This window comes from Lithobates pipiens, unplaced genomic scaffold, assembly GCF_037356315.1.
Source record: "Lithobates pipiens isolate NorthernLeopardFrog02 unplaced genomic scaffold, aLitPip1_a1.2 Scaffold_10, whole genome shotgun sequence".
Taxonomy (NCBI): Eukaryota; Metazoa; Chordata; class Amphibia; order Anura; family Ranidae; genus Lithobates; species Lithobates pipiens.
The window spans coordinates 173,227,756-173,371,934 of record NW_027507686.1 but is presented as its reverse complement, the minus strand read 5'-3'; the positions used below and the strand labels follow the sequence as shown (position 1 = coordinate 173,371,934).

At 43.6% G+C, this 144,179-nt stretch overlaps 3 protein-coding genes across 3 annotated transcripts; 1 reads left to right on the top strand and 2 right to left on the bottom strand.

Annotated features, from left to right (window-relative positions):
* Positions 1–43,463: 43,463 nt before the first annotated feature.
* On the bottom strand, positions 43,464–96,988 carry PIDD1 (p53-induced death domain protein 1). The gene is made up of 16 exons (XM_077459923.1): positions 96,765–96,988; positions 93,924–94,252; positions 91,226–91,639; positions 88,846–89,052; positions 85,838–85,892; positions 81,317–81,518; positions 80,970–81,104; positions 78,481–78,657; positions 70,969–71,116; positions 65,543–65,678; positions 62,102–62,252; positions 58,920–59,043; positions 54,554–54,672; positions 54,205–54,312; positions 49,630–49,835; positions 43,464–46,836 (listed from the first exon to the last, which is right to left on the bottom strand). Exons 2-16 carry the CDS (start codon positions 94,180–94,182, stop codon positions 46,593–46,595), a joined length of 2,685 nt encoding a protein of 894 aa, XP_077316049.1. The 5' UTR covers positions 94,183–94,252; positions 96,765–96,988; the 3' UTR covers positions 43,464–46,592.
* On the bottom strand, positions 96,801–111,451 carry LOC143925873 (uncharacterized). Its single transcript, XM_077450214.1, has 3 exons — positions 111,000–111,451; positions 110,516–110,709; positions 96,801–96,878 (listed from the first exon to the last, which is right to left on the bottom strand). The coding sequence occupies exons 1-3, from the start codon at positions 111,352–111,354 to the stop codon at positions 96,801–96,803; spliced, it is 627 nt and encodes a 208-aa protein (XP_077306340.1). The 5' UTR covers positions 111,355–111,451.
* A 3,142-nt stretch (positions 111,452–114,593) lies between these two features.
* On the top strand, positions 114,594–140,184 carry RPLP2 (ribosomal protein lateral stalk subunit P2). Its single transcript, XM_077459912.1, has 5 exons — positions 114,594–114,752; positions 117,833–117,956; positions 121,395–121,443; positions 136,037–136,126; positions 140,071–140,184. Exons 2-5 carry the CDS (start codon positions 117,834–117,836, stop codon positions 140,148–140,150), a joined length of 342 nt encoding a protein of 113 aa, XP_077316038.1. The 5' UTR covers positions 114,594–114,752; position 117,833; the 3' UTR covers positions 140,151–140,184.
* The last annotated feature ends 3,995 nt before the right edge of the window (positions 140,185–144,179 follow it).

Genomic DNA, 144,179 nt, shown 5'->3' with positions numbered 1-144,179 from the left:
TATATACATACAGGATATGTGTAATGAAGGCTCCAGCACATTGTCGGGTGAAGGGCTGGAGCAGAGGTGGATTCCAGGGCAGAGGTGAAGCACAGCACGGCTCCCTCCACCCTCTGATCACAGACTGAAAATACATACAGTACAAGGTGCTGCTGTATATGTGCAGGGTGAACGGATAATTACAGGCCGTTAGTAACATTACCTGGGCTTCTCATCCACACAGAGCCAAAACGAAAGTAACACACCGCCCATCCATGGCACCGCCCAGACATAAGGAGATGCAGGAGAATGACCTAATGAGCATGTAGAAGCGCACTTCATAGCGCCACAGGGCATCAAAAACCACCGCAAATGAAGCGATTTGCCTGCAATCACGGGATTGCATTGGCATGATGCTTCCATAGTGAACTTTGACCGGTGCCCGCCCGAACACAGTGCACTTACAGGAAAGTTTTTTTTCTTAAAGGGACCTTTTTTTTTTGCGAGGAGCCAAGGTAGAGCTTGTCACAGGTACAGTATGCTGCCATGGATAGGCACCAGGAAAAGAAAATTATGGTAAGTATAAAACAATTTTCTGGGTTTTTTTCTTTTGTTTTTGTTTTTAGTTTTAGATTGAGCAAAGGAGGCTTATAACCCCTGTCAATTTTATTTTCGTCATCTGTTTCCCATTGGGGATAATTTCTCTTCACTTCCTGTCCCATAGCCAAAAAAGTGAGAGAAAATCCCTGCAAATTAAGGGAATTCCTTGGGGATCCCCAGGTCACCAGAACTAGTGTCGCCCCCTCTATTACTTTTCTGGGGACAACCCAAAATTTTTGAATTTTTTTTTAACATTAATTTCAATGATAATGGTAAACAGGACAAATAGAGCGGGAACGTCACCTTAATGGGGTCACAGACATCAATAAAAACTGAAAGGGGTTCTAATCTTTCTCCACTCTATCCAAAGCTAGAAGTAAAGTTTTGCCTTTTGTTATACTTTATTTTGGAGGGATTTCCTCTCACTTCCTATTTTGGCTATGGGACAGGTAGTGAAGACACATATCACAAAAATCTGACAGGATTATAACCCTTCCTTACTAGCCAAAAAGAAAAGAAATTTTGCCTATAGTTCGACTTTAACATAACTTCTGGAATCCTTTGGTTTGGTGTTATTGATAGAAGCACAGTGATTGTTTTGTTAATAAGCTAGCATAAGATCCATTGATAAATACAGCTGTATCGTTTTCCATGGTCAGTGGTGGGTGAGTTAAGTGTATCTAAGGATCAAACTTTTGTTTTGGATATAGAAGAATTTTTTTTCTGCCCCTGTTTCATTGGGGAGACATTCTTTCAATATCTGTCTCTGAAACAAAACAGTAAGTTAAAAGAAATCACTTAAATTGAGGGGAGATTTCCACCTAAGCAGTTGACACCAGCAGTGGTTTATTTTTTTATTTTTTTTGCTGCCCTAGGCAAGACTAAAATCATGCGCCCCCTCATCTAAATTTGTCCCACCCCTTCATGTTTAAGACCCACCCCTTCATCTGTATACTTCTTGTGTTTTTTTAAACTTTTTTTTACAGGTGAATGGGTAGGGGTACATTGTACCCCATACTCATTCACATAGGGTGGGGGGCCGGTATCCGGGGGCCCCCTTATTAAAGGGGGCTCCCGGATTCCGATAAGCCCCCCGCCCGCAGACCCTGACAACCAATGGCCAGGGTTGTCGGGAAGAGGCCCTTGTCCTCATCAACATGGGGACAAGGTGCTTTGGGGTGGGGGGGCCGTGGGGCCCCCCTTCCCCAAGGCACCCCCCATGTTGAGGGCACGCGGCCTGGCACGGCTCAGGAGGGGGGGGGGGCGCTCGCTCACCCCACCCCCTTTCCTGGCCTTCCGGGTAGCGTGCTCGGAAAAGGGTCTGATGTGAACCTAGGGGGGACCCCCACGCCGATTTTTCAGCGTAGGGGGTTCCCCTTTAAGTCCATACCAGGTGACGGGGCCAGCGACGCCTCCTTCCCTGTTCCCGGCTACCCGGCTACTCCTGGCGGGAAAAGTCCATTCATTTCAAAAGTACGGCGGACTGGCACACACACGGCTGGATTGTCCGCCGAAATGCGAGTCCGACGGAAAGATTGGAGTGCAAAACTACTTTCTAAGTCCGCCGGACTTTTGGGTAAAAAAAGTCCGCCGGAGCCTACACACGGGGGGGATTGTTGACTTTTCCACCGGATTGTTTGATCGTGTGTACGCGGCATAATAGTAACCTCCAGCATTGGTGTTAGTGGCCAAAGTAATAACCTCCTGTAATAGTGTCAGTGGCCAAAATAATAACCCCCAACAATGGGGTCAGTGGCCTCAATATTAACCCTTAGATTTGGTGGCAGTGACTAAATTACAACTTGTGATGCCTGTGTCAGAGTGTTCTATATATTCAGGTAAATTTGCACTGACAGAGGTCAGAAAACTGTAGATTATAGGCTAGATTTTGAGTTCTTTCTGCAAGCCAGGATAACAGGCACATTTGAAGCATCATAGAGGGGATATCGAAGCAATTTATGTTGTTTTATAAACAGCCAGGTTGGGGATTTAAATTTCAATTTCGAGGGTTCATTCGCTCCAGTGGGTGCGTGTTATGGTGCACATAACATATATATGCTGGTGGATGCTGTGCATGCCTGCAGTGATGAATTGTTTCTGTGCATTAGGGATGAGCTTGGTGTTCGACTCGAACGCATGTTCGACTCGAACATTGGCCATTTGTCTGTTCAGCGAATTCAGAACTTTGTAGACCGTTCGCACCAAATTCGGTGGCACGAATGGCCCACAATGCACTATGCCATCGCAGTGCATTGCTGGCTCATGATTGGCCAAGCATGCACTGTGACCCCACATGCTTGGCCAATCACAGCACCGGCAGTAAGGAGAGCCATAATTGGCCACAGGCAGGATGCCTGTGGCCAATTATAGTTCAGGGGGTTTAGTACACTTCCCACACTATATAAGGCCGCCAGCGCGGCGGCCTTGTGTAGTGTGTTCCAGGGTGAGGGAGAGAGCAAGATAGGCAGAGACAGTGTTCTTTTCTCAGGCATCTGCAGGAGTTAAAGTGGGTGTTGTGTGCCTCCAGCACAGTATACACCTGTATCTACCCTTTATTGCTGGTGTTCTCTAATACAGGCATCTGCAGGAGTTAAAGTGGGTGTTGTGTGCCTCCAGCACAGTATACACCTGAAGATACCCCTTATTGATGGTGTTGTCTGTTGCACATCTTGCATATTAGCCTTTAAAATGAGCACTTTTGATTTCAAACATTCGAGTCCCATAGACTTTTTAATAGGGTTCTAAAGTTCGTACGAATTTTTGTTCCGTTCGAAGGTTCTAGTGCGAACCGAACGGGGGGGGGGGGGGGTTTCGGCTCATCCCTACTGTGCATCATAGTGTTTACTTTTTTCTTTTTTAAATTCATTTAAAGTGACACAAAACAAGTTCCAGCACTTGGCTCCGCTAACTTGCCTAGCAGAGGGTCCCAGGCACCATGATGGTCCCCTCTGTGGCAGCCAGCATCTTTTTGATTTGGGGAAGGAAGAGGATATGTGCTAGTGGGCACTTTGGGAGACACCCCAAGCAGACACCCCAAGCTATCTGCTGAGAGGCATGTTGAGTATTTTGCAGATCTCACTTTTTGTCACAAAGTTTTGAAAATTGAAAAAAGAAAAAAAAAATGTTTTCTTTTCTTTCTTCATTTTCAAAAATAAATGAGATCTGCAAAATACTCTCCATGCCTCTTAGCAAATACCTTTGGGTGTCTACTTTCCAAAATGGGGTAATTTTGGGGGGGTTTGTGCTATCTGGACATTTCAGGGCCTCCTTAATTGTGATAGGTAGTGAGGGGTATCTTGGTGTGACGGACTGGGGTTTATATGGTCACAAAACAGACACCCCAAAGCAAAGTACATATTCATTTTTTTTTTATATTTCTAAACATCTCCCTTCTATTCTATTAATAACCAGTAGATGGCAGAGAAGGTACACAAACAGAGTCTATATAAGGCCACACACCATGTGACTGGAAATTAAACTACTTCCAGCCATAAAGTCAGTAGTCATATCTCATGCTGTTTGTGTGATTCTTTGCAGGTATGTACTCTAAATTGTTCCTAATCTGTATTAACCTGTGATAGAAAGATTCCTAAACATCTTGAGCAGATGCAGAAAAAGTCTCAGCAGATTTTATGCTATAGTTTTGCTGTAATTAGAAGTTTAGAACAGCATGTGTCAGAAACAAGTGAAAAGTGCATAAGAACATGAAAATACTGCATTAGTCAGAACAAATGTCTATGATAAACACTAAACCTTTCTAAATAGGTATATTTAAACCTGATTTATTGGAAATGGCATAGATTTATAGAAGCACATGTTTTCTGTTATTTAATATAGAAAAAAACCTATTGTATGTAAAGCTTATGTATTGCATCATACAGACATGCAATGTGCACCATCTAGTGGTTAAAAAAGAGTACCACCATGATAATATTTGTATTAAAGCAATACATTGCTAGTATGATTATTGCACACTTAAAGTGTACCAGAGAGATAAAGATAATTATCTATAACACTGAATAACAGGGATATATATATTATTAAAATATAGTAATGTTCATTGTTATAACTACGTTTTAAAATACTTTAGTTAAAATCTGTATTATATATATTGTTAATGGTTATAAACATGTGACTATAAAAATGTAAAAGATGTATTGTTATGTAAAAATTAAACTACTTCCAGCCATAAAGTCAGTGGTCATATCTCATGCTGTTTGTGTGATTCTTTGCAGTCCACGCTAAGCTGATCACCTTATCTCATCGCGTCTACAATCATCGGCTCTCTTAATTCACATTTTGAGGCCGGTAACATTGGCATTTTATGGCCTTAAAACTGTGATAGTCAGTGGAGAGTGAAATAAAAAATGTACACCCTTTGAAATCCTGAAGGTGGTGATTGGTTTTCGGGGTCCTGTATGCGGCTAGGCTCCCATAAAGTCTCACACATGTGGTATACCTGTACTCAGGAGAAGCAGCAGAATGCATTTTGGGGTGTAATTTTACATATAACCATGCCATGTTTGAACAATATATCATTTAGTGACAACTTTATGCAAAAAAAAGTGTAATTTTCCTGAAACTTGTGATAAAATATAAAATAGTCCATGGACTTAACATGCCTATAAACAAATAGCTTAGGGTGTCTACTTTCCAAAAAGGGGTCATTGGGGGGGGGGGGGAGGTTGTGCTATCTTGGCATTTTATGGCCTTCAAAACTGTAATAGGTAGTGAGGAGTAAAATCAAAAATTTACACCCTTCGAAATCCCGAAGGTGGTGATTGGTTTTCGGGGGGCTTGTACGTGGCTAGGCTCCCAAAAAGTCTCACATGTGGTATCCCCATACTCAGGAGAAGCAGCAGAATGCATTTTGGGGTGCAATTCCATATATAACCATGCCATGTTTGAACAATATATCATTAAGTGACAACTATATGCAACAAAGGCGGAATAGGACTGGGGGGAAGAGTTGGGGATAAAAAACTCTCCAAGAAGTGAGGCGACATTAGATAACAGTAGAAATTTCAATACTCTCATTGATGCCACCAGGGGAAAGTACATCTAGAGTATATATCCAGTATGTTTTTCGCGTGCACAGAGCTTTTTAAATCTCTCTGCTGCAGGAAGGTCACTGGAGATTTGTTCAATCACCCAAACTTGAAGGCCTGCAGTGGATTTTTGGTGAACTGTAGCAAAGTGTCAGGGAACGCTATGAGGGTCTGTGCCACCCTATATAAACCTTCTATGTTCACTGAATCTTGTTCTCAGTGCCCGGATCGTCCGGCCTATATAAAGCAGGCCGCAAGGGCAGGTAAGTGCATAAACGACATAGTCTGATGAACAATTAAAAAGTCCTTTAGTTGATAGGATTTCCCTTTTGGCCATGACAGACAAATTGGCATGTTTTGCATAATGTTTTTTTGCATTGATACATGCCTGTAATAGGTATTAGGACAGGTACATTTGGTGAGACAGTATTGGTCTTTAATTTGCTGGGTGCCATTTTGTTTTTTAAGTTATGAGCTCTCCAGTAGGTGATGGTAGGGTGGGCTGGTAAAATAGTTTTTAAATGGGGATCCTGCTGAAGGATATTCCAATGTTTCGATAGTATTCCTTCCATCTTTCTGTGTTTAGAGTGAAAGGTTGTAACAAATCTCACAGTACCAACCTTGGGATCATGGTCAGATTTTTGTGATTTTCCCCGAAGGTATGATTCATAAGCCACATCAATTGGGCCTTCGGGGTATTGTTTATCCAGAAATTAATTTTTGAGATGGGTACTCAATTCAATATAGTCAGACTCTTTGGTACAGTTTTGCCTAAGCCGGCAAAACTGACCTTTTGGGATATTTTTTATCCAGTTCAGATGGTGGCAACTTCTAAAGTGCAGATAGGAATTTCCCGCTGTAGGTTTGGTATAATTTTTGGCACAAATCTGTTGACCATCGTAACTTAAATCTAAGTCTAGAAAAGCCATGGTAGAAGGGTGGGTTACAAACATAAAGGACAATCCATAGGTATTGTTGTTACAATGTTGGACAAATTGAGGAATCAAGTCTGGAGAACCACCCCAGATGACAATGAGATCATCAATATACCGCCCAAAGAAAACTATATTGGCTGTAAAGGGTTATCTTTATAAATGTGATTATTTTCCCCAAAACCCATTGCAAGGTTTTGCATATGAAGGGGCAAAGTTGGCCCCTATCGCAGTACCTTGCAGTTGCTGATAGAAATCATCATGAAATGTAAAATAATTGTGCATCAGGAAGAATTCTGTAGCTTGTACAATGAAGTCCACCTGACGTGGATTGATTAATGGGCCTAGGAGCAAAAATTGTTCCAATTCCAATTGTTCCAATGCCATTAATTAAAAAGTATGTGGAATTGAAGTGTACAATGAGCACAGTTGGGTCCAGTGAGAGCCAGACATAAGTTGGTTCCCAACTGTAAGGCTGCAAAAGTTCAAGTAAATGTGTGCCATCACGAATGTACAATTGTAATTGGCGGACTAGAGGTTGCAAAAATTGGTCTATGTACAGTAGAGGCTGAATCCAGTGCTAACACTGTCCATAGCCGCCAAAATAGGCCATATATTTTTTTATTATTCATCTTCCATTTCCAATTCATTTATATCTTATTTCCCCTTTTTTTTCTTTTGCAATTAACATTTGTATTCCTCTGCACCTGCATTTTAAGTGCCTCCTCCCCCTCCTCCTGTGCATGGCCCATATATATTAGTCTTTGTAGTTGTCCCACTTGCTTGATGAAGGAGCGCGGTTGTCAAAAGATCTCTGTCTGTATGCTCACATAACCGCGCCCACCTCATGACGTCATCTCTCTCCGCTGGCACTCCAGACTTCATTCTGCTTTGAACTGCGCTGCACGGCCAGCGTTTGTGCCACTTCCTGGCCGTTAGTGGCTACAGCGCTTCAGCTAGACGGACTATGAGATGACCACATCCACACTTAAAATGACTGAATGCAAATCGCAGAAACAAAGGTTGCTCCGCTTTTTTATGTCCTCCGCTAGGCAACTGATACCTGCCTATTGGAAGACGACGACCACCCCCCCATTGTCACGGTGGGTATCGATTATGAATGACACCATGAGAATGGAGGAGATGTTGGCACTGGACAATGACACTTACGCCAAATTTGTTTCTCAGTGGTCGATCTGGCTCCGCTTCTCCTCTTCTGACACTTTAATGAACCAAATCTTAAACGCATAAGGCCGCTGTGGGCTCTCCCTTACCCTACCCCCCCTACCCAATTCCTTCCCCCTCCCCCCCTTCCTCCCTCTTTCCCTTCCTCTCCTCTTGCTCTTTAGCTTTCCCCTATGCTGCCTTGCTCTTCTTTACTTTGCTCTTTTCTCTTCTCTCTACCTTCTTATCTTTTCCTTTTTATGTTCTTTTCTAAAATCTGCGTCATGTAGTAACCCATGGGTGCTTCTCCCTACTGTGACCTTAGGGACCGGAGCACAGGCCGTCTTTTCTACCCTCCAAGCTTCCTGTCAGAGACCGGCTGTGGCCGAATGTCGTTAGCCGATCTCTTGTATTTGTACCTCTGTTACTGTTCCTGTCTGTATATGCCTCATGATGGTTACTGTTTATTGTTTTTACTTGACATGTCTTAATAAAAATATTTTCAACACTAAAATGACTGAATGCTCATAAATCACATCCAAAATGTGAGTTGCCTGTATTAAATACATTTTTATAATTAAAGTGTATGTTATCTCTACACCCAGAGGCGCCTCTTCCTTTGCTTTTTTTCACAGACTTTGGAACATAACTTCACTGATGGCAGCCCTGGATATGGAGCTCCTGGTTTCAAATGCTTTCTTTTGTTCTACTGGACGGCATCTTTTATATTTATAATCATACGGATCTTAACATAATATGGACTCTCATTCATATAATTGGATTCTTGGTTTCAATTGGTGAGAGACTGGTGGACATTTGGAAAAATCTTTAAACCCGTTTTTGCGCATTTACTTGTGTACTATCAGCAAATAGCTTGGGTTGTCTACTTTCCAAAAGAACTGTCCTGGCATTTTATGCACAACATTTGGAAGCTTATGTCACACATCACCTACCCTTCTAACCACTTGAAGACAAAGCCCTTTACATATGACACCAGACCGACGCTTGCGTTCGCCTTTGTGTGTGAGCACAGGGGGACAGGGGTGCTTTGTTTATTATATTTTTAAACTGTGCTTTCATGTGCTTTTTTTTTTTTTTAATAATTTTTATTGTTATTTCAGGGAATGTAAATATCCACTATGATAGCAATAGGTAGTGACAGGTACTCTTTTTTGAAAAAATTGGGGTCTATTAGATCCTAGATCCTAGATCTAGAGAACAAAAACGAAAGTAACACAGCACCAAAGGATTAGAGAGTGCTGTTCACCCCTGATTGCGAGAAAGAAGAAAGAGATATACCCTGTGGTGGGGTTTTTAAAGCAGCAATATGTCTATAATATAGTAAAAAACATGTATATGCTAGTAGGGATTAAGCTACTAAAAACGCGAAATATGGGGCGAATTTCTTGTTTCATAATATTTATTGAATAAAAAAGAGGATTAAATAGCTGACATGATAGTCAAGAATTTAACTCCACTTGACAATAAAAACATATTTATGGATGCACATAAATAGACAAATCGAATTATGTCACATAAACACTGTACACCTGTATATACAATGAAGGGATGACTCTGACGCGTTTTGACCCTCACAGGGGTCTTCTTCAGAGAATTTGTCTATTATGAAAGAAAAAGACAACTATAAATAGATATATATAAAGAAGGAAGCTGTTCATCATAGTATATTTAGAACAATTTGCTGTAAGCAGTATATACATCTACCATTGCAGTGTTGTATAATTACCAATTAATGTGCATCACACGCCATAAAACTATAGTCCACAGTGGGGATGCTCATTGGAGAACATACGCAGCCCAAGATACTCCTCTCCTGCCCTGCATAGATGCACCGGAGATCACGGAATTGGCCCTTGTCGCTCTAACCCAACCAAAAGGAGGGAAGAGAGGGAAACGGAATCCAAGTGTGTGGCTTACGAGAGATCACATGTATAAGTCCACCTCCAGTGTAACACACGGAGGGGGATACGGGCGTCGACAGCCAGAGGCTGGATGGGACGCACCTGCAGTGGGACAGGACGTAAAACAAACCAATTAGGCATTATCAGCTCCAAAAGTACTGGAAAGGGGCCCTTGCTAATAGTAGGTAGGGGAACATAAAGAGACATGCCAGGGGAGTATATGATGAGACTAAAGCTGATAGATAGTACATAAATAGGAAATAGACAGTGTGCTCAGTAATCTGTACATCCACCACTATTTTGGTGAATAATGTAAAGGAAAAGGTGAAAAGCCATAAGTGATGCCACTTGGTGAAAAAAGTGATAGAAAGAAGGGGAACATCCATATGTGGATGACATATATGTGACATATAGGAAAAGAGGAATATATTTACATGTTTACCTAGATGTGTGTCATCTGATGGAAAATTCTTTAAGAATAGCCGAAGATGACTAAAGTGAAAACCGGGGTGAGGCTATCTAAAGCTAACCTGAAAGGTCCAGAGTATACTCGCCCCACGTCCTTATATAACTCAATAAGGTACAAGGGACCTTAATCTGTGAGTGAAAATAGAATAAATGTAAAAACAATAGTGATTATGGTGCTCGATGAGACCAAAGTGCCTAATAGGGTCAAAGCGATAACTTACCCAAATATGCAATAAGGTATCAGCAAGTGATAGTCTCCTAGATGGGGAGGGATGAATTACCCTCCTACCGAGCCAAATATATGTAATGTATGGCAACCTACCCCAGCTGTGTCCTGTTTCAATCGTCACAGGTGGGCCCCACCCAGACCGCCGCCTGCCGTATTGGCCCGCATGGTCGCCACAAATGGCTGACCGCATGTGACTTCCTCGGCATTCCGGAAGTGCCATATCCGGAAATGACGGAAAGGCAACAGTTCCGTCTCACAGGCGTGACGTCAGCACGCCACGCGCACGCGCGAGACCCGCACCTGCACACTAGCATGCCGTGTCCGGAGCTGTTCCGGAATGCCGCCGCCTAAACCCAGGGAGCCTAGGGGAGGGGCCCGCGCTCGCTCGGACCCATCCCCTCGCCCGGCCGGGAAGCCACACCACAGGGATCCGCCTTATAAAAACAACAGCAACAAAGGTCGAGGCGCCATCTAGAGGCAAGGAGGGAGAAGACATATCGAACTACATATGAATTATATAAGGAAATTCACCCAATACTTGTCAATATTAATTAGTATAGACATATATATATATATATATATATATAAACCACAACAATTGTGCATATATTGGAAAAATTACAAGATGGTTATAACGAAGTGGATTTCCCAAAAGCGAATGATTGACAATAATTTAATTGACAATAAGTCTTTTATAGATCATATGTCAATGTCAAAGACAGGGAAAGCTTGATCAAGTTCGATCAAACTAAGTTGGAATTTTTTTTTTTTTAATTAGAGTTAGAATTGAGAGGGGTCACAATAAAAAAGTCTAAGTCAAAATAAATAAATTTCTACTGTGTCCTTCCTGAAATAAATCCCTTGAGAAATGGAGCAAAAGAAATAGCTTCATTTAGACCTGGATATATGGTAGCTTTTTTATTTGAAAATCCATCTTTGTTCATGTTGGAGAAGGATCTTATTCCAATCTCCTCCACGATTCGGGATATGTATACGTTCCAGTATGGCAAAAGATACCCTGGGCATCTTGTACTTATGTATGGTGACCACATGTCGTCCTAGGGGGAGATAGTAATTCCCGATCTCCATACTGTAAATGTGTTTTGCTATTCTTGTGTGGAATTCGAGTTTCGTCTTCCCCACATAGAACGCACCACATTCGCACTCCATAAAATATACAACCCCCCGCGTTTGACAATTGGCAAAATGTGCGGGCGAAATGTTTTACCATTAGGTAGCCGGAAGAGCTGATATACCTACAGGAGGAACAGTGTCCACAGGGGAAGGATCCAACAACTGAGCAATGTCTAGCTCGTTTTGTCTCATCCTGATATTCGCTTTGAACCAATTTGTCATACAGGGAAGTAGGTCGTCTATAGGTAATGGAAGGATGTGCTGAGATGAGATCTCCAATTTTTTGGTCATCCTTGAGGATTGACCAGTGCTTCTGGATAATATTGCGGATATTGGCATGTTGTTTGGAAAAACGAAGGATGATCCTGGTTGTTTTGGAACCAGAGCCAGCCTTCGCCTCCTTTGGAAGCAACAGATTATGGCGAGATTGTATTGCCGTCTTATTATATGCTTTCCGCAGGCAAGACCGACTATATCTGCGCGCTAGGAGTCTCTTTTGTAATTTGGCCGCCTCTTCACGAAAGAGGACATCATTGGAACAATTTCTGCGCAACCGCAGATATTGTCCATAGGGAATAGATCGTTTTAAGTTTGTTGGGTGGAAGCTGTCCGCATGTAGGACAGTATTGCCTGCAGTGTTTTTTCGATAAAGAGTAGTAGAGATTTGGTGGGCAGAAGAACGTGCAATTAGTACGTCCAAAAATGTAATTTGGTAGAAGTCATAAATCATAGTAAATTTAAGATTATATTCATTCACGTTGATGTGTGACAGAAATTTCAATAATTGATCCTCCGTACCCTCCCATACGACGAGGACGTCGTCGATGTAACGCCGCCATAAAGAAATATGGCGTGTAAATTTCAATGTCTGGCCATACTTGTTACTCTCCTGTACTATGCTTCCTATGGTTGCAATTCCCTTGGTATGTGGTATCGAACTGTAGAGGGCCTCTACGTCGATTGCAACCAACAAAGCATTGGCCGATAAGGTCATGTTGTCCAGGATCTGTAACAGATGTATTGTGTCCTTTATAAAGGACGGCATGCTCACTACAAGGGGTTGCAAAAGAGAATCAATTAATTTACTAAGATTCTCTGTTAGCCCGCCCCTTCCAGAGACGATGGGTTGGCCTAGTGGATGGAATTGACTTTTATGGATTTTTGGAAGGCAGTAAAAGGTAGCCTCTCTAGGGAATTTGGTGTTGATAAACACATATTGATCTCTAGTGATGCTGCCTATTTCCAAAGCTGTTTCAATAAACTTGTAAAATTGTTGGTGATAAGATAATATTAGCTTACTTGGTATGATCTTATACCACTCAATGTTATCTAATATATCTTGACACATATTGACATAGTTGACATTGTCCATTATGACTATGTTACCCCCTTTATCAGAGGGTTTAATGGTGATATTAGTGTTCTTACATAGTGATTGGACAGCTTTGTATTCTTTATTGTTTATTGTTCAGAATATGATTTCCTATAACGAAGTTTGGAGATATCCCTCAATACTTGTTTTACAAAAATCTCAATACAAGGGTTTAAGTTCAGACAGTTTGGATCCGATAGATTCATTGGTAACATCCAAAAGGGATTCAAGGTCCAATTGGTCTATCAGATCCACAGTGTTGTTTTCTTCAAATAGGATAGTTAGGTCCCGTAATGCTCTAAGTTCTCTCATGTTCAATTTTAACCCCTCAGGGTCATCTGGATTCTTGTTATCCCTTGCATGCAGGCTCTTTAAAAGGAGCCTGCTTGCAAAGAGTTGAATATCCTTTACATTATTCACCAAAATAGTGGTGGATGTACAGATTACTGAGCACACTGTCTATTTCCTATTTATGTACTATCTATCAGCTTTAGTCTCATCATATACTCCCCTGGCATGTCTCTTTATGTTCCCCTACCTACTATTAGCAAGGGACCCTCTCTAGTACTTTTGGAGCTGATAATGCCTAATTGGTTTGTTTTACATCCTGTCCCACTGCAGGTGCGTCCCATACAGCCTCTGGTTGTCGACGCCCATATCCCCCTCCGTGTGTTACACTGGAGGTGGACTTATACATGTGATCTCTCGTAAGCCACACCCTTGGATTCCGTTTCCCTCTCTTCCCTCCTTTTGGTTGGGTTACAGCGACAAGGGCCAATTCCGTGATCTCCGGTGCATCTATGCAGGGCGGGAGAGGAGTATCTTGGGCTGCGTATGTTCTCCAATGAGGATCCCCACTGTGGACTATAGTTTTATGGCGTGTGATGCACATTAATTGGTAATTATACAACACTGCAATGGTAGATGTATATACTGCTTACAGCAAATTGTTCTTAATATACTATGATGAACAGCTTCCTTCTTTATATATATCTATTTATAGTTGTCTTTTTCTTTCATAATAGACAAATTCTCTGAAGAAGACCCCTTAAGGGTCAAAACGTGTCAGGGTCATCCCTTCATTGTATATACAGGTGTACAGTGTTTATGTGACATAATTCGATTTGTCTATTTATGTGCATCCATAAATATGTTTTTATTGTCAAGTGGAGTTAAATTCTTGACTATCATGTCAGCTATTTAATCCTCTTTTTTATTCAATAAATATTATGAAACAAGAAATTCGCCCCATATTTTGCGTTTTTAGTAGCTTGATCCCTACTAGCATATACATGTTTTTTATTATATTATAAACATATTGCTGCTTTAAAAACCCCACCACAGGGGATATCCATTTCTTCTTTCTTAGATCCTAGATCTTTCCTTTGCCCTCAAAGCATCTGACCACACCAAGATTGGTGTGATAAAATGCTTTGCCAATTTCCCAATGGCACTTTATATCCGGCGAAACCTAAGTCATGAAATGCTTATAGCATCTGGTTTCTTAGGCCATAGAGATGATTGGAGCCATTCTGGTCTCTGATCAGCTCTAAGTTCAGCTGTCTGAACCACTGGCTGCATTCTCGGGTTTCCCTGTTGGGACAGGAGAGCCAGAGAAAACTATGGAAGACAGTGGGGGGATGTTCCCTCCCACTGCTTATAAAAGCAGGCTAGAGGCTAATTAGCCACTAGGATTGCTTTTATATGAAAGCCGACCGCTGGCTGAAAAGAATGATACCAAGATGATACCTAAACCTGCAGGCATCATTCTGGTATAACTACTCAAAGTCCAGCAACATACCAGTATGTTGCTGTTCCTTGTTGGGCACACATTGTAATGTTCTTTTTTTCATGCAGCCTGTGGGCTGGACGAAAAAAAGAGATTGATCGGTGGGTATGCCCACCATTAGAATACCGCCCTTCATTCACCCACTTCTAATGATGGGCATACATGCAACATTTTTTGTAGAGCCTCATCAAATCCAGGACGACAGAGTTCATTGTCGCTGAAGTGCATGAACTGCAAGATCTGCTTGTGTCATGTCCCGGTCATGGAGGTAGAGAACATGGGCGTATGGTGAATTGGATCAGTGGACCAACATGACGGCAACTCACTCTTCTTAGTTATGCCCATGAGGAGGGATAGGCCCAGAAAGGACTCAAATTCAGAAACCATAATTGGTCTCCAATCTCTGGCAAGGGTCAGCTGGAGATTAGCGGCGATGAATTGACTAGCATATAAATTGCTTTCTTTGGTCCACAATAGATCTATAGAGATCTTCGGTGGTACACAGCGGAAAAAAATCAAGTGACGTAAAATAAACTGTTTCCACCTGAAATACAGGTTGGCCAGTGAATGGGGGATCTACGGGGGCTGCAGAAGTGGTGGGTTCTCAATTAGGACTGGCGAATGCAGCAGGAAAGGCACTATAGGCTACACTATTCGTTCTTGCCACCTTGCCAGTAGGGATGAGCCGAACACCCCCCGGTTCGGTTCGCACCAGAACTTTCGAACGGACCCCAAATTCGTACGAACTTTAGAACCCTATTGAAGTCTATGGGACTCATCGTTCGAAATGAAAAGTGCTAATTTTAACGGCTAATATGCAAGATACTGTCCTAAAAAGGGTTTGGGGACCTGGCTCCTGCCCCAGGGGACATGGGTCAATGCCTAAAATGTTTTTAAAAATGGCCGTTTTGGCGGGAGCACTGATTTTAATGACGATTAAAGTGAAAAAAAAGTGAAATATTCCTTTAAATATGGTGCCTGGGGGGTGTCTGTAGTATGCCTGTGAAGTGCCACTTGTTTCCCGTGTTTAGAACAGTCCCTGCACAAAATGACATTAAACGGAAATAACACCATTTAAAACTGCTTGCGGTTTTAATGTTATATCTGGTTCCTGCAATATGGTTGAAAATCATTGAGAAAAATGGCATGGTTAGCCCTCCCTGCCCATTACCAGCCCCTTTGGGTCTTGTACGCATATTAAGGGGAACCCAGTACCCATATTAAAAAAAGGAAATGCGTGTGGCCCCCATGCCCTATATACTCAGAACAGCAGTATACAGGCGGTGCAAACAAGACAGGGACTGTGTAAGTTTGTTGTGTTAAGTTGAATCTGTTTGTAAATTTCAACTGGTACATTTTTAAAGTGTAGCTCCAGTCAAAAAAACTATTTTAAGCTTTTTGGAAAACATAGGGAAGGGTTATCACCCCTGTATAATTTGTGTTGTCGTCCATCTTTTTTCATCTCACTTGCTGTTGTCTCCTTCCGTTTGCAAGTAGGAGATGTTTGCAAGTTGGATGTTTGAAAGTAGGGGCCTGCCCTATATGCTCTGCAGAAATGGCAGAACAAGGTGTTGGTTTTGCCACAACATTGTAAGCCCTCAAAGTGACTCTTGATGGGCGCTGGAGCGCCCTGCTGTGAACGATTATATCAAGAATTGTAATTACATGCCATTGTTGAACAGTGGTAGAAAAATTGACCTTTAGTGGTTGTGGTGCTGGTGCCACAACACTATAAGTCCTCACCGTTACTCTGGGTGGGCACAGGAACGGGCCCTCCTGTAAAATATTATATCAAGAATTGTAATTACATGTCCCTGTTGAACAGGGGCAGAAAAATTGGGCCTTAGGCACTGGTGCTGGTGCCACCACACTGCAACCCCTCCCATATACTCTAGTTTTATTGCAGGAATTAGCCCTGCTGCAAAGCATTGCAACAAAAATTGTAATTAAACGCCCCTGTTAAACAGGGGCAGAAAAATTGGGCCTAAGGCACTGGTGCTGGTGCCACCACACTGCAACCTCTCCCATATACTCTAGTTTTATTGCAGGAATTAGCCCTGCTGCAAAGCATTGCATCAAAAATTGTAATTAAACGCCCCTGTTAAACAGGGGCAGAAAAATTGGGCTGATGGCATCACCCAGAGCCAGAAATGTTCTTCCAACATATCAGTGGAGGAGGAAGAGGATAGACAATCAACATAACAGGACAGTCACTCAGCATCAGCATAGGCAGTCTTGAAGGGATGTGATATTTCAAAAAAATTATTCGGTTACATCAGCTTCAGGTGCTTGGTAGCTGTGGGTGATCCAAGACTGATTCATCTTGATGAAGGTCAGTCGAACAACTGATTCGGTGGACAGGCGCACCCTGTGGTCGGTAACAAAGCCACCAGCAGCACTGAAGGTGCGTTCCGAAAGAACGCTGGATGCAGGACAGGCCAGTAGCTCAATTGCATACTGTGCAAGCTCTGGCCAGTGATCCATCCTCAAGACCCAGTAAGCCAGAGGATTTTCGGTGGGAAAGGTGTCCAAGTCTGACCTTGCCCCTAGGTATTCCTGCACCATGTAAATCAGACGCTGGCGATGGTTGCTGGAACCGATCATACCTTGGGGCTGCGGACTAAAAAATTGTCTGAAAGCATCAGTCAGACGGCCACCTTCTCCACCGCTCCTTCTGACCGATGCCTCAGCAACACGTTGTCCAGGACCAGGAGTTTGTAACCTCCCAGTCTCTGGGAACGCGTTGCACAGACCTTTCTGCAAGGCCTCCCGGAGATGTCTCATCCTCTGCTTCCTCTGCAATGGCAAGATAAGGTCAGCAACCTTACCCTTGTACCGTGGATCAAGGAGAGTGGCCAGCCAGTAATGGTCCCTCTCCTTGATCCGAAGAATACGAGGATCCTTCCGCAGGCTTTGCATGATCAGGGAGGCCATGCAGCGTAGGTTAGCTGAGGCATTCGGTCCGGAGTCCTCTGGGTCACTAAGGACAACATGATCCGCAGCTACGTCCTCCCAGCCACGTACAAGTCCACGTGTTTCTTTGGACTGTAAATCATCCCTACAAGACTGCTGCTGCTGCTGCTGATGCTGAGTGCCAGCCTCCACCTCCATGCTGACATAATCATCCTCCTCCTCCTCTTCCTCCTCCTCTTCCTGTGTGATGGGTGGCACAGGAACACTGTCTGGATAAAGGGGGCCTTGAGAGGCAAGGAAGTCCTCCTCTTCCTGCCTCTGTTCTGCCTCAAGTGCCCTGTCCATTATTCCACGCAGCGTATGCTCCAAGAGGTGGACAAGAGGTACAGTGTCACTGATGCATGCACTGTCACTGCTCACCATCCTTGTGGCCTCCTCAAACGGTGACAGGACAGTGCATGCATCCCTGATCATGCCCCACTGGCGTGGTGAGAAAAAACCAAGCTCCCCTGACCCTGTCCTGGTGCCGTAGTCACACAGGTACTGATTGATGGCCCTCTGCTGCGTGTGCAGCCGCTGCAGCATGGCCAACGTTGAGTTCCACCTGGTGGGCATGTCACATATAAGGCGGTTCTTGGGCAGGTTCAACTCCTTTTGGAGCTCAGCCAGCCGAGCACAGGCATTAAATGATCGGCGGAAATGCACACAGACTTTCCTGGCCTGCTTCAGGACATCCTGTAAGCCCGGGTACCTGCCCAAGAACCGCTGCACCACCAGGTTAAGGACTGTGAGCTACACAGGGCACATGGGTCAGTTGTCCCTGTCAGAGGGCAGAGAGGAGGTTGGTGCCATTGTCGCAAACCACCATTCCTGGCTTAAGCTGGCGTGGCGTCAACCACCTCTCGGCCTGCCCCTGCAGAGCTGACAAAACATCCGCCCCAGTGTGGCTCCTGTCCCCCAAACAAACCAGCGCAAGCACGGCATGGCATCGTTTTGCCTGAGCACTGGAAGAGGCCATGGAGGAAGAAGAAGAGGAGGGGGTGGAGGAGAGAGATGTGTCACAACCAATAGTAGCATTTTGGAGGCGTGGTGGTGGAACAACTTCCAACACTACTGCACCTTGTCCTGCATCCTTCCCAGCTGCCAGAAGAGTGACCCAATGGGCCGTGAAAGACAGGTAACGTCCCTGTCCATGCCTGCTGGACCATGAGTCAGCGGTAATATGCACCTTACCGCTGACTGCCCTGTCCAGCGAGGCAAGGACATTGCCTTCCACATGCCGGTAGAGAGCCAGAATCACCTTCCGTGAGAAAAAGTGGCGTTTGGGGACCTGCCACTGAGGAACCACACATTGCACAAACTCACGGAAGGGGGCCGAGTCTACCAACTGAAAAGGCAGCAGTTGAAGTGCTAGCAATTTAGCCAAGCTAGCATTCAACCGCTGGGCATGTGGATGGCTGGGAGTGAACTTCTTTCGCCGGTCCAGCAGCTGGGGCAGGGACATTTGCCTGCTATAATCGGACGTGGGTGTACTGCTAGCAGAGTGCCCGGAAGCACTTGGCTGTGACACACCTAATTCTACACCTTCATTCCTCTCAGAGCAGGTTTGTCACGTACCTTTAAGCAGAGCCCGGAGTGCAGGGAGTGGCCTCTCGTAGACCTCTGACTCGAGAGACCCTGGTAGTGGTGACAGGGGCTCAGGAGCACAGAGGGGCACAAGTGCCTGACTGGATAGCAGGTGGTAGAGGCAGAAGACCGTTGAAGGAGGAGGTGTATTGTAGTCCGGTGTCAGAATGCAGGCAACGGTGAGATAAGGTTCAGCAGACAGCAGAAGGGTTCCTGTAGTCCAGCAACGGCATACAAGTGATTGCAGGAAGTGACAAACAACGGAGGGGTATTGTAGTCCAACAACGGATGCAGGTGCAATGGATAAGCGGAAGTGGAAGAGTCCAGTAGTCTGCAGCCAGAGGTAGAAGGCTACAAACGCAGAAGGAGTACAGCCAAATATTGCGGAGGACTGGGAGGTGTCCTGTAGTACAACAGCAAGCAACTTACAGTTGACGGATGGTGTAACAGTCCAGGTCAGGCACAGGCGGGCAGATCAGGTACAGAAACGGAATCCAGAAGAGTAGTCGGGTACAAAGCCAAAGTCGGGGGGCAGGCAGCAAACAGCAGAGTCGGGAACAAGTCGGGTTCGATACGGATCAGGATACAGGTACAGGTACAGGTACAGGTACAGGTTCAGGTTCAGATACGGATCACCAGGAAGCACAGGAACGCTGTTGATCAGGCAGCAAAACACTGAAGCATGGCTCCAGTTTAAATAGCGCTATTGGCGCCAATTTGCGTCAAACGACCGCGCGCGCGCACGCGCACGCGCGCACCGCTGATCGCGGTAACGCTCCTGAAACTGGGTAAAAGATCTTCTGCGACTTTCGCCGCTCGGACGTCCGTGAGGAGGATCTTCCTGACAAGGTTTCAGAGAGGACTGAAGGTCTAGTGGGGTTGGAGATGCCAGCTGATGAGGAGCAAGGAGAGGTCCGCTTTGTTCTTTGGTGTGGGTCTTTGAGGTACGCTTGCCAATGAGCTGCATGGCAGGTCAACATATGTCTGGTCAAGCATGTGGTGCCCAAGCGGCTGATGTTTTGGCCACGCGAGATACGCTTGAGACATATGTTGCAAATAGCAGCGGTGCGATCTGATGCACTCGTCTCAAAAAAGGCCCACGCCAAAGAACTTTTAGAATAACGCGCAGAGGCAGCGCCCTGCACAGGCAGAGCTCTGCGGTGTGATTCAGTCGGTGTGCTGCCCCTAAGCTGGCCCCCGGAGGGCATCCTGCCTCGTTGGACATGTGCCTCCTCCTCCTCCTCCTCCTCCTCCTCCCCTCTCCTACCAGGCACCCACGTGGAGTCAGTGCCCTCATCATCCCCTCCCTCTTCATCGCTGTAGCAAACCTGGCAATATGCTGCAGCTTGTGGAACATGACTGCCAGATTGCTGTCCTTCTTGAGCATCCCCTCTCTCTGCATTCACGCTACTGCCTTCCTCTAGCTGAGTGTCATCATCAGAGGCTACAAAACACTGGGCATCCTCCTGGAGCATGTACCCAACAATGTGCTTAAAGAGTTCAGGAGACTCCTCAGGAGGACGTGGTGGGTCTAGGGAAGGAGTCACTGATGATGACATTGAGACGAGGGAAGACGATGCGTTGGCAGCTGCTTTGCTAGTACCCTGAGACTGGGTGAGAGAGGATGAGGAGGATGAAGAGGGCTTGGTCATCCACTCTACCAAGTCATTGGCATGTTGCAGTTCAACATGTCCAGCTGCCGAAAAGAAGGACAAGCGTGTCCCATGGCCACGTGCTGGTGACAATGCACCGTGTCCACGACCAGCACTGTTGTCTCTAGACACAGAGCCTGCTTGCCCTCTTTTATCGGCTCGTGCCTGTCTGCCTCTCCTTGCTGGCCTTCCAGACATGGTAATGGCCTGAAGGGAGTTGGGTAAAACAGCAGTTGGGTAGTGTCTATTGTGCTGGAGGCACACAACACCCACTAACTCCTGCAGATGCCTTTATTATAGAACACCAGAGATAAAGGGGTATACTGTAATGGAGTCACACAACACCCACTAAGCCCTGCAGATGGCTCTATTAGAGAACAGCAATAAAGGGTAGATACGGGTGTATATTGTGCTGGAGGCACAAAACACCCACTAACTCCTGCAGATGCCTTTATTATAGAACACCAGAGATAAAGGGGTATATACAGATGTATACTGTGCTGGAGGCACACACAACTTCCAATAACTCCTGCAGATGTCAAGTGGGCTCAAATAGAGAAGAGCTATGTAGGTGGATATAGCGGTGTGTACAGGGTACAGAGCATGCAGACAGCACGCACAAGCTCCTAACACTACTGACTGCAAGCTCTATTATAAAAGATAGATCACTAGCTATATAGGTGAGGTGAATATAGCGGTGTATACTGCGGTCAGAGCACACAGACAACAACCACTACAGAAGAGCAAGATCGAAAATCGGCCGATAACGATCGGTGTATACTGTGTTGAAGGTACACAGAACACCCACTAACTGCTTCAGACGCCAACACACTACACAAGGCCGCCGCGCTGGTGGCCTTATATAGTGTGGGGCGTGTACTACACAGCCTGAGCTATCATTGGCCACAGGCATCCTGCCTGTGGCCAATCATGGCTCTCCTCGCTGCTGGCGCTGTGATTGGCCAAGCATGCGGGGTCACAGTGCATGCTTGGCCAATCATGAGCCAGCAATGCACTGCGATGACGCAGTGCATTGTGGGCCATGAGCGCCACACGAATTTGGCCCATAACATTCGGAATTCGCCGAACGGGCGAACAGCCGATGTTTGAGTCGAACGTATGTTCGACTCGAACATGAAGCTCATCCCTACTCGCCAACTTGAACTGCACTTATGGGACTCGCCACATCACCAAGTGTTACTGCAGTGCTTGATGTATGACCAGGATGTACTAGGCCGCTGGTGCTTGCCAGTTCACCAGAAGGAATAGCGGCGCTAGTAATGGCTCTCTGCTCCATATGAGGGACCTGCGATTCTTGAATCTCAACGACAGGAGAGGAAGCCTCCTCCTCATGCCTGTGTACAGAAAAGCATCACAGCCGAGGAGGAAGCAGGTTCAGCCACTCTGCACTGTCAGTGTAAGAGGCAGCTGGCCAGGAAAGATGCCAGCTGCCATATAGAGATTTGCTTATACCAGACCCTAGACACCCTGCACAAGCTACAGACAGGTGTTACTAGTGCCCACGCTAGTGCACCCCTGCTGTGCAAGTCCCTGGAGCCAAATGCCAAAACTTTCTCTGGCACTGGGCTCCACACCGGGACTTAGCCTCGATTCCCCAGGACCCCAGGACTTACATCAAATTCAAGTCCCGGCGAATCCGTGATAGTTGGGAGGTATGGAGCAGGTAAATACTGTATTACATGTTTGACTTTTTTTTCAAATAGGAACATTTAGTATTACTAAAAAAGGCCTCTATTTTTAATAATCCCCCCACCCACAGACCTCCAAAACCAATGGGTCAGGGTTGCAGAGAAAAGGCCTTCAGGAGTGAGGAGCTGACCCCTCTGCATGCAAGATTAGAGTCTTTAAGAAACACTAAGGCCGCGTACACACGCGGGGACTGTTCGCCCAACTTTGTCCGTCAAACAGTTTCGGCAAACAGTCCGCTCAAAATTAGCATGGACGGACATGGCCACACACGACGAACGAACAGTTTGCTGAAACCGTGCGCGATGACGTGAACGGCACGTACGACGGGACGAAAAATACGACGTCCTATACACTGCATTATAACTTTCGGCGTGTTAAGCCTTTCTGAGCATGCGCGGAACTTAGTTTGTCGAACAAGCCTACACACGGGCGGACTGTTCACTCAAACAAGGTTTCAGCGGACAGTTTTACGGAATTTCCGAAAAACCTTGTTCGTCAAACTGTCCGCTGGAACTGTCCGCTGAAAGCCCACACACGAGCGGACTGTCCGCCCAAACACTGTTCAGCGGACAAAGTTGGGCGAACAGTCCGCCCGTGTGTACGCGGCCTAAGTGTAAACCCTATACATATTAACTTCAATTTTGCTGCAGGATTTGTTTTTATATTCATTCATATCAAATGTTAAATTAGGGTCTTACAGTATATGGATAGGGGAACCTAACACTTTTTAAATTTTTTTGTGGGGGACTCCTCCTTATATTAATATCAAAACCTGAACCCTACATTTTTTTGTTCATTTTTGCTGTGTGGCTCCCCTGTGTATGTCGAACACCAATCCTGGATGAGGATCGGGTATGGAGGAGAACCCCATACATTTTTTTGATTTTACTTTTTGGTGCAGCTTTTAATTTCATAGAGGAGAACCCCTTACAGTTTTTCTTAACCCACAAAAGGGAAGAGAAAGGGATGACATAGGATGTAGTGTAAAAACGCCCATAAAAACGGATGTCAATGTACATAAAAATCAATGCAAACTCCTGTCTCAAGAAGTCAATTCTGGATGTTTTCATTATCAGTTTCTATGCACTTATGGGATGTGAGCTAGGTCTTACACTAGCCTATGCAATAAAATGCAGAATTTTATCATGTTGGCAGCTTTCAGTGTGAGCTTCGGCAGGGAGTGGTGCAATGCACGTGTATAGCCCTTTACTTTTAGGTAGTGGCTTTGTAGTATTTTTCTGATAGTGTAGGATATAGAGACAAGCAAATTTAGCCAGGGTCATGTTATTTAATAGGCCTGATTGTTGATTCAGGGTTGGAAGTGTCAGAATAGAAGGAGGTGTGTCCCCCTACACTTGGGCACAGGGATACCTTCTGTGCTTGACAGTAGATTGACAGTGGATTATGCTGGAAAGAGAGGATGGGCTGAGATCTGAGTGGCAGGAAACCCATGTGAGAGGATTGATCAATGGTTAATTTACTTGGTCAAGGGGAAGTCACTCATAAAAAGGGGGAGTCACATGCTCTTAGGGAGTTCGGCGTTGGAAGTTCGGCGGTTCAGGTCCAGAGGCCCGGGAGTTCAGAGTTCCCCGAGCCTCTGAGGAGTAGGTGAGTCCAGGGAGGCAGAGAGTCTGGCCCTTGGAGACGAAGCTAACATGTAGGGCTGGTGAAATACCAGATGTCCCCATTCGGGGGATGTGTCAGGAGCGTCAGAGGAGGAGGAAGTAGGAGCAAAGCGGTGGAAGAGAACTGGGTGATTGACTTTCTGTGAGTAGAACATGGACTGTTGATTGGGAAAGAGCAAAATGAGTGCAAACCCAGAGGAGCTAAATCAAAACTTCATACTGTGCATCCAAGGAACAAGGAACACAGTATCAAGCGCTTTCAAGGACTGAGCGAAGTTTGACATACAAGTCATGGAAATAGGCAGTGATGGCCTGTGACTTTGAGTTCAACACCCACAGGATATCTACCAGTCTGGCAGAAGGGATTATTCAGAGTAATGCTTATCTGTCTAATTTGAGAGTGCTGTATGCTAAATAGAAATGGACCCAAAGAAAGGATCGCTACCAGGGGTTTAGGTAACAAAGCTACGGCTATAGATTAACTCCCTTTAAAGGGAATGGGGTCAGAAGGGGCATCTCTCTCATATACCTCACTGAATAGCCCCACAGATTTATTCCGCAATATAAATCTGTAATTCTGACTGTTTGGTGTCATATGATTGCATGGGGGGATCGTAAGTGGAGTGATCGACAAAAGGTAAATGAACAAAACCAGAAGCCCCCATGGGGGTAAGACTACACACGTTTCAGCACATTATACTACCTACCAGCGTTGTGGTGTGAATGGGACACATAGAAATAAATTGTTTTCTATGGGCCCTAACAGTTGCCCTGCATTTATCCAATGCTTAACATACTTAGGTCACCAGAAATAGTGTGAATGAGTCCCTAATAAAGTGCCATTAAAGGCTTGGTTCAGGCCTATGTGTGAGTGTTTGCAACTCAATAGACTGCCCTGCCTGTCAAAAACATGGGGAAAGAATTCCCTGACCCTGTCACATCATGGCAGCATACACTCTGGGTTGTGACTCCGCCTCCACAACCTGATAGGACCACATAGCTATAAGATGACAAGATGCCCCCGCCCCAGTATTCTCTTACTTTTCCTCACCTCACAGATCATCACCCCCTTACCGCTTCGCCCCAGCCAGGTTCTAGCCTCTCCTGGATGGAAGTCCTTACCGGTACAGCCTCTAAACAAAGCTAAATGGAAGGAACCCCACTCTGGTGATCTTAGGGGTATGTTGCACACTCTCTCTGTGACCTTGAATAAGCCTTAAACAGGCTTGCATTTTTATCTGCCTATTGGAGCTTTAACCAGTTTAGCCCTGGACCAATTTTCAGCCTAAGGTCCAGAGGTCTTTTTACAATTTTGCACTGCACTGCTTTAACTGGTAATTGCGCGGTCATGCAATGTTGTACCCAAACGAAATTTGCGTCCTTTTCTTCCCACAAATAGAGCTTTCTTTTGATGGTATTTGATTGCCTCTGCGATTTTTATTTTTTGCGATATAAATGGAAAAAGACCAAAAATTTTGGGAAAAAAAATATTTTCTACTTTTTGTTATAAGAAAAATCAAATAAACTCAATTTTAGTCATACATTTAGGGCAAAATTTATTCAGCCACATGTCTTTAGTAAAAAAAATGTCAATAAGCGTATATTTATTGGTTTGCACAAAAGTTATAGCGTCTACAAACTAGAGTACATTTTCTGGAATTTACTTATGACTGCCTATCTCATTTCTTGAGGTGCTAAAATGGCAGGGCAGTACAACCCCCCCCCCCCCAAATGACCCCATTTTGTAAAATAGACACCCCAAGGAAATTGCTGAGGGGCATGTTGAGCCCATTGAATATTTTTTTTTGTCCCAAGTGATTGAATACTGACACAAAAAAAAAAAAGTTTACAAAAAGTTGTCACTAAATGATATATTGCTCACACATGCCATAGTTATATGTGGAATTGCACTCCAAAATATATTCTGCTGCTTCTCCTGAGTACGGGGATAGCACATATGTGGGACTTTTTGGGAGTCTAGCCACGTACGGCACCCCGAAAACCCATCACTGCCTTCAGGATTTCTAAGGGTGCACATTTTTGATTTCACTCCTCACTACCTATCACAGTTTCGAAGGCCATAAAATGCCAAAATAACACAAAACCCCACCAAATGACCCCATTTTGGAAAGTAGACACCCCAAGGAAATTGCTGAGGGGCATGTTGAGCCCATTGAATATTTTTTTTTTTGTCCCAAGTGATTGAATAATGACACAAAAAAAAAAAAAGTTTACAAAAAGTTGTCACTAAATGATATATTTCTCACACATGCCATAGTTATATGTGGAATTGCACCCCAAAATATATTCTGCTGCTATTACTGAGAGGCATGTTGAGTCCATGAAATATTTTATATTTTGCCACAAGTTGCAGGAATATTACAATTATTACAATTTTTTTTTTTTTGCACAAAGTTGTCACTAAATGATATATTGCTCACACATGCTATGGGCATAAGTCAAATTACACCCCATAAATTCTGCTGCTTCTCCCGAGTACGGGGATACCACATGTGGGGGACTTTTTGGGAGCCTAGCCATGTACGGGACCCCGAAAACCAAGCACTGCCTTCCGGATTTAAATATAAAACGCTACCAAAAAAAACTTAGTGATCGCAGGGATCAGGCCTGACTCTGCGATCGCTGTAGTTATGTGTTTAGTGTTTTGTAAGTGACAGTGATCGATCGATACTGCACTTGGGTGGGCTGGGCGGAGGGGCAAAACGCAGGTGCTAGCAGGTATCTGGGCTGATCCTGCTAACAATGCGTTTTTTTGGAACCCTAAACTGCTGGGGACGCTAGTATAGATCTGATCAGATCAGATATTGATCTGTTCAGATTCTATACCACTACGGGAGGTTTATGCTTTGCGCGTGGGTGTTAGCGGTACTGGCACTAACCTAGCGCTGCCTGGGGCGACACAGACCCTGACCCTAAAACCTAATTGATATCACCCGCCGGGTGATCAGGGGGTTAAACCTTTATTGGGTAATAAATGGTGGGTGCCCTGATGCTATAAAAAGCAAACTAACTAACCAGAGTCACCCGTAACACTTATACGGTGATCACTGGTGAAAGCGGACCCCCCACCCGCTGGAAGGCAAGCACGTACATGTACGTGCTTGTGCCTGTACATGCCATTCTGATGATGTACATTGACATGCGGCGGTCCTTAAGTGGTTAAACAGGCTCTAGTAGTATTGTTCGGCTCCTGTTATAAGCCTTAATAGGCTTGGCAATGTCTTTGGCACATAAGCCTTAAACAGGCATAGCGATATACTCAGCACATAAGCCTTAAACAGGCTTGGCTAAATTGCAGTGGTCTCCATCTCTGTCTTTCCCTGTTTACCTTGTGTGTATCCTTTGGCAATCTTCCTGGGCGTGGCTCCGGCTGCATATTTAAAAGGGATTCCATTGAATTTGTCTGTGTACTTAGACTCTGGATTGCCAGTATTCTGACCTTTCTTACAAAACTTTCATCCATGCTGCTTAGGTGAGTGGACACCTGTTACTATACTAATGTGTACTGCCTGTCTGCTGCATTCCCTATACACATTTTTGACACTATGTATCTCTTTAGGCTTGCCTTATTTCCTTTCCATGGAGACCACTGCCCTAGCAGATCACCGTCAGCCCATAAGGTAAGGGGAGAGGATTTACCTTGGTAAGTAGTGAAGATTAAAAAAGAGAGCAATCCTAACGCTGCCTAAATGGTTAGCCCTACCAGGTCCTCAAAATCATCCGAATCAAGGCCCAGAGATAACTCATGCAAGAGAAGCCATTCCGGCCACAGACGGAGCCGCTTAAGTTGCAGGAGAAGTTGCTCAGGCCTTAGAGGGAGTCGCAGGAGAAGTCGCTCCAGTTCATATTCTAGACACAGCCGCTCCTACCATAGAAGATCTCCTGTGTATAGACAGCGATCCCCAGTGCGACCCTCCAGAAACGCATGCTAGATATGCAGGGCCGCAGCTCTCTCGGACAAACTGGCCTGCCATAGGTGCTTAGAGGAAGCTACTAAGGAAAGAGAACTACAGTCTTAAGAGCCTGTAGCTCCACAGATTCTTGCTCCGGAAACAGAGTTGTCAACGCAAAGTGTCTCACCTGCTCCTCTGATAATGAGGGATTGGAAGCATCTTCCGGTTTTGACTTTTCGCTAATAGAACCCTTTGTCAAATCGGTTAAAGAAGCAATTGGTTTTGAGGAACCCCAGGAGACTCAACCGAAATGGAAGAAATACTTCCCGAACCTCAAAAGGGACAATTTTTAATCAAGGAAGAATGGCAGGGACCCGAGAAGAAATCGAGTCTGAATAATAGGCTTTCCAAATTGTATCCCCTCAAAGGGCCTAAAGTGAGTCCTCTGGTCTCTCCTCCTATTGTGGACACTTCTCTTATGTGGTTATCCAGGCATGTGACACTACCGATTGAGGATGCTGTGATATTCAGGGATGTTCTGGATAGGAGGATTGACACGGATATGAAAAGTGCCTACCTAGAGGCAGGAGGCACTTACAGACTGGCAGTGGCACTCGCAGCCGCAGGCAGGACCATCTCCAGCTGGTCTGCGAACACCGAGAAGTTGGTCTCAGAAGGCGCGAATCTGGAGAGCATAGTGAAAGCTCTGCAGGAGTGGAGTCTCGTGGGGGACTTTATGGCAGAAGCCTCGTGGATGCAATTAAATCGGCATCAAGGGCCATGTTGGCATCTGTAATGGCCAGGCGTGCACTGTGGCTGAAACCTTGGGTGGCGGACCCTGTCTCTAAATCTAATTGGTGCTGCATCCCATATGACGGTGAGAATATCTTTGGTGCAAAGCTGGATTCAGCAATTTCAAAAGTGACCGACGGGAAGTCGGGACTTATACCATCGGATAGGAAACCAAAGCAACAGAGGCCTCCTCCCTTTACGTGTAATCTGCCAGACAGATACAGGGATGCAAAAGCCTATAGGCCGGGGAAAGAATACAGGAGGAGCTGGAAGAACCGCCAAACATCTTTTATGAAATTCCAGAAACCCAAAACTCCCGCTTCCAGTGACCAAAAGTCTTTTTGAAAGTGCGCCCGCCCAGCCAGTGGTAGTGGGGGCAAGGCTTCCAAAATTCAAGCTGGCTTGGCCGGAGGCAATAAAGGACCCATGGACAGTGGCCACTGTCCGTTTCGGGCACAGATGGTCTTTCAGAGGACAGGGGACCATTTTTGTCTGACCAGGCTTCCACCATCAGGGGAAAAACGGTTACTGCCGACCAGTTACATTCAAGAGCTTCTCCAAAAGAAAGCAATAATAGAAGTACCTACATCACAGAGGGGACAGGGATTCTACTCCCCTTTATTTCTGGTCAAGAAAAAATCAGGGGACCTCCATCCAGTATTAGATCTGAAAAACCTCAATTGCTCCGTCCAAGTGGAGCCATTCAACATGGAAAGTTTACAATCGATCCTCCAAGCCATAAATCTGGGGGACTGGATGCTTTCCATAGACCTCCAAGACGCCTACCTACACATTCCGATCCATGTCGCCTTCCAGAAGTTCCTTCAGTTCTCGGTAAATCAGGGCCACTTTCAGTTTCAGAGCCTCTGGTTTGGGATCTCTACTGCCCCCAGAACCTTCACGAAGGTCCTACTAGCAGTGATAGCGTCCTTGAGGAAGAAAGGATTGAGAGTCCATCACTACCCGGACGACATCATCCTCCTTTCAAACAGCCAGGAGTCCCTTATCCAACATCGAGAGGTCCTAGTTTCCACACTACAAGGACTGGGCTGGTTAATAAACTGGAAAAAGAGCAATGCTCGTCGCACCCAGATGATGATCTTCCTGTGTGCGGAGTTGGATACCCGGACAAACACGGTGGAGCTACCAGTAGAGAAGATTTCCCCACTAATTCAGAGGGTGAGTAGAGCATTCCTACCAGCCAGAGCATGTCTCAGTCTCCTAGGCTCTCTGTCTGCGACCATCCCTATGGACCAACGGGCCCAATGGAATGTAAGACCACTTCAAACTTCCTTCCTGTGCCAATGGGACGGTTCATCCATGACCCAACCGATCTACATCTCGGGGAAGTCAAACAATCCTTGCAGTGGTGGACCCATCTCTGCAATCTCAGGAGATGCAGGTATATAGTCTCCCCTCCTCAGGAAATGGTAACCTCGGATGCCAGCCTGGAGGGATGGGGGGCACACTACCAACATCATGCGGCTCAGGGGCGCTGGCCATTCAGGATCCAAGATTCAGTCTCAAACGTACTGGAAATGAAGGCAGCCTTTCAGGCCCTCCTGGCTTTCAGTGCTCACCTGAGAGAGAAACGAGTCCTCCAGAAGATGGACAACAGGGTGGCCGTCGCCTACATCAACAGGCAGGGGGGCACCAGAAGCTCCTCCCTGATGTAGGAAGTTTGCCCCATAATGGAGCGGGTGCAATTGAACCTACTGGACCTGAGAGCGGCCTATATCACAGGGGACGAGAATCTCGTGGCCGACTCACTCAGCAGAAGCTTTGTTTCAAACAATTGGTCTCTGAGTCCCCAAGAATTCACGCTAATAACTCAGACCTGGGGCCCACCGGACATAGATCTGGCGGCTACACCAGCAAATGCAAAATGTCAGAGGTTCCTATCAAGAATTCCCTCTCCTTCAGCAGAGGGAGTAGATTGTCTTCAACATCCCTGGAACTTCAACCTCGGCTACATCTTCCCTCCGACTCCCCTCATAGCGAGGTTTCTTCTGAGGCTCAAGAGGTCTGCAGCATTAGTAGTGGCGGTGATCCAGTTTTGGCCGAGAAGGCCATGGTTCACTACTCTCCTTCAGTTGAACACGGCGGATCCGATTCCTCTCCCGCTGTCAGCAGACCTGCTCACTCACCGAACCCGGAGAGACTACATCTGATGGTCTGGAGGCTGAGAGGATTAGGTATCTAGAACAGAGCTGTTCTCAGAGGGTAGTGGAGACATTGCTTCAGGCTAGGAAGCCGACTACCAACAACACCTACCGAAGGATCTGGGGGAAGTTTACCACCTGTCAGGAAGGGCATGCCAGCACCCAAGATGGCTGCCAAAGAAGACGACCTGTTACCTCTTCCTGTCAGGAAGGACATGCCAGCACCCAAGATGGCTGCAGAAGAAGATGACCTATTACCTCTGCCCCTGTCAGGATGCCATTGGTGTGCACGCACCATGTGACAGCTTTGTCCGCCCAAACAGGCTATTTAAACTCAGCCAGTTTCCAGGCTCAGTGCTGTCTGCTCTACAGCGTTCCCTGTGTAACCTACAATTAGCTACCTGACTTCTGTTCCTGTTGTGACCCGGCTTGCTTCCTGACATTCCTGTTTCCTGCCTGCATCCGACCCCGGCTTGTCCCCCACTTCGCACATGCCTGCTCCTTCTGCTACTCCGCTGCCAGCCTGTTGACGACCCGGCCTGTAATCTGATTCTGCTTCTGCTTCAGCCCCTGTTCCTGACGTGCCCGTTGTGTATGACCCGGCCTACCTGTACTTGCCTTCTCTTCAGCCTTGAGGGTGCCACCATCCCTTCTGCTGCATCTGCACTCCTGCCTGTGGGGATCAGTTGTCTACTTGTTCCAGCTACCTGCCTATCACTGCTCTGGGAGTTCTACAGACACCTCTACAGCCCGGCCGAGTGCTCCGATCCAGCTCCAGGTTCAGCGATCCCACCAGGCACTCGTGCGACTCTGCATCTCGGTGCTTCCTGTCAGCTCTATCAGGGGCTCCAAGTCAGAGTTGTAAGAGAGGCCGTCCTCTGCATATCAGGCTCCATCACCAGGTATGTGACACCACCTTTTCTCAACAACAAAGTTGGGACATATCTTCTCTGGCAGCCTATCAGATTCTGGAATTCCTGCAGTCAGGCCTAGAGAAAGGGCTTTGTTCCAGTACCCTGAAAGTCCAAGTATCAGCCTTATCCGCTGTGACTGGGGTCAAATGGGCACTTGATCCTTTAGTCATCCAGTTTCAGAGGGCCTGCCTTAAACTAAGGCCACCTAGGAAACCTTCATTCCCGGTCCCGGTATGGGACCTCTCAGTTGTCTTGTGATTCTTGTCTAAGGAACCGTTCTCTTCGCTCTACAACATCTCCCTTTGGGATCTGACACTCAAGGTTTCATTCCTGATTGCTATAACTTCAGCAAAGAGAGTCTCGGAGATGCAAGCCTTGATGGAAAAAGAACCATACCTGGTCGTCTATCTGGACAGAATAGTTCTAAGGCTTTCGAAACATTTTGTACCTAAGGTGTCCTCCTCCTTCCACATTAATCAGGAGATCAACCTTCCAGCCTTTGTCACAGATCAAGGTGATCCTCATCCTCTGGATGTCAGGGGCAACATTCTAAAGTATCTTTCAGCAACCGAGTCGATCAGGAGATCGGAAAACCTCTTAATCGTTCCATATGGCTGTAGGAAAGGTCAGGCGGCATCGGCTTGCACCATCGCCTCATGGCTGGTAAAGTCTATCAACAGTCCTATTTTCATACACATAGAGCTTTCTTTTGGTGGTATTTGATCACCTCTGGGTTTTTTATTTTTTGTGCTATAAATGAAAAAAGACTGAAAATTTAGGGAAAAAAAACGCATTTTTCTTTGTTTCTGTGATAAAACTTTGCAAATTATTAATTTTGTCTTCATAAATTTTGGTCACAATTTATACTGCTACATATCTTCGGTAAAAATAATCCAAATTAGTGGATATTATTTGGTCTTTGTGAAAGTTAGAGAGTCTACAAGCTATGGTGCAAATCATAAAAAAAATTACACCTGAAGTACTGGTGGCCTATCTCAATTCTTGCGACCCGAACAAGCCAGGAAAGTACAAATGACCCCTTTTTGCAAAGTAGACATTCCAGGGTATTTAGTAAGATGCATGGTGAGGTGTTTTATGTTGTCATTTTTTCCCATAATTCTTTGCAAAATTAAGATTTTATTTTTTATTTTTATTTTTTCCACAAAATTGCCATTGTATTAGGTTATTTCTCTCACATGGCATGTGTATACCACAAATGACACCCCAAAATAAATTCTGCTACTCCTCCTGAGTATGGCGATACCATACGTGAGTGACTTTTCCACAGCCTAGCCACTTAGAGAGGCCCAACATGCAGGGAGCACCATCAGGTGTTCTATGAGCATAAATTACACATCTAACTTGTTGTCTACCTATTAGCCCCTGTACACACGGTCGGAGATTTCGACAACCAAATCCGTCAGATTTTCTCCGTCGGATTTTGTCCGTCGGATCTTGTCCGAAACTGTTACATACACACGGTCGGACAAAGTTGTCGAAAAATCTGATCTTTCAGAACGTGATGACGTAATTTCGTTACGATGGGACTACATTCAGCCTAGTAGCCAATAGCTTTGATGTAGGAATTTGATCTGAGCATGCGTGGCACTTGGTCCAATCAAAATTCGCTACACATGATCGGAGTATGTCCGACCGGCCCAGTTGGTCGGGAAATATTTCCAACATGTTGGAAAATTGGGTCCGACGGATATTCAGACGGAATCAGTCCGATGCATACCACACACAGTCGGATTATCCGACGACGCGGTCCGATAGGACACATTCCGAGGGATTCTCCGACTGTGTGTACAAGGGCTTACACTTTTGAAGGCCCTGGAGCACCAGGACAATGACACGTGACGCTGATGTGGCACTGATGACAGATGGCACTGATACGTGGAACTGATGACACGTGACACTGATGTGGCACTGATGACAGATGGCACTAATATGTGGCACTGATGACACGTGACACTGGTGATAGATGGCACTAATATGTGGCACTGATGACACATGGCACTGATGACAGATGGCACTTATATGTGGCATTGATGACATGTGGCACTAATACGTGGCACTGATGACAGATGGCACTAATACGTGCCACTGATGACAGATGGCACTAATACGTGCCACTGATGACGCATGGCACTGATGACAGATGGCACTGATGCGTGGCATTGATGACACGTGACACTGATAACAGATGGCACGTGACACTGACAGGTGGCACTGACAGATGGCACTAATACGTGGCACTGATGACAAGTGACACTGATGTGGCACTGATGACAGATGGCACTATGTGGCACTGACATGTGGCACTGATGTGGCACTGATGACAGATGGTACATATATGTGCCACTGGGGACAGATGGCACTGACGACAGGTGGCACTGACGACAGGTGGCACTGGGGACAGGTGGCACTGGGGACAGGTGGCAGTGGGGACAGATAGCAGTGGGGACAGATGGCACTGGCACTGACAGTGGGGACATGTGGGCACTTAATTTTCTGTTTTTTTTTTACTCACGCTGCAGCGTTCGTCTCTCCCTCCTCACACGCTGTCTCTGTGTGAGGAGGGAGAGCCGGTGATGAGAGATGAGCTCATATGTTTACATAGAGATAATCTCTCATTGGACACGCCGATTGCGCTGTAAACGGCCGCTGTGATTACAGCAATCTGTGACTGGCTGTGTCCAAGGGACACGGGCAGCACAGAATTTCCCCGATGTGCTTGTGGGAGCGCGCATTGCGGAAGTAAACAGAAGGACGTCCAGGGACGTCCTCCTGGCAACTGGCGTCTGCGCTGCAGCCATCTTTCGGCTATAACGTGGACGCCTAGTGGTTAAAGACAGTGTAAAAAAATAAAATAAAATAAATAAGATAAAAATGTTTTTTTTTTAAAAACACCCCCGTCCGCGCAGCAAAGAAATCACACATGTGAGGTATTGCCATGACCGACAGATTAAGAGCAATAATTCTAGCAAAGGACTTCCTCTTTAACCTGGTAACCAGTAAATTATTTTAAAGCGTCGCCTATGGAGATTTTTTAAATGGGCTTAGGCGTGAAAGGGTTAATACTTTTATGCAATGTTTATTGCTGATTTAGTTATTTCCAATCTAGTGGTACAGAACTCTATTATAAGTTACCTTGGCATAGTGATTATAATGTCTAGCAGACTGTGTCTAAACCTAACCTACCTTCTGTTTGTCTGTTTATGCTCAAGCCACCATTTATTGCTAAAATGTACCTGTAGCACTGACCCCCAAAGGAGCTGCTGGTTTTATTGGGCTTACCATTACCTTCTTGACTGCTACTCTGTCTATGGTTTCCTGTGGTAGATGGCCCAAAGAAATGTGGAAACCGACACTGAATGTTCTTTTGGGTTATTTATTGAAAGTAGAAACAGAGTCTCTCAGTTTAGGGTAGAGGGTTAGGAGTAAGTTCAGGTACTTTGGACTGCAAAAAAATGGAAAGTCTCTTATAAGAAAAAAACAGAGAATAACCGTTTCACATCTGGATTTCACAACCCCCAGATAGACCTCCCCTCACTAGGCCTAGCAGCTGGCAGGGTGCCAAGGAAAGTCTCTGCCACAGACTTGAGCGTAAAATACTTGAGTAAAAGTCTCTGCCACAGACTTGATTGTAACCGAGGGACATAGACAAATTTAAAGAGCTATCATATGGTACCAGTATCTCTCAGCCGATCTGGCGATACCGTATAAGTGAAGATCCATGAAGTGTCCTTCAACTGAGCCTCCAGGCTCCTTCAGAGCAGCCAGCCTTGCACACAGCCTTTTCCTGAAGAGTCCTCCCCTGGGGTTTCTCCAGTTGCTGGGCCTCTCCCTTAGATGAGACGGCACCGGACCACCTTTGAATCAATAGGCCCCGATATCCATTCAGGTCTGTCCCTGCAGTTGCATCGCCTCGGGCTAGCCAGCCCAGAGACTTGGAAATGCATTGCTCCGCACCCCAGGCCAGGAGGGCCATGGGGGCTGGTCAGGAGGACCAGAACCAAACAGCCATAAAATCACCTCTGGAACAGAATAGACACCCATGACGTCAGTACCTTAAATACCACCTCCCAGAATGCACAGCAGGAGAACACTCCCACTGGGATGGCTCCAAAAGAAACGTAGCATTCAATACACCCAGCTAGACTGCGTTCTTAACCTTTGCCGACGGTGACAGCGACACCTGTGGCCAAAGAGAACCCAGTGCAACCCAGCCAGACTGGTACTGAAACCATACATTTAGTAAAATTAGCCCCAAAACCCAAATGTGGTTTCAGGAGAATCAACTTTGAAAAACATATAGCACATGCTCGTCAGAAGCCAGCGCTACATACCAATACAGTGAGTTCTGTTACTACTAACCGGCCTTCTGTCTATTTCCGGGGGCTAACAGACATCCCAAGTCTCCCACAAGCCGTGGGAGTCTCCCAAATTTGGGTGTGGGCTCCCAGACACCCACGTGCGCAGTGCGGTCTCTCAGGTGGGTCTGTCACTCAGCCACAGACAGACAGAGCGCAGAGTGGCCGAATGGAGTACGGCCGCACTGTGAGCTGAGGCGGGGGGGGGGACAGCCCATAATACTGCTGTCAATACTGCTTTGGCTGTACTCTTTCTCCACTTTTGGGTGCCGCTGCGCAGTAATCTCCTGTGTGACAAATACATGACAGTCCTGGTCTCTTCTATATCAATCCGCCGGGCAGACCAGAACTGTCATGTACTTGTCGCACAGGAGATTACCCGAAAGTACAGAGAGTCTGCTTGACTGAGGAAAGTTTTTTTTTTTTCCTAATTGCTACAGCCTGCAGATCACGGGCGCCCACTCTTCTCTCTGCCTCCGCCCACACCCTTCCTTCGAGGGAATTCTCTGACTGGGATGGCTCACCAGCCTCATTGCAGCCAGACCCCAGGACCAGCAGCTTAGCTCCAGCAGCCAGTCCCTTGGCCCCAGCAGCCAGATCCTTTGCCCCAGGACCAGCAACCCAGCTCCAGTAGCCAGACCCTTGGCCCCAGCAACTGGACCCCTGGCACCAGCAGTTGGACTCCGGGACCTGGCCCCAGCAGCCAGACCCCAGGACCTGGCCCCAGCAGCCGGACCCTTGGCCCCAGCAACCAGGTCCCAGCCCCAGCAGCAAGGGCCAAGCAGCTAGACCCCTGGCCCCAGCAGCCAGACCCTTGTCCCCAGCAGCCAGACCCCAGGACAATCAGCCCAGCTCCAGCAGCCAGACCCCTGGCCCCAGCAGCCAGACCCTTGGCCCCAGCCATTTCATGGGCACTGGTAAGGCTGCATTTCGTGGGCACTGGTAAGGCTGCATTTTATGGGCACTGGTAAGGCTGCATTTAATTGGCACTGGTAAGGTTGAATTTTAGGGGGGGGGGTGTCGGCGCCGGCACGAAGCGCCACCTCCCTGAAATAAGTTTGAAACCTCCCTGAAATGAGTTTTTGCAGGTTGGGATGTCTGGGTTAATTCCCAGCCAAGTTAAAGGTATCTTGTGTTTTTTAAAAGTGTTTGCAGTAACTTTCATTCAAACAGTTGTGTCAGAGGGGCTAAGGGTGTTCTTGGAGTTGAGGGGCAGAGCAGAGAACCCAAATTACCAAGCGGCTCCTTCAGGTGTACTACTACACATTGACGTTTTCTGCACTTGTGGGACCATTGTATGGGAAGTCACGAGAAGGAGGGAGGTATTCTGCACTTGGTCTTCTGTCAGTGAGTCATGTACTAGTAACTGTACTGAAGAGTACCTGTGACTTTCAGACTTGTGCTGGAGTTACATAATGCAGGAACTCATTTGGCATTCCTCTTGGAATGGGCATTACTTTTTTCTGTGTGTTAGGCCTTAGGCCAGGATTGTGATAAAGTGGCTTTCGGCCAATAAGCATGACACAATGTGGTGGTGTATCTGCAAACAACAAGTAGGTGACTGCCCCATCCAAGAAGAACTTGGGGAGGCCCAGAGTCAGCATGGCGGGAACTGCTGACCAATGAAAGGGAACTTTACAAATGTGTTAAGCCTAGTTTACATTTGTGGTTGGGGGATGGTAAAATAGGCAATTTATCTGTCACTTTTTCAGGTAGACCTAATCGGAAGGTCCATGCATTCCTTTGGACAGACAGATGTAAATGAACTTGTTATGTCTGTTTACACCCACCTACCTCCAGGTCTGATCTGGTCTGCTTTAGAAAAAAGGGGATCAGTCCTTTTCCATTTAGGCAGATCAGCAGGTAGTCAGGTGTAAACGGACAGTGGTCTGTTTACTCCCGGCTGCCCACAGAGCAGAGTGGCCTCTGTCCGTGTCCACTGTGCAAAAACTGAACAGACATGGATGTGTCATCCATCCACTTTGCACTTTGCTAAGTCACATACTTTGCAAACTGTTACATTATTATTCTGATGTTGAGCCTGCTAGAGTCCACCTCCATTTTATGTATGTATGTTTAATCTCAGTTATCTTCATTCCACAGTTTTGGCTGCTTTTACCCCAGGTGACCAAATGCACATCTCTAAATATCCTGATAAAGCTGGTGAGTTGCTGCCCCCTAGTGTCACATGAAATAATTGCTTTTCCAGGTTCTAACTTTCCAGGTATCAGTTTCTGAATTATCAATGTGTACTTAATTATTCATATATAAGATGTTTACTGTGTGCTGTATATCCCCCATGCTCGTGTGCAAATACAAACCTGCACATAGGTCCTGCACACATATGTTAACAGTGATTGCATCACACATGTCTGGTATCACAGCAAATGTCAGTGAGAGCAATAATACTAACACCAGAGCTTACATTTAAATCTAAACTAGTAACCTGTAAAGGCCTTTAAAGCATTGTCTATGGATAATTTTAAGTGCTATAGTTTGTCGCTAATTCACACCTGTGTGCAGTTTTAAATTTTGACATGTTTGGTATCTATTTACTTGATGCAACATCATATTTTATACTATACCAAGAAATCGGGTATTGTAATGAGTTTGTGTGCACCAAAATTTATTTTAGTGTATTTTTTCTTTAAAATTTGCATGTAATAAAAGGCTGCTCAAATATCGTGTGACATAAAAAATTGGAACAACCATTGTTTTATTCTCCAGGGCTTCTGTTTCAGAAAATATATAATGTTTGGGATTCTAAGTAATTTTCTAGCAAAAACAATATTGCTGATTTTAACATGTGTGAGAAATTTCAAAATTGCCCTGGACAACAAGTATTTAAAAAAAGTTTTTCTTTTATTACCTATTGCTGTTACCAATATGGATTAAGGTGGCAATTGATTATGTGTTTATTTTATAAGCTGTGCAGAAAAAATAAATGGTGAAGCACTTGAGAGAACTTGTCTCAGACACTTCATTTCCCTTGTTATCTATCCTGCAGCCATTCTGAGGAGTGAGGATGGTCTTTGTTTCTTCTATGCATGCCTGTGCGGTTGAACCATTGCACTACAACATTACAATGTCCTGGGAATTATGAATAAAAACAATAATTTTTCAGAGTTATTTCCTTCACTGCTACTTGTGGCTTTTATTGCATACTGTTGGTTACTAATATTGGAGGATTTTGTTTGCTGCCCGTCATGCATGCGCATACTGCTTTATATATGCACTTTATTTTAACCACTACAATACAGGGCACTTTCGCCCCCTTCCTTCCCAGCCCAATTTTCAGCTTTCATCGCTCTCGCAATTTCAATGACAATTGCGCGGTCATGCTACGCTGTACCCAGATTAAATTGTTATCATTTTGTTTGCACAAATAGAGCTTTATTTTGGTGTTATTTATTAACGACTCCGGTTTTTATTTTCTTGTGATATAAGTGAAAAAAGAGCGGAAATTTGGAAAAAAAAACAATATTTTTTTCTTTCTATTTTAAAAGAAATCCATTAAAATCGAATTTTGTCATAAATTTAAGCCAAAATGTATTCTGCTACATGTCTTTGTTAAAAAAAAATTTGGTTAAGTGTATAATAATTGATTTGTGTGATCACGGACATATGTATGCAAAGGATCATGTACATATGTGTGCAGGTGATCATGGACATATGTGTACAGATAATCATTGGGACATGTGATTTTAGTGGGACATATGTGGGTGTCATATTTTTATTATTAGGGACATGTGTTTTTATTATTTGGGGACATGGATCCCCCATCCATCTGTTTTTGGCAAACAGGATCATAACAGATGCCGGCAGGTACCAGCAGACAAATGTCCACTGGCATCCGCCGCTCCATAGAGAGCGATGGCTGGTCCGATGAGGTCTGCCTGAAAAAACTGACAGGCGGACCTCATCGGAGTAGCGGTGTGAAACCAGGCTAACATCTGTGGCTTTCTCCTTTTCCTCCAGCACATTACCCTTTGTGTCCATTTTCTGCAATTTGGTTGTGACATTTCTTTTCTTTACTGTTGACCAAGAAACAATGGCTTCATCTGTCACAGTCTTCTTGGGCTGCAACATTGCTATGCTTTCTTTAATCCTCAGTAGAGTAGTAGTTTTCAGTCTTATGAATTGTAAAAAAAAAAAAACCTACGATCCCTAAATCTCATCTTTGTAATGAACACTGACTGAGGGAAAATGGAAGACACAGGGCAGGGTCTACCTAGGACTGAAGTGACTAGCACTAACCAGGAGGGGATGAAAAAAGTGGATTGTGGGACTTTAAATGAGGCATGGATATGTGTTTGAAATGGTCTAGGATACCTAAAATTTCATTAATTGTCACTGTCCCTAGGGGAAAAAATCTGTATACCCATAGAAAGTTGCTAATCAATCCAATAAATTAAATACAAATACTAAATAGTAGGTATATATAAAGTATCATAATATATAATACATGGGTCATGCAACAAGAAGCATAATTAATTGTAGTAATAATCATGTTGACATATTTAATGTATATAATGTATAGACATAATTGGTACAAACAATCACAATTAAAAAATTGAATGGATATACAGAGCAGGTGAACATGGTTATCCTAATAAATATAACTATAAATGAATAAAAGAAATTCATGATTGTAGCAAACTTGACTTTGCATCCCTGAGTATGGACTCTACGCGTTTCATGGCAATTTCAGCCAATCATCAGGAGTGGGATGCATCAAAAATCGCTAAATAAAGAGATTAAATAAATAAGTAAATAGGTCGGTCACAGTAACAAATGAAAAATCATTGCTTTCGAAAAGAGAGCAGGTGTTAAAAGTGGATGCATTACCTTTGGCCACGTTCAGATGAATAACCCAACAGACCCAAAAAGGGAATAGGATGGTGGCACTGAATGAGCCGTCTCCCCCGGGGTTGAGGTGGGCACACATCCCCTTCACCCTAAGCCATAGCTCTCCTAGGAACATGGAGGAATGGAGAAGGGGCAGTGGGAAACAGCGGCCAACAGGAGAAGCGAACAGCCACATAACAATGCCAGAGTATGAGGTATGCACATATGGCCCGCAGATCAGAATCGAAAGAGTAAATAAATAAAATGAATATAGTGAAGTAAAATAAAATAAAAGTTGGATGATAAAAGCTGACCGTGATGAATGATGACGTTTTAAGTGTATATAAAAAAAAAATTGTGTTATAAAATGTGTGTGAAGTGAGGGGGGTTGCAAAAAATAACACTAACCACCTAGGCTAAAACACCTATCAAAAAGTGACTAGGTGATGAAAAACATATTACAAATAAGTGGGTGTATATATGATGAAATTAAATAAATGGTAAGTAGTAAGTGATAAAAAAAAAAAAGGTGTTGAATAGCCTATATATATATAAAAGGTATGAGTGTTATGCAAGCATGTGTCTAGATTGATCCTTAAATAGGACCTCCTAATTACCTAGAGTGTAGATCAGAGCCCATAGAACCTCTCCTCTTGATGGAATGTGTGAAGTGAGCTGCTGGCTTTCCCTGCCTTTGTATCCACAGACATGGGGCGTGTCACTGCCAACGTCATGCGATTGGACAGAGTGGACACCCGCCCGAGGTGCAGAGACCACAGCTGTAGTCCATCCCATCCATATAGCCTAGCTAGATGGAAAAAGCACTAACACACAGACCGGCATCAACAAGATGTCGAGCATGCAGCGTGCTGGCATGACGCCGAAGCATCGAGGTCCCACTCTGCCCCCATCATCTAACAGGGATGGGCGGGGGAGAGGGAGCTAGATGCCTTGCAACCCCAGGAGAGAAAGACCAAGTTAAGAGGACCACCCATCCGGTGGGCTAGACGAGCCAGGAGGGGCTGACAGAGGGACATACTAAGTCACATTAGTACAACAATTTCAGGGGCTCTAAACCACCACTAGATGTCAACATATTATAGAACAACTGTAACCTGAAACAGTTCAATACAACTGAAAAAATACATATAGGTGGGATAGAATATCCCAGCCTTTCCAGGTAGTGTTGCGGATTGCCTGCTCTCTCCTACTACACATTTCAACTAGACACACACACTGTAATGGACTTCGAACGATCAATAGGAATGTTAGGAAGGTGGGAGAGCAAGTTCCATTACAATCAGGTAGTACTGCTGATTTGCATGGTCAGTTTTCCTGGCATTCAGCTTTAGAAGAAGTAAAGAAAGCTGTATTATGTGCAGGCACCTCTTAGTTCTTCCACTTTATCCGCTTTATTCATTTATATGTGACAGTATCACTTTAAGCTGCAGACGGGCATTCTGATCAGGTCTGCTTGTCCGTTCTTCAGGTGGACCTGATCGGGAGCTCCATGCAGCCATATGGACAGGCTAACACCCACCTACCCCCATCTAAGTTCGGAAAACAAAACAAGAAAAGGACTGCATCCTTTTCTGCTTTTCCAGACCTAAACCTGATGGATCAGAGGTAGCTTGATCAGCTTCTATTCAGGGGGATCCACTCACAGATCCCTTGCTGAACAGAATGGACTCTTCTCCATCTGAAAGGAGCCTCAAGTAACAAAGAATGAAGTTGGAGTTGCTGTACACCAACACATATATCGAATCAGATTGTTTCTGCAGTCTTACAGCTGGCAATATATTTTGACCATATCTTTTGGGACCTAATGCAGGCCATATATTGGTCAAATGACAAATTTTCATTCAGAAATTTTGTGCGTTGTGTAATCTGATGTTGCCATCATTAATTTTGAAATTTGACCAAACAAGCCTAAGATTTTACCTCATGTTGCTACAGAAAAGAATTCTAGTGGCCAAGAATCCTCTTTTCTTTCCAGGTCACAGCTTATGCGCATTTCTTTTCGAAAATATTCTCCCATCATTGATTAGAAATTTGTTTTTCAAAAAATGTCCAACATGCCCAATCACTCAAATTCAATGGGGGCACAAAAATCTGCCGTTTCTGTGGCCCACTAATGGTGGAAAATTCGAACGAAAAATCTTTTGGAATTCGACCCATGTATGACTGGCTTTAATGTACGAAGGGAAAAACAGCAGCAGATATTTGCAGATCAATTATGTATGCCCATGTAAAAGAAAGTACAAAGTTTTTTGTAGAAATGTTATTTCATAAAGTGACTCTACAAAGTATTTTATTCATTATTTTTACATATTTTACACAATATTTACAGCTCTGTACAACACATGACATTACATTAACTCCAGTGGTAAAGGATGTACAGTACATTTACAAATCAATTGAGTTGGAGCATGCTGAGTAGGAACATATAATTTACACTCTGCTCCTTATCCTGAATTCTTTGCTTCTTGTTCAAGTGACTTGCAGAACCAGTAGACTATTTTTAAAAAGTTAGTTCACCTTTACCTATTTTTTGCCCAAAACATCCCCAAGCATTACAGTGTCCTCAGCACATTACTATTCAGTGCTCCCTTTTTTAAAAGAATGCATACTTTTTTAGCTGCTGATTTAATTACCCTCCTCTGATCATTCAGCAGATGGCAGAACATACCAAGCATCAGATGTGTGGCCCTTTAAACTCACGATTGAGCCCTAGCTTCCTTTTCTACCCACACATGCACAGTCCACTCTCGTAGCTCAGTGCACTATTTCCGGGACCACGCATCAAATGCTCGGTATGTTCTGCCATGTGCAGGACAGACAGAAGCGGACAAAATTAAATGAGCAACTATTTTCTCGTTTTTTAAAAGAATGCTTATGTATTGAGGACATTGTAATGCTTCAGGATGTTTTTAGCAAACATCGGTAATGGTGGACTAACCATTTAAGTATCCTTCCACTAGGTCTTCAGCTTGTAGCAGTCTGCAAGGAAGTGTCCAGCCTCAATAGAGGTAAAAGCAGGCTATAGGTCCTAGACCTAGAGGATCTGTACACCAACATTTTCAGTTGGTGGATCGTGCAGATATGTGGTATTATTATTATTATTCCGGATTTATATATCACCAACAGTTTGCGCAGCGCTTTACAACATGAAGGCAGACCGTTCAGTTACAATATAATTCAATACAGGAGGGATCAGAGGGCCCTGCTCGTTAAAACTTACAAACTAGAAGGGAGGGTCAAGTGGAACAAAAAATAATATCTGTGGGGCATAGTGTGGTACATTTTTTGTGTATTTGCCAGTCCTGCACTCCTGGGAATACAACTGGGACAGTTCAGGAGAGAGATGAAACATCTATGCAAAGAAAGGTTTTTACTCAGGTTATAAGAGATTTATGAATCACATTGTGATCTCAATGTAAATCTATGTGGCAAGATTAAGATATTTGTCCTTGCTGTGTGCACAAAAAATTATATCTACTATCTGGCGACCGAAATGTACTTTTTTATACATATATACTATGTAGTATGTACATAATAACACAATACATACATTTCATACATAATAAGTACATCAATATGCATGTTGCATACTTTCTTTAAAAATCCAACATTCTGTAGGGCCATTCACATCGTAGAGTATACAAGTCTTTTTGTGACTAATCAAACATTTTTTTTTGCAATAGGTTACATTACACTAAACGGTCCAGCTTGTAGGTTTCACTGCCTAAAGCAGTGCCATCTTTCTTCCGAATATTACATTGTAGGGTAAAACAGACAAATTAAAGTGGTTGTAAACCCTTACAAACCACTTTGACCTACAGGTAAGCCTAGATTAAGGCTTACCCGTAGGTCCAAGAAATATCTCCTAAACCTATACGGTTTAGGAGATATTTACCTGAAGACAGCCACCGCTGTCTACGGCGCATGCAGGCGCACTGGGTAAGCCGCAGATCGCGGTGATATGCTGCGAGTGTCGGCTCCCGTGCGCATGCGCGGGGGGGACGTCATCGCTGCTCCGACGAATCACAGCGCCGGAGCAGCGAGACCCACCAAGAAGTTGGACGCTCGGAACTACAGGGGACAGCGGTGACTTCGCTGGCTCCTGTGTCAGGTAAGTGACACATAATGGACTACTATGCAATGCATAGTAGTCCATTATGCTTTACCTTTTCAGGGAATGAAAGAGGAAGTAAACCCATCGGGGTTTACTTCCTCTTTAAAAAGCCTATGTTAATAGTATTTAGTCTAATAGCGGCTAATATACTAAAGGCAAATAGGCTGCAATTTTTTTGCACGTTTGGATGATGGAAGTCAGCAGAGCGTCACTTCATTCACTAAGCTCTGGGGCAAATTTCTTTGCATAGTGCAACCTCCCTTGCAAAGCAAACAGCCAATGGGTTTGATTTACTAAAGGCAAATAGATTGTGCACTTTGCAAAGTGCAGTTGCACTCTGCAAGTGTAGTTGCTCCAGAGATTAGTAAATGAGCAGAAGCTCTGCTGACTTCAATCATCCAATCATGTGCCAGCAAAAATGCTGTTTTTTTAATTTTCCTTGCATGTGATTGGGTATTCTTTGCAAAGTGACAGTTTACCTCATTTACTAAACTCTGAAGCAACTGCACTTTACAAAGCCCGTTTTGTGTAGCCTGCATAAATACCCAGTGAGGAAAATTCTCACATCTTTCTTTTTTTGGAATAAAAATGTGTGTGTGTGTGTGTGTTTTTTGTCTATGCAGGGAAAAATTAATGGTTCACTTTTTTTACTTTGCCTTGCATAGCATAAAATAAAAGGTTCACTTTAAACAGAGCAGTACTTTTCAGTATATGAAGCTTGTTTTTCAAATGCCATTTGTGTAGTTGTTAGATTTCAGCCTTCTGGTAGAACACAGAGACTCATGCCGTGTACACACATGGTCGGATTTTCTGACAGGAAATGTTGGATGTGAGGTTGTTGTCGGAAAGTCCGACCCTGTTTATGCTCCACTGAGCTTTTGTGCTCGGACTTTCCACCAACAAATGTTCGATAGTAGGTTCTCAAATTTTCTGCCATCAAAACTTTGTTGCCGATCGTGTGTACACAAGTCTGTCACACAAAAGTTCACGCATGCTCGGAATCAAGCAGAAGGAGCCGCACTGAACTTCCTTTTTCTCCGCTCGTTGTAGGTCTTGTACGTCACTGCATTCCCACATTCGTAATTGTTAGCCAACATTTGTGTGACTGTGTGTATGTATGCAAGACATGTTTGAGCCAACATCCTTCGAACAAAAATCCACGGTTTTGTTGGCGGAAAGTCCGATCATGTGTACGGGGCATTAGTCTTTTCTTGTCATGGAAGGAAAGCTAAAAGCTCACTATTTATTACTCCTCTCTCTTATATACCATCTTCTGTCCATTGAGCCCTTATGATTGGCTCATAACAATGGCTGAGTCTTCACTGCTGTTGCCTTGGTCAAGACCTACTCTTTGGATGGATTGTCTGTACTTTTCTTTTCCTAAAGCAATCACATCTTCTATTTCATCTGCAATGTCATTTCTCTTGCTATTCCTCATGGCCTTCACAAGCTTTTCTATGCAGTCTGTCTCTGTAGAGTTCCTCTGTGCCCACGTAAAGAGCATATCTAATACCAGTTGATTGAAATCATTGCTATAAGAAAAGAAAATACTCTTGGGTTATTTCTTTTTAGGGTGACATTTCAATTACTAAATTTAAATTAGGAAAGCAGTTATTGTAGAGGAATATTGGGATTGTATTACATCACAACACAGCACAACTTGCAAATTAAAATGTATTATTGGAGTTTGCCCTGCTCAAAGCCCTGCTTTCCTACCTTACCTGTCCCTGATCTGGAGAGATAGCAGCCATGAAGTCACAAACTTGCCTATAAAAAAAGTACAGATTCTCCATAATACCGAATAGAAAATGAGACTTCATCTATGTGGATAATATCTAATTGGATTGAATACAGGTGAGAAGAAGACTGAAGGGAAGGCTGGGGGCAAGACTGTTACAATTCACTTAAAGGCTAAGACTTAAAGTATATAAAGAACTTATTCATTGAAACCATCCTAATTAAATGCCTCTATTCACCAAACTGTTTCCAGAGCAAGGCAGTAATTCATCTGATGTTAAATTCAGTTACCATCAAACATGATTATCTTGCTCAGATTACGATTGCAGATATAAAAAGCTATTCTATGTCACCAGAACACCATCAGAAAAGATCAGAGAGGGGAAAGGAGGGAGACAGCGCAACCGCTCTGGTGTAGTAAGTTCCAACAAGGTTTAATACAAAGGAAAGTTAAAAGTGAATACTCACTAAAGCATAAAAAACATACATTTTTAAATCCCCAAGAGAGGGGAAACCTGTGGTGGAGGCACAGTCCTAAAAGAGTGCAGCTGGTTGGATGGATGGATGGATGATGAGCTGCTACAGGCAGAGTCCAGATCCCTGTACCGCCGACTGTTGATAGGGAAATGGCTCTGACAACCCAGCTAGAATGTGGAATGCCATGGCTTCTCATTTCCCAGTGCCAATGACCGATGGATGGTAATGTCCGTCTGAAGTCCAGGGTCACAGGATGCGTTTGAGGGACCTTCCTCTTCCCTAGCTGCTGGCAGGACCTTTACTTATCTTTGTAATGAAACCTTCTTGAAATTTACTACACTGGAGTGGTTGCGCTGTCTCCCTCCTTTCCCCTGTTTTGTCATACAGATGGAGTTCCACTTCTGCTTTGACAGCAACACCCCTAGGTTGTTAGTTCCTTTTGTCTAGTTATAAGGGCTAGCTGCTCATCAACCCCCCCCCCCCCTTCAATTTTAGTCTGTATCATTTTTGGTCTGCATCATTGCCTTTGCTTATTTAATGGTTCATTTTTAAATTTCATAATTTACATTTCCCATGAGTGGTTGAGCACTGATAGCCTAGCTCCATTCCTGGCGTTGGGGAAATCGTTTTTTACATATAAAAAGCTGACAGAAAAATCAGCCTATCAGCAATCACCCAAAATAAAAAATTGTTTTTGATAGTCTTGGCCTTTATTATGTTAAAACAGAAAATTTTATCTGTGGATAATTCATATGTACAGTACGTGAGAAACCTGTATGCACCATTTTCTCCCATTTAGGAATACCACATGGTAAATAAAGTGTAGGTGTATTTAAAAATCTGTACATGACTTTAATCCTATGCCCCCAGAAAATAAGCTTTTGCAGATCTTTTATTTAGCCGCAACTATACTTTAAGGAAATCCTTCTCAAAAAGGGCCAGTGTGCACTCCTGGATGATGCATACATGGTTGTACTTTGAACGCTGGAAAAGCACTGCAATGGCTGCAGATTTGCCCCACTTCTTTTAAAAAGTGTTCAGTGGAGATCCAAATGCATCCCTAGTGCTCATTTCTGCACAAGGGCCTAAGATTACTACTGTTAGAAAGTTCAGTGTATATGCCTTTTCCCTATCACGTTGCTTGTTAAAGCATCTTTTACATTTTCCATTGGCAGTCACAGCCATGCAGTCAGTGGAGATGCCTTTGTTTTAAATTAAATATGATCACCCAGCATCCTTAACCAGAGAAGGATTCCTCATGAAGACGATGCAATTCTTCTCCATCTCAAACTAAAAGAAAAGATTTGGGGCTGCAGGTCTACTTTAATCAGTGACATACGGTAGATCAGTAATTAGTATAGCTGTTTTCAGTGTGGGAAATTCCCAGTCTGCGACCTACTGTATGAGACTAATGCTGCCCTTAAAGTTGTTTTTTTTTTTTAATTTAATTTCTTTCATTTAGCCAGTGGGTTGAACAGCAAAAAAATTTAATAAAAATAAAAAGATTCCCCCACCCATACAAATAAGGCGGACAGAGCAATTCTCTGCTGCCAGATTACACTAATCAGAGGGCTGCAGCCACTAATCAACAAAAGTTTTCCCAACATCACCATTTGTCATAAGTTGATCATTAGATTGTTTTCTGTGGAGCAGGAATGGCCATAGATTTATTTAAATTCAGCCAGTACCTGCTGAATCAGCCAAATTTCAAGCCATCTATGGTTAGCTTAAGCCTGATAATGTGGATAAAATTATTATTAATCTACCGAAGGCGATATTTTTGAACATCGATTTGGGCAGTAACAAGGCGAAAAATGTCAGTGGACTATTTATTCCTTCCATCTCCCTATGCATGCACATTTCAAGAAATGATCTTATATACGGTAATTTCTAGTAAATTGTCCTAGTCTGATGATAATTAGTGGTTTTTTCCCAACCAGCCAGATTGACTGTCAGAAACATTCATACTAAACATTATTTTGTACCTGGGAATCAGGATTAATGACAATTGCAAATAAAAATACAGAAAATCTGTTCATAGAACTTACACAATAAAGATGAGCTACATGTCTCTGGTACATTAGACTGAGGTGAAGAGCTCCTGAACTCACCTGTTGTTATGCTTAATTCGTTGTAATTCTGTATGCGGCAGACCAAGGTTAATGCCAATGTTCATCCAGTCAGATCCAATCTGTGTGGCAATACTGAGCAAGTTGGTTTCTGTGAGGTAACCAACCTCTGCATTGCCTAAATTCAAGGGACGGAGTGAGTAGCTAATTCCTTGCCTTTCATTCTCCTGGTTAAGACTTTTCATTTTCTGTAAATAAAAGAGAAAAAACAGAACAAAAATTGTTAGTTTATACTTTGTTAATAAGTTTTTTTTTTTTTTTTTTAAGTGGACCTGAACTCAAAAATGAAGCTTTTCTATATTATGGGGAACATTTAGGAATGTTAATGGTGCCTAAGCAACACCCTAAAAATGTGCTTTGTCTTGAATTCATCCAAAAAAAGAACAATGCACTTCCAGGTACATGAGGGTGCCTAGGTACTCCTAAAGCTACGGCCTCACATCTTTATATCGGTGGTTTGAGATCCAAGGCATTTCTGCATCTGACTGGTAGTGTAAAGATATTTGGAATGAGATCAGGTAAAGTTGTTACTGTGCAGCTCTTTGTTCTGCATTCAGGAGGCTCTGACACAAGGAAGCAAAATCCTGCCCTACTAAGATGGCCACCTCGATAGAGGGACAGAGTGCAGAACAAGACATGGTAAGCCAGTAGTGGAGTAAGACCTGCATGAGAGGCCCCCTGCAGTAATGGTGACCAGTCTTTTAGGTCCTTTAGTCCCCATTCACACCTGAGCCTTTTGTACACCATACTACGCCCAACATGAAGAATCCCACGGTTTGTGACATTGCTTGTTTACATTTCAACCCTCCGTTATTATATGCTCCATTCCCCACACTTAAAGGGATTGTATGAAGGTTTTTTAATATTACTGCATTCCATGCATTAGGATAAAAAAAACTGTGTGCAGCAGCCCCCTAATACTTACCTGAGTCTGTCTTTTTCCAGCGATAATGCAGGAGTGTCTAAGCTGCCTGGGACTCCCCTCCTCATTGACTGAGAAAGCAGCATGGTGTGATTGGCTCCCACTACAGTCGGAAGGGGAGGGCTGGGTCACAGCTCCATGTCTGAATGGACACAAGGAGCTGTGACTCGGCTCGGGTGCCCCCCACAGCAAGCTGCTTGCTGTGCGGGCACTCAACAGGAAGGAGGGGCCTGGAGCACTGAAGAGGGATCCGAGAAGAGGAGGATCCAGGCTGCTCTGTGCAAAGCCAACTGCATAGAGCAGGTAAGTATAACATGTTTGTTATTTAAAAAAATATGAGACATTACAATCACTTTAAGGAAGTACATGAGCTATTTTTGGATAATAAAGTGTTTTCGGCCCCATAGATTTCTATGGAGAAGCTGTCAAATTGCCAGCCTTTACTTTCTATGGATCTTTTGTGAGCTTAATTAGCTAGAGCACCAACTACTCTACACACCAACTATACTATATAGCGGTTAAGCTTGGGTGAGTTTTTCGCTTGAGACTTCAATAAGAGCACCTGTAAACATGCCTTTTGCAAGCATTTGTGCACCAGAAGAGCTCTTCTCCTCTAAAACTGCTCTCCTCCATTCGCCCAGCACAAGAAACAAAAGCCTGAAATTTGTCAGCTGTTAGATGGAAGCAGTCCATTAACCGCCAGATTGCTTTCACACACCCTGGCAGCACTGTTAGTCTGTCACCACGTGTGCTCTCGACATGCTTCCCAGGCTCTGTTCTCCCATCAGTGGACCCGGGATCTGCATGCAGGGTAGATGGGAAGGAAATCAATAAACATCTGTTCGCTGATCCCTCCTTCCTACTAAGAACCTGGAAGCATCCAATATTTATATACATAAAAATCTGAAACTAACACCATTTAATTTTTTAGGGTCTCTGCTTTCAGAAAATATATAATGTTTTGGGCATAGGTGTGAGCAGCCTATTGCATTACATTGTACATACACAAACTGACACACAAAACTTCTGTAACATCTAAAAGATAAAACTGTATAGAGTAATAAATAAAGCTCTGTGTGAATGAGGGGGCACATTCACATGGGTGTTGTGGCCTGTACACTGTGAATCTGTGTTTTTATGTGGTTGGAGCTGTGGGCAGGCAGCCTGTGTTATACTATGGGGACACAGCAGCTGTATGAATACAGCTGCAGATCCTCATTTGCAGGCGTGTGGATGCAGGTCAGGTGTTGCCAACTGTTGGTATTTTTACTGGCAGCCAGACAAAAATGGGCACCAGTTGGGGGTGGGTTTGGTGGAGGCGGTGGCTGAGCGTGTCATGTGATGTTATGGTGCAAGTGAGCCGAACGGCCAGAGCCTCATGTGCAGGTCTGTAGGACGGGAGCAAGGCAAGTGGGAGCAGGACTGTTAGTGCTGTTTTGACTGTGGTGGACTGGAGGTACCACCTGGCATTGTGACTCGGGAGGGGACGTGTCATATCGGTGAGATGTCATCATCATCATTTGTGATGCTGCATACCTCTGTCAGTGTCTCTGTGAGAGTCAATTTCATGTGTGTGTGCCTGTCCATTCTAAATTCTTGTCCTCCTGAGGAGTCTTGTCCCTAAGTTACTTAGTTACTAACTCGAAAATAAAATAAGAAATATGTTTTTTGCCATAATATCTACCTTAGCCCCTTGACCTCCAGAAGATTTACCCCCTTTCATGACCAGGTCACTGCGTTATTTTAACTGACAATTGTACGGTCATGCAACACTGTACATAAATAAAATTATACAATTTTTTTCCCCCACAAATAGGGCTTTCTTTTGGTGGTATTTGATCACCACTGGGTTTTTATTTTTTGTGCTATAAACAAAAAAAATTATATTTTTTACTTTCTATACTATAAAACATATTGAATTAAAAAATTTAAAAACTATTTAAATTGCTTTATAAATTGAGGCCAATATGTATTCTGCTACATATTTTTGGGTAAAAAAAAAAAGTTCAATAAGCGTATATTGATTATAGATGCAATAGCTTTTGAGCAAACCAATCTATGGTATACAGACTGGAATTTGTATTTGTTTGTTTTTTTTACAGTAATGGCTGCGATCAGCAACTTGTAGTGGACAATCTAACAGTTTGTGGGAACCAGTGACAGTAATACAGTGACAAGTGCTAAAAATATGCACTGTCATTGTACTAATGACACTGGCTGGGAAGGGGGTTAAACCTCTAGGGCAATCACAGGGTTGAATGTGTGCCTAACCACTGATTTTGTGTAAACAGTGTGCTACTTTCACTATGTGATGGATTGTATTCCCTGCTTTGCAGGAAATCAAACTCCAGGACATCCCCACTGACAGGACAGAGCTCTGCAATGTTTAAATACTGTAATTTTGTAACTTTTGGAGATGCTAGTGTAGCGCAGGCTCCTGAAGAGCACGCACTATGTGTTTTTTTCATTTAATATTCCTGGAACCGCAGTTTGGTTTTGGGCTTAATTACTCAAAATGTTGGCCTCAGTACCAGTCTGGCTGGATTGCATTGTGTTCTGCTTGACCATAGGTGGCTCTGTCATCCCTGCCAGGTGCTAGAACGCAGTCCAGTTGGGTGCATTAAGTGCCAGTTCTCTCTCGGAACCAGCCCAGTGGGAGTGTCACTCTTGCTGTGCATTCTGGGAGAGGGTACTTAAGGTGCGGACGTCACGTGCTTCAGGGTTCTGGTCCAGAAGTGCTTTCTGACTGTTTGGTTTATTCAAGTGTTCTACAACAAGTCTGTGGCAGAGACTTTATTCAAACGTTCTACAACAAGTCGGTGGCAGAGACTTTGTTTGATTTAAGCACCCTGTTGGCTGCTAGGCCTGGTGAGAGAAGGACTATCCGATAATGGTGAGGATCCAGCTGTGAATGGCTATTCTCTGGATTTCCTAATGTGAGACTCATTTTTTTCTATTTGATTAGTCCCAAGAGTACCTGGACTTTCTTACCTAAACCCTCTAACTCTACTTTGAGAGACTGTGTTTGTTAATTCTTTTTGCAAATAAAAATCCCTTAAGCAGATCTGGCATCAGTCTCTGCAGTTCTTGGGCCATCTACCTCGGGAAACCCCTAGACACACACGAGTTCAAGAAGGTAATGGTAAGCCCAATTAAATCAGCAGCTCCTTCGGGGGTCAGTGCTACACTAGTAAAAACTTTGCTGTGCCAGTAAACGTTGGGTGTTGTGGCAGTAAATTTTAATCTGATAGGTTGGCAACACTGATGCAAGAGTATGGCCCAAAATACAGATAGTGTGCATTTGGGGCCCCTCACCCACAACTGCGCACCTGTCAAATTAGGACCTGTGGCTGTAGATACACACAACAGGATTGGTTCTTAAAGGTGACTCCGCACCAATCACCCCTCTCCTACCCACATCTGATTTCCTTGCTACCCAGGCCCCCTGGAGCATGGGCAGGTTCGCAATGGGAGGTGAATAGGGTGTGCCCAGGCACACCTGGCAGACCTGATGCACGTGCCTATGGTTTTGGGGGTTTTAAGTGATCTTCAGGCCTAAAATTATTTTTTAAACGTGTGCAATAAATACTACAAAGGCCCTGGCAGTGAAAGGGTTAAACAAAACTTCCACCTACTGGTAATCTGATAGGCAATGTGGCCATCCAGTCAGATTTTGTGCCTTTTCTGTGCTTATGGGCTTCCTCTGGTACAGCTTCTGGAACTGATCCACGGTAAAATGACACCTAAGGAAACAGGACCAAGACCTAAGTGATTCACAGTACTTTCATGACATGTATACTGTAACATTAGGCAGCATTCCAAAAACAAGTGTATGAATAGCACATAAGACACATTATGCCTTTTTCACAAAGCAGAAAAGAGTTGGGATTCAGTTTTGTAGATATCAGAAAATTACTTTTGATATTGTGTAATGTACATTGTAAAGAAAAATACTGTACATTTTTTGTCCTGGAAGTCACTCACCTGCCCTTTAACATCCTCTTGCTTTCTGTCAGTAGAAGAAGTCACATATACCTCCTTCATGTTTTTCATTTTTGCATAGAACACAAAAGATATTTTTCCATCCACACAATCTGGACGCTCTGAATCAAAATAAAGAATGTGAAATTTAACAATGCAGACTCCATAACACAGAGGCTGTCTTTCATTTAGCTAGGAACAGGTGGACCTGTGGGGCTCCAGAGGAGGTGGTAACCCATTGCGTGCTGACGTTAGCATGGGCCAGGAAAGGAAAATTATGGTAAGTATTTGATAACAATTTTCTGTTATATGCCTGCTGTACCATGTACTTGTATGAAAAAGTATCCTGTTCTCTTTGTAATGCTTCCTTTGTGTGAAATCCCTGGTGTTCCTGCCAGTCCCTCTGCTTTACTATTAAAAATGGACCACACTAAGCAGGAGAGCACAGCATGGTCAGTTCTCTATGGGAACTCAGCCTGCTCTCTTCCAAAGATCAGACTTGTCCTGACACAGCCCCTCTGCACAACCTATCACTGGAAAGATCAGTATGCTGCCGTTTCTCCTCCCCCTGCACTTATGCAGCTGAGAACAGAGGTAACGTGATCACTTATAAAAAGGGGGGAAAAAATTTATTTATAAAAACAATTTTTATATATCTATTTACAAATGTTTTGCCTATGTCAAACTGAATGGGTTGTTTTACAAGGTGATTGTTTACAATCACTTCAAATCATGTACTTACCTGTAAATGGGGCCCTCCAGTGCTGAGCTGTCACCACTCCTTCTGGTCCCTGAAGCTTCCATCTTCGCCCCGTCTTCCTTCAGGGTTTTTCAAATTTTTAGCCGCTTGAATGGCTGGGCCGCAGTGATGTCACTCCCGTATATACACACAGTAGTCAAACCATTGTGGCACAAAGTGCAGTCATAAACGTGGCCTGAGCTCTGAATGCATGGCTCAGATCACTATAAGGGGAAAGTGGGGGGGTCATTTTTGACAGACCTTATCTATTAGGCTGTTATAAAAACCCTGCCTGTCAGTGATTTTTGTACTTTTGACTTTACTACCACTAGCATTACCATTAGTTGGCTTTTACAGTAAGTCGCTCTCCCTTCCTTTTTTTTTTTTGAGTCATCAAAGTGTTATCAGCCTCCCATTGCTTTTAGCGAGGCTGACTCCTGCAGCTTATTCGCCTGGAACCCCTGCTGGGTTTCCCACATATGATCACTCATGGCACATGGAATACAATGATCACTGCCAGCAGCTATAGAGGATTGATAGATTGACTACAGTTCCTAATGAATTGGTCCCATTTTGATTTGTCTATCTTTAACTTAAGAGACCAAAAGGGAGTAAAGAATTCCATTGTTACATACATCTTAGGAATATCGTACCTCTTCAGATGAAGTTTTAATTCAGTGTGGACAAATTGACTGACACTGTCATATGGAGCAGATGACCATGCATAAGTCACTTTATATGTGGAGTGCAGCTTTCATGGTCATATGTCTGAAAGCAGGTTTGCGAGGGGGAGCTGAGTAACTGATGTATTCAAACCCTAACAATGAACTTCTATTACTTGCTCCTGTTTTGTATGTAAGGCTGTGTGCACACTGTACTGATGTATAAGCATCAGATATTCCTGGTAGAAAAAATAAAACACAAGGATGGGCTGTATACTTATTTGCCTATTTGCGAGTGTGTACACACAAGCATAAAAATTCTTCTAGCTTTATGTTAACCTCCCTGGCGGTATTCCTGAGTCTGGCTTGGGGTGAGATTTCAGTACCATAAGCGGTATTCCCGAGTCAGAATCGGGATCCCATCGCAGGATCCATATAGGGGTTTACTTACCTTGTCCCCTGGATCCAGGTGATGTCTCCCCGCTGTGATCAGCGAGCCACCGTGTCTCGCTCGGTCTGTCACAGTGCCGAGCTCCGTTCCCTGCAAGCGTTGCGACGCATGGGGACGGAGTTCAGCGCTAATTCAAAAAGTAAAAAACACAGTATAGATACAGTATACTGTAAACTTACAGATTACAGTACTGTATCAAATAATTACACATCCCCTTTGTCCCTAGTGGTTTGTCCAGTGTCCTGCATGCAGTTTTAAATATTATTCTTTATGCCAGGAAACTGGAGATTCTCCACAGCAACCAAAAAATGTCAGTTTACATCAAAAGTGCCCTTAGACCAGCTAGAAAACAGCGATAATAAACTAGAATCACTTGCAGAATTGAGCGATAGTAATTAGTGGGGAAATTCATCATCAAACACTAAAAGTAATGACAGCGACAATTCTGCAACTCAGCACATTTCAGTGTTTTTGATTTGTTTACATTATTGAATCATTTTTATTATTATTATATTATTATTATTTGTTATAATTATTTATAGTTATTTATTATATATATATATATATATATATATATATATATATTATGATTTTGTATTTAAAATGTTATCATACCCGGGACGTCTATTAGACTCTTGTCTGGTCGGATTTAAGTGAATTATTTCTAAAGCCGCGTACACACGGGCGGACTGTCTGGCCTACTTAGTCCGCCGAAACACATTTCAGCGGACAGTCCGCTTGTGTGTGGGCTTCAGCGGACTTTTTCAGCGTGCAGTCTGGCGGACTAAGTATTTCGGAATGTTGGAAATACTGTCCGCTGGACTCGCATTTCAGCGGACAATCCGCCCGTGTGTGTGCCAGTCCGCCGTACTTTTGAAATGAGCGGACTTTTCCCGCCCAGAGAAAAGTCCGCTCATTTCGAGCGGGTATCCAGGTAGGCGGGGCCCGCGACGGAGACGTCGCTGGCCCCGCCGCCTGGTATGGACTTAAAGGGGAACCCCAACGCCGAAAATAATCGGCGTGGGGGTCCCCCCGAAGTCCACAACAGACCCTTGTCCGAGCACGCTACCCGGCCGGCCAGGAAAGGGGGGCGAGCGAGCGCCCCCCCTCCTGAGCCGTACCAGGCCGCGTGCCCTCAACATGGGGGGTGCCTTGTGGAAGGGGGGGCCGCGCGGCCCCCCCACCCCAAAGCACCTTGTCCCCATGTTGATGAGGACAAGGGCCTCTTCCTGACAACCCTGGCCGTTGGTTGTCGGGGTCTGCGGGCGGGGGGCTTATCGGAATCCGGGAGCCCCCTTTAATAAGGGGGCCCCCGGATACCGGCCCCCCACCCTATGTGAATGATTATGGGGTACAATGTACCCCTACCCATTCACCTGTAAAATAAAAGTACCAAAAAAAACACAACACACGAGATAAAATACTTTATTGCACAGCTCCGGGGGTCTTCCGTCTTCGGGGGTCTTCTCGCCGGACTCCTCCGCTATCTTCTTGTAGCTCTTTTGCTAGCGGAGGAGTCCGGCTTTCTTCCTCGCCGCCGGCCTCTTCTCCCGACTTCGGGGGTCTTGTCCCCCTCTTCGGTTCTTCTGCCGGGCCACCGCGCCTTCTTATAGCTCTTTTACAGGCGGTGGCCCGGTCTTCTGTCGCCGCCGTCGCCGCCGCCTTCCGTTCTTCTTCTTCTCCTGGAGATGTTGCCTCGACGCTCTCTCCGGCCGGAATGCCAGGGACGCGCTCCGCTGCCACTTATATAGGGACAATGGGGCGGTGTCACATGGCTTTATGTCACATGGGTTGGTCGCTCGCTCGCCCCCCTTTCCTGGCCGGCCGGGTAGCGTGCTCGGACAAGGGTCTGTTGTGGACTTGGGGGGACCCCCACGCCGGCGTTGGGGTTCCCCTTTAAGTCCATACCAGGCGGCGGGGTCAGCGACGTCTCCTTCGCGGGCCCCGCCTACCTGGAGACGCTCTCGAAATGAGCGGACTTTCCTCCGCGTGTGTGGGCGAGTCCGTTCATTTCAAAAGTAGGGCGGATAGTATGGCGGACTTAGTCCGCCGTATTAGTCCGCTCAAAAAGTGCCGTGTGTGGGCAAGTCCGTTCATTCGAAAGTATGACGGACTGTCCGTCGGATTGTCTGACGGACTAAGTTGGCCAGACAGTCCGCCACGTGTGTACGCGGCTTAAGAATTACAGGCCTACAATATAAAACGCCAAATTTCCATGCAAAACAATGGTACTGCTTTCAGCACCTAAAATCTGAAATAATCATACCGCCAGGGAAGTTAATGAAGGGACTGTGGCATATGCATGTATTTGCACGTATACTGACTGGTTCTGTTTTTATATTTACGGATCTATACACAGTGCATGTTTATGTTGCCGTGTATACAAACATATTAAAACCATTGCATTTAGGTCAGTAGAGGTGTATAGAGCCAAAAAAAAAGTAGAATTGTGTCGATGTCCCAATATTTATGGACCTGACTGTAAGTGCTAGAATCCATAGCTGAAGCACATTGTACCTGAATGCAGCTTTAGACCCTGTTCAAATGCAGCAAAGAACTGTTCCCCTTCTACAAGTTCTACTAGGTCAGAGGGCTCAGGGCCTTTATATCTATCCCGCAGCTTCTTCACTGTGAAGTCCACCTAAGGAGAGATGGAAAACATTATAAATACTTGAAGAAAATAAGGTTGAACTATGAAGTTTATTTGAAAGAATGTCCTTATACAGATGCATATACCTTCTTGTATTTACAGGTAGGAGATACACCTGTAAGGCCTCTTGAACACGATACTCCTGTGTGAGCATCTACTTTTTCAGATGTTTTTTTTGTATGCATTTGCACACATATGCCTTCATGCAATTTTAAAATACAGATGCTCACCTGTCCCAGGATCCTGAGGTGTGCTCAACTAAGCCGTCCCTTCCCTCTGTCTTCTGTCCCTGGTACCAGCATCTTACCTGTGTGCACTCGATTGTGACAGTTTGCGGCTTCACTGCCGGGTGTCCACTGTGCATGCACGAGCCGTGCTGTGCATTGTAAATGGTCCCCCAGTCTTCTGGGACCTGTGACATGTCCCAGATAAATGCGGAGAGGGAGGGGGAAAGGAGAACTTCCATTCAGGGAAGAGAACTACCATTTGGGGAAGAGAGGGGGGATGGAGTCTTTAAAGCAGAACTTCCCATTTTGAGTCGAGTACCGATTAAAGTATGACCTCTATAAATCTTTTAATGTGGCATCATCCTAGAGTCCAAATAATAAAGGGGCTAAAATAATTCTGAGCCTCCTTACTAACACTCAACTTTCATTTACTCTCATCCCCACTCATATCAGCCTCCAAAGTGAAGTGAATCGCTGAGTTGTTCTAACTAGAATTCATTATGACCAGTTGATGGGCCATTCACATCCTCCTGCATACCTAGAAATACTGGGTTCTTCACTTCCAGTGGATAGCATTACAACCAGTTTTGACAGCCAAACCCGATGGGCTCCAGAGCTTTCTCTATCCCCCACTTATCTTGCATATTCATTTTTTCCCCAGCAATACAATTATGACACATTGACTCTCAAGATTCTGCCCACACTGTGTGTAGGAATGGGCCCTTGGGATATGTAGCTCTGAGGGCAGATGTGAATTGTTAAAATATTTTTTGTCCTGCTTCTTTCCCATTTCAGTAAAAAAATATCCATTAAAAAGGCACCATCAGAGTCTGGTTTAAAATGACAACTGGTGTACAATGGGGGTAATGGAAATTCAGCAGGTCCTTGAATACACATGGAGTAAGCAAACATTTTTTTCAATGCAGTTGCTCTGTGATGCCGCGTACACACGACCGGACTTTTCAACATCAAAAGTCCGACGGAACAATTCCGGCAGACCATTCGATCGTGTGTGGGCTGCAGCGGACTTTTGATTTGCAAAAGTCTGACAGACTTTAGAAATGGAACGTGTTTCAAATTTTTCCGCCAGAACTCCACCGGACCCAGTTCCTACCGAGAAATCCGCTCGTGTGTATGCTAGTCCGACGGACAAAAACCAACGCGAGGGCAGCTATTGGCTACTGGCTATGAACTACCTTATTCTAGTCCAGTCATACGTCATCACGTTCAAATCCGTCGGACTTTGGTGTGATTGTGTGTGGCCAAGTCCGTTCATTCAGAAAGTCCGTCAGAACTCTGTCAGAACTCCGTCAGAACTCCGTTGAAAGTCTGTCGGACCTTGTCCCTCGAAAAGTCCGGTCGTGTGCACTTGGCATAACAGTTCTCTTATGAATTATAGCATTAGGTCTGTGAATATACTTTTGGATTTAGTAGTAGAGTTCTCCTTTAACAGGCACTAGGGGTTACAAAAATACCTTTTGCCTCTAATTCGTGTAAATAAGGTTGAAAGAAATCCATACACATGCAGATAGTAGTTTGCTGGCATATTTATAAAAACATAAAATGACCAAACCATTCACAAAAGATTCTGATCAAGCATCATCATGTACCATACCCCAATCTAGGTTATAGTAACACAACTAATATCTATATATGACAAAGTGTGGATTCAGCCAGATTTGTTTTCTTCCATTTTGCTTTCTAATATCTAATATATCTGGTCATTGGCATTTACAGTATTTACTAAAGGTGTAGAAACTGTTTACTTTACAAAAGTAAAAGCGTAATTTTATCTTAGTGAATGAGGTGTAGCTTTCCTGAATTGATCAATTATGTCTAAAGAAATGTTTTTTTTTTCCTTGTACATGATTGGGTATTTTTAACATGGTCCCTTTTTTTTATATAGCTTCACCACATTCAGTAAGCCAGGTGAAAATGTTCATTTTAGTGCTGTAAATCAACCCCACTGCGTTAGTTAAGACAAAGGCACCACAAGTCCAACCAGAAAAGACATGCAAAGAATCTCACATGCTGGTACCTAGCTTCATCTAGCTGTGGATTTTCACTTGACAGGATCACAAAATCTAAAACATACAGATGCTTTTCTGAGATTCAGTTCACAGCACAATTTACGAATGTGTACAAATACTGTAAATCTGCTACATGTTCCACTGAAAGAGACAGCAAACAACTTTGAGGGCTTATTCAAACATCTAACACATCCCAGACTTCCAACACACAACAATGGATAAAAAGATAACCTATTTTTTGCAGTGCACCACATGCATGCATGGGTATGTTTGATGTGTGCTGAGATGCATCATACTGAACAATGAATTGGGATGCTTTCTACAATTAACATAGTGCAGGTGCATTACCATGTATGTAAGTAACACAAATACCACAATGCACAAATAGAAATAGGCCCTTATTAGTTATCAACCAATGATTCATTTTCGGGCAGTTAACTGTGACGTGCTGTTTTCTGAATGTGTGTGTGTGTGTGTGTGTGTGTGTGTGTGTGTGTGTATTATTACCAGATATTTTAAACTGTTCTATAAAAAAAAAAAAAAAAAAAAAAAAAAGATATACATAAAGATTTGTGAAACATAAAACCACATTCGAGGAAGCCATTAGTGCATATACAATAAGCACATTTTGAGATATTATTGTAATGTTTCCCTAAAAATTACTTTTTTGCAACTAGTTTTTATGCAACTGTTTCATTTTTCATGTTGCTACCTCATATTTCCATTATTGTAGCACATACTGTAAAAAGTATAGCAGAATTCAGAGGTCTATTATTATGAAAGAAGCATTACCTTATGTTTGGGGACGCACTGCAGCAACACTTGTTCGGGGTCTCGTTTCCTCTGTAGAGCAACAAAGTTTACCTGGTACATACGCAGGCGCTTATACGCAGTTTTGGCCAACTCACCTACATAGGATTTTGTGGTATACCATAGCCAGTACCTTAAAATAAATTAAAAAAAAAGAAATCACACACACATTTATAAAAATATGTTACCAGAATATTAAGGTGGAACTCCAGCCAAAACAAATATTCGGTTTTTGATAGAATAGAGTAAGGCCAGAAGCTCTTCCTATCCCGTGCAACACCTGATACTGGAGGAGAAAATGCAACAACATCTCCCCTATGGTGCAGCAATAGCACCTTGTGGAAGTCCTAACCCTTCCCTATGCTGCTAAGTGTCTACAACAGTGCTTTCCAGCTTCTAGAGAGATCCCACAGGTATGGAATATGCATAGTTACATTGGTTCAAGCTGGACCAATGTAACTATAAAAAAATGTAATAATTGGAATTTTTTTAACTTTTAATTTGTAATTTTTTTCACTAGGAGCAAAGATCAACCACTTAAGGACCAGCCTCGTTTTGAGATTTTGGTGTTTACATCTTTAAAACAGTTTTTTTTTTTGCCTAGAATATTACTTAGAACCTCCAAACAATATATATTGTTTTATAACACCCTACAGAATAAAATGGCAGCAGTAAAATTAACCCAATTTTTTTTATATTGTGAAAGATAATGTTATGCCGAGTAAATTGATATCCAACATGTCACGCTTCAAAATTGTGCCCACTCGTGGAATGGCGACAAATGCTTACTCTTAAAAATCTCCATAGGCGACGTTTAATAAATTCTAAACGTTGCATGTTTTGTGTTACAGAGGAGATCTAGGGCTAGAATTATTGCTCTAGGGCTAGAAAAAAACATGGCAGGTCCTCTTAAATATGAGCTCTGAGGTAAAAAAATCCTCAGATCTCATATGTAGACTAAAATGCAATAAAAAAATAAATTGAAAAAATTGTAATTTAAAAAAATCATTAAAAAAAATTGGCCTTTTGAGAGCTATGGGTGGAAGTGACGTTTTGACGTTGCTTCTGCCCAGCAATTGTATGGAGACGGGTGGGGCCATTTTCCCCTCACTCGTCTCCATACTAAGCCATCGAGAGGACGCGATCACCTCCGGCGCTGCTGACAGCTCCTGTAAGCGGCGGAGGGCAACGGAGAGCGTCGGAGGGGGGGGGCCTCTCCCGCCACTGATAAAAGTCATCTTACAGCGAATCCGCTGCAGGGACCACTTTTATCTTGTAGCAGACCGCCTGCTGAAGAAGGGGATACTGGGGTTATGGCAGCTAGCTGCTGCCATAACAACGATATCCTCCTTCAAAGAGCCGCCTTAAAACTAGGGCGGGTGGTCCATAAGTGTTTAATATATATGCTTTCAGTTGTAGCTTTATGCATTTGGTTTCTGAAGAGCGAGATCACCACATTTATAAATGCACCTAGCTTTATCTATTATTACAATCAAATATGATCCCTATGATTCAGGCTAAACATGACCCCGCCAAGTCTTGTTCCATTGTTATTTTCTTTGGTCCTGTCTTAAGCCCCATACACACAATCAGATTTTCTGCTGATTTTATTCCTTCAGATTTACCAAAACCATATAATATGAGGTCAAACCTTAGGAGTTTAACCACTTCAGATCCGCGCTATTGCCAAATGACGGCATTAGCGCGGACCTACATTTCCAGGACTACGTCTATTGACGTCGTCCTGGTTACGAGCGGCCTGCGCGCCCCCTGAGGGGCGCGCGCGGCGCGCTCTGTGATCGGCGAGTCCGTGAGACTCGCCTGATCACCGATCCGTGTAAGGGGTCGATCCCGACCCCTTATCACGTGATCAGCTGTCAGCCAATGACAGCTGATCATGTGATAGAACGGAGCCGGTAATCGGCTATTATTCCTCCTCGCGCTGACAGCGCGAGGAGAGAAAAAAAAAGCCGATCACCGGCGGCCGTGATCGGGACATCAGTCCCGATCACGGCCATCAATACAAGGGACCACCTGCCACCTGCCTGTGCCCACCTGCCTCCCGCAGTGCCATCCTGAAGTAAAATAAAAGAAAAAGTAAGTGCCCCCCGTCAGTGCCCCCTGTCAGTGCCCATAGTGCCCACAGTGCCACCCACAGTGCCACCCACAGTGCCACCCACAGTGCCACCCCACAGTGCCACCCACAGTGCCACCCAATCTGCCTCAAAGGTGCTGCACCCCAGTGCCGCCCATCAGTGCCCAGCAGTGCCGCCCATCAGTGCCCAGCAGTGCCGCCCATCAGTGCCCAGCAGTGCCACCTATCAGAGCCACCTATCAGTGCCACCTATCAGTGCCCATCAGTCCCATCTATCTGTGGTACCTATCAGTGCCCATCCGTGCCACCCATCCGTGCCACTTATCCGTGCCACCCATCCGTGCCATCTTATCTGTGCCCATCTTTGCCCATCAGTGCCGCCTTATCTGTGCCCATCGGTGCCGCCTTATCTGTGCCTATTAGTGCCGCCTTAACTATGCCTATCAGTGCCCACCAGTGCAGCCCATCAGTGCCCACCAATGCAGCCCATCAGTGCCCACCAATGCAGCCCATCAGTGCCCACCAATGCAGCCTATCAGTGCCGCCTAATCAGCGCACTTCAATGAAGGAGAAAAATGACCCGTTTGCAAAATTTTATAACAAACTATTAAAACATGATTTTTTTTTTTTTTTTTTTTCCATCTTTTTTTGTTTGTTTAGCAAAAAATAAAACTCCGAGCTGTAACTAAATACCACCAAAAGAAAGCTCTATTTGTGGGAAAAAAATTATAAAAATTTCATTTGGGTACAGTGTTGTATGCCCGCGCAATTGTCACTCAAAGTGCATCAGCGCTGAAAGCTGAAAATTGGTCTGGGACTGAGGGGGGTTTAAGTGCCCAGTAAGCAAGTGGTTAAATTTGTATGCAATCAGGCAGGCCCTTGCACTACATGGTTTTGGTAAATCTGAAGATAAAAATCTGCAGAAAATCTGAAAATGTGTATGGGGCATTAAGGTATAAAGTTACTGGCAAAAAACAGACACACTGGGCTTGATTTACAAAAACTGGACAGAGCCAATCAGCTTCTAACTTCAGTTTGTTCAACTAAGCTTTGACAATAAAACCTGGAAGCTGATTGGTTTCTATGCAGAACTGCACCAGATATTGCACTCTCCAGTTTTAGTAAATCAACTCCACTGTTATACCCACTCTAATACAATATACTGAGCAGGCCTTTGATTATTTTGTTCTCTGTATTTTTGTCTGTGTACTCTTTTTCTTTAATAAAAACTCAATAAAAAATAAAAAAATAATAATAATAAAAAAAAAAGCGCAAGCGCACTAATACAGCTACAATTACTTTAGGCAACTTTCATGCAATATACTCACCAAGAGAAGTGATCCACCTGGAAGTGGGCGTAAATATGAGTAATTTGTAACACAACCTGACTGGTAATATCTGTCCAGGTCTGTGCCTGTGGATCACCATGCAAGAGGAATAAGTGGGATCGATCCAAAGTATTACCTGCGAACAGAATCAATAGTATTACAAAGAGCAAAGTTCCAAAATCACCCAAGAGCGCCTGAGCTTTACCATAATTCACCCAGAGCTTTTTCTCAAGCCATACCTGATTTGTTTCTTTATATAGCAGTTGTATGCAAATAAAATCGCACCTAAACATTTAATGTAAATGTGCAATAGTTATTGTATTTTTTATTTTTTTTAGTTTTGGATACAGTAAGCAATTTGGTATAACCCAAAATTTAAACTCACCTGCTCGCATTTGCCGAGTGGAAAATAATTAGCGAGTGTGGGCTGGTGGGGGCGAGCACCGGCAGCGGGCGGGGTTGAATGGGAGCCGTTCTTCCAGGGGAAGAGAGAAGGGAGGAAGAGGAGAGCCGGCCTGATCACAGAGCGGGTATTCCCTGTTGTAACAGGTTTCATTTGAATTGCAGTCTCCTCGCCATCACACACAGTCCCACCTCCTGGCTCGGCTACTTTGATTGATAGGACAACCGTCCAATGCCGGGACATGTAACGTCTATCAAAGGAGGCGGGCCAGGAGGCCGGGCTGTGTGTGACGGGGGATTGGACTGCAATTCAAATGAAAGCTGTTACAGTGGGAAATCCCCACTCTGTGATCCAGCCGGCTCTCCTCTTCCTCCCCTCTCTCTTCCTCTGCACAGGTCACGCTGCAGGGATGTGCACAGGCGAGTTGCATTGGTGGGCACAGGTGAGTTACATTGGTGGCTTCAGGTCATGCTGCATTGATGGGCACAGGTGAGGCTGCATTGATGGGCACTGTTCATGCTGCATTGATGGGCACAGGTGAGGTTGCATTGATGGGCAATGGGTACTGGTCAGGCTGCATTGACGGGCACAGGTGAGGCTACATTGACGGGCACAGGTGAGGCTACATTGATGGGCACAGGTGAGGCTGCATTGATGGTCATAGGTGAGGCTGCATTGATGGGCACTGTTCACATTGCATTGATGGGCACAGGGGAGGCTGCATTGATGGGCACAGGGGAGGCTGCATTGATGGGCACAGGGGAGGCTGCACTGATGGGCACTAATAAAGTTGTTGTTAATATTTATTTTTGAAACTTAATTCTGCATAAAAGTGTAATTTCATAAAATAATTTATGAGGGCATGTTTACGGGCAGGGCAGGGCAGGGTAGGAGTTGGGTGGGGCAACTGGTGGCGAGTAACCCTGGCTAGTAGCTCAGGATCAGAAATTTTGAGCCCTGGTATACCCCTGTAATTTTTTATTTTTTTTGCTGTCTAGGTCCCATTGGGTCAACTTTCCTTCACTTCCTGCCTTGGAGCTCAGCAAAAAGTGGGATGAAATCTATTTAAAGTGACAACCCATACACACGTACGCTGTGGTAACGCGCCATAAAATGGATCTTAGTGCAGTGTAGTGCCAATCATTGCGAATGGCATTCCATGGCACCTCACAGTAATGCCAATGCATGGTAACATGGTGTGGCAGTCCATTCATAATGAATAGACTTCCTTAAAACTGAATTCAAGGAAGACTTTTTTGTCATTAGTACAAAAGTAATTTCTTATCTTCCAGCAATTTCTTCATGTTTTTCCATACAAGTGTTTCTCCAATGAGAAATCCCCACTTAAATAGGTCATAAGAAGGACTCTTTTCCCTTTTTTTTTTTATTTAGTAGCACCCATTATTCCTCTGGACACCAGTCTTGTAACATCCCCTGTGTAGTTGCTTTTAGATTGAGCAGGGACATTGACAGGAACCTTGTGTAGCAAGCGTTTATTTTTTTGCACGATCAGGGTTGTGCACATACTCGTGAGCAAAGGAGTTTAACAAGACATGGAAGGACAAGAATACACATGCATATGCTTACACACATGCCACCACATACATGCGCATGCCTGAGCGCGCCCCACACATCGTGGGGCCCGGTGGCGTATTAAGAACTGAGGTCTGCCTAGCCTCATTGCTGGATGGTTTTCAGCTCTGATCCCTGTGTTCCTTAAGCCTCGTACACACGATCGGATTTTCCGCAGACAAAACCTCAGACTTTTGTCTGAAGGTGTGTGCTCGTCTATGTCTTGCATACAAAGGGCAAGGAATTGTCAGCCAACAAACATGAACTTTGTGACATACTACGTGGTTTTCTAGCTCTTTAGAGCCACCCTTTGGGCTCCTTCTGCTAACTTCGTGTTAGTAGAAGTTTGGTGAGTGTTGATTCACACTTTTCATTTAGCGCTTTTCAGTTTGTTTCTGAACGGCCCGTTTTTCAACAAGACATGTTGCGGAATCAGAAGCGATAACGTGTGATTTGATTTGTTATATTTTCTATATTTTTGGATGCATAGAAAGCACTTTTTGGTTAAGTTCTATTGGCAGATAGCATGTCTAATTTTATTTGTTTTCTTTTTTTAATGCAGATTAAAAAAAATGTGGAGAATAATACATAGCTATGTGTTTTACTTCAAATGACAGTTTGGGAGTAGGCAGTTACATTTAAAAAATACAATGTAAAATTGACAAGGGACACCAACATAGTTGTATCTTTGACCTTAAGGCTCGGTTCACACAGGGGCGACTTGTCCAGGCGACTTCGCCGCCTGACAAGTCGCGCCCCGTTCTGTACTACGGAACCGTTCTAATAGGAGCGACTCAAATCGCTCTGACTTAGAAAAAGGTTCCTGTACTACTTTTGCAGCGACTTCGGGCGACTTGCATTGACTTCTATACAGAAGCCGTTTTGCAAGTCGCCGCTGAGGTCGCGGCAGGTCGCGGCGCTGCAAGTCGCGCCGCCTACTGTGTGAACCCGAGCCTAAAAACTACAGGATAATAGTGTTGTGGTAACGTGCCCAAAAAAATAAAAAAACGAAAGCATAATAATATTATTCTTGATATCACTAGAAAAAAAGCCTTTGAAATTTTGTTTGCATCAGTATCACCAGCAAAGCAGCTTCATTATTATCCCATTAAAGAAGAAGAGAATTGTGCGCTGCATTTCGAGATTTCATAATTTGCCATGTCACAAATGTTAATTCTCCATTACGAATGCTAGTTTACAAGACCGACTGCTTCTGGCTTGTCCTTGCTTCCGAGCATGCGTATTTGTACTTTGCACTTTTGTCCGACGGACATGTGTAAATACGATTGGAAAATCCAATAACATGACATTTGTCTGCGGAAATGTACATTTTTGGATGACACATTCACATATTATATATATATATATATATATATATATATATATATATATATATATATATATATATTCTGTATTTTGTTGTGTTTGTTGTCACTGATCTATGTAATTTTAGCATTTTTTGCACTTTTGCACTTGCAGTTTTAATAATTTTATAAAGAGTGCGGTTCCAATTAATACATTTTCAAAAAATGTCTCCATATTTACATTTATTTACAACGATTTGATCCTATTATTATTTATATTTAGTTACAATTTCTTTGCCATTTGCACAGATTGGTGGTATTTCCACGTATTTTTACTATAATTTTAATAGTAGGTTTATTTTAACAGTGAGAGACAGAATAACAACAAAAATATCCAGAAAATGCATTTAAAAAAAAGTTATAAATTTATTTGCATTTTAATGAGTGAAATAAGTATTTGACCCCTTGCAAAACATGACTTAGTACTTGGTGGCAAAACCCTTGTTGGTATTCACAGAGATCAGACGTTTCTTGTAATTGGCCATCAGGTTTGCACACATCTCAGGAGGGATTTTGTCCCACTTCTCTTTGCAGATCCTCTCCAAGTCATTAAGGTTTCGAGGCTGACGTTTGGTAACTCGAACCTTCAGCTATCTCCACATAATTTCTATGGAATTAAGGTCTGGAGACTGTCTAGGCAACTCCAGGACCTAAATGAGCCACTCCTTTGTTGCCTTGGCCATGTGTTTTGGGTCATTGTCATGCTGGAATACCCACCCACGACCCATTTTCAATGCCTTGGCTGAGGGAAGCAGGTTCTCACCCAAGATTTGACTGTACATGGTCCTTTCCATCGTTCCTCCGATGCAGTGAAGTTGTCCTGTCCCCTTGGCAGACAAACACCCCCAAAGCTTAATGTTTCCACCCCATTTTTGATGGTGGGGATGGTGTTCTTGGGGTCTTAGGCAGCATTCCTCCTCCTTCAAACATAGTGGGTTGAGTTGATGCCAAAGAGCTTGATTTTGGTCTCATCTGACCACAACACTTTCACCAAGTTCTCCTCTGAATCATTCAGATGTTCATTAGCAAACTTCAGATGGGCCTGTACATGTGCTTTCTTGAGCCCTTCTTGAGGACCTTGTGGGAGCTGCCTTTTCTTGGGGACCTTCTGGGAGCTGCAGGATTTCAGTCCTTCACGGCATATTGTGTTACCAATTGTTTTCTTGGTGACCATGGTCCCTGCTGCCTTGAGATCATTGACAAGATTCTCCCTTGTAGTTCTGGGCTGATTCCTCACAGTTCTCATGATCACTGAAACTTCACGAGGTGAGACCTTGCATGGAGTCCCAGACCGAGAGAGATTGACAGTTATTTTGTGTTTCTTCCATTTGTGAATAATGGCACCAACTGTTGTCACCTTCTCACCAATCTGCTTGGCAATGGTCTTGTAGCCCATTCCAGGCTTTTGTAGATCTACAATCTTGTCCCTGACAACCTTGGACTGCTCTTTGGTCTTGGCCATGGTGGAGAGATTGGAATCTGATTGATCAATTGTTTCTGTGGACAGGTGTCTTTTATACAGGTAACAAGTTGAGATTAGGGGCACTCCCTTTAAGAAAGTGCTCTTAATCTCAGCCCATTACCTGTATAGAATACACCTGGGAGCCAGAAATCTTTCTGATTAATAAGGGATAAAATACTTATTTCACTCATTAAAATGCAAATCAATTTATAACATTTTTGAAATGCGTTTTTCTGGATATTTTTGTTGTTATTCTATCACTGTTAAAATAAACCTACCATTAAAATTATAGACTGATCATTTGTTTCTCAGTGGGCAAACGTACAAAATCAGCAGGGGATCAAATACTTTTTTCCCTTAGGCTCGGTACACACTGCATAAATGCGGGAACCCTGTGAATCCACTGCAGGTTCCGACATCGCATTTCTCCTGGTGGCAGTTTACACTACCCTATGAGAACTGCTGGGAGTGTCAATATAAAGCTAATGACTCCTCCAAATCAGTTTGCATATCGCAGAGGAAACGTAAAATTTGGACAGGAATGTTGCTGCGGACTAAAAAGAAAGGGTCCTGTTGCGAGTTTGGTCTTAATGTGATGCAACTGTTATTCCTTTAAGAAGCTGACCTGTGTAACCTGGTGGCAGTGGCAGCTGTATTTTAACAGGACGTAAGAAGTTGTCTGTTGAACTCTGTGAAAGACATAGGAGTGGGCTAGTTGAAGATGAATTGTCTCCTGTGATCTCCTGCAATAAGTTTCTGCGGACTGGTAGTACCTGAAAGAGTGAAATAATGAAAGATAAGTCAGATTTACAAACTATTACTATATACTATATATATTACTATACTACTACTGTATTGTAGGAAAGCGGCCAACTACATGAGAAAAATAAAAAATTATGGAACAAAAAAATAGAATTTTTTTTATCATACCTGTAAAATCCTTTTTCTTTGAGTACATCATGGGACACAAGGTTAGGCTTATATTCATTGCCTGGTGGGTTATACTTCATCTCGAGGTGAATGGACACTGATAGACCCAAGGTCTTTAGACAGGAAGTGATCCCCTATATCGCCCCTCCCATACAGGAAGTACAGCAGTTTTGTAGCAAGCACTGAATCCTCAAAGAGAGGGGAGGGACCTCTGTGTCCCATGATGTACTCAAAGAAAAGGATTTTACAGGTAAGTATGACAAAAAAATCCTATTTTCTTTTTCATACATAATGGGAAAGAGTTAGGCTAACATTCATTACCTTTTGGGACGTCCCATAGCAATAGCCTTGAGGGGAGGGAGAAATCCTGCCAAACAATAACCATCAGACCTTATATGGCAGCCCGCAGCACACTGTCGCCAAAAGGTGAATCCTTGGCTGCTCAAACATCCACTTGATAAAAATTTTGTGAACATATGCACTGAAGACCAGGTAGCAGCCCTACAAATCTGAGCCACAGATACCCCGATGGTGAAAAGCCCAGGAGGTTCCTACACCCCTGGTAGAATGAGCTTTCACCCTGAAGGGAGGATCTTTATGTTTCAGACCATGGGCCTGAATGACCAATTGACGGATCCAATTGGCAATGGAAGCTGCCTGCCCTTCTTGGGTCTTTTTGGTAAAACAAAAAAGGATTCTGATCCTCGAATCTCCGCAGATCTAGACAAATAAACCTTGACTGCCCAGACAATGTCCAAAGAATGCAGTCGTCTCTTTTCTGCCGAATGAGGCCAAGAAAAAAAGGAAGGCAAATTAATATCCTGATTTAAATGAAAGGCTGACAGTGACACCACTTTTGGTAAAAAGGATGGAACAGGTCCTAACACAACCCTGTCGTGGTGGAGGATCAAGTATGGTTCCCTACATGAAAGGGCTACCAACTTGGACACCCTTCTTGCCGAGGTGATGGCCATCAGGAAGGCTAGCTTGCATGACAGCAAGTCTAATGGAATTTCCTTGATAGGCTCAAATGGTTGTTTCTGTAACACAGAAAGCACCAAGTTCAAATCCCAAGGATACATAGGTGACCTAATGGGGGGGAAGAATGAGAGTTGCCCCCTGCATAAAGATTTGGACCAGTGAATGGGAGGCTAAAGGCCTTTGGAAGAATACTGATGGGGCCGAAACTTGACCTCGGATTGTACTCAAAGCCAATTTGATTTCCACAGCTGACTGTAGAAAAGAGAAAATCCTCCCAATCAAGTATTTCCGAGGATACCATTTTTTGGCTTCACACCAAGCAATATAAGTATTCCAGATCTTTTGATAGCTCTTCCTAGTGACAGCTTTTCTAGCATTCACAAGGGTAGACACCACTGGTCCCAAGATGCCAAGGTCCTTTAACACCCTGGCTTCAATAGCCATGCCGTCAAATTTAGAGACTGTAAATTGGGGGGAATATAGGACCTTGAAACAGTAGATCGGAGTGACGTGGAAGTGTCCATGGCCCGTCTACTGTCAGTCTCACAATCTCCAGGAACCAGGGCCTTCTGGGCCAGGTTGATGTCACCAGAATGACTGGAACTCCCTCTCTTCGAATCCTGCGCAACAAATGTGGAAGGAGAGGGATCAGAGGCAAAGTATAAAACAAGGGAGTACTGGCTCCATGGAACTACCAGAGCATCTGCTCCGATTGCCAGAGGATCTCTTGTTCAGGACACAAATTGCTGTAGCTTGTTGTTAAACCTTGATGCTAGTAGGTCGACCTCTGGCCATCCCCAATGTTGGCAAATTTCCTGGAACACCGGTGGGTGTAGGGACCATTCCCCCAGGCAGATTTGCTGGTGGCTGAGATAATCTGCCTTCCAGTTCTCTACTCCCGGCATATGGACTGCCGATAGAATCGGCACATGTCCCTCTGCCCAGGCTAGTATGTGGTTCACCCCCTTCAGAGCTGAATGACTCCTGGTACCGCCTTGGTGGTTTATATAGGCCATTACAGTAGCATTGTTGGACTGAACCCTGATAGGGTAATTCTGAAGCTCCACTGTCCAAAACCGTAGGGCCATTCAGACTGCCCGTAATTCCAGGACGTTGATGGGCAGGATCTGTTCTGTCCTTGATCATTTCCCGTGAGCTGTGAACCCTTCTGCCTGAGAGACTGGCATCTATAGTCAGTACTCTCCAAGTTACCTGGAGGAAGGATCTTCCCTTTCGTAGGTTCTGATCCTGCAACCACCAGTTTAGGCTTACGCATGCCCGAGGAGATAACATTGGATCATCCAGGGCTTGTCCTCTCCTGTTCCAAGCCAACAAGATGTCTTGCTGTAGAGGCCTGGAATGGAACTGGGCATAGGTCACCGCCTCGAAGGAGGATACCATCCTCCCTAGAAGACTCATACAGAGCCGAATAGAGAGTTGTCTGGTGCCCCTTATCTGACGCACCTGATCCTTCAGGGCACAGATCCTTGCGGTGGCAAGAATACTCTTGCTTGGACCGTATCTAGGATCAGACCTAAATACTTTAGACTTTGAGCTGGTCTCAAGTTTGACTTTTCAGTATTTATGATCCAGCCTAAGCTTTCCAAATACTTCACTGTGCATGGTATGCTCTGTTCTAGAGCCTGTAGTGAGTGATCTCTGAGCAGGAGGTCATCCAGATACCCAAGCACCAAGATCCCTTGGGCCCTTAAAAGACCCAGTACTAGTGCTAGGACCTTTGTGAACACCCGGAGAGCTGTAGCAAGCTCGATGGGTAGAACCACAAACTGAAAATTATGGTCCTCTACTGCAAATTGCAGGAACCTCTGATGAGGCTGAAAGATAGGCACGTGTAAATATGTGTCCTTTATATCGATGGAGCCTAGAAAGTCTCCCATCTGGAGTGAGGCTACTACTGAGTGGACAGACTCCATCCAAAAGGACTGGATCAGTAGATACTGGTTCAGGGATCTTAGGTCCAAAATGTGCCTTGTGTCCCTGTTTGGTTTTTGAAACCGTAAACAGGTTAGAGCACAACCCTGTGCCTTTTTCGGATATAGAAACCTCTACAATCACTCCTTGATGCACTAAATTATGTAGTTCCTGAAACAAGTCTTTTTTTGGAGGCTCAGAGGGAATGCTGGATATTAAAAACCTCTGAGGGGGAACCCCCTGCAACTGGAATTATTGTTCTCCAAAATGTCCAAAGTACAGCAGCCTTCCCACCACCCAATGGAGTGGGGGTCTCCCCTCAAAAGGAGGGCTTGTTGCTGGGTTTAGAAGAATTTTGGACCCAGGAATTTTTCTGGCCCTGGCCTTAGCGCCCTGTTGGCAGCGGAACTGCCTTGGTGTGGAGACATTTGAGGAAGCAGTCCCTGAGGTTTTAAAGTGGTTGTAAACCCTTACAACACACTTTGACCTACAGGTAAGCCTAGATTAAGGCTTACCTGTAGGTCCAAGAAATATCTCCTAAACCTACACGGTCTAGGAGATATTTGCCAAAAGACAGGCACAGCTGTCTACGGCACATGCGCTGTAGACAGTCGCGCACTGAGCGCGGCACCGTCAACGGGGAATATGCCGCGCGACAGCGGCGGAGCGGTGAGACCCACCGAGAAGATGGACGCACCAGACTACAGGGGACAGTGGTGACATCGCTGGCTCCTGTGTCAGGTAAGTGACACATAATGGACTACTATGCGATGCATAGTAGTCCATTATGCTTTGCCTTTGCATAAGGGTTTACTTCCTCTTTAAACCTGTTGCTTTTCTTCCTCTTTAAACCTGTTGCTTTTCTTCAGATGAAGTAGAGAACTCTTCTCTCCGGAAATCTTTTGGATATATTTGTCCAAATGATCACCAAATAAACGTTCACCATGAGAGGGGAAACCTGCCAATAACTTCTTACAAGGAAGCTCGGCTGACCAGTTCTTAAGCCACAAAAGTCTGCGCATATGTACAGACAAGAGAGCCAAAGGAGAAACCTGCTGTATTGAGTCCTTTAAAAGGCATCAACAACAAAACACATCGCTCAAGGAATATCCGTCTTACTTTCAGGCAAATCATCTGACCAGTTAGGCCTGTCAGGCCGTCTGATCTGATCCTTTATGGACTTTCAGATACCAATTACTGCAACAGCTGGCTGAATAGCTGAACTAGCCAAAGAAAAGGAAGGTTTTAATAATGACTCCAATTTCTTGTCAACAGGGTCTTTCAAGCCCTGTGCGTTATCTACCGGACAAGTTAAGTTCTTGTTTAAGGTAGAGACTGCTGCATCTACGGCTGGCATGCTCCACTTCTAAAATAAGTTTTCATCCATGGGATGTAAAAGGGAAAAGGAACAGAGCGCTGCTGGCCTCTGCCCTCCAATAACAAACAATGGATTTCCTGTAAAGGTGGATGGGACTTCAGTCTCCACCTGTCTAGCCCAGGGATGCTGGGCAATAGGCCCAGATGACCAACAGCATGACAGAGTAAGCCCAGCAACAATGTCTTCTCTCCACCAGCTGAAGGGACTCCAGGGGGAAGGACCAGCCTGCACTTCCCCCCGGCAGGGAGTATGTTCTATGAGAGAAGCAGAGGTTGGCTAGGTGAGTAATGCTCTGTTTGGAACAATTTGTTTGGGGTACTGTATGGGTACCGGCATTATAGAACTGGAACTATGAACTTCGGAGTCAACCCGTCTGGGGTCTCCTCCTGTCTTAGTCTTCTGCCGAAAGGGGAGAAATGTGACAGACCTAGCCAGGACAGAGGCTTTTGGGGGGACTGAATGCCAGCCTCTTGCTTACCAATCATGGACCCTGGCATTTGATGGAACGGTGCTCTTTGTGGGAAGGTTTTCTTGGATTTGCCGAAAGACTATTTTTGGTTGTTAATTGTGAACAATATATGATCATTGAAAGAGCTTATCACATTTACCTCTGGAGACGGACATTCTGGTCACCTGGGCTGCCTAAAGTGCTGTGTTAATTAACATGCTAATTATATAGTTGTCTGCTAAGTGTTTACTAGAGGGGAGGGGGGAGTATCTAGGAGCCAGCCCTACCTCGTTATCTAACCCCTTGTTAAAAGTGTATAAAAAGACTGTATTTTGGTTCTAATAAAGAGTCCATGTCAGCAACTAAACAAGTGTCTTCTTGTTTTGTGCTTGTGAGTGGTTAGAATATCTGAGATCTATATTCAGACTGGGATGAAGTGGTATATGACGAAAGCACTCAAGCGGAGTGTGCAACGTTTCGTCACAGAACAAAAATCCTGTCAGGATGTTCCCAATCAGCATACACCGCCTGTTCCAACAGAGGGTGTAAGGGGAAAGCCTGTGTGGCCTGAAGAAGACCAGGGAGGCTCAGTAACCTCTGCAAGAGGCAACTTAAAGGCAGAACTAACCATTTTGGTAAGAGTCAGGATCAAAAGCCTCTGTGATTGAGAGCCAGATACCAACTGGATATCTTCTTGTCCAGATTGTTCGGAAGCAGACTCATCCGCCATGCCATCCACAGAATCCTCAGCTTTTAGCTTTTCCCTATCCTCAACCCATTCCTGCTCCAGACTAGGAGACTCCGGAGAGGGGGATCTGTCACGCTTCTTGCCACACTGCAGAATGGAGGCAATCATGCCAGCAATCCTGTGCTCTAACCAGGCTAGGGCCGAGGACAGTTCATCCTTGGTGATAAAGGGTGAAGCAGCAGTGTTGACTGTAGGCACAATAGCAGATAGGTGCAGCGGCTCAGATTGCCCGGAAGCCACTGGTCCTTCAGGGAATGCAACACTAGGTATACCACTAGGTTCAGCAGGAACTACTGACGATATCGGTTTGCCCTTCCCTCTAGTGTTAGTCCCGCTCCTCTTTTTTGAAGACATTTACTAGCCACAAAAAGAGTACCTGGGTGTAGTATTAAAACACCTCAGAAGGGAGACCCTTTAATAGGGCTCACCAAGTCCCTATGTAACAATCCTGCTAAGCACCTTTAGCCTGCCAAGCAACACCTGGTGGCTCACGTGACCCGGGTAAGGAGAAATGAACCTGCTGCAAATGCCTGGTTCAGAGCCTGCTCTGTGTCCCACAGCTGCCTTCTGGAAGCACTGCATGCTTGGCATACACAGCTTAAATAAGCTGGCTGTGCGCTGGAACATTCTGTGCATGCAGATGCACGGTCCCGGCGAATGGCGTGGCTGTATTTGCATATGGCGCAAATCTTCATGCACCCAGGCTACGGAGCATGTGTGGTGAAGCCGCGTGTGCCATGGCCGCCAAACAAACTGCTGAGCCCAATGGCGCTCTTGCGAACACAGGTGTGCTATGGCAAACCAAGGCGAAATGGTGCACCGTCGTGCACCATCAGGTAAAAAACAGCCAGACACAAGTAAAAAAGAAAAAAAAAAAAAAAAAAGGTACACTTTGCAAACACCCACATCTAGCCCAAAACTCCCCGAATGGTCACCGCACACAGGTGTCCAACCTCTAACTAGCTTGACTGATTGTTACAATCCCTGGGCACCCCACAATAATTAAATAAAGGGGTTTCACTTACCAGTCCAGGCACAGGGCAGCTTGGAAACAAAGAGCCTAATCTTTACCCTTCATGGTGGGTTCTTGTCACTTGAGGACCTTGGAATGGGTACCCTTTTCATGTTTAGGACCCACTCCCTTGGACATGTACAGCACCCTGCAGGAATGCCTTAGCGCTGTAGTGTCCAGGATTCCACTTCGCAGGGTCCAGCGCCTGGAGGCCACATTACAGGCAAAACCTTACAGAATCTTGAGTCTTCTTTGCAAGGCTCGGGTACCTTTTACCTAAGCATATATAGCCTGTGTCCAGTCTGCTGAGCTGACCCAGTCTGTTCATCCTTTCCGGTCTGTTGATCCTGCCAGGCACCCGTGCCCCTCCTTACTCCTGTGTCTCCTGTTACCTTACCGATGAACCGGTAGTGGGAGCCGTAAGGGAGTCCTCCCATGGCAATTCGGGCTCAAAACCATTATGTACGTGACACTTGGAGCTCAAAGAGCTCAAACAACCGTGCCATCCACCTTGCAGACACTGGTAAAAAAACTGAAGTACTTCCTGTATGGGAGGGGGTTATATAGGGGATCACTTCCTATCCAAAGACCTTTGGTGTCCATTCACCTGGAGGTGAAGTATAACTCAGCAGGTAATGAATATTAGCCTAACTCTGTGTCCCATGATGTATAAAAAAGAAACTAGGGCTAGTTTTAGATACAACTAACCTGCATACGAATTGTTCGGGTCCTCTGTGTTGCTCCAGCTGGAAATTCAACCCGAATATTCTGATCCACAGTGGAGAAGAGGAGCTCTCCTTCTATAGGCACCTCACATCTATCTTCTACTAAACGTGACACAACAAGGAACCAGGAGAAGTGAGGGGTCCTGCAGATGGCTACCATCTGAGCAAACAAGACAGAAAAGTACATATATTTTAAATAAACACCTAAGGAACACAATGAAAAAATGAAAGTTATTCAAGCACAAAACCGCTGCAAGCAAACGTGAAGTCCTTCTCTGGCCAACATCTATTTTCTGCATCATTCGTTTCCCCTTCTACATAGTTCATTATGCTTACATTTCTCTGGGAGTGAAAAAATGCTCTTCTTTGCACCCAAGACATAATCACAAGGGCTGAAGCCAGAAGGAGGGAAGCATATTGCTTTTTATTGGCAAGAGACTTTTACCATGCTAAATTTTGCACTTTGTGTACAGGTATACTTTAAAAAGTGATTGTAAAAGGCACATTTAATAAAACAAAAAAATATGTCATACTAACCTGCCCTGTGCAATGGTTTTGCACAGAGCAGCCCAGATGCTCCTCTTCTGGGATTCCGCACAGATGCTCTTGGCCTTCCCCCTTGTGCAGTGCCCCGATAAAAAGCCGCTTGCTATGGGGGGCACTTGTACGTTCTCACTCCTGAGCCTGCTCTGTATGTCCATAAGGCACACAGATTCAGTCCCACCCCTGCTTCCTCCTCACTGACTGTGATTGAATCATTGCCAAGGTCTCCCGCTGCTGTGACTGAGCCAATAAGGAGAGAGAGCCGTGAGAGCCTCTTCTCTCATGCACATCGCTGGATTGAATTCAGATTCAGGTAAGGGGGTTGGGGGGGCAGAGAGATTACGTAATCGCGCACAACCCGCCCTGCATCACCGCCGTTGCGCCCTCACAGCCAGCCGCAAACACTACACTAAGGTGTGGCAGGCAAGCAGAGAGATGACATCTCTCACTGCCTGCACCGCATCACAGCTGTTCCACCCTTACTTGGCAAGTGACAATCCGCATCTGGCAAGAGATAATTTGCATCTGGTGGCAAGTCACATGGCAAGTGATAATGCGCATCTGGTGACAAGCAATGTGGCAAGTGACAATCTGTATCTGGTGGCAGGCAAGGGACAATCTGCCTCTGGTGGCAGGCAAAGTGGCAAGTGACAAGCTGCATCTGGTGGCAGGTAACGTAGCAAGTGAAAAGCTGAATCTGCTGGCAGGTGACGGTGGCCGGTGACATGCTCAGGGTTTCTACTGATTCTGCATTATGGTGAGCTGAACTATTTCATTTTATATTACAATGTGATAATGGAAATAATGTATTCAATCATTCTGACACCATAGCAGCCATGGTGTCATGATGATTGAAGAGCTAACATCAGCCATTGCCGCAACCGCACCCCCCTCCCCCCACCCGGGCCTTGGCACAATTTTCTTCCACAAAGCCAGTCCCCGGTGCCAAAAAGGTTGGGGACCACAACATTAAAGAATATGTAAATCCAACATTTCATATTCCTAATATGCGCCTGCTGTGCCATGTACTTGTATGAAAAAGGATCCTGTTCTCTTTGTATTGCTTCCTTTATGTGACATCCCTGGTGTTCCTGCCAGTCCCTCTGCTTTCCTATTAAAAACTGACCACACTAGGCAGGAGAGAACATCAACTATCAAGTTGTGTTGGGAACTTAGCCTGCTCTCTTCCAATGATCAGATTTGCCCTGACATGCCCCCCTACACAGCCATTTACTGGGAAGATTAGTTTGCTGCTGTTTCTCCTCCCTGGAGCTGAGAACAGAAAATATGTGATCGCTTATAGGAAAAGGAAGAAAAAAGGTATTTATATATTTTACATATATATATGTATACCTTTCATTTCTATTTTAAACTGAATGGGTTGTTTCACAAAAGGTGAGGGTTGGCATATATCACTTGACCTACCTATATAGCCTCCTACCCCCAAAATGTAAATCAGATTTTGTCTTTTAGATGAGCTCAAATGGACGTAAAGTCATAAGATGAAGTGGCTGTACAGGGAACAGTTGAACGAGGTGCTAGACATAGTTGCCATCTAGCTGGAGACACATAATTTGGTCAGGTGTGCCATCTCACTTAAGCCAACTTTTGGGGGAGAAGACAGAGTGGAAGCCCGAAGAAGGCTTGGGGGTAGAGAAGAGAGTGATTTTAGTATTATTATAGTCAGGAGAAGCCATAGAAAGCTACTGTTTTCAAGGCGATCGTATTCCACATTTCCCACCAGCTTCAGGGAGGATCACACTCCCAGTATAATCACTGTTGTATCTCATTCATCAACACGATGGAGTTCCCAGGTTTCTCAGCTCCAACTGCATATATTCCTCTAAAGGAAGCTAGTTGTAATAAGTCATAAGTCACTGTCTTGCACATATACAAGAACTTCAACCTTCATTCAGCCTGCTGTCTCACCTCACGCACTGACTTTTCTTTTGTTGTAGTGCTTAGATCTGTCCATGTTTCTGATGAGTCGCTGAAAGTCCTAATGACCACCTCTCGTTTTCGCACATGCTTCAGGTAAGTAAAGGGGATGGTGATTTCAACATCCTGTTGAACAATAAATTACACATATACCTTCAACATTGTGATTCGCTTAAAAAAAACACTATTAACTTAAGCATGAACCATTATTAGTGCCATGCCTCAGACTTATAGAAAATACGAGATTTATATTGGAAAGTCTTGTTCTATAGAAGCACCCCAAGAACACATAAGGACATAGAAAACCAACACCCCAAGGGCACAGAAAGCTGACTTACTTGATGGAACTGAATGCCATGAGGCTGAAGCTCCAAGGTGCTACTGAGCAGCACATCATGATGTCCAAGTCTCACATGCTGTGAATCTGGCTGAAATATCTGAAAACCAATTTTCATAGGATATGACACAGCTCTGGAAGGAAAACAAAGCTGAAAGCCGCCAGGTATGAACACCCAGCATCCCTCTGGTATAACCAAAAAACTGGAAACAAAAGCAAATTGTTTATTATAAGTGTAGAATGACATGCAAACCTGCTACAATACATACATATTGTGTTTTTGCAAAAAAAAAAAAAAATAAAATAAACGTATTCAGCAAAAAACAATATAAACAAAGTATCAGGTAGGTGAAACATCATATATGAAGAATAACACATAGTTCACATTGATCTGGTCCACATAACCGCCTCCCCTATACAGGAGCAGTAGAGACCCCAGTAGGAGTCTAAAGTTGTCCCCCACCCCTGTGTTCCAGGGACTCTACTTTTTTTTTTAATACATTAAAATTAACTATATATAAAGAACCATGAGCAAAAAATATATTGTAGAATACTGCATCTCTCCTTCAAGTATATCCCCAAACCAAGTCTGTAACCCCACCCTCAGGCTGGTCCCATCAACATGTAACACACATACAACTCCATCTCCATATCCCTCAACTCTTTACTGAGTCTCCCCTTCTCCCAGTGTCTCCCTATCTATACCAGACCCACCTAATTTTTTCGGAGCTCCCCTGGCCTCGTATGTCATACGTTAGAGAGAAACGTCAACAGTCACAACTTTCAGCCACATCCCCAACGTCAGCCGTTCCATACGGATCCACCTCCTAGCTAGTTTCTGAACTCCAAAATACAGTATTCTAAGGAACAACTTAGTGTGCTCACCCACCTCCTCTTGGCAATACATACATATTTACTGTTTCAGCCACCAAAGTGGTAATTTTGTTCAGTCCTGCCACAGTGAACAGCCAAGAAGACCTCTCTACTATTTAATTGTTCAGCTTTCAGAGTTGCCTCCTTGCTAATTTTACAGAGGAGGTAAAGTTGATTTATTGACCAATGACACCTGGTGTATGTTGTGAGGTGACTGGGCAACCCAAAGGCTAAAAGGGAAAAAAAAATTAAAAATTCTCCATCGACACTAACAGCTTGGATGAATGAATCCTATTCTGACAGATTCTAGTGGTTGCTGTCAGAATACTCAAACCACAGCTGTATCTGATCAGATGCAGCCACTGTTCAGCTGACAATTTTCAGCCCAACAATTTTCAAAAAATGTTCATCAACTGTTAGAAATGGAGTTGCCTTGATATAGCAGGAAATAAGTGGGCCACCTGCCTGTGCAATGTGGCAGATGTTTTCAAATCACACGACTAGCTGTATAGAATTAACAGTAGACTTGCTGTAACAAATGAAACAGTAAACATACATATAAGTATCTGAACTTTGTATTTAACCATATGCGTAATCAGGGGTCAAGTCCTGGGGAAAAAAGTGTGGGAACTCCCACCCAAGATCCACTCCCCCACCAAAAAAAAAAAGATACGCTCATATGCACGAACACTTCAAAAGTGGTATTTTTTATCCAATTTTCGTATTGTGTGTATGAAGCTTAACTATTAGTACATAAAAATACAACAATCCTCAATAAACATAAATACGGTAATTCTCTGAATAATCAGCATTCATTCAATTGTGCTTCCATGCAAACGTGAACATCATGTTCTGATCTTTATAGGGGAATGTTATTTTGTATATAGAGTGTTTATGTGGTGAGTTTACACTTTTCATTGAACAGAGTTTGAATAACACAGGGTTAAAAGGAAAGGTCATAAATTAACTGCACATTATCTTTACAGAATGCTTGGGGAGATAGTGATGTGTTCCTGCTTAGGAGATGTATGTTAGCTTGGGGGGCTGCAAACTCTGCAGGGCTCCAACACACAGTCGCTGCTATTCCAACCTAAGCTATTTCCACATAAACTTCCCTCCTGGCATTAAACTTTTCCAGGTGTTGTGCTCAGCTTACCACCCCAAACTGATGTTCCTCCCTCAGTTCACCTCTCTCCCTGCATGTCCTGTGAGCAGAATAGCTGTGCTCCTCCTCTGGGTTCTCTCATCATATGGTACTGAAGATAGAGGAGGGGGGGATTCACCGGGACACACAGAGCAAGTACGCAGGAGACTGGGGGGAGGGGGAGATGAGGAGACACAAAATCAGGAGGGGCCCCGGCGGGGAGGAGCGCATCACGAGAGGTTTGACTAAATACAAATCTCTTAGTAGCAGGGACCTGATATACCCATCAGCTAGCTGTGATTGACCGGTAGATCGAAGAGGAAGCTGTCATGGGGCCCCCTACTGGCAATGCCTAAATGGTCAGTTCACCCCTGGTGTGCGGCACTTACTATTGCGAGCTGTATCGGCGGCTGCTGGTGTAGCACCTGCCACACAGCTCGTATACTTCAAAGTTCAAAGTCTTGCAGGACGCGGCTGCTAATGGGAACTGAGTTCCTGCTGTGGAAAAAGTACAGGAACTCCGTTCCCATGCGTTCCCGCAGGACTTGAGCCCCGTGCATAATGCTATAGTTGCACATAAAAGTAGGAGCTGAAGGAGACCTAAGCTGTTATTTTTACAGTCTGTCTGTAATCTAAGCTGTAAAGAAAAGTTGTCTTATCCTGTTTGCAAATCCAGGCTCTCTCAGCAGAGGTCAGGACACGTGTTCATGCAGAGCCAATAATTATCTGATTCTTGACACTATAGGGTTGATTTTCTAAACCTGGAGAGTGCCAAATCTGATGCAGCTCTGCAGAGAAGCCAATCAGCTTCCAGGTTTCTTTGTCAAAACGTAATTAAACAAGCTACAGTTAGAAACTGAGTGGTTTCTATTTACAGCTGCACCAGATTTTGCACTCTACAGTTTTAGTAAATAACCCCCTATTTGACATCGCTCACTTGACCATCCAACATGACTGTGCTCAGGAACTGGCAGCTGAAAGAAGCTCAAAAAATGAGGCTAGGTAAGTATAGGACAAGGTTTCCCAACAGTATGCAGGAACAGGGTGCAGGCATACGATAACTTAGGGTTATAACACAATTTGTGATCTGCTTGCAAGGTAACTTATTTATGCTTTCTGGCAAAGGCATTCTTATTTGGGCTTCTCAGTCTCAGGGATGTACTGTTTTGTGATGCCTTCTTCTCTGCCAGGACTTTTATTGCATCCACTGACACCAATGTTGGGGGCTATTATTACATCCTTTGACATCAAACGTTGGGGTTATTATTGTACTCATTGACACACCATTGCTGGTGATCTTATTGTAGCCACTGTCATCAATATTGGGGGTTATTATTGTGTCCACCGACATCAATGCTGGGAGTTATTATTGCACTCACTGAAACCAATACTGGGGGTTATCATTGTATCCACTGACACCAATGCTGGGGGTTTCTATTTTGTCATCTGACAACAATGCTGAGGGGTTATTACTGCACTCACTGACACCCATGCTGGGGATTATTATTATACTCACTGACACCCATGCTAGGGATTATTATAATCCAATTTATTCAGTATGGATTGTGATATGCTGCAAAAAAATGCAGGAGGGCTGAGATTTTTGTGCACTGAGGTGTGAAAATGCATTGCATCGATCCTCTAGAAGTGTTGGCCCTCAACAATTTTAAAGTTGACCAGTTCTACAGTAGAGGTGGCTCATTGTGGCACAACTGAGCAGTCACTATTACAACAGCAGCAGCTCTAGATTTGCATTATCAGAAGGCTGCGGGAATGAAAGCAGAGGGAGCACTCATAAATGTTAAACATAACAGAATATAAATGCCTTGCAGGAGAATACAGCTGTTAAACATGGGGTCAGACAGTGACATTAAACTAACATCTTAGACCCCTATCACACTGGGGCCACAGCCACGTTAGTGCTGACGCGCCGCTTGATTTAGCGGAGCTTTAGCGATGTTTAAGCAGCGCTTTTTGGCCGCTAGCGGGGTGCTTTTACCCCAAAGAAGGGGCACTTTGGATTCGCTGCTTATTCATTTCAATGGGCAGGGTGTTTCGGGAGCGCTGTATATAGCACTCCCAAACCAGCCCAAAGATGCTGCTTGCAGGACTTTTCCTAACGTCCCACAAGCGCACCTCCCCAGTGTGAAAAGACACAATGAAATGAATGGGAGGCGGTTTTCAGACATTATTTAGAGGCTATTTCTAGCGCCTGAAAACCGACTCAGTGTGAAAAGGGTCTTGGAATTAAAGGGATATGTACAAATAAAAAATAGGTATGGAGAGAGCTGAAGAGAGCCCTCTCACCCTCTTATTTGTAAAACAAGGACTTCTGAGGAGTCACTCCTCCATGGCCACAGCCTGATGCCCGGACACTGTTTAAAATTAATAAGTCAGAGCAAAATAGCAAAAATGGATGGCCATTGTATTAAGAACTGAGCAACAAGTTGCCTGGTCAACGATTAAAAATACACATCAACAATGGCAAGGAATATTAAAATGTACCTTTTTTCATTAGATTTCACATAGATCTTTTTTAGCTCTGTGCTACCAATGTCATCTGCAGAAAAGAAAGATTACCTGTTAACACTATTCATAAGGAAACCTCAGCTCTAATTTAGTATATTATTCTAAAATACAGGAAGTTAACAAATGCAAACACATAAGACAGCATAGTTTCATACACTTTGTAATTTTTTTGAGTCAGTACTGTAATTGTTTCTTAAAATGCTCATTAACAATAGTTGATCTTGAATTGGATCTCAATCTAAAATTTTCTTATTAGTAGAGTGTGAAAGTGTCAAACCCATTTTCAAGCATGTATTTATGTCTATACTTACAAATTAACACCCTGGCTCTGGTGACAACTGCCAAATGTGGGATAAGCTCACACTTTGGTGACATTTGCTTTCTGCCATGTTTCTAAAAAAATAAATAAAAGGAATTCATAAAGTCTGGAGCAGCCAGAATCTGAAGCAGCTGTGGATGGCAACCAATCAGATTCTGTCTTCAGGTTGTTCAGTTGAGCTTTGAAATTGAAAAGATAGAAACTGTTTGGTTGCCACGCACACTTACTCCAAATTCTGGCTGCTCCAGTTTTATTGCATTACCCCCATTTTTGGTCAATTCGATGTCCAATTCAACCATACATTATTTTTTATTCATATGAGAACTTAACAAACGTGTTTGTGTGGGTTATCTCTGGGCTTCCTTCCAGAATGCAAAAATAAATAAAATGGTGTTAGTGGTCGCTCTAAAAGGCATCTCTTCCTTGCTCATTTTTCTTCAACTGATTGTCAGCTAAAATTTTAAACTATATCTAAACCAAAATCTTTTTTTCAGTTTTGTGTAAAGTAGGGAATGGTTAAAACCCCATCAAATGACTTTCCAGCAGCTAGCTCATGTTAGGTACCCTGACAAGATTAGGATGGTCCTAAAATCTGCTGGGCAGGTTTGACCACATGTGTATTATCTGACTAAAACACTGGGTCAAACAAACTACTTGATCAGACCTGAGCGTGGAAAGATCCTGCTAGCTCTTCCCTACTCTATAGTAATGCCGCAGACACACGATGGGAGTTTCCGGCAGACTAGGTCTGACGGTCTTCCCGACGGACTTTACGAGCGAACAAACTTGGCCACACACGAACGGACTAAGTTCAAAAGTCCATTCGTTTTGAATGTAATGATGTACGACGGGACTAAAAAAGGAAGTTCAATAGCCAGTAGCCAATAGCTTCTCTTGCGTCGTATTTGGTCTGTCGGACTAGCATACATACGAACGGTTTTCCCGATAGGAATTGAGTACGTCAGACAGATTTGAAACATGTTCTATTTCTACGTCAGATTTTTTAAACAAACCTACCGTACATGTCCTTACTTAAGGTTAAGAAAAAAAGGGGGGGGGGAAATGCACTGGATTGCATCAAAAATGCACTGCAAATTGTCAAAAACGTGCATGCAGAAAAGCATCTGGAATGCATCCGGGCTGTGCTTCTATGGTGTGAACTGTCCCTTATTGTTTTCTTGTCTTGCTTGTTTCTCCTGTATTTTGTTTACCCCTGTCTCATCTGTGCATGCTTTACCTTGTGTTTGTGAAGCTTATAAGCTTTATTCCTTAATAAAAATTGATTATGTAAAAAAAAAAAAATTGTTCAAAGTAAGGGAAATTCTCCCTTAACCCCTTGTCCATGCCTCCCAGTAGGCCTTTAAGTCAATCTTACTGTTGGGAAGCTGCATTCCTGATCATGTGACAAGTGTGCCTGGCTGTCAAAGGGATCACATTATGCCTGTTCCATTGGCTTTCAATTGTAAATGTTGATAAGGAGCTGTTGATGACATCTCAGTCAGTATGTTGGAAGCATGAAGTGAGCATGCTCTCAACACACAATAGTGGAGCCCCATGGATACATTTATATGTTTCAGCTAGGCATTAAAGTCCGCCCACTAATGACAAATGTCATCAAAACAAGTGTACCCATTGACAGACTTCCCCTCTATTCCTGCTTTGGTGACGACATAACATTTTGAATTTTCCCTTACTTTCAGACATGATGACAATGATCACCAGGACATATAGAGAGGGTAAATCTCCCCAGTGGGGACACAGACAGCAAAATAGAAAACTGAAGGGGTTTCAAGCTATGCATACTTTCCCCAAAACAAGGAAAGGTTCCCAACAAAAAACACAAAGAAAATGTGTGTGTCAGCTTTACATACCATCACATACCATTACTGTGGGGATTTTATAAAAGAACTGTTATGCTTTTCCTTACAAAAAAACTGATGGTAACAAGATGCTCTACTAAGCCTTTGAAGTTAGTGTTATTTCATATCCAAGCACCCTGGATTCCGCTAAAAGTGGAAAATACATATGCATATCCATGCTATAAATTTACGTAAATATATTTTGTGTACCTGCTGAGACCTGCTCACATACTGAATGCGCAAATGGATTCCACTGAAAAATCCAAACAACCACAATAATTAGTGGTCAGTGCATGCACAGAGAGTAAAGAAGGCCAGCATCGCTGTGTGCATAGTCGCTTCGCATGGGGTAAGATACAGAAGAAATAATATTTCACATATTTATTATGCTGAATTTTGGAATAATCAATATCCTATTGATTCTAGCTATGTGAACCTTAAACACAGTACATTAGCTCCCACAGAGACCCTTTTCTCTCTGAAATTGAAAAAGCATATCTTTCATGGATAGAATTACCTGGAATTCATTGTCAGAGTTTTGGTGTTCAGGAAGCATCTTGGCGCTTATCTTTTCTCCATCAAATTCAAAGGTGGTCTGAGCAGGCAGAATAGCAAGGCCCAAAACACATCCAGAACACATGGGAAGGATTATATCTCCCAAATAGCCTTGGAAGACTTTGGAATTTATCTGGATTACCACAAATAGTCAAGAAAGCCTAGGCTGACTTATTCAACCTACTATCTCCATGATTTCAACTAGGTGAAGTGCACTTATGAAGATAATAAATCTAAACAAAATCATATACCTTCAGTGGGAGAGGAGGGCTCAGGCTCCCCTATTGGATTACCCTGTAGCCGTGCACAAGAACAGAGCGTGATCTCTATGGGTACAGAGCGTAGTTTATTGTTCTGGAGATGCAGATGAGTGAGATGAGGCAGACTGGCCAGACCCACTGGTACAGAGACAAGATCATTGCTGAAGAGATAAAGCTGCTCCAAGGACATCAGATTACCTAGGAAGAAAGCAACAGTCTCTTTTTGTAATTTTTTAACCAAACTTCATAGATACCCAGTTATGATTTCAAGCACTATAAGCAGCTATTACTAAATAATAATAAGCATCCAGTTTATCAAGTATTTAGTGAAAAAAAATGAAATGCCTTACATAGCTATCACAAAATAATCTGATAAACATTCAGTTACAGGAATAAAACACATAGTATTTATATCTAAAATATATAAGGACTGGAAACGGACAAGAGATGAGCATTTGAAACCCAGACTCCACCAGATGGCCATCATGTAGAGGGAAACCTATATCTGGTGGAAAAAAGTGACACATCATGGAGCTCCCAATCTCTTATTCCCATGTGGGGCTACAGACCCCCCGGAAAAACAAACACTCTGATTCCCAGTAATGGTAAACCAGGTAATATTGAAACTTTACCTCCCATCCCAGTCTTTCGGGGGAAGCCAATCTTTGGGCAAGTGATATGGCATAATAATGGAAATATCAGCAATGCAATCACACTGTGTTTGCGATCCACTGCGGGTGTCAATACAAATTTAACGACACCCCAAAAGAATCGTAAGCCCAGTGCAGTTTGCCTGCACCATATCATATGGTACAAAATGACCATGCAATGCAGGTGCGACGCTGCTCCAAAAAAAGGTGCCTGCAGTTTTTTGGTGCGATTTAAGCCCATTCGAAATCAATGGGCTCAATTCGTACTGCACTGAATCACAAGTGAATTGCACAAGAATACAGTGCAGTTCCTGCGCATTTCACATGCATATTATAATGTAAACTGGGGCTTAAGGCTGAACTTGATGCAAATAGATAAATATACACGTGAAATAATTATAAAGCTATTTTACCTGCAAATTTCTGTTCATCCATTCCTGAAATTTACACAGCCCCTTGACATAACATAGCCAAATAAATTACACCACTTAGAGTTAAAGCTCAACTCCGGGCAAATAAAAAACGATCTCTTGCAGTGAGGCTGTGCCTGCACTGCAAAGGGTTATTTGCTCATACATGTCTAGGGGAACGATAAAAGGAAATATACAGTACTTGCCCAATCCTCAACACCTACCCGCAGCTAGACTGGTCCTCACAGCTTCTGCACCCCCATGCTCTAGCAGTCCAGGATCCTGATGTCATCTAGACCAGGGCAGGATCCATAGGCCTGCTCTGGAGGTGGGGACGCTCAGGGACAGTCCACCGATCGTGGCAGAGCACAGCCTGTAGTGGGAACTGAGGAACAGATAAATAAATTGTTTCAACTCTCCCCTAGTCAGAACAAGCTAATAACCATTGCAGTGCACAGCCCCACTGCAAAGGATCTTTTTTTTTTATCTGCCCCGAAGTTGGGCAAGGAATGCAATAGTGTGGCCTCTCCATTCCCATCCTTCACACTTGACACTGAAAGAACAGCAAACTGTTGAGGTCACCCCTCACCTCTCTCTTATAAAATGTCGACACATTCTCATGCAACAAACTTTACTGGGCCCTAGCATGGCTGCTACCTATTCCGGTCTCAGTGCTGCTGCATAGGGATTGCAAGGGGCAATTCAAAGTTTAATTCTGCTACTTACACTAGTTTAATTAACATAATACATTTAGGACCTGTTTAGACTGGCATTAGAAACAGGCATTTGGAGCTTATTTTTCCTGAACCCCAAACGCCTGGCATAGCAACCCACAATAAATAATATGGATATAGAGGACAGAAACTTTCATATTTGAAAAACATGTAGCATTTGCATCGCTTTGTGTCACTGTGCATTAAAAATTAAGATAAATATCAAGTCTGGGAGGAGTTGAAGCTTGTCAACTCTTTCAATGCAAATGTATGGTAACACACCGTATATGCACCCGTAGCACTCACAGAGCATTTACAGCGCATTTCACAAGCATTTATCAAATATCAGTGGGGTGGGGGAAAAAAACCCCCACTTTAATAAATAAAAACACTTGGAGGGTGTCTGAGGGTGTGTTTTTAATGTGCATGAACATGTGTTAGACGCATCAAAAATGTGCATTAACACTATGAGTGTCGGCGATAGAATTGTTTGCAAGTGTGAACTTAGCCTTAATTATTTATTAGTGAATACAGAACTACAATAATATATGTCCTTTATATCTGCCTGGAACAGGAACAGTCCGACATTAAGACTTACATAAACTTTCTGGAAGACTTTTGATATTGTTCTCAGATAAATCCAATATGATACACCTCTCCAGGTTGCCGATTTCATCTGGCAAAGATACTAGCTTGTTATTAGACAGGTTCAATTTTTCTATATTGTTTAGCTGTCCAATGAATGCAGGAAGATGAGTTAGCTGGTTGGACATAACTATGAGGGAAGTCAATCTTTTCAGCTCACAAATGTCATCTGGGAGATTCCTAAGCTGGTTGTAGCCAAGATGCAGCGTAGACAGGCAAGGAAGGGCAGTGACACATGGCGGTAATTCGGTAAAGCTGTTGAAGCTGAGATCCAGGTGCTGCAACAAGGAAAGCTGACTGATGTCTGGAGGTAGGGTGGACAGCAAACCATTCTGACGTCTTAAATTTTCATCCAGTAAGTATCCACCTATGAAATTCAAAAGATTTCTGTTGTGATTACTAAATAAAAGAAGTATAATTGTCAAGTCTGGTTACACAATCTTCTTTAGATTTAATAACAACTGAACATACGACATGCAGGCCCTTATACTATACACTTGTTGGTAATGATAAATGCTTTGCATAAATTGTACAATTGTGCAATGTGCGAGAGTGGTTTTTAGTAAAATGTATATTACTTTGTTTAGCTTGTATATATGGCATCAGTAGTAGTCATTTTTTTTGTTTGTTTTGTTTTTTTGAGGATGAGGATTTTTATTTGTCCTTGTTGAAGGATTCTATGCTAGCTGCATTCAGAGGGAGTCCAATCATTTGTGAACAATCACACCCTTGGATGAATTCATTTAAATTTTTGACTAATATACAACTAGCTAGGGCCGAAAAACAACTAATCGATTTTAAAATGAATTTTTGAAATTAATCGATTACTATTTTCATAATCAATTAATCGGCCACTAAAATAATGGGGTTAAAAAAAGCTAAAATTAGCCCTTTATAGTACAAAAAGAGCAAATCGCTACTGTAAACATTACTTTTACTGTAAAAAATGAACCCCTTACAGTAGCGATTATTTGCTCTTTTTGTACTCATTTTAGTTTTTTTAACCCCATTATGTTACTACACATCTGAGGCCTGGGTCACATCTGTTTTTTTTTGGTGCTTTTTGCAGAAACACACTACAGTTCATTTACATGGTTTTCTATGGGACACGTTCACATCCATGATTTTTTTCAGCTGCTGCGTATTTGGAAAAGACAAGTACTTTTTTTAAGGCAAAACGGTGCTATTTTGTTTTTTGGGTCAATATACTTCAATGGAGAAGCTGCAGAAAAGCATGTAATAATGCGTCTTTGCGGCAATTTGTGTTTTTTAATCTGCCCAACAACAATTGGCCCATAAAAATGTAAAAATACAAATCGCAGCAAAATTATTATTATTATTATTTTATTTTATTTTTAAAGTGGTTGTAAACCCTTACAAAACACTTTGACCTACAGGTAAGCCTAGATTAAGGCTTACCTGTAGGTCCAAGAAATATCTCCTAAACCTACACGGTTTAGGAGATATTTGCCGAAAGACATGTACTGCTGTCTACGGCGCGCAGGTGCTCTGAGTGCGTCGCAGTTAACGGCGATATGCCGCGAGTGGCGGCTCCCGTGCGAATGCGCGGGAGTGACGTCATCGCGGCTCCGGCGAATGACAGCACCGCAGCAGCGAGACCCACCAAGAAGATGGATGCTCCAGACTACAGGGGACAGCGGTGATATCGCTGGCTTCTGTGTCAGGTAAGTGACACATAATGGACTACTATGCGATGCATAGTAGTCCATTATGCTTTACCTTTGCAGGAAATCAAAGAGGAAGTAAACCCATCAGGGTTTAAAGGTTATTAACCGATTAATCTAAATAATAATCGGCCAACTAATCGATTATGAAAATAATTGTTAGTTGCAGCCCTACAACTAGCTAATCACTAATATGTCAAAAGAATCAAGGCGGATATTCATCTTTATACACCAAGTGGCTTCTCCTTTTTAGGGTAATTTTATTAAGTCCCATATAAGAGTTACACAACAACATTTGCATTTGCATATGCAATCCAAAATGTGTATCTGTCATATAAAATTCAGGACATTTAGTCAAAGGGTACTTCACAGCAGGAGCAAACAGAACATAAACGATGTAATATACTGTACAGATATATGGTTATCATATACCATATGTAGCAAAAAAAATATATATCCCCTGGTCAAATCAGACTGTCTATTATGAACTACAATGGTATAACTTGTAAAATAGATAAATATCTAATGTAACAACTTATGTAAAGTGGTGGAGTAATGAAAAAAATTAAAGGGTTTGCTCAAATTGAGAGACAATCTCTGGCTAAGGCTGGCCATACATTATGCAATTTTCTTTTCAACCACAGGTTGAAGGTAGGGAAATAACTTGATTTCCCCATCTATACAGTCAGAGTTGATGGGGAATCCCTCCTGCTGTTCTATTGTATTCTGACAGCAAAATGTTTCCCCACCATCAAGTAAATTATTGTGGCATTATTCATTGAAAGTGGAGCCAAAGAACACTACGTAATTTTAAGAAGTGCATTGGACACATGTGTTTTGTCCTGCCAAGCTGTGTAGTCATGCATGCACTAAAAGTTTACAGTCTATAAAAGTAAAATTTCTATTACATATCTGGAGAAAAGAGAAAACAACATGCAAATAAATTGTCAGTTTGAATTCCCATACCTTTCAATGTTAATGATCTAAGCCTACTGAACATAGGCAGAGCTGTCACTGCTGATGTTATCATCTCATCATGGCTACTCAACGCAAGAAATTCCACTTCCACCAGAGCACTTTTTTGTCCCTCTGTCACCTGCAGGAACCTCTTGCAGCCATCCAGGTAAACATCCAGGATAAGCCTGTTGCCTGCAATATGCAGAATAGGAGAGGCTGATTCCTCTGTGCCATCTCCCTCCCACTGGGGGTCCAGAAGATGCTCCATCTCTCATTGTCTATGTGCGACAACACGGGCATGTCACAGCTCGCCCAGTACACAGAGGTTGTCAGTTCCACTAGGAGAGAAATAAAAAATAAAAAAAAATACAAGAAGACTGCATAAAAAGTGACAGATACATTTCACACCAATTATTGAGAATTCTCTATTAAAGTATTAAAGTAGATTAAGTACTTTTGCTCTTGAACAATATATATTTTTTTTTTTTGCACATGTAAAAATATGCATTTTTGGACATAAAATTGCTAAAACCCCTATAAAATTATATACTTTCTGAAAGCAGAGGCCCTGTAGAATAAAAGGGTAGTAGTTGCAATTTTTTACATTGCACAATATTTGTGCAACTGTTTATCAAACTTATGTTTTAAGGAAAAAAAGATAATTAAAAGAATTTAAGTGCATACAAACAAAATGTAGTACACAATATTTGGTGAAATATAAAAGACAGGATTGTGTCAGGTAAACAGATACCAAACATGTCTTAAAATTGAGTGCGTCCATGATATAGCGAAAAACGATGGTACACAAAAAACTCCATAGGTAATGCTTTAAAAGCCTTTACTTCCCATCCCCGTTTGGAGTTAAAGCGGTAGTAAAGCCCCTCTTCAGAATATTAATAAACTATATACAATTGTGTAAGAGAGAGGGTAGAGCATTGTACTCATTTTAGCTGAAAAACGCTACCTGAGAATAAAAGCGTCTAAATGCATTTAACAGCTAGACATGTTTAGCTGGTCATAATTAGATGAATATTCTGGCCAATGAAATCTATTTATGCTTAAACGTTTGATGCGCCTAAACGTATGTGAAATGTGTGGCTTTAGGAGTGTTTTTTAAGCAATTTTTTCCTGCCAGAAGTAAAACACTCCGGGGTTGATTTACTAAAGGCAAATCCACTGTTCACAACAAGTGTACTGCAAGTGAACTTGGAAGTGCAGTCGCTGTAGATCTGAGGGGAAGATCTGAAATGAGGGGAAGCTCTGCTGATTTCTAACATCCAATTATGTGCAAGCAAAAATGCTGTTTTTTTATTTTCCTTGCATGTCCCTCTCAGATCTACAGCGACTGCACTTACAAGTACTTGTAGTGCACTGTGAATTTGCCTTTAGTAAATAAACCCCTCTGTGTGCATGAGGCCTTATCCTGATCTGACTGATCCGGTGTTAAAAGAGAAGTAAGCCCCCCCCCCCCCTTTTTATACTTACCAAGGTGGATGCAGCATGAGACTGATGCTGCAAATGTCCCCCAACATCTCTACACTGAGAATTGAGCCAATGAACACCACTGATGGCTCAGTTCTCACAGCTCCCGGAGAGGAGAGCTGCTGACTTTCAATCAGCAGCTCTCCTCTCTACCCCTCCACATTCACTGGAGCGTTGAGCTGTGGAGCATCGAGGAGCGGCCGGCAGTCTCTCAACAGCTCGCTGAGAGGCTGAGACGGGCATCAGTCCAGGCACCTGGCGGATCGATACTTTATTGTGATGATGCGGTGCCCAGACTTATTCCAGTGACGTCAGCAGAGAGTGGACTTCAAACAAGCTCAGCCTGGATTGCTCCTTTAAAGTGCAGTTCCAGGCTTTTTATTTTTTGTTTTTTTTGTTTATTAAAAGTCAGTAGCTACAAAAAAGTTTAGCTGCTGACTTTTAATAAACAGACACTTACCTGTTCCATGGTCCAGTGATGCGGCCACACGAACCATCGCTCCTTTTACCCTGCTCTCCACGATATCTCCATTGAAACTGTGGGCATCCAGCCGTGACAGCTTGGGCTTCATGGCTGGGCACGCCCTGTGCATGCATGAGTCGCGCTGCACTCTCCCAGTGGACAGGCAACCTTCTGGGACCTGTGACGTGCCCCAGAAGATTGCCGAGAGGGAGGGGCCACCTAGGGGGAGAAAGAGTTGCGTAGGCGGAAGAAAGGAAGTGGGATAGGAAGTCCCACTCAAATCTAAGCACCCACCCCCCCCCCAAAAAAAAAATTACATGCCAAATGTGGCATGTAAGGGGGCGAGGAGTGCTTAAAACGGAAGTTCCACTTTTGGGTGGAACTCCGCTTTAAATTTTTATAATCTGCTTAATACTAAAGCCCCATTTATTTTTTACATATTTTTCCCTTTTTCGTGCAGCATCATAGGACAGCCCCTTAATTTGAATGGGCTGTCTTATGTGTGTCAAAGTAGCTTGTGCATGTTTATTTATCAGTAAGATTTGTGTGTTTTACACAAGCATTATGCGCGTTTCATCGCATTTTTCATGCGTTTCCCGGGAACACTGAGCTGAAATGTTCATTTCCGCACACATTACCAGAACGCTAAGGTGTGAATGCAGGCTGTTACTGATCCTTTGCTGACGCTGCAGTTATGTCATATTCACATATACACAGTCACACTAACAAAGGCATTGCTTGCAAGCATTGTGTATTGTGTAGCCAGCTTTAAGAACACTATTGACCAGGAACTACTCAAGACTGATAGTTATGCATCTAAACTACATTAAAACATAGAACTGTGAAAACAAATGTATTCTTAAATAGCTTAGAAAGCAAATACTGGCAGTAATTGTATCACTTACAGAATGATGGCAGAGCTGGTGGTCAGTCGGGTTCAGTTACGGATTCCTTTGTTCTTGAAGAAGAAGCGATATCCCTTCCTGGAAAACAATCATGATTTCAGTAACACTTTTGTACTGTAAAATGTAGAGTTGCATTAAAGATATAGCAAATGTTGTGACATTGACAGTGTTGTAGTCCTGTGTTGCAGTTGATCCACTTTTTTTAAACTTCCTGGTTACATGAGGCTTCAGTGACGATGAAGGGGCCGGACTTTTTTTTTTTTTTTAATAGGCAAAAAAAACAGTCTCCTCCCCCCTGCCCCCTCACGTCTCACATTCACAACTCAGCAGGATGGCTGGATATCTAAGCTTTTGTGCTTTCAGATTTATGCTAAGCACCATGTTGCCAGAACTACACAACCAGCACACAAATAAGTGCCATTAAAAAAAAAAACGTAAGGCTAACTCACACTACAGTTCTTGCGTTTAGCTGTGCATTTCCACATTTGTGTATGCATGCGTTTTTAGGGCTTGTTTACAATGGATGCAGTCAAAACATAAATGCAAAAAAAATAAAATGTATTTCAATGAGCCTAGTTTATACCATTGTGGTGCTTTCAAGTATATTTAAAGAAAGTTTAGCATGCTGCAATTTTTTTCACACATAAATGTACTGGAATGCACATAAACACATGTAAATGCACATGAACGCATCACAAAAACATGTAAATGCAACTCCATTAAAAAAACAATAATGCCAAAAAATACACTGAAAACGTAACAAAAATGCACTGCAAATGCATTACAAATGCATGTAAAACTACACACAGAAAGCAAGAATTATTGTGCACATGAACACAGAGCCCATTTACACCAGAAACTGCACACTGAGCATTTCTGACTGCGTGTATGCATTTGAGGCGCACTTGACACACACTTTAATGTGCTTTGCATGTGTTTTGTACTGCGTTGCAGTGCATTCTTCCATACATTTTTGGGCTTGACTTTCTTGGCTCAAAGGGGTGCGGTGCATTTGTAGCGCATTACCTGCATTTGTGGTGCCGAAAAATGCAGCATGCTCTACTTTTTTAAACTGCGCTGAACTGCACTGCAATGATGTGAACTATGCCCATAGGGTTACCTTTTGGGCTGTCTATACAGTTGGAATGCAGTTCAACATGCATCCAACTATGTTCAGTGTGAAAGGGCCCTAAATGTGTTTTTATCGTGTTTGTAATGCGCTCCATAGTATTTTTTTTCCTGTTTTTTTTTCACTTTAGAAATGTGTTGCCAGCATGTTTTCACGTGTTTACTTGCTTTCAGGTGCAAGAAATTGCATGCTGCTGTATTTTGTTAGGTAATGGAACCAAACACACTGGTGTGAGCTAGGGTGGTTGATTTTACTGTGTGCATGCGTTCAGGATGCGCTTTAAAAATGCACCTGAAAAGCATCCTGTGTAAACAAGCCATTACAAGAAGACTGGGAAGATATGCAAGAAACGTTATTTTTCATTAAGCTTGGGTTCACACTTGTGCGTTACATATATCACATGCATTTCGCTCAGGAATCGCACTACATCCCTGTGCACATCCCATACAATGTCTGTGCGGTGCGATTTGAGGCATATATTTTGTATAACTCAAATTGCATCACATCCGCACCAAAATGGTGCAGGACACTTTTTTTCCCGCACCTGAATCGCACTGTGTTTTGCGATATGTTTTGGGGTGTTGTTGATCTAAAATTGACACCTGCAGCAGATCGCATGGACGCCACGCGATTGCAATGTGGTGTGGGAAACGCACACGATTTGCTGCGTTTCCCAGATCGCATCAGTATGAACCTAGGCTAAAGTGCTATTAAACCTTACATTTTCAAATCAATTACAGCAGCTTACCCATAGCTCCCAACCAGGGGCGGACTGACCATTGGGCTACTCGGGCACTGCTCGAGGGCCCCATGCCACTAGGGGGCCCCATCAGGGTTGCCAGCCTCAGTAAAACCAGGGACAGTATCTAAAAAATTTGTGTTTTTTTTACATCTGTCTTTGAAATGTCCCTTACCGACATCCTTTTGGTCTAAAAATACAGAGATTATAGCTGCCCCACCTCTCCAGTACCTTCTCAGCCAATAGAAACATGTCTGTGTGTTTGCCTGGGGGCCCCATAATCTCCTATTGCCCGGGGGCCCCATGAGTTGTCAGTCTGCCCCTGCTCCCAACTGATTTCAAGGGACTGTCCCTGATTTGTAACAAAGTCCCTCTCTCGCTCTTTCCTCCTTATTTGCCCCTAATTTTTGTCTGATCTATATAGTTGTATATAAAATGTACTACTCATCTATCAAAAAGTATTTTACAGTACTAAAGCTTTCATCCAGATTCCAATATCCTGCATCTGTAAATTCCAAAAGCCAATATAAAAGAATAGTAGTGGTAAAAATCACCTCTGAGTTTAACCAGTAATTTTTTTTCTATACAGTTCTCTTTTAAGGGGGTGTGGCAGGGTGTGTGTCCTATGCCTACATACTTTTCCTATAGGTGACCCTCATTCCCATCTCAGAAAGTTGAGAGGCATGGCTTACCTTACTGATTTCCAGGGTCCTAGAGAGCCACCCAAACATGTAGTAGCAATGGTAGTGCTTGGAATTAAAGTATATATATATATATATATATATATATATATATATATATATATATATATATATATATATATATATATATTATATATTTATTTATTTTTTCCCCAAGGAGTGGTACCAGGGAGTCTATCTATGAAGTGATCAGTGCATGCTTCCCAAGCGGAAGTTCAGAAAAGTTGTGTACAGGAAGCCATCAGCTGCGGGTGCAAATAGAACAAATAGTTACTGAACTTTCTTCTTGGACTCACATACATCAGTGGTTCTCAACCCTGTCCTCAAGTACCCCCAACAGGCCATGTTTTGGGAATTTCTCTTAGATAAAATAGTTGTCCAAAATACCGAACCATTGACTCAGATTTAAAGTACCTGTGCAAGATAAAGGAAAACTTGAAAACATGGCCTGTTAGTGTTACTTAAGGACTATGGATGAGCTCTGGCGTGTTCGCATCCTCCACGTGCAGAGCCCGCCAGGAAGTCGGCGCATCGCTGCACTAATCACAGGCAGGGAGACATTGTCCCGATGCGCAGCTGCAGAGATCGGCAATGACCCACTGCCTGTGATTAGCGCAATCGCTGTGCCGACTTCCTGGCGGGCTCTGCACGTGGAGTATGCGAACACGCCTGAGCTCATCCTTATTGAGGACTAGGATGAGCTCAGGCGTGTTTGCAAATAGCACATGCAGAGCCGCCAGGAAGTCGGCACTGGGGAGCGCTAATCACAAGCAGTGAGACATTTCCTGATCTCTACATCTTGACGTCTCACTGCTTATGATTAGTGCTTCACAGTGCCGACTTCCTGGCGGGCTCTTCACGTGCTGTTTGTATCCTATTGAGGACAGGGTTGAGAACTACTGACATACATGGCTGATTAGGAAATTAAACAACCCAGATCAGTGTATTTCTCTGGTGGGTATAGCCAGGTATTTTGATTAGCTGCGGACAGGTAGCCTGTGCTAATCAATGTCAAGGCTGTTTTTTGTTTATTTAATTAGGGAGTCATACGATAAACAAATTAAAGCAAGTCCCTCTTGACTGTTATCATGGCAGCAGATGTAGCACAGATCCCAGTGGGTCACAGCTCCTTCCACAGCCATAATTAAATGGTGTGTATTATAAAGTGCAATGATACTGCCAGTCAGCATTGTCTGTCTGCTACTAATGGTTAAGGATTGAATTGCTGAATGGGTCCCAATAAGGGAGATTTACACTCACTTCCTGAGCAAGGAGAATCTCTCCAACAAGAATGTTGACAGCAAGTAAAACTGGAAGACATTCTAACCCATCACTACTCTATCGAAAGCTAAAACAAAATATGTTTTGGCTTGAGTTACACTTTAAGGCTGGGTTCACACTCATGCAAATTGCATGTGGGTTTTGCCGCATCCAATTTGCATGACATGAGATTGTGACCGCCAGTTCACACATCTCCGAGCGAATTGCACAAGGGTCCTGTGCGTCTTTGGCTCCATTTCAAGTTTGATTTCAGGCAAAATTTCAGCCTGATTCGTCCTTAACATGGAGAACAGGGACGCACCAGACCCCTTCTCTCAGCCACGTCTATTTTTAGTGTGAACCCAGCCTAAAAGTAAGTAAACCCAGTCAGTGGTTCTAAAGGCAGAACGTTTTTTAACCCCCCAGCAGCCCCCTCTTACATTCACCTGAGCCCGATCTTGATCCAGTGATGTCTGCTTCTTCCCTCCCTATTGGCTCAGACACAAAAGCGGGAGCCAATGGCTGCTGTTAATCACAGCCAGCGATGATGGAGCAGAGGCAGGTTGAGTCCAACTGTTTGTGTCAATAGACTTGGGAGCAAGTCTGCATGAGTGTCCCTATAGAATGTGGCCTGCTATGGGGGAACTTGTGGGGGGGAGGAGCCAGGAGTGCTGGTGGGGGACCCAAGAGGAGACTGCTCTGTGCAAAACCATTTCAAAGAGCAGGTGTGTATAACATGTGTTTGTTATTTTAAAGGAAAAACAATTACAGTTACAATCACTTATTTAATCATTACCATGTTAATGTCATTTCAAAAGTAGTTTCAGTATTACAATGTTAAAATAAAACCTGGTGACGGCCATTGTGCAGACATTTGTCAGAAAGAAAATATGTATTTTTCTAGTGTAAATACTGTATTAGCGCATTTTCTGGCTGTCAAATAAAAACGCCATTACAAGTTCTATTTGTTGTGCCAGCTGTGCCAAATGACTTTAAAAACAATTTGCCACAGTTCCTATTATTGACCAATAGCGTGGGCCAAAATAAGCTCTTGCGGCAATGTAGGTTACAAATGCACAAATCAATGGCCAGGGCTGCTGTTGATTGCATAGCATCAAGCATTTCCAGGCAAACAGAACTTGGATGTGGACAGTTTGCATCCAGGGTTGGCGTTACATAGTAGGAGAGATTGAAAAAAGACACAAGTCTAACCTATGTGTGTGATTTTATGCCAGTATTACATTGTATATCCCTATATGTTGTGGTCATTCAGGTGCTTATCTAATAGTTTTTTTTTAAATTATCGATGCCCCCCCCCCCCCCCCCTGCTGAAACCACTGCCTGTGGAAGAGAATTCCACATCCTTATCACTCTTAGGCCGCGTACACACGCGCGGACTGTTCGCCCAACTTTGTCCGCTGAACAGTGTTTGGGCGGACAGTCCGCTCGTGTGTGGGCTTTCAGTGGACAGTTTCAGCGGACAGTTTGACGAACAAGGTTTTACAGAATTTCCGAAAAACTGTCCGCTGAAACCTTGTTTCAGCGAACAGTCCGCTCGTGTGTAGGCTTGTTCGTCAAACTAAGTTCCGCGCATGCTCAGAAAGGATTTACACGCCGAAAGTTATAATGCAGTGTATAGGACGTCGTATTTTTCGTCCCGTCGTACGTGCCGTTCACGTCATCGCGCACGGTTTCAGCAAACTGTTCGTTCGTCGTGTGTGGCCATGTCCGTCCATGCTAATTTTGAGCGGACTGTTTGCCGAAACTGTTTGACGGACAAAGTTGGGCGAACAGTCCGCGCGTGTGTACGCGGCCTTACGGTGAAGACCCCTCTATGCAGTTTAACCACTTCAGGACCGCCGTATTGCCATTGTACGTCAGCACAATGGCACAGGCAGGCAGAATCACGTACATCTACGTGATTGCCTTCCAGCGGGTGGGGGGTCCCATCGGACCCCCTCCCGCTGGATACGGCGGTCCGATTCGGTCCAGCAGCGATCCGTGATGAGGGGATGGCCGTTCGTTTTCGGCCACCCCCTCTGGATCGCTCCTGGCCAATGAGAAGCTTCCTCCCCTGTGTATTGTTTACACAGGAAGGAGGAAGTGATGTCATTCTCCTCGGGGCGGTCTTTTTGACCGGACTACGAGGAGAAGAGTAAAAGTAAGTCTGCACGAACACTACACTGACATGTAGGTACACACAGGCACACAAACCCCCCCCGATCCCCCCCCCGATCGCCCCCCGATCCCCCCCCCGCCCCCCCTCCCCCCCAGTCACAGTGTCACTGATTGCATTGATCATTTCTTTACTGATCAATGCATTCAGTGTCAGTTGTGACAGTAAAAACTGTCAGGACAGTTAGTGTTAGGTCCAGGGTAGCCCCCTATCACCCCCCAATAAAGATTTAACCCCCTGATTGCCCCTAGAGTTAACCCTTTCACCCCCTTTTGCCAGTGTCACTAAGCGATCATTTTTCTGATCGCTGCATGTGTCGCTAGTGTCGCTAGGTAGCTAGTTATTTTTTTAGGTTCACCGCCAGGTTTTTATATCGCTAGGTACCCCGATATACTACCCAATAATGTTTTTAACCCCCTGATTGCCGCTAGTTAACCCTTTCACCCCCTTTTGCCAGTGTCACTAAGCGATCGTTTTTCTGATCGCTGCATTAGTGTCGCTACAGTCGCTAGGTAGCTAGTTATTTTTTTAGGTTCACCGCCAGGTTTTTATAGCGCTAGGTACCCCGATATACTACCCAATAATGTTTTTAACCCCCTGATTGCCGCTAGTTAACCCTTTCACCCCCTTTTGCCAGTGTCACTAAGCGATCATTTTTCTGATCGCTGCATGTGTCGCTAGGTAGGTAGTTATTTTTTTAGGTTCACCGCCAGGTTTTTATATCGCTAGGTACCCCGATATACTACCCAATAATGTTTTTAACCCCCTGATTGCCGCTAGTTAACCCTTTCACCCCCTTTTGCCAGTGTCACTAAGCGATCGTTTTTCTGATTGCTGCATTAGTGTCGCTACAGTCGCTAGGTAGCTAGTTATTTTTTTAGGTTCACCGCCAGGTTTTTATAGCGCTAGGTACCCCGATATACTACCCAATAATGGTTTTAACCCCCTGATTTCCGCTAGTTAACCCTTTCACCCCCTTTTGCCAGTGTCACTAAGCGATAATTTTTCTGAACGCTGCATCAGTGTCGCTAGTGTCGCTAGGTAGCTAGTTAACTAGGCTCCCAAAAAGTCCCCCACATGTGGTATCCCCGTACTCGGGAGAAGCAGCAGAATTTATTTTGGGGTGTAATTTGACTTCTGCCCATAGCATGTGTGAGCAATATATCATTTAGTGACAACTTTGTGCAAAAAAAAAAAAGTTTGTAATATTCCCGCAACTTTTGGCAAAATATAAAATATTCCATGGACTCAACATGCCTCTCAGTAAATAGCTTGGGGTGTCTACTTTCCAAAATGGGGTCATTTGGGGGGGTTTTGTGCTATTTTGGCATTTTATGGCCTTCGAAACTGTGATAGGTAGTGAGGAGTTAAATCAAAAATTTGCACCCTTAGAAATCCTGAAGGTGGTGATTGGTTTTCGGGGTGCCGTGCGCGACTAGACTCCCAAAAAGTCCCACACATGTGGTATCCCCGTACTCGGGAGAAGCAGCAGAATGTATTTTGGGGTGTCATTTCACATATAACCATGGCATGTGTGAGCAATATATCATTTAGTGACAACTTTTTGTAAAAAAAAATTTTTTTTTTTTTTTTTGTCATTATTCAATCCCTTAGGACAAAAAAAATAAATATTCAATGGGCTCAACATACCCATCAGCAATTTCCTTGGGGTGTCTACTTTCCAAAATGGGGTCATTTGGGGGGGATTTGTACTGCCCTGCCATTTTAGCACCTCAAGAAATGAGATCGGCAGTCATAAATTAAAAGCTGTGTAAATTCCAGAAAATGTACTCTAGTTTGTAGACGCTATAACTTTTGCGCAAAGCAAAAAATATACGCTTATTGACATTTTTTTTACTAAAGACATGTGGCTGAATAAATTTTGCCCTCAATGTATGACTAAAATTTAGTTTATTCGATTTTTCTTATAACAAAAAGAAGAAAATATCTTTTTTTTTCAAAATTTTCGCTCTTTTTTCATTTATATCGCAAAAAAAAAAAATCGCAGAGGCAATCAAATACCATCAAAAGAAAGCTCTATTTGTGGGAAGAAAAGGACGCAAATTTCGTTTGGGTGCAATATTGCATGAGCGCGCAATTACCAGTTAAAGCAGCGCAGTGCGAAATTGCAAAAAGACCTCTGGTCCTTAAGGTGTTTATTGGTCCGGAACTGAAGTGGTTAAGGTCAAACCACTTTTCTTCTAATTTTAGTGAATGGCCGCGTGTCTTATTGAATTCCCTTATGTGGAAATGTTTTTTCCCTATTGAGGGGGTCACTACACTGAAATCATGGACATGATATGGACATGATATTACAAGGGATGTAAACATCCCTTGTAATAGAATAAAAGCATGACAGGATCTCTTAAATATGAGATTTGGGGTCAAAAAGACCTCAGATCTCATATTTACACTAAAATGCAATAAAAAACTAAAATAAAATGTAATGTCATTTGAAAAAAAATAATAAATAAAAAATGTGTCTTTAAGAGCTATTGGCGGAAGCGATGTTTTGACATTGCTTCCGCCCTGCAATGGTATGGAGACGGGTGGGGGCCATCTTCTCCTCACGTGTCTACATACCAAACAGCGAGAAGAACCCGATTGCCTCCGCTGCTACCAGTATGTGGCGGAGGGCACCGGAGCGCAGCAGGAGGGGCCCTCTCCCACTGCCGATAAAAGTGATCTTGCTGCGAATCCGCGACAGAGACCACTTTTATCTGAAAACGGATTGCCCGCTGAAGAAGAGGATACTGGGGTTATGGCAGCTATCTGTTGCCATAACAATGATATTCCTCTTCAAATTATCGACATATAACGACGGTGGGTGGCCCATAAGTGGTTAAAGTGATTGTTACCCCAAAAAAGAAAAATGCTCCTGTTCCTTTAAAGGTACAAGCTGTAGCATAATGCTTTTGCTTTTTCAATTGCCATTTTCTAAACCCCTCTCTTACATGAAGGTTTAATGCGCAATAGCTGTAGTTTATAAAAGGACTCCGCAGAATACCTTCTTTACAGCGCTGCAGGGCGCTCAAGTGACCACCTACCACTCTCCTCCTCTCCTCCTGGCTGACATCAGCACCCAGGGGTGCAATTTTGCAGAATAATTTTTTTAAAACTACAGATGCTGCATATTAAATCTTCATGTAAGAGATGGTGTGACAGGAGTCACTTTGGGCGGGGAACCCAGAATCCCTTGGAGAGGTTGGGAAACCATTGTTCAAGCTCCCCATGCACCTCCTATGTCTAAGTGACCCGTGTCCATTCGGGGCACAGAGTGACCGAGAACCCAAGTCTGATCTGTACTAATCTGACTCACTGTACAACCACACTGGATATATATATATATATATATATATATAGTATATTGTTTCATACTGCTGGGGAATCTTTGTTGGGTTGTTTGGGGTGTGGCTATAATCCATTGTTCTATTGTGTCTGACTGCCTGATTGGACAGTCTACTCTGCCCTGAATGTAAAGGGGGGGGGTATTGTCAGGGCCGTCTTTAGCGCAGGGCAAACGGGGCACCTGCCCTGGGCCCAATGTTTGTAGGGGGGCCCGCACTGCTACCCGTGAATTGGGGCACCAATTAAGGTTTTGCAGAGTGCACAGAGGACACAGGAGGCTGTATTCCCATGCTAGCCAGCTGAGAGGGGGCGGGGCCGGGAGCTACACTGACGCTCTGCCCCCGCCCCAGTGCAGCCTGTATGCTCGGAACAGAGCGGCTGTAGTGAGAGCCAGTGATCGGAGTGGGAGCGTCAATGGAGCTCCCGGCCCCGCCCCCGGACCTCTGTATTCCCCAGCCAGTATAGAGGGGGCGGGGCCGGGAGCTCCACTGACGCTCCCACTCCGATCACTGGCTCTCACTACAGCCGCTCTGTTCCGAGCATACAGGCTGCACGGGGCGGGGTCAGAGCGCCAGTGGAGCTCCCGGCCCCGCCCCCTCTGAACTGGCTAGCGTGGGAATACAGCCTCCCGTGTCCTCTGTGCACTCTGCAAAGCCTTCATCGGGGCCCCAATTCGCGGGTAACGGGACCCCCCTACAAAGCATCAGTGGAGCTCCCGGCTGTTGTAGTGAGATCAGAGACACACACCTCTAAATGTATGTAGTGAGTTTGGTTGCCCAGGTATGTCCTTGCACCCATAAAATGCCTGACTGCTTAAACCCTGAGCTGTGTTATTCAACTGTCAAGCTGTGCGTTGCTGAAAGTTCTCTGACCATCACCTGTAGCATGTCCGCAGTCTCTGATTGTCTCCTGCGGTATGTCCGCAGTCTCTGATTGTCTCCTGTAGTATGTCCGCAGTCTTTGATTGTCTCCTGCAGTATGTCCACAGTCTCTGATTGTCTCCTGTAGTATGTCCGCAGTCTCTGATTGTCTCCTGCAGTATGTCCGCAGTCTCTGATTGTCTCCTGCAGTATGTCTGCAGTCTCTGATTGTCTCCTGCAGTATGTCTGCAGTCTCTGATTGTCTCCTGCAGTATGTCTGCAGTCTCTGATTGTCTCCTGCAGTATGTCTGCAGTCTCTGATTGTCTCCTGCAGTATGTCCGCAGTCTCTGTCTCCTGCAGTATGTCCGCAGTCTCTGATTGTCTCCTGTATTATGTCCGCAGTCTCTGTCTCCTGCAGTATGTCTGCAGTCTCTGATTGTCTCCTGCAGTATGTCCCCAGTCTTTGGTAATCTCCTGCAGTATGTCCGCAGTCTCTGATTGTCTCCAGCAGTATGTCCGCAGTCTCTGATTGTCTCCTGCAGTATGTCCGCAGTCTCTGTCTCCTGCAGTATGTCTGCAGTCTCTGATTGTCTCCTGCAGTATGTCCCCAGTCTTTGGTAATCTCCTGCAGTATGTCCGCAGTCTCTGATTGTCTCCTGTAGTATGTCTGCAGTCTCTGAACCTCTCCTGTAGTATGTCTGCACTCTCTGACACTCTCCTGTAGTATGTGTATTAATGTGCTCCTTTACTTGCGCAATTATTTAGGATTGCTCCACTGCTCAGTGAGAGGTAATGATGTGCATTAACCTGTAGCAACCAATCAGCGAACAGTAGTGATCTGCTTTAATCTCTAGCAGCCAATCAGTAAGTGGTAATGATGTGCATTAACCTCTAGCAACCAATCGGCAAGCAGAAATTATGTGTTGTAACCTCTAGCAACCAGCCAGCGAGCAGTAAGGATAGGCTGTAACCTCTGGCAAACAATTGCAATCACTGCGTGATCTGCTGCAGTAAACTGATTTTGAGTCTACCTGCTATTTTTTGTATGTCTCAGAATGCAGGGGGGGGCCCCCAAGAAAATGTTTGCCCAGGGCCCAATCAAAATTAAAGATGGCCCTGGGTATTGTCCTTAGTGTTACCTCTGTGTATCAGTGTTTCAATAAACAGTTTCATATTTAACAACCAAAACGAGTACTGTCTAGTTATTGATTGTCAACGTTTTGGAATATCTGATATCCATAGGAAGACTGGGTGGAAGCGGTATATGAAAAAAGCACTCAAGCAGAGTGTGGAAAATTTTGTTACAGAGGGGATTACACATTTTTTAAACAAGTGACTTTACACCCAGTTTAAGGCTGCATTCACACTTGAACTTTGTGTCCTTTGTAGTTTTTTCAGGCTTTTTTTGAGTTTCTAAAAGGTGGATTTTGATCATGGTTACTGTCAGGGTGGAGGAAGATGCTGTTGTACCCCCAGATCTCCCTAGTAGTGTGGAGGAAGATGGTGCTGTATACCCAGAATTCCCTGTCAGGGTGGAGGTAGATGGTGCTATACCCCTCAGCCCATGTACACACGGTCGGAGATTTTGCCAACCAAATCCGTCGGATTTTGCCCGTCGGATTTAGTCCGACGGATTGTGTCCGAAACTGTTGCATACACACAGTCGGGCCAAGTTGTCTGAGTTCGCAGGTGGCCAATAACGTGGTGACGTAAGCCGTGTATGGCCGGACTAGAAAAAGGAAGTTCAGCTCCACGTCCAGCACCATTTGGGCTCCTTCTGCTGATCTCGTGTTTTAGTAGAAGTTTGGTGAAAGACGATTCGCGCTTTTCAGATTAGATCAGATTGATTCAGATCGCTACTGCTCTTCAGGTTCCGGCTTGTCTTTGCATATCTGATAATCAGTGCGTGCAGTCATTAAGTATTTGCTTCTCATTGTGGACTCTATCTTGGTATAGTACACTTTGAAAGGCATTTTTTATTGTCTGCTTGCTTCTGCTATTCAGGTCATCCTTTCAGGCCTTGCTGTTTAGCGTTGCTTTCTGGTGTCCGTTCTGACCAGCCGACCGTTTTCAAAACATGTTTCGTCTACGTACTCATCGTACAGTTTGTGCTGTGCAGGGGTTCTTACTTTGACTTTGACATAAGCCAAAGGGCTTGTGTCAAAGTCAAAGTAAGAACCCCTGCACAGCACAAACTGTACGATGAGTACGTAGATGAAACATGTTCAAATACTCATTTAAAAAAATGTTATACTAATTTTGTCCAAAAATGTGGGTGTCTAATCTGCATGCAATGTTGATTTGTAAAATTACTAGTTTTTTTTCTTGTGTCACTACACAGTGTCCTTCAACGCCACAGGAATGGCAGACTGTGGCCTCCCACTTTGCCATTTTTCGTCAAGTTGTGCCTTTTTCACCAACAGTGCAAACCCAAGTTCAGAGTGAGATGAGGGGACAGTCTCTTCTTCGGATAATGTTAATATGTTGTGGGTCTGCTACACACACACCTTTTTGTTAACTAATGTGTAGTGCATTACTGATCTAAATCATGCTCATTTTCAGCACCATGGCAGGAAAATGGCATGATTGTCTAAATTTACACCTCACTGTGGGTGCTTTTTACTAAAGGCACATCCACTATGCACTACAAGTGCACTGCAAAAGTACACCTGAAACTGCACTTGGAGTGCAGAGTGGAGTTGCCTTTAGTAAATTGCACTCCTTCTCAGCACAAACTCAAATTTCACTACAAATACATTTTAAGCCCAATGAAAAAGGAAGCCACACATTGTTGAGAATTCAACTTTTTAATACAAGCACATTCACATGTGTGTTTAGTAAAGGTTTTTACAACAAACCAAGATATTTTGGGGATCCAAAACCGAGTTTAATAATATTTATTTTTTAGTTGTTTTTTTGTGTAAACAGGCATGTATCAAAGCGTAAAATACAGAACACAGGGACTTACAAAATTCAACTTGGAAAAGTGAAGACAATATCAGACCTGAGTATGTACAAACTGGGCTGATATTGCCTTCATCACATGGGGTGTGACCCCTGAAAAATACAAATTTGGAAGATGCACACAGTGTGTCAAAATGTACTATCTCCCATCATGGGGGATCAATGTACATGCTTTGGGGCTGCAACCCCTTCATCTCAGCCACTTTACACAAAACATGTACATTGGTCCCCCATGATGGGAGATAGCGCATGTTTACACACTCTGTGCATCTTCCAAATTAGGAATTATGCAAAATACAAAATTTTTTGGATAAAAAGCAAAAATAAAACCCTATCTAGTTTTTTCGTTTTCACACTCTCCCCAAAACATCAATGATGTTCTTCATTTTATTTTTAACATCATTGATGTTTTGTTGTACAATTTCCAAATCCCTATTGCACCCCATTATCTCCCCGATCAAGATCTGGGCACTTTCACTGGTAAAACGGGAATCTTCCTCCACATCACCTAGAAAAAAAAAAAACAAACACACCATGTAATCCAAATATGGTGATATACATTGATGAGCTTACCGGAAGCTGTGTTCTCTGACACTCACCTGTTGTGGTGACAATTTGGCCAACCTCCACGATCTCTCCTTCTTCCTCCTCCTCCTGCTCCTGCTCCTCTGTTTCTTCTTTTGGAAGTTGCTCTTCTTTGGGAGGGGTGTAGTCCCTGGTGTCCTCATGGTTCCTGGTGTCCTCATACTTGCCGAGTCTTCTCTCCCCTATGAGAATGTAAACAAAGATTAATTAGCACACAGAGGGCAGAAATAGGAATATGAAACATTGCTTGGAAGTGTTGTACAATTGTGTTTTTGGGCCGAGTTACAAGGTGAGAACATTATTGGGGCCACTTTGTTAAGCTGGAATAATTCCCTGCAGAACGATGTTTCCTACGAACGAACGAAACCATGAACTTGAAAGTGGCCATTTTAAAATGCACAACATGAAATCAAAGCACATGGAGCATGTATGCAAGCAAGAATAATCATATGAACACACGACAACTACTTACTTTTTTTAAGAACACGCTTGATCCTTAGGTACTGCTCGTGCTCCCTCCGTTTCAGGTCTGACCAGCGTTTTCTCAGTTGATCCATGGATCGGTGTACCCCAAAATTCTTCAGAAGACTCTTCACAACTTTATTCATGATCTTGGCCTTTCTGATATTTGGGTTTGGGTAAGGTCCATACTTCCCATCATAGTCGGTCCTGTTCAATATGTCGACCATCTCCAACATCTCTCCAAAAGACATATTTGAGGCCTTAAATCTTGTCTTCCTGGATCGGGACGTTTCAGGCTCCGGGCTTTCCTCACCCTCCTCCTCGTTAGTGGAACTATTATTGCGCACCTGCGTTCTTTCCGCCATGCGCGGGAAGCGAAGGGGCGGGGAATAGTCTGGAAAGAACGTCAGGGGCGGGCGGAGTTTCACGCATGCGCACTATATATAAAACGCCACACATGTGTATCGTCCGTACGATCTGGGAGGAGAGTGTGAGTCACGGACGCGGCGAACGTAGAAATGAAGGTAACATTTTTAACTTTATGCTTCACTAGACTAGACTGCTTGTATCTAGGCCGCTGTTGGGACAAGATTAGGAGGGATTTAAATTGCATTATTAGTATTTGAGGGTTTGTCTTATGTTGTGTCTTGCAGAAAAAATTGACCCATTATACAATGCCAACTTTATGGGGCTCTTCCTCGAGCTCTACATGGAGATGCCCTGCCTGTGGCAGTTTCACAACAAATTTTATAATGACACATCAAAGAGGAACGCAGCACTGGAGAAACTGCTTGCTTTGGTGCAGATCAGGGTCCCCACGGCAGACATGACATATTTGAATCGCAAAATTGTGGCCATGAAGCTTACATATTTCAGGGAGAGAAAGAAGCACCTGGAGTCCTTGAGAGCAGGAGATCCAGATGCTGTTTATTACCCCAGGATGGTGCACTTTGACAGGCTGCATTCTCTGGTAGACCAAGGGGTACCCAGGCCACCACTCAGGCCACCACTCTCCATGCTTCCTCCAAGGCATCCTTCACCCCCAGCTGAGGCTTCTGATGACCAACCTGGGCCTTCCGGGCAGCACCATGTGGTGGGGCCAAGCTTGAGACAGGTATTGCATTGTTGAACATATTTCTTGTGTTACATTTAATGATGTTAACTAGATGTTCTTATTGATAAGTAAGTTGAGATTTTTCCAAGTGGTTTACATCTCAATAGACAGTAGTGACCAAAAATGATTGGGACGGGAAAGAAAAATGCTGGTGTCAGAATGATAGTCTGTTCTATTTGGTAACAGTCAAATAGCAAAAGCCAGGAGCACAAAATGTTGTGATTGATGATCAAAAAACACAGGATGACCTCAGTCGGGGGGAGGCTGTGGCAAGTGGCAGCCAGGAGGTCCACCAACGCCCTCCTTCTCCTCCTGCCCCAGCTACAGGAGCCCAGCCACAGCCTGGAAGGATGCCTGGTGGGAAGTCACAAAGGAAGACCAGAGAGTGATGGCCTGGGTTGAGTCTGGTGTGCCAGAAGATGCAGCCTCTTGAAGATCACCATCCTGGGGACAGAAGTGGCATCGGAATTTCCTGCTCTCTAGGACTTCGGGAGCAGACTTCTCTCCCTGAGATATCTACTCCTCAGGCCACCAATTTTTTTATATCTCATTTAGTCAGGTCTGCCTGGGGGCCAAAGGCTGCACCAAAGTTAAGAAGTTTCTCCAGTGCTGCGTTCCTAGTTTTATTTTGGAGCAAACAAAATACATTTTATTTTTCTTTGATGAAATACTTGTGTAATGTGTTTTCCTTCAAAAAGTAGAGTTTATTTGTGAGCAGGCAGGTACATTTCCAAAATACAAAGTGAACTAAAGAACAAGGGGTACCAACACTAAACAACCTCCTGTAGATTAAAAAAGAAAAAGAAAATCTAAAAAATTCAATAATGTTGTTGTTGTTGTAAGTTTACACCCAAAAAAAAAAAGTAAAAAAAAAAGGATAAATGACCAGTGTCATTAAAGGAGATTTTTAGGGAATCCCCCCCCCCCCCAAAAAAAACATCCAAAAAAAACAAACAAAAAAAAACATTGTGTAGATGTGACTTAAAATAAAATTGTATTGCTGAAATGGTTAAAAAAGAGTAATAAAATCCGTTTGGGAGAAGTGTGTGTGACTATGAGCATCAAAAGAAGTTGGTTCTTGCAGCATTGTAAAGAACAAGAGAATGCGCTTGATGAATGATTTTTTAACATTGCAGCGTGACGAATGTGCTATATCGCTTACGAGCAGTAGTTTTACCTGAACGAGCGCTTCCGTGTCGGAATTTGAATGTGAGCATGCGTGGCACTTGGTCCGATGAAAATGCTCTACACATGATCGGATTAGGTCCGTCCGGCCCAGTTGGTCGGGAAATCTTTCCAACATGTTGGAAAATTGGGTCGGACGAAGATTCAGACGGAATCAGTCTGATGCATACCACACACAGTCGGATTATCTGACGACACGGTCCGATAAGACTCCTTCCGACAGATTTTCCGACCGTGTGTACGCGGCATCAGAATTCCCTGTCAGTGTGGAGAAAGATAGTGCTGCAGCCCAGAATTCCCTGTCAGGGTGGAGAAAGCTAGCTCTGTACCCCCAGAATTCATTGTCAGGGTGGAGGAAGATGATGCTGTACCCCCTCAGAATTCCCGGTCAGTGTGGAGAAAGATAGTGCTGTACCCCAGAATTCCCTGTCAGGGTGGAGGAAGATGGCACTGTACACCCAGAATTCCCTGTCAGGGTAGAGGGAGATGGCACTGTGCACTCAGAATTCCCCTTTCAGGGTGGAGGAAGATGGCACTGTACCTCCAGAGTTCACTGTCAGGGTAGAGGAAGATGGCGCTCTACCCCCAGAATTCCCTGTCAGGGGAAGATGGTGCTGTATCCCCAAGAATTCCCTGTCAGGGCAGAAGAAGGTGGTGCTGTACACCTAGAATTCCCTGTCATGCTGGAGGAAGATGGCACTGTGCACCCAGTATTCCCCATCAGGGTGGAGGAAGATGGCATTGTGCCTCAAAATTCCCTGTCAGGGTGGAGGAAGATGGCACTGTGCACCCAGAATTCCCTGTCAGGGTGGAGAAAGATGGTGCTGTGCACCCAGAATTCCCTGTCAAGGTGGAGGAAGATGGCGCTGTGCACCCAGAATTCCCTGTCAGGGCGGAGGAAGATGGCGCTGTGCACCCAGAATTCCCTGTCAGGATGGAGGAAGATGGTGCTGTACACCCAGAATTTCGTTTCAGGGTGGCGGAAGATGGCACTGAACACCTATAATTCCCTGTCAGGGTGAAGGAAGATGGTGGTGTACACCCAGAATAAATTTTCGGGGTGGCGGAAGAAGGCGCTGTACACCCAGAATTCCCAGTCAGGTTGGAGGAAAATGGAGCTGTAACCCCAGAGTTAACTGTCATAGCACTCTGTCCCCAGAATTCCCTGTCAGGTTGGAGGAAGATGGTGCTAAATACCAAGATTTCTCTGTCAAAGTGGAGGAAGATGGCGCTGTACACCCAGAATTCCCCTTCAGGGTGGAGGAAGATGGCGCTGTACACCCAGAATTCACCGTCAGGGTGGAGGAAGATGGTGCTGTACACCCAGAATTCTCTGTCAGGCGGGTCTTCCTGTGCATAGTCCCTCCCTGTCCGGCTTCCTCCCTCTTTCCCCGGCCCTCCATAGAGGAAACACGCGTTCTTCTGACTCTCTCCGCTCCGGCGCTTTACAAAGTCCTGTGTGAAGTAAGTTGGCGGAGGGTTACCTGGTAGAAACAACCGGGAGGCTGTGTGAGGCGCAGAGAGCCCGGGAAGTGGATGTAGTTCCGGCAGAAGGCGGCGGTGTGCGGGCAGTCCCGGCATGTGCGGAGTGATACACCGTATACCTCACCTATAGAGTATCAGATCTCTGATAACGTTGTTAGTGAATGAAGTGCGGGATTATGTCCGCCAGTCCCCGCACTACATTAGAGGGCTCATCCCATTACACCGAATAATAGTTTCTATGACGCCCTCGTTCCCCGGTAGTGGTGAGGACGTGTAAAGTAATGTGAATGTACACCTCCCTAGAGAAGTGTGACTGTATGGCCAGGAGGGGGGCTGTGTGACTATAGGAGGCTCTTTCTGTGCTGTACAGGCCAGTCACATCTCCTCGCTCGGCCCCTGAGTCTTGTGTCTCCCCATAGACTTTATGGCCCTGTAGCAATTTGTGTGGCCCTTTCTGTGTGGCCCTGGTATAGTGGGGTTCTCTAGAAGTCTCATGTCATATCTCCGGTCTATAAGGGCTTGTTTGCAGTGATTGGGGGGTGGTAAATGCCTGCAGTTGAGCTGCATTTATACTGTTTTAACTGCAGATGCAGCATTTGATGTTCGCATCCTATACCGCCGCCCGCTAAAAGCGGCCTATTTAAGTGAATTGGGCAACGCTGAGATTACACACAGCACACCCAGTTGTCTGGTATGTAGGGGGGGGGGTTAAAACAGGCAATACACCTTTTCACTCTCCATAGTAAATCGGGTGTAAATGAGGCCTGACTCCTGTAGCATTTCCCCAGTCTCCAAAAACTCTTGTAGCTTGTCAGTCTCTTGTGGCCGGCACTTGTGCCCTGCCTGTGGCCGGTGTTCTGGCAGATAGTGTCCGAACCGGAGCAGACGAAGCTTCGGAAAATCTCCGAAGATGAACTGCGCTGTGAGTGGAGGTGGTAGCTCCACCATTCAAGTGGACATAGGGATGGGAAAATTAGAGGGTCCCTCGCTGTGCTCGGCTCTTTTTATATTCCAACTCTATGGCCACTTGGATGGTGGGGATAGAACCTGGACTCAAAGCGCAGGCGCCGTTCATCTTCGGCTATTTTCGGAATCTGTGTACTGCGCGGACACTATCCGATGGGGGACAGTATATTATAGGATACCGGCTCTTGTGGCCCACATCGCATAGTAGCCCATTATGTGTCACTTACCTGACACAGGAGCTAGCGCTGTCCCCTGTAGCACGGAGCGTCCATCTTCTTCCGGGTATCGCTGCTCCGGCAACTCACAGCGCCGGAGCAGCGATGTCACTTCCGCGCATGCGCACTAACGGCATGCCCAGTGCGCCTGCGTGCCGCTGCCTACGGCACATGCGCTGTAGACAGGTGCCTGTCTTTTTGTAAATATCTTCTAAACCATGTAGGTTTAGGAGATATTTCTTGGACCTACAGGTAAGCCTTAATCTAGGCTTACATGTAGGTCAACGTGGTTTGTAAGGCTTTACAATCACTTTAAGGGTCGCTCATCTGTCCTTGACTGCAGGCAAAGAATAGTAGCACACAGTCACGGCCCCTATCACTCTTCATTGATTTGTACAGACTAAGAGGCTGTAGCTGCTGGTGCACTCTGACTCCAGTGGTAGGAATCTGCTGATGACCTTAATCGCAGGTGTGAATGGGGCCTGAATGGTATCAATCACCCTGGGGGAGATTTACTAAACCTGGTGCACTCAGAATCTGGTGTAGCTGTGCGTAGTAGCCAATCATCTTCTAACTTCAGCTTGTTCAGTTAAAGTGGTTGTAAACCCTTACAAACCACTTTTACCTACAGGTAAGCCTAGATTCAAGCAATAAACCTATATGGTTTAGGAGATTTTTGCCCGAAAACGGGCACCACTGTCTACGGCGCATGCACCGTAGACAGCGGCTCACAGGCGCACTGATTGCGGCATTCTCAGCGACGGAGCTGCCGCGCGTGTCGGCTCCCATGCGTGGGAGTGACGTCATCGCGGCTTCGCCGAATGACAGCGACGGAGCTGCGAGACCCCACCAACAAGATGGATGCGGCGGACTACAGGGGACAGCGGCGACTTCGCTGGCTCCTGTGTCAGGTAAGTGACACATAATGGGCTACTATGCGATGCATAGTAGTGCATTATGCTTTGCCTTTGCAGGGAATGAAAGAGGAAGTAAACTCATCAGGGTTTACTCCCTCTTTAAGCTTTGATAAAACCTTTAGCCTAGGTTCACACTGACCGTTCAGCTGAACTTGCAAAATTTCATACCCGCATGCAAGTCCTGACTTAGTGGGCGATTTTATAGACCTGTGCAAGTTCCTGCACAGACATCTATTGTAAACACACCCTGAACTCGCCAAAATTGGTGCGGAAACTACTACGTTTGGGAATCGGTGGCACAGTGAACCAGGGCTGAAGCTAATTGCTTTCTATGCACAGCTCCACCAGATTTTACTCTCCAGCTTTAATAAATGACCCCACTGTGTTTAGGTGCGTTCAGCTTGCCTGCATTTAGTGAAAATTGTGCATCCGTAGACTGATAAGATAAACGCATGTAAAAGCACATATGTTTAGACACAGGAGAACCTGAGAAAGCGTAATATTTTTTTCCTGGTCCTAGTTACCAAGTGACTCCTAAAGTAGAATCTGTGTTATGCAGGAACTACATGTCCATGCAGTAGTAAGGCTGAATTTAGGGCTGAGCTGCTGTCGCCTTCCCTGTCAATTACATTGTCAGGAAAGGGTCCAAGTCACTGAAAATTGCAGTCTGTACCAAAGGCGAGCTACATGTTTTCTAAAAAGACATATTTCCAGAGACTTTAAAGTGGAAGTAAATCCATTGATTTAAGTTTCAAAAAAGTTACATTCCCGGCATGCTAACTGTGACATTGGATGTGCTCTCAACCAAATTGTCGAACCATCCAATGGCTGGTGTCATAACTGATCACGTGCAGCATCATGGCAGTTGAAGATGAAAGAGACCAAGATGGCAGCTTCCTTGACTGAAAGATAGGAGGGTTTACTTCCACTTTTTAATAACATATTTTTCTCTCCCAAACAGGATGCGTTACATAGCTTCCTATCTTTTGGCCGTTCTCGGCGGTAATGACAACCCTACAATTTCTGACCTGAAGAAGATTCTGGACAGTGTTGGCATTGAGCTAGACAAGGAGCGTGCCGATAAGGTATCTGCATCGAGTCTCTTAAATTTGTGGTGATCCACCTTAAAGTATAGGGGCTTCTGCCCCTCTTTAAAATGTATTTTGCCTGTTTTCTATACTCTTTAATCACAGACCTGGAACAAGCGTATTCAAATCTGTCAAAACACTATGCTTGTTCCAGGTCAGATACTAAGCAATAAATCCAAGGCAACATTTTGACAGCTAGAGGAAAAATATTCTTAACCCCAGGTTCACACTGACAGCAGGATTGGAATCGTGAGAGTTCATACCCACATGTCAGTCCCAACTTCGGGGGGGCTTTTTCAGAGACAACTGTGCAGGTTGCTGTCTATTGAAATTGCACCAAAAGTAGTACAGAAATCTGTTTTGGTGCCGCAAAATCGGCGTCGCACCGATTCGGACGTAGTAGTTGCCAGCAATTAAAAATGGGGGGGAAGAGGGTGGGACTTTAGATGAAGCACACAGCAAGTAAAAAAGTTGGTCAAGCGACTAGAAAATTACATTTATTAGGGCTGAAACAACTAATCAATTATGAAATTAATCGATTACTATTTTCATAATCGAATAGTCGGCCACTAACATAATGGGGTTAACAAAAAACTAAAATTAGCCCTTTATAGTACAAAAAGAGCAAATCGCTACTGTAAATATTACTTTCACTGTCCCATAGTAAAAAATTAACCCCTTATAGTAGCGATTATTTGCTCTTTTTGTATTAATTTTAGTTTTTTTAACCCCATTATGTTACTAAACATCTCAGGCCTGGGTCACATCTGTGTTTTTTGGTGTTTTTTTGCAGAAACTCACTAAAGTTCATTTACATGGTTTCCTATGGGACACTTGATTTTTTTCAGCTGCTGCGTATTTGGAAAAGACGAGGACTTTATTTTTTATTTTTTTTAACGCAAAACGGTGCTATTTTGGTTCAATGGAGAAGCTGCAGAAAAGCATGTAATAATGCGTTTTTGCGGCAATTTGTGTTTTTTAATCTGCCCAACAAATTGGCCCAAAAAATATGTACAAAATGCAAATTGCAGCAAACTTTTTTTTTTTTTTTTTTTTTTAGGTTATTAATCGAAACAATTGGCCAACTAATCGATTTTGAAAATAATAGTTGCAGCCCTAACATTTATTCATATTTCATAATCCATAATCCACCATAAAACATTTTGGGCATCAAACCTCTACAAGGTGGATCTTAAATAAACATACAGTGTATAAAAATGTATCACAATCCGATAGATCTTAACATTTGAAAAAAGCAGCAATGACAATGCATATAGTACACAGTCATAATAAATTATATTGAATACACATGAAATCAAATGATGTCTTATTGCTCCATGATTAAAGTAGAAATAAAAAATGATAAAGGCTCGACGCATTTCGCGGCACGACAACCGCTCATCGGGAGCAAAATCACGGAGTAAATCTAAAAAAAAAAAAAAGCCAGCAATGGCTGCCGGTTTGACATGTAAAATCGCCTTCCAAATGACTGCAATGTGAACCTAGGCTAAAGGAAATTTCAGTAATGACAGTCCCCATAAAGTGTCATAGGTCTCTTTAACCATTTGCAGACTGCGTTAAAGCCAAAAGACGATGCAGTGTGGGCCAGTTTGGCAGGGGGTCCATGGACGTCCTCCCAGAACCCTGGCCTCGTGGGGCATGCATGGGGTGCACTCTGTGAACACTGTCCTTGGGACACAGCTAATCGGGGTAAAGGGCCAATTACACTGGCCCTTTACCATGTGATCAGCAGTGTCCAATCACAGCTGATCAGGTGTGAACAGATCAAAGGAGAGCCAATATCAGGAAAGTCTGTCAGTGCGTTGTTTACTCTGATCATCAGTGCAGCCTCATAAGCACCCATCAGTGAAGAAGAAAAACTTAATTTGCAAAATTTTATAACAAACTAACACTTGTCTTGTTTTTACCAAATTTTCACTATTTTGTTTAGCAAAAAATTAAACTCAGTGGTGATTAAATACCAACAAAACAAAAAACTATTTTTAAGGGCTCTCTGAGGGTTAAAAGCTTGTGTATGCCTAGGGCACAGGTAAAAACTCCCTGCTGTAGAAAGCTTTCTACACACTGTTAGTTGCGTCCCTACAATCTCCTCTTTAACCACTTCCAGACCAGCCGCCACAGTTCTACTGCGGAAGGTTGGCTTGGCTGGGAAAATGGACGTTGCCTTGCGTCGTTTTCCCCACTAGGGGCGTGCTCTGTGGGTGGCGCACGCCTGCAGCGAGTGCCCGACAGGCGCCATAACCGTCGGGCACCCGCGATCGATCGTGACAGCGAGAATCAGGATCTGTGTGTGTAAATGTACAAATCCCTATTCTTTCAGGGGAGTAGAGACATTGTGTATTCATACTAAGTATGCACACTGATCTCTCCTCCTAGACAGTCCCATCCCCCCTACAGTTAGAACATGGTGAGGCAACACAGTTAACCCCTTGATCGCCCCCTAGTGTTTAACCCCTTCCCTACCAGTGACATTTATACAGTAATCAGTGCATTTTTTTTAGCACTGGTCGCTGTATAATTGTCAATGGTCCCAAAAAATGTTAAGTGTCCATTTTGTCCACCGCAATATGTCAGTCTTGATAAAAATTGCAGATCGCCACCATTACTAGTTAAAAAAATGCCATGAATTCCCTATTTTGTAGACGTTATAACTTTTGCGCAAACCAATCAATATACGCTTATTGCGATTTTACCAAGAATATGTAGAACAATACATTTCAGCCTTAACTGAGGAAAAAAATGTGTCTAATTTATTATAGCAAAAAGTAACAAGATATATTATTTTTTTTCAAAATTGTCGCTCTTTTTTGTTTTTAGCGCAAAAAATAAAAACCGCAGAGGTGATCAAATACCACCAAAAGAATGCTCTTTGGGGGAGAAAAAAGATGTCCATTTTGTTTGGGTACAATGTCCTAAGACCGTATTCATCACCTAGAGTGACGCAGTGAAGTGTATAGTTATTCCTACACATTGATTTATCCCTATGGAAATTTCCTATATACTGCTACCTTTAGCAGTGACTTTTTGTTGGGAACAGCGCAGCACCACTTTTCTTTGATTCTAGAGTGACGCAGTGCTGAATTGCAAAAAATGGCCTGGTCATTGAGCAGCCAAATCATCCAGGGCTGAAGTGGTTAAGAGGTGCTTCAGCAACCACACACTGACCTCTTCAAATACAATGCGGGGCCTATAGTCCTGCATAGTACAGATGGACTGCCCGCAAACTTGATCATTAGGGAGAGGATACAATTTTGTTACTGGTACTCGAGGCATAAACCACCATTTTACCCTCGTAATGTAGTTGGAGCCCAACCGCTAGGGAGTATTTCTCTTCACCAGAGTTCAGTTTTAATCATAAATAAAATAAGAATACACCATTTTCCATTTCTTTTTTTTTTTCCCCCCCCTTTATAGATAATCAGTGAACTGAAAGGCAAGAAGATTGATGAGGTGATTGCTCAAGGTAAGTCCTGGAAGCAGTTGTGTTTTTATCTTATGGCTGGAGTTGATGCCCAAACCTCAAAGGGAAAGGATGTCTGTGAGAAACTTTCTCATTTCTGATGTGTACTAGGCCAAAGGTACAACTAATTAGGTTTGTGCTTGAATTGGTAACTAGCTTTGAAGTTTAATAATGTTGTCCATTTGAGAGTTTTCAGTGCTATATTTATTTTTTATTTTTTGCTGCCAGTCTCATTCACTCAGCAACACATGCACTTTAAAGGCTAAGTACACCTTTTACATAGGCTTGCCTATCCAGATAAGGGTCCGGGTAGTTAAAAATACACACTGCCATTTGTAAAAACATTGTTTAATGCAAAAAAAAAAACATAGCTTTTTAGTCCTTATTTGTCACCTATGAAGTTCGTGTCCTAGCTTAATGTTAGGACATTGGCTTCAGTAAAATGGCTGCTGAGCCAGACAACTAAAATTATGCTATATTTGTCCTCAAAGGAGATTCACTGTGCTTTTTGTAGTTATTGAGGGTATGAGATAGTGGCTACAGCAGCATAAAAATCCTGGTGGGGATGTGTGATAGGAGAGCCATTGCTGTGACTGGAGAAAAATAATTTAACAGCTTTGGTAGGCATGTTACCGTTTGTGAAAATTAGCCGTAAAGTAGTACTGTAAACACTGGGAGCATATCGCCCAGGCTTAACGGGTGTCAGAAACGGCCTACAGATATGGCATATTAAACAATATTTTTTTACAAACGACACACTGCTTGAGCCCCTTATCTGCATGGGCCAGTTTATGTAAAAGATGAGCTTCACCTTTAATGCAGCATAGACTGCTCTTGAAGGCTAAGGAGGACTGTTAAAATACAGCACAATCTTGCCTTCCTTTGTGTTGAGGGTGGTGATAGGATAGTGTTAGAAGATGGCTAAATATATCCCTGATGCCTTTCCTGCACCTGGAGATGACCATTAACCCTAGAAAATGAGGATTGTGGTCTGACTATTCGTTTTCTTTTAAATATAATTATTTCAATAAAGTATTTTTAAACTCTTATCTTTAGAACAGGTGCCTCTGTTCTGCGGGATTAGTTTTCTCAGCAGGGAATCGCTCTGAACAGGCGGATGACATGTCCGTCTCCACTCACTGCAGAATGGAGACGGACAGAGTCCCGCTCTCTATGGGGAGATTGGATGAAAACGGACCACTTGTCTGTTTTCATCCGCTCCACCAGAAGGATGGAAAATTGGACCTCCATCTGTCTGGTTTTGTCAGAGAGGATCGGATAGCATTGGGTGTCAGCAGGCAATTCGCCACTCCAAAGAGGGGAATGGACTGTCCAATCAGGTCCGTCTGAAAAACTGACAGGCAGACCTGACCGGACAGCCCCTGTGAAAGGCACTTGCGTATACCCAGTGAAGTGTCGAAGCCTCAGGAGATGCACAGAGATGAAACGTATCCTCCCACAAGAGTTGCAACCATTTATCTACAGCCATTGAAAGTGCAGAATTTATACAGCTTTTCTGCGCTTCTAGAAAGCAAGGAACTAAAATTAAACTTTCAGAGCTCAGTAAGCGCTGATTGGAGGGACACAACCCCTTTTAACACAATACAGGAACAGTGCTGAGGCTGTCAGTCATAGGCTGTGTGCTAGAGCTTATACGTCACCTTTTTTATGTCTCGGGTCAGGAAAAGTTCTCAAAAGTGACAGGCATGCAGATGGCAATAGAACCAGGCTGCAGGTAGAAATTACATTTAGGCTGGGTTTACACTAGCCTGAATTGGATGCGGGTATCCCTGCTTCAGCTACGTACAACTCGGTGTCGGGTTCCAGCTGTGGTACAGAGACTTTCATCTCACACCCAGAACAAAGCAGTTGGGCTGAGCAGCACTAGCTTTATATTCTTGTATACAAAACATACATAGCTGCCTATGAAAAGGCTGAGCACTGCCAAAGTTGCTTACAGTTCATATTAGAGGTCGACCGATATGGGTTTTTCTCTGGCCGATGCCGATATTTAGAAATCATGGTGGCCGATAGCCGATATATAATGCCGATTTTTTTTTTTTTTTTTTTTTTTTTTTTTTTTTTTTTTTTTGGGCCGATATGTTAGGCCGATTTTATTTATTTATTTTTAATCCCCCTTGATCTAACACACCTTACCCACTGGGCCGTTTTTTAAGGCTCTTTTGGGCAAAAAATAGCGCCTGTAAAGTGCCTGCAAAATGGCTCCCCTGCAGTCTGTGAAAGACAGAGTGCTTTCACACTGAGGCGATGCGCTGGCAGGATCTTTAAAAAAAAGTCCTCCAAGCAGCACGTTTGGAGTGGTGTATACCGCTCCTCCACCACTCCTGCCCATTGATATGAATGGGCACCACTGCCGAAGCGGTGCTTCATGGGCGCATTTAACCTCTTCCTTGGCCGCTAGCTGGGTTATATGTGCCCCACTAGCAGCCAAATAGCACCGCTAAAATGATGGTAAAGCGCCGCTAAAACTTGCGTTTTACCATCAACGCCTGCCCGCTCCAGTGTGAAAGCAGCCTTCATTAGTGATACAGAAAATTTCTTACACTTAAACATTTATTAAACAAAACAAACCTCCAATCAGTTTACTTGTATGTATGATCTAGATTAAAAAAAAAAAAAAAAAAACCTATATATTAAGTAAAAACGGGTAGTCAAAACTTTTGGACAAAAAAAAAAAAAATGGACTAACTTTACTGTTTTTATTTTATTTTTATTTTTTAAATGGTGTATTTTTTTTCCCAAAAAAATGCATTTGAAAGACCTCTGTGCAAATGCCGTGTGACATAAAATATTGCAACAACCGCTATTTTATTCCCTAGGATCTCTGATAAAAAAAAATATATATAATTTTTGGGGGTCTAAGTGATTTTCTGGCAGAAAATACAGGATTTTTACTTGTAAGCAACAAGTGTAAGAAAAGTATTTAAATGGTTAAACTGAGAACTTCTACACAGAGATGACTTCATTCATTCAGTGTAAACATTGTAACATTTTAGTTCTTTGCTTGGCAGTCTGCCCAGAGAGGAGGAAAGTGTTGCTATGACAACTCAGCAACTCACACTGACTTCTTACAGAAGTCATTTCAAAGTCCCGCTGTAGAATCGGCTTTTTATCAGCAGAATCGGCCGATGCCGATTATTTAAAAAACGGCAAATATCGGTCGACCTCTAGTTCATATACCTCTTAGAATCAGTGCAGCAGATGGTGAAGATAATGGCTTGTTTTGACCAGCTTGGATGTTGTCAGGCTAGGTTTGAAAAAAAATTAAAAAACAATTATTGTCCAGAATGGCTGTGAATTTGATTGCTTCATCCATATTTTGTGTATTGGGCACAGGTGCTCATAGTGCTTCTATGGAACATTTCAAAAGTCCATCCTAATACCTACTGGTTTTTGTACCTGCTGGGTTTCGCTTGTGGACTAGATTAAATGTGAGAGACTTTATATCTGGGTTTTGCTCATCCTGTGAAACCTGCAGCCAAGGCCTCTCTAAACATGACCAATTCATCTGGTTTTCTTTGTTTTCAATGTCTTATTAGTTTTGAGTATATGTAATGGTTACAAAACAGCCCATGGGGCATACCCCAACTCTAGGTGCTTATATTTAAAAAGACACAACAAATCAGTAAAACATAACGTCACGATTGCTCACAAAGCATTATGATCCCGCTCAGTTGACTAGGTCCAATAAAGAAGACAAAAACAAAGGAACAATTGTATCTCATAGCCATTTATGGGGAGGGGGGCGCTCAAAATAGTGAGGATCTCATCTGCATAATGTGGCACCAGTAGAACTAAAATCCTAAATGTAAAAAATGGAGACAACGGTATCCACGCAGGGGTGGGGGAGGAATATGTCTGAGAGATATACACATCTGATATAGATATACACATCCAAGTGGTAGAATTGATCCAGGTATCCCATATCTTGTGGAATTTCTTGGGGCAGCCTCAAGATTGGTATGTGTCTTTATACAGGGGATTTACTAAATTAATGCAAGATTTCTAATACTGCACAGTGAGAACAGTAGCAGACTTCCACTGCATCACTATCGCCCTTCTGACATAAAGTAACAAAAGACCCAGTAAGGTCCTGACTGGGTAGAGGAAGCCAAGGTCTCCATTCTTCTGGTAGTTTAATGACTACTTTTTAGGTTTGGCACACTAGAATCTGGACTGCTGAATAAAGCTGATGCCCGCCCCTCCACAGCTCAGAGCTCCAGTGAGCGAGGAGCAGCATAATTGACAGTCGGCAGCTCTCTGTTCAAGGAGCTGTGAGAACCGAGCCATCGGCAATATTCGATAGCTCGGTGCAGAGGCGCTGGGGGACAGATGCAGCATCGGAGCAATGCTGCATCTACCTAGGTAAGTGGGGGGGGGAATAACATAGTACTTTTTAACTGCTTCCTGCCTCCCATCAAATGACCTCCTCGGGTTTGAGCGGTGATATCTGATTCCTGCAGCTACAGGCGTTCAGATATCTGCTTTTCAGCCAGCAATTCCCTACACCATAAGAATGATCATAGCGGCTGTTCCGCTGCTTGATCATTATTGCGAGAGGGGATGGCTCTCCGGTGCTTCTGCCAACTCACTGCATCCATCGTAGATTAGAGAAAATGTGGATATCTCCTATCTCCCAAGGGAGACATCAACAAAGGAAGGGGGTAAGTATCGGGACTATTACGGGGCACATTAAATATTTTTTATACATAAGGAATGGATATCAAGACAATAAGTCATAAAAAGACTATTTAAAGAAAACAGATAAAAATGAGACATATAAAAATATATAAGAAATCTCAAAATACAGTTGGTAGAGACTCGTAAGGTGGTTATTCAACTAGTTTCGCTTAATTGCTTCGTCAGGATAACACCTAAGTCTGCAGATAAGTATAAACATATCATTAGTGTCAATGAATACAAAGCTTACAATTTAATAATCCAGATTTGTTTAATTTATTAAATTGTAAGCTTTGTATTCATTGACACTAATGATATGTTTATACTTGTATATCTGCAGACTTGGGTGTTATCCTGATGAAGCAATTAAGCGAAACTAGTTGAATAACCACCTTACGAGTCTCTACCAACTGTATTTTGAGATTTCTTATATATTTTTATATGTCTCATTTTTATCTGTTTTCTTTAAATAAATTGTCTTTTTATGACTTATTGTCTTGATATCCATTTCTTGTGTATAAAAAATATTTCATGTGCCCCGTAATAGTCCCGATACTCACCTCCTTCCTTTGTTGATGTCTCCCTTGGGAGATAGGAGATATCCACATTTTCTCTAATCTAATGGGATGAGGGTGCACATATACAATTACTAAACTACTATACTCTTCAAAGCGCTTCCCGCTTCCATCGTAGAGTCGGAGATGGGATCCGCCGGCCCTGGGAGCAGATGGTCCTTTGAGTCTCTATGATTGCTCAGAGACCGGGCGTGACATAACAGCCTCGGCTGGGAAGCCGAGATCAATCGTGCTATTTTTTAATTTCAGGCTTCCCGGCCTAGAGGTGAGTTGTGGGGTCTTATTGACCCCATATCTTACTGTAAAGAGGACCGATCATGCCATATTCTTATTACAAGGGATGTATACATTCCTTGTAATAAGAATAAACGTGTCAATCTAAAAAAAAAAGTAAAGTTAACAAAAAAATGTAAAGCACCCCTGTCCCCCATGTGCTCGCACGCAGTAGCTAATGCATACGCAAGTCCCGCAGACACATGAAAACGTTGTTGACACCACATGTGAGGTATCTCCGGGAACGTTGGCGCAAGAGCAATAATTCTAGCTCTAAACGTCCTCTGTAACTCAAAACTTGACCAGTAAAAAAAAATTGAAGGTCGCCTATGGGGATTTTTAAGTACCCAAGTTTGGTGCCATTTCACAAGTGTGTGCAGTGTTGAAGCGTGACATGTTGGGTATCTAATTACTTGACGTAACTTCATCTTTCACATTATGCAAAAAAAAGTGGGTTAACTTTACTGAATTGTCGTCTTATATTCACCGACCGACACAGCTCCTCTTAGCCATTGGGTTGTTTGCCCATTACTAGGAGAATACTAGGCATTAGTTGTAATAAAACACCAGAACTCTTTAGTTCCACCCAGGGGATGGTCCCTTGGGCAACAACCCTCCAGCTTGCCATGCAGTAATCAGTTTTATTTTGCCTAGTGAAGAAGGACTTGGGAACCCTGCGGGCCCATCAGTCCGTGCTTTTTTTCTGCAGAAGCGTGACTTTTTGCGCAAGAAGATTGATCCTGTGATCTACTATCAACAGCCGGCTGGGTGACAGGCTGGATACTCTTATCCTTGTAGTCTCCCCAGTCCAGCTATCGAGCGTGTGCAGGCCGCAGCTACGTGCTAGGCAGGCCACGACGAAACCTCCACTCCAGAGGTGGTCAGTGAGCTTTTATGCTCCGGGGCATACATATGAGCGGGTTACTGATGTCTGTGTCACAGTATGCTGGACCAGCAGCCACCCTGTACTGATCAGTGAGTTGGTCTGTGATGGAATGTCTCCCAGCCCTTCAGGACTGGTAAGAACAGCTCTCCTTACCTCGGAGGGGCTGGGCATTCCCTGGGAGGTTGATTCGGGAGTTCCTCACCTCCCTCTCTTCTCTCACTGTCCCTATCTTCCCTCCCTGTGGGGGATGCTGCATGTAGCTGCTGAGTGGTTTGTGTGTGTGTGTCACCTGGGGGGGGTGGGGTGTTGCGCTGGCTAGCTGGGTCCTGTCTTCATGCCCCTGGAAGGTTTCTGTGAGGCCATGCTGGTGTCCTGCGCAGCGCTGTGCTCACCGCCATTGTTCTCCCTGTACTTCATGTAGCTGCTTTCGGGTGCCATTTTAGGTGTGGGCAAGGGCAGCATGCTCTCCTGGGCTTCAGCGGCCATTTTCCTGGTAATTTCCTATACAGGACAACGGCGGTCATTTTCTTGCCTCTCCACATGGTCGATGAGACTTGAGGGGCATCCCATCAGGATCCAATCAGACAATGCAACGGCTGTGGCATACATCAATCACCAAGGGGGAACAAGAAGCTCAGCCGCCGCATGGGAGGTCGCTTGCATACTTTGGTGGGCAGAGCGACACGTACTGGCCCTGTCGGCCATTTACATCCCGGGAGTGGAGAACTGGCAGGCGGACTATCTGAGTCGCCAGATGCTGGACCTGGGAGAATGGACGTTGCATCCGGAGGTATTCAGGCTACTGTGCCGGAGGTGGGGCACACCAGACGTGGCTTCCCGTCTCAATTGGAAGGTGCAGAGATTAGTGTCCAGAACAAGAGATCCCTGGGCAGACGCGCTGGTGGCTCCGTGGGATCGGTACCAGCTGATCTATGCCTTTCCTCCCACTGAAACTTACCACGTCTGCTTCTCAGAGTGGAAGACAAGGGGATCCCAGTAATACTGATTGCCCCAGATTGGCCTCAGCGTCCTTGGTACACAGAATTAGAGCGCCTGGTGGCGGATGCCCCATGGCGACTGTCGTTACGAGAGGACCTTCTGTCTCAAGGTCCGATTCTCCACCCTGCTTTACCATCGTTGGCTTTAACGGCATGGCTATTGAGAGCCAGGTGTTGAGGAACCGAGGACTGTCGGACTCGGTGATCCCAACTATGTTGAGGGCATGGAAATTTTCTTCTCGGAAGATATATTGTCGTACCTGGAAGGCCTACATCTCCATGTGTTAGGAGAAAAGATGGCATCCGTGTTTTTTCTATATCCAGGATCCTGCTGCTCCTTCAGCAAGGAGTAGACCAGATATTGTCGTTAAGCAACATTAAGAGGCAAATATCAGCCTTGGATGTCCTTTTTTTATTTTTTTCAGCGACCCCTGGCGTCTCACTCATTAGTGAGTACATTTGTTCAGGGGGTGGGACATGTAGTCCCTCCAGTACGTCCACCGCTACCCCAGTGGGATTTGAAGCTGCTGTTTGAAAATATTAGGGAGATTCCCCTGTTGACCCTTTCCCCGAAAGTGGTGTTTCTAGTGGCCATCACATCGGCCAGGAGGGTTTCGGAACTGGCGGCTTTGTCCTGCAAGTCACCTTATCTGGTTATCCACAAGGATAAGGTGGTGTTTGCATCCACAACCATCTTTTCTGCCTAAAGTGGTCTCGGCTTTTCATATTGATGAGGACGTTTTTATTACCATCTTTGTCCTAAGCCGTAACACCCTAAGGAAGTGGCCCTTCACGCTCTGGACATGGTTCCGGCTCTAAAGGTGTATTTGTCTGCCACTGCTCCCTTTCGGAAGTTGCTCACTGTTTCAATGGCTGGCCCAAAGAAAGGCATGGCGGTCTCCACCATTTCCAGGTGGATTAGACAGATTGTAGTGCAAGCCTATGCCTTGAACGGGCAGGTGTCCCCCTTTCCAGTCACGGCCCACTCCACAATGGCAATCGGAACGTCTTGGGCCTTCCGACACCAAGCGCCTGTTGCTCAGGTGTGTAAAGCGGTAACCTGGTGGTCTGTCCACACGTCTACAAAGTTCTACAAGGTAGACGTCAGTGCATTGACTGATGCCTGTTTTGGCCGCAAATTTTTGCAGGCGGCCATATAGTTGCAATTGAATATGCAATATGTTTTTGTTTTCTTCCTGGTTTTTCGATAAATGCAGTACCGTTAAGTTAATGCGCTGTTGCATTACATTCCGCAGTTTTTGGTGTGGTTGTGGGTAGTCACTCCTGTTGAGGGTACCCTGGTTTTGTGGTGGTTTTCTCCACGCACTGTTTTTTGTGGGTAAAGTTTCGCTAGTTCCCACTTGCTATGGTGGCTGAAGTTTCTATGCTGTTTTCCCATCCCTCGTTTGGCACTGTTTGGGGACGTCCCAATGGCTAAGAGAGGAGTTGTCGGTCGGTGAATATAAGAGACAATGGGATTCTTTGTACTCGCCGTAAAATCCTTTTCTCTAATTCACCGACCGACACAGCACCCTCCTTTTTTTCTCTTTACGTTATACTGCTTGTTGACGTACTGATGACTGCATGGCAGGCTGGAGGGTTGTTGCCCAAGGGACTGCCCCCTGGGGGCAACTAAAGAGTTCTGGTGTTTGTATTGCAACTAATGCCTAGTATTCTCCTAGTAATGGGCATAACAACCCAATGGCTAAGAGAGGAGCTGTGTTGGTTGGTGAATTACAGAGAAAAGGATTTTACGGCGAGTACAAAAAATCCAATTTTTTTTGTTTTGTTTTTTTTAGCACAAAACCTATTTATTTTTTCCCCAAAAAAATAGTTTGAAAGCAAATACCGTGCGAGATAGTTGCAACAACCACCATTGTATCCTCTAGGGTCTTTGCTGAAAGTGAAATGTCGGCCTCATAAAGCTCATTTTGGATATTGATGGCAATGGGCTTTGTAAAGGTTGGTGTACATAGGACAGTCTGCGGGCATAAGCTGGCTGTGCAAAGGCATTTATGACGGTGCAATGCAAAATACAGCTTCACTTTACCTGGTTTTGGGAAACATTTTGGCTGGGTAAAATGAGTGCAATCTGAGTGGTATGGGTTTTTATGTAGATAGTGTGCTCAAAAACAAAATGGGTCTAGTTATCTTGGAAAAATGTTTACTAGTATTGTACAATGCACCACATTTCCCCTGGGTGTTGAACATTAAGCTTTAAAAACAAATGTGATTTGCCAAACAAAATAAAATATGCATGTACCATAATCTAATTCCACAGTAAACAAAAGGTTCATCCTAGGAAATAGGTGCAGGGGACTGGTGTAAAGGTCATGTCCTCAGCCTTCTGGGTCTTTTCTCCAAAATCCCCTTGAGTCCCAGAGGTTTTATTTTTTATTATTTTGCGATGCCTCTGTACCTCACTATCATTTAGGTTTTGAAATATACCCTAAGTGCATATTTTTTGGAACAGATTGGGCTTTGTTTGAAAGCAAATTTGGATACTTTTTTTTTTTTTTTTTGTAATTTGCAATAGAACCAGTTCATTTACATACCAAAGTATATTTACCCCAAAGTTGAATTAAAATTTGTACTATATGTATAAATGATATCACATTAGTGCAACCCTTTTTATGTAATGAAGTAGCGTGGTACGGTTTAACACATGCCTTTTATTTTGGGAGTCTTTTTATTCTTTTCAATGCTACATTGCAGCGCACACAGGGGAAAATGGTTGCATAAATTACTGGGGTGACAGGCAGATGAGATTTAAGTTGGGTTGATTGGGGCACAAATTGGTAACATGGTGACTTTTCCACAGGTTTGTGGTCGCTAAGAATTCAACTGACCTTGTGTTCACTTAACGTAAGACTGTGTGAGAGCTGGAGAGAATCATTTATATTTAGAAGAGAAGGAGATATAGAGCTTAGAGAGTATATATTCCTACTTTATTTCATGGGGAGGCGGCTGGATCGGCTCAGTGGAGGCCATATCCAGACTAACCCATGCAGCTCTGCTGCAGCAAATCACTTCTAATGGTGATTTATTGCTGGCAGTGATAAGATCACTATAGAACAGTGATGGCGAACCTCGACACCCCAGATGTTTTGGAACTAAATTTCCCATGATGCTCATGCACTCTGCAGTGTAGATGAGCATCATGGGAAATGTAGTTCCAAAACATCTGGGGGTGCCAAGGAAAAGGCTAGACTGAGCTGTAACTGATCTTTCCTAACCTCTATACTGACAGGGATGTGATGATGCTATTTCTCCTATAAACACAGCATGGAAGGGTTTACTTTTTCTACAGACTGCTCTGTACAAATTGCCAAGAGTCTCTGACTTATGCCTCTTCCCTAAATCACTTAAAAACAATCTTTTCACCTTGGAGGAACCCTTAAAGCAGTTGTAAAGTTAATTTTTTTTTTTTTTTTTTTTTAACATAAACATGTTTTACTTGCCTGATCTGCACAATGTTACACACTCAAACCTCTTGTTATTGGGTCTCCAGCTGGCGCTGTTGGCTCCTCTTCTGTGTGTGCCCCCATTGCAAGCTGCTTGCTTTGGGTGCATGTCTGCAGGCTTGTTCCTGAGACAAACTGCAGCACTTTGTATATCCATAGACACACACAGCGCTGCTTGGCCCTGCTTCCTGCTCACAGGATTTAATTGACCGCAGGAGGAGCCAATGGCTTCCGCTGAGGGGAGACACAGACCAGCACCGCTATAGAGAACAGCGTTGGAGTGTTATTGGGAGATCGTTTACCCTAATGCAGGAATACCCCCTTAAATTGGTATTCTTTATTAGTTGCCCTGATCTCTCAAGGCAGGACCCCCTTACACTGGTGGTCTGTAGGAAAAGGCTGCCTTTATATCAGTGGTCAATAAAAAGAATGATTTCCTTCCAGCTAAGATTAGTGTTATTGGCTCCTTGGCTGAGGGATGAGGAGAGGCTCTACTTGTCCCACATGCTAGATCATAGTCAGCTGGGTGGTGGTCTGGACCACTTATGAAACCCGGCTGAGAAAAGCTGCTTTAGAACATAAGGTTGTGTTGACATTCGTTTTTATTTTTTCTTCTCCCCCCCCCCCCCCCCTCAGGCGCAGTGAATGACTTTTATGTATGCAAAGGTTCTTCTGTAATGACTGTTTCATGGTAAAAGTCTCTTCTCTGACATATTAATAATAGAAATCCTATTGACAGCAGATCTATTCTAATGGGAGTTGTACTGTAGTAGGTGATGCATGCAGCCGGGGATCTAGTCATCTTATATCTGTGGGTAGTTTTATAGATGGTTTACTGCTGTTTGACTTTCAGCCTCCTTAGAAGTTTTGAGAACAAAAACATAATTTTTCAGTTGACACTATGATGGCTTTTAATGAGAAGTTTCCAAGAACTCTCTCAGGGGATTTTGTGTTCTAGGAGCTTTAGATACATAATGGTGTAACCTTTATCTATAGTGAAAAATAAGATAAAGACCACATTCTAGGCAACAGGGACATGATTTTACAGATCAGAGCCTTTTTTAGACAGACCAGCTTGAAATGGATGAACTGTAAGGGGGGTGTGGGTTGGTTTTTGTTTGGAACTTTTTTACTCCTTAGCCAGTGTTCTGTAAAAACAGCCAGGTCATCGATCTACAATTACTGCTGTTGGAGTCGCCGGAAGTGACGTGGTTGGAGATTTTGGCGAGTTGGCGCTTTTGACAGAACACGACATTCTGAGAATAAAGCACAGCAGTTGTGTTGTCAATGACTGTCCAATTTTCAAAAAGGAGCATCGCAGGACCTGAAGTAAGGGGCAATAGGCAAAGCAATTACTGGAGCTGTCGTAAATGGCAGTCTTGCACTTTATGGTAAGAGCCCATCCAGCTTAACTGCCTCAACCCCGGAAGATTTTACCCCCTTCCTGACCAGAGCACTTTTTTTACAATTTGGCACTGCGTCGCTTTACCCGACAATTGCACGGTTGTTCAAAGCTGTACCCAAACTTTTTCCTCCCACACATAGAGCTTTGTTTTGGTGGTATTTGATCACCCCTGCAGTTTTTTGCAATATAAACAAAAAAAGTGACAATTTTAAGAGGATTTTTTTACTTTTTGCTATAATATCCCCAAAAAAATTTTTTAAACAAATTTCTTCATCAGTTTAGGCCAATATTCAACATATTTTTGGTGGGGAAAAAAATTACATCAAGCATATATTGATTGGTTTGCGCAAAAGTTATAGCGTCTGCAAATTATGGGAAAGATTTATGGCATTTGCATGGGGTTTTAATCTTTTTTTTTTTTTTTTTTTTTTTTTTTACTAGTAATGGCGGTGATCTGCAATTTTTAGCGATCGTGCGACAGACACATTTGAATTTTTTTTTTTTTTTTTTTTTTTTTTTTTTGGGACAATTGGCATTGATACAGCGATCAGTGCTATAAAGATGCACTGATTACTGTGTAAATTTCACTAGCAGGGAAGGGGTTAACACTAGGTGGTGATCAAGGGGTTAAATGTGTGTTCCCTCAGCATGTTCTGTGTGGGGATGTGAGTAACTAGGAGAGGAGCCATATCTTTTTTCCTACATCTTAGGAAGAATTGATATGGCTCCTCTTCTGACAGCCCAGGGATTTGTGTTTTACACACACAAATCCCTGTGCTGTCGTGCCTGCCAGCCATGTGCATCTGGTCTCCTGCCGTGCTGTGGGTGCGTGCCCTCTGGTGGCAGAAAACGGGTAGGACATATCTGTATGGGATTTCGCTCAGGAGAGCCATTGTGCCGCAAGTATATCTGCGTGACACGGTTGGCAAGTATTTAATTCAGTTACGTTTCCAAGGTTTTTCCCAGTAAACAATGAGATTTCAGTGTCTGAGGGAAGTGTAGCTTGTTTTAGTAAAAGGTAATTTGCAGAATGTCTGTTGCAAACAGGAACACTTTGTGGCAACAAAAGTGTATAGAACAAATCTTGTGCTGCGCTATAAAAAAGTCACATACTTTTGCATAGAACATGTACCGCATCTCTAATGCATAAAGTGTGAATACATTTGTGTACAACCCACTCTTAAAGATTCCAAATAAATATACATAACATTGATCTATATATCTTTCCAATGTGCATCCAGGATATAGGCAGCCTGAGCCTTGGAGAAATCTTCACTGCAGGGATGCCTTGTCCTCTTCCTGTTTCTGAACTTCTGGCACTGCAGTGCTTACCAGCTTCAGGTCTTCAGGCAGATGACATGTGAAGCTGCAAAATGAAGTTAAATCACACTAAAATTAAAGTAAAATCTTCTCTACCAAAACATAACTCCTATTTACATAAATGATCACAAAAATCTTTATGGCACAAAGGTTCATAAATGTGTAAAAAAAAAAAAAAAATCCCATGAAGAAACAAAATGAGTTTGCTCTATGTAGGTGCAGAAGTAATGTACAAGTTAAAGACCTCCACCACCTTCACTGTTTTTCATTTATCCCAGTACTGAGACAAATGCAGAGCCTGCCACTGCTGACTTTATTATTGCCTGGCTGCCCCTAGCTCTACAATATTGGGTTACTGACCTGGTAAGAAGATGCCGGTAAAAGTCAGAATGAAGCCCAAATCCCTGATCTGAATACTTTTCTGGATCCGTGACTCATTATTGAAGTCATTCAAGTAATGGGAGAATAGCATTTTCAGAAAGGGGATATAGACAATGGTAGACTCCGTATGTCTTTTAGTATAAACTCTCGTGAAAGTGTGAAAGGGTTTCATAGTTGGTAAAGTTGAATAAAGACACTAGTCCATCCAGTTCAACCTAGAACCTTAGATTCTGTCTAAGGTGACACAAATGGTTAAAAGAATATCCTGATGGAGGTTTCTTGTGCTTGGAAACGTTTATTTCCTTGTCCTCCTTGTTAGGATTTGCTTCACATGCTGTCATGTCTGACTTCAAGGTTTGGGCTTATACCACATTTTAGTGAAGTGGCTGTTACATTTTTTATTTTTTTTTGTAATGAACAGGTAGATCTTTTAGCCTTTTTAAAAAATCTCTGCAAGCTTTGAGGAGTAGATCACTTGTACTTGTGCATGCATGGCTAATTGGTGCGTTCAAATGTAGACTTAAAAAGTTGTTTATTTCCAGGTGCCAAGAAATCACAACCTGTAGCTGAAATAAATTGGTTTGTTTTTACAGGTAACACCAAGTTGGCAAGCATGCCTTCTGGAGGTGCTGTTGCAGTGGCTTCCGCTGGCTCTGCTGCTCCTGCAGCATCTGCTGCACCAGGTAATTTCTTTCAACTATCTTGGCTATGTTTTTACCGCTCAGTATTTCATCGTCTCATACATACATTATTTGTGAGTGATTTTTCACTAGAAAGATGAATATACTGCTTTAAGCAGAGGTAGGTAGTAACCTTTTGAGAGGTGGAGATCTACCCACACACTTTTATTAACCATGTGTAATGGTGAGCTGCGCTAAAAGAAGAAAAATCCTAAAATTGTATCTGTGTATGGAGCTTAGAAATCAAAACGCCAAATAGCCTGACTAAATGGAAAATAAATGATATCCCCATCTAAATCAATTCATATGGTTGAAAATATGAATGATCGGTGACAAGGGATTATAATATATAAAGTGTGAACATGAAATTAAATAATGATTAAATACATACGTGTTATAAATAAATCATCATTCGCATAACTAATTCATATGTGGAAAAAAAAACAAATAATGAAAACACTGGTGTCAAATCACGTGAAGAAAACCCCACCAAAAAGGACCTATCGAGGATCCTTAAATACAAAAGAATTATAAATGGGACAGAATATATACATATACCTCCTATAAATTCAAACATATAAAACAATAATTGGGACAAAAATCAATTTAATTTAGCGAATAAACAAAAAAGGAGAAATTAGTCCACTGAAGTCCAAAATAACAAGCAATAATAGTGATGATTCGTCCAGAGTGAAAAATGGAAGACTGACACCCACGTGGGTGTCAGTCTTCCATTTTTCACTCTGGACGATTCATCACTATTATTGCTTGTTATTTTGGACTTCAGTGGACTAATTTCTCCTTTTTTGTTTATTCGCTAAATTAAATTGATTTTTGTCCTAATTATTGTTTTATGTTTGAATTTATAGGAGGTATATGTATATATTCTGTCCCATTTCTCATTTATAATTCTTTTGTATTTATTTAAGGATCCTTGATAGGTCCTTTTTTGGTGGGGTTTTCTTTGCGTGATTTGACACCAGTGTTTTCATTATTTGTTTTTTTTTTTTTCACATCTGAATTATGCGAATGATGATTTATTTATAACACGTATGTATTTAATCATTATTTAATTTCATGTTCACACTTTATATATTATAATCCCTTGTCACCGATCATTAATATTTTCAACCATATGAATTGATTTAGATGGGGATATCATTTTATTTTTCATTTAGTCAGGCTATTTGGCGTTTTGATTTCTAAGCTCCATACACAGATACAATTTTAGGATTTTCTTTTTCTTTTAGCGCAGCTCACCATTACACATAACTTATATTATCGTAGTATTACGATTAGAGTTGCTGCTTATAGGGAGGGCTTTTTGAATAGTGCACTTTACTCTTACTTTTATTAACCAACAAGTCAAATATTGTTGGTGATGGGTTGCTGACCCCTGCTTTAAATTATGTCTAAGCCTAAGAACAAAAATGTAATATGTTGCAGCTTACCAGTTCTTAAATGTGGTAGCTGCAATGGTAGCTTTCAATATGTTTTATGCAAATATCTGTGGATCTTGCCAGAATGAAGTCCTTGTAAGGGTGGTTGGCAAGATGCAGGCCAAAAATGGCTTTCAAACTGGAATCTGAAAGAAACCTGGAGTTATCTGTGTTGAAAAATGTCTCACCTCCTTAAAACGTGAGGCTCATACTGATTGAAGACCTCTACCTCGCAGATTTGGCAAAATGTAAATGAAAATGATAGCTGCATATGCACTGCTACTGTTGAATGCCTATGTTTGGATTCCCTTAGAAGTAACGCTTAAGCTCATTTTACATGAGCTTTCAGATCAGGTCCCTGTGTCAGTTTTTCAGGTGGACCTAATTGTAAGCTCAATACAGATCCTGTGGGCATAAACAGTAAATGGACTTGTGTCCATTTTACATCCACCTACCTCTGAGTTCTTCCAGGTCCAAAAAAAAAACCTGTCCTTTATCCAAACCTAAATGTGATGGATCAGGGGTAGCCTCATGTAAACACAAGAGCAGCACCATGGGAAAGGATCCTAGGACTAGGCATACTTTTTTGCAGATCAGCTGTGTCAGACTTGACTTTTTATTTTTTATTTTTTTTTTTCCTTCTCCTCCAAGGCTGAGGTTTGAGCAGTTGTGTTGTGCTTGATGCCCCCAGCTCACATTCTAATGATTCTGGAGCTGCTTGCAGAGGCCACAGGTGCACTGCTGAGTGCTTTCTGTAGATTCTATATCTGATTTGCCCCGCAGCTCCTTAGCAGCTTCTATACCATTGGCGGCAGAGAATCTGATGACTGATGAGCTTACCCCTATGGAGTCAGCCTACTGCTTTTACTCCCAAATTAAATGAGACCATCTTGGCTCTTTGACTTATTTCCCACCCCTCTGAAACTAGAGGATTGCCCTGTTGCTTCTAGCAATACTATTTTCTGTTATGGGTTGATTAAAGCTCCCAAGACTGCAGACTTTTAATTTTTATGGCAATCAGAATCTGCCTGATTTGGGTTTTTTCTCCCAATAAGCGATTATTGGCCTCATCAACAGGATGCAAGTATTTGTGCAAAACTAGTTTGTTCTTACTATGGATTCTTTACAAGGCGGGACACTGTAACTCTACTTTGTCAAACCATGTCTCTCTGATCAAAATCCCTTAAGAGATCTAACTGCTGCTATAGTTGATCCCTAGCTTATAGAACACATGAAAAAGATGGGTGTAGTGTTACATTTCAGGTGTGGCAGTTTGCTGCATATGACTCTTTGGCTGAAATGCTAGACTGCAGAACTTTTCTGACGAACAAGCATTTAATCTGCATCAAGGAACAGCAACTCTTTAGAAGAGCCTTTGACAACATCATTAAGATGGACAAATGTTTGTTCAGAGACAATCGCCAAGCACCAGGCTGTCCCTGACATGGTGGCTCAGGACTCGCAAGTGCTTAACCATCTTTTGGAGGTTCCTCGCAAAGGATGCCAGCCTGTTGGGTCCTGGGCACCCAGAGGATTCAGGGTACTTTGTGGTCAGAGGCATCTGGTCTCCTGGTCAACATTATGCATTTTTAGACAATTTGTCTGGGCAGCATTTGACCAACTTAATGGAAGGTCATACAATCTGGTTTCAATCAGTCAACGCCATGATGGTGGCATTCATTTAGGCGTACAACCAGAAATCTTGCTGTGGCAAGTGAGGCAGATCGGATCCTGTACAGGGCAGATCATCATGTTCCAGACTTGTCAGTCATGTATGTTCCAAATGTAGACAGTTGGCAGGTAGATTTTCTGGACTTGAGGGAGTGGTCCCTAAAATGACCATGTTCCAGGACCTGTTACTGGTGGGGGGGGGGGGGGGGGGGGGAAGCTGGATGTGGCCTTAATGTTTAACAAACGCAACAGGTTTGTCTCCAGTCACAGGGTTATTCTAAAAGCATTGACATACATGAGCAGATTCCCTGCTGAAATGGAGCAGAACATGATGGATGGATCCATGTTCTTTTGGTAATTGGCTCCATTAAAGAGTTTTCCAGACCTATCTTGGATGCATAGGTGTCCCGATATAAACATACTTGGGTCTGTGTACATCAGACTACCTTTATTGATCACATTTAGGTGTGAAAAATGGGGCTTAGACCTATTCCAATTTTTTATTTTATTTTTTTTCCTGGATGGACTCTGAGGGAAGCGGATGTAAATGGACACACGTCTTTTAAGTTTACTTGCTTATATACTTACATGGTGCTTCCGATCAGGTCCATGTGAAAAACTGACAGGAGGATCTGGTTAGACTTTCCATGTGCCAGCCTGTTAGAGTAGTCTTATGGTAAAAGGTGTAATGTTGACTAGTAGTAAAATATTTTCTTTTGTGCAAGATGAAATTACCAGAACGTGATGGTGGTAAATGTGACTGCAGTATGATTCCTATGACTGAAATAAATGTTAATTTGTCAACTGTTCATTTTTTATTTTTTTTATTTTACTTAGCTGCTGAAGAAAAGAAAGAAGAGAAGAAAGATGAGTCTGAGGAGTCCGATGAAGATATGGGATTTGGCCTGTTCGATTAAATCTTGTAGCATTTAAAATAAAAAACTTTATTTAGCTTTTTGTCTTCCTTTTTTTTTTTTTTTTCCTTCTCCCTCTTCTTTCTGTTGACTTTCCATATGATGCAACAGAATATGAAGGAGCTAGTCCAATGCTTAATTTTTTGGAGGAGTTAGCCCAATGTCCATCCATGAGGACCACAGTATTTGATTTGGGGTAAATCCTTGTCTTTGGCTGACTCTAGCAATGGCTATGCTTGCTTCACCACGGCAATAATTAAGGGGTATGTTTAGGAAAGGAAGGCCAAATCTGTATCGCCTGAAAATGTTTAGTACACCCACCCCCCCCCCAATGCTTGGTGCTGGGGATTTCCCCCAAAATAGTTGCAACGTGGAGCTTCAGCAGATTGTTGAGCCCTTCAGTGCATTATGGGAGGTTCTAGGGTTGTTGATCATTGCTTCATGGTGAATTTGTAAAACCAAACAATTGCATACTGCAGGACCACCTAGGCCCTGCAGTGGTAGATCTTCATATACTGTAAGTTGTACATAGCACCTGGTAATCCTAGCCTCATCCTGATTTGTCAACAGGCAAATTTTTCATGCAGGTGGGTTTGTTGTCTCTATCTTAATCCATGATTTCTAGTCTGATTTCAAACGTCTTTTAGGTTTAGCCTTCTGTGGCACAATTTCACCAGTGCTAGAGGTATTGCCAGATTGCAGCTGACAACACCAGCGCAGTACAGTTGCGGAGTCAGAAGATTCTGAATTCAGGGGTGCAGGATAGGGGTTAATCTCGCCTGCAAATCTCCCAGTCTTTCTTTTTGCTGGTGCTTTCTAAATGAATGTCTAGACACTATGCTAGTCATTTTGTTTGAATACTTTGAGGCACTAACCCATGACAAAAGAGTTTAGAATTTTGACTTCTCTCCTCTTTTCCTGATCTGCAAACCTACTGCAGGTCAGCGACTCATGTGGGGGAATTCAGAGTGGCGCAGGAATAAAGCTTGCACCACTCTCCTAAACTGATAAATCGAAGCAGATCCTAATTAACAAATGGGCGCACAGTGATCATTAAAGTACAAGATGGCTGGAGCTGCTTGTTTCGTTCATCTGTAAGCAGAAATTAGTTTACAACTTTTTATATGTAGATTGTGGATAACCTTGCCTTCAGGCACAAGAAAGAGAACCGTTGCTGTGATAAAAGGTATGGGGCTGGGGTTATATAGTCTCACAGAAGTAGTGATGGAGAGCAAAATCCTCCCTGCATTGGTATAAAATGCAAACAACGTAATGGCTCAAACAGCAGATGTACAACTCCTGAGGTCCATTTCAGGACACTTTCCCAAGCAAAGGTACATTTTTCAAGTTGTGACTTTGGCAGAATTAACATTTCTCAATGATCCTGTAGGTTAATACATGAAAAATCATAATCTGGTTCACTGTAAGGTCTTATGTGATTGTATAAATCAGGTTATCTTCTGAGCCACAGCTTGTATATAGTTGTAATCTACAACAGAGTGATATTGCATATAGCCAAGCATTGCTGACTGAAAGTGCCACATTATAACATTTAAATATTTACACTAAAACAAAAATTGCAGGTAATACTGCGGACTGTGCTAGTAGGAAGTGTTTTAATTAACAGGGCTGCATCCAATAAAAGCAGCTTGCATGTGGTATTTAGGTGATCGGTCAAATTCCCTCCCGTTATTGCATGCCATGCTGAAAATATCAGTTATCCCTTTATAGCTGGTTGTCTAGCAGCCAGCATCCTTAACGGCCAGTAAATAGCTGGTTGTTCTGGAGCGGGACAAACAGCAAAATGCAGTCTGGCAGGCTCGGAAAGTTGGAAAATGAACAAGTGCCCCTTTCCTAAACCAGGCCACATGCCTTCAACATGGATGGCCAAAATTTATACTACTACATATCTTTGGTTAAAATAAGTACAAATTGGTGGATATTATTTGGTCTTTGTGAAAGTTATAGAGTCCACAAGCTATGGTGCCAATATCTGAAAATTGATCACACCTGAAGTACTGACGGCCTATTTCAATTCTTGAGACCCTAACATGCCAAAAAAGTACAATTATACATTTTATATTTTTATAAACCTTATATATATTTTTTTTTTTTTTTTTTTTTTTTTTAGCAAAGACCCTAGAGAATACAATGGTGGTCGTTGCAAATTTTTATCTCACACGGTATTTGCGCAGCAATTTTTCGAACGCGTTTTTTTGGGGGGAAAAACAGTTTTGTGCTTTAAAAAAAAAAACAGTAAAGTTAGCCCAATTTTTGCATAAAGTGAAAGATTAAGTTTATGCTTATGAGTAAATGGATATCAAACATGTCACTCTTCAAAATTGCACATGCCCGTGAAATGGTGCCAAACGTCGCTACTTAAAAATCCCCATAGGCGACGCTTTAAAAAAAAAATTTTTTTACTGGTTACATGTTTTGAGTTACAGAGGAGGTCTAGGGCTAGAATTATTGCCCTTGCTCTAACGTTCATGGTGATACCTCACATGTGTGGTTTGAACAGTTTTCATATGTGGGCGGGGCTTAGGTATGCGATCGCTTCTGCATGCAAGCACATGGGGACAGGGGCGCTTTAAATTTTTTATTTTTTTTGTTCATTTTACTTTTATTTTAGTTTTGACTTTTTTTTTTTTTTTTTTTTTTTTTTTTCCCCAAAAATAAATTTTTGAAACTTTTATTCCTATTACAAGGAATGTAAACATCCCTTGTAATAGGAATATGGGATGATAGGTCCTCTTTACAGTGAGATATGGGGTCAATAAGACCCCACATCTCACCTCTAGGCTGGGAAGCCTGAAATAAAAAAAAAAAAAAAAAAGATTCTGGCTTTGATCGTATTGGCGAGTTGGTAGAAGCACCGGAGGGCGGTGAGGGGGGGAGTCTATGGCTGGGTATTGCAGGGTATCTCCAAGTATGGCAATTTATGGCGGGGTATTGCAGAGTATTGGAGGGGTTAAATTCGGTGAGCAGCGATTTGGGCACTGCAGATACAGCCCACAGCGCTGCTGACACCGATCTCTTTCCCCTCCGCTGTACCGATTGGTACAGAGAGGGGGAGGGAGGAACCGGCGTCATAACATGACACCTGTTTGTTTACAAGTGATCACTCCGTCATTTTGAAGGAGTGATCACGTGGTAAACGGCTGCAATGAGCGTCACGGATGCTCTCGTGTGCGCGTGAGAGCAGATTTCTGGGAGGCCGTTAATTAACAGAGTTAAACAACCGCCCTGAAGCCGTTAATCGGCTATGGGCGGTTGTTAAGTGGTTAAACAAAGGGGGGCACCCAATGATGTCACTGGGGGACCCCCCCCCCCACACACACCCTTCTAATATCATTGATCAGAGCATGCTAGGTTGATTACATCATAAAGTGGTGCTATCAGGTGGCTCAGCCCCTTTGTTTAGCGGCGAGAGGTTGCTAAATTTGGGGGTCATTCGGTGGGGGGAGTTTTGTTTGGGTTGGTGGCTCTGCTTTGGACATTTTTTGTTTTGGAGTTTTAAATAAAGGACTTGTCAAAAACTGTTTTTTTACTTTGCTCTTTATTTTGGTGAATAATTAGAGCGGCACTACCCCATATTCATTCACATGCCGGGGGTGGGATCTGGGGAACCCCTTAGTAAAGGGGCTTCCAGATTACAATTTTCTCACCCGCAGACCCTCACAACCACTGCCCAAGGTTGGGAAAGAAAAAGGAGAAAACCCCCCAAAAAAACTGGACTTTATAAGTGACTGAAAACACAAGTGATGGATATTATTACAATATTTTATTAAATACAAAAATTATCTTTAAATATGCATCAGCACAATATGATACATAAAATGGCAGATGCTGCCCTCCTTCAGGGGATTTCTAGACCTTTTACAGAGCCCACAATAAAATTTGAATCTGTCTGATATTCCATGTAACGTGATGATTTGAGACCCAGACAAGCTGGTATTCCTATGACCCTGAACGCCAATGAACCCCAACAAGGGTCACACAAATGGTCCACCTCAACCCGCCAGAAAAAGC

What these genes read in the sequence shown, in the direction of transcription:
- LOC143925873 (XM_077450214.1), bottom strand. Translation starts at nt 111,354, where the DNA reads ATGGCGGAAAGAACGCAGGTGCGCAATAATAGTTCCACTAACGAGGAG. An exon ending in CAAGCGTGTTCTTAAAAAAA is followed by an intron (nt 110,710 to 110,999) that starts GTAAGTAGTTGT and finishes ACATTCTCATAG; the next exon opens with GGGAGAGAAGACTCGGCAAG. An exon ending in GTCAGAGAACACAGCTTCCG is followed by an intron (nt 96,879 to 110,515) that starts GTAAGCTCATCA and finishes TACATTTTACAG; the next exon opens with TACAAAAGTGTTACTGAAAT.
- PIDD1 (XM_077459923.1), bottom strand. Translation starts at nt 94,182, where the DNA reads ATGGAGCATCTTCTGGACCCCCAGTGGGAGGGAGATGGCACAGAGGAA. An exon ending in GTGAAATCTAATGAAAAAAG is followed by an intron (nt 81,519 to 85,837) that starts GTACATTTTAAT and finishes TTTTGTTTCCAG; the next exon opens with TTTTTTGGTTATACCAGAGG. An exon ending in GGGTCTAAAGCTGCATTCAG is followed by an intron (nt 54,673 to 58,919) that starts GTACAATGTGCT and finishes ATTTTGATTCAG; the next exon opens with AGCGTCCAGATTGTGTGGAT.
- RPLP2 (XM_077459912.1), top strand. Translation starts at nt 117,834, where the DNA reads ATGCGTTACATAGCTTCCTATCTTTTGGCCGTTCTCGGCGGTAATGAC. An exon ending in ACAAGGAGCGTGCCGATAAG is followed by an intron (nt 117,957 to 121,394) that starts GTATCTGCATCG and finishes CCCCCTTTATAG; the next exon opens with ATAATCAGTGAACTGAAAGG. An exon ending in TGATGAGGTGATTGCTCAAG is followed by an intron (nt 121,444 to 136,036) that starts GTAAGTCCTGGA and finishes TTGTTTTTACAG; the next exon opens with GTAACACCAAGTTGGCAAGC.